This window comes from Sciurus carolinensis, chromosome 13 (assembly GCF_902686445.1).
Source record: "Sciurus carolinensis chromosome 13, mSciCar1.2, whole genome shotgun sequence".
NCBI lineage: Eukaryota > Metazoa > Chordata > Mammalia > Rodentia > Sciuridae > Sciurus > Sciurus carolinensis.
In genome coordinates, this window is record NC_062225.1 from 63,050,067 (window position 1) to 63,174,300 (window position 124,234).

General features: G+C 37.8%; 5 protein-coding genes and 1 non-coding gene across 15 annotated transcripts; 2 read left to right on the forward strand and 4 right to left on the reverse strand.

The window, feature by feature from the left end:
- Window positions 1-909: 909 nt before the first annotated feature.
- On the reverse strand, window positions 910-8,960 carry Morn2 (MORN repeat containing 2). 2 transcript variants are annotated; one of them, XM_047522958.1, is made up of 5 exons: window positions 8,834-8,926; window positions 5,317-5,361; window positions 4,779-4,885; window positions 3,494-3,630; window positions 910-1,865 (listed from the first exon to the last, which is right to left on the reverse strand). In XM_047522958.1, the coding sequence occupies exons 4-5, from the start codon at window positions 3,628-3,630 to the stop codon at window positions 1,763-1,765; spliced, it is 240 nt and encodes a 79-aa protein (XP_047378914.1). In that variant the 5' UTR covers window positions 4,779-4,885; window positions 5,317-5,361; window positions 8,834-8,926; the 3' UTR covers window positions 910-1,762. The 2 variants fall into 2 exon arrangements, with proteins under 2 accessions (XP_047378914.1, XP_047378913.1); XM_047522957.1 differs by lacking the exon at window positions 5,317-5,361 and having other exon boundaries at window positions 8,834-8,960.
- An 83-nt stretch (window positions 8,961-9,043) lies between these two features.
- On the forward strand, window positions 9,044-68,096 carry Dhx57 (DExH-box helicase 57). Of its 2 annotated transcripts, none has more exons than XM_047523436.1 (24): window positions 9,044-9,154; window positions 22,879-23,108; window positions 27,837-27,995; window positions 29,157-29,345; window positions 29,715-30,550; window positions 31,955-32,133; window positions 34,134-34,255; window positions 35,377-35,572; window positions 36,102-36,226; window positions 38,854-38,987; window positions 40,215-40,269; window positions 43,694-43,899; window positions 46,212-46,328; window positions 48,843-48,939; window positions 49,858-50,031; window positions 50,607-50,807; window positions 53,568-53,844; window positions 57,616-57,711; window positions 57,797-57,880; window positions 60,394-60,528; window positions 61,336-61,410; window positions 64,806-64,940; window positions 65,876-66,076; window positions 67,333-68,096. In XM_047523436.1, exons 2-24 carry the CDS (start codon window positions 22,885-22,887, stop codon window positions 67,474-67,476), a joined length of 4,161 nt encoding a protein of 1,386 aa, XP_047379392.1. In that variant the 5' UTR covers window positions 9,044-9,154; window positions 22,879-22,884; the 3' UTR covers window positions 67,477-68,096. The 2 variants fall into 2 exon arrangements, with proteins under 2 accessions (XP_047379392.1, XP_047379393.1); XM_047523437.1 differs by lacking the exon at window positions 9,044-9,154 and adding an exon at window positions 9,225-9,345.
- Window positions 68,097-76,146: 8,050 nt separating this feature from the next.
- On the reverse strand, window positions 76,147-82,328 carry Gemin6 (gem nuclear organelle associated protein 6). 2 transcript variants are annotated; one of them, XM_047521859.1, is made up of 3 exons: window positions 82,195-82,328; window positions 81,315-81,461; window positions 76,147-79,745 (listed from the first exon to the last, which is right to left on the reverse strand). In XM_047521859.1, exons 2-3 carry the CDS (start codon window positions 81,440-81,442, stop codon window positions 79,370-79,372), a joined length of 504 nt encoding a protein of 167 aa, XP_047377815.1. In that variant the 5' UTR covers window positions 81,443-81,461; window positions 82,195-82,328; the 3' UTR covers window positions 76,147-79,369. The 2 variants fall into 2 exon arrangements, with proteins under 2 accessions (XP_047377815.1, XP_047377817.1); XM_047521861.1 differs by lacking the exon at window positions 82,195-82,328 and adding an exon at window positions 81,604-82,186.
- Window positions 82,329-89,473: 7,145 nt separating this feature from the next.
- On the reverse strand, window positions 89,474-89,547 carry Trnav-cac (transfer RNA valine (anticodon CAC)). The gene has a single exon. It is a non-coding gene; the product is annotated as a tRNA-Val (tRNA).
- A 1,594-nt stretch (window positions 89,548-91,141) lies between these two features.
- LOC124963282 (tetratricopeptide repeat protein 39B-like) lies at window positions 91,142-108,899 on the reverse strand. 4 transcript variants are annotated; one of them, XM_047522910.1, is made up of 3 exons: window positions 108,823-108,899; window positions 107,733-107,796; window positions 91,142-93,964 (listed from the first exon to the last, which is right to left on the reverse strand). In XM_047522910.1, exon 3 carries the CDS (start codon window positions 93,786-93,788, stop codon window positions 91,956-91,958), a length of 1,833 nt encoding a protein of 610 aa, XP_047378866.1. In that variant the 5' UTR covers window positions 93,789-93,964; window positions 107,733-107,796; window positions 108,823-108,899; the 3' UTR covers window positions 91,142-91,955. The 4 variants fall into 4 exon arrangements, with proteins under 4 accessions (XP_047378866.1, XP_047378865.1, XP_047378864.1 ...); XM_047522909.1 differs by having other exon boundaries at window positions 108,541-108,891; XM_047522908.1 differs by having other exon boundaries at window positions 108,520-108,891.
- Window positions 108,900-108,991: 92 nt separating this feature from the next.
- Window positions 108,992-114,826, forward strand: Srsf7 (serine and arginine rich splicing factor 7). 4 transcript variants are annotated; one of them, XM_047523179.1, is made up of 8 exons: window positions 108,992-109,147; window positions 110,261-110,441; window positions 111,039-111,215; window positions 112,108-112,182; window positions 112,265-112,375; window positions 113,355-113,408; window positions 113,854-113,889; window positions 114,525-114,826. In XM_047523179.1, the coding sequence occupies exons 1-8, from the start codon at window positions 109,120-109,122 to the stop codon at window positions 114,577-114,579; spliced, it is 717 nt and encodes a 238-aa protein (XP_047379135.1). In that variant the 5' UTR covers window positions 108,992-109,119; the 3' UTR covers window positions 114,580-114,826. The 4 variants fall into 4 exon arrangements, with proteins under 4 accessions (XP_047379135.1, XP_047379136.1, XP_047379137.1 ...); XM_047523180.1 differs by having other exon boundaries at window positions 112,265-112,366; XM_047523181.1 differs by lacking the exon at window positions 113,854-113,889.
- Window positions 114,827-124,234: the final 9,408 nt, after the last annotated feature.

The window sequence follows — 124,234 nt, forward strand, 5'->3', positions numbered from 1 at the left end:
AACTTGTGGTGCCACTCAGATGGAGGTGTTGATTAACCGATTTATCCTGTTAAGCCCCTGACCCACTGCTCATGTCTAACTGCTGCCTAACATTTGTATCTCAGGAATAAATCCCACTTGATCTTGGTATATGACCCTTTTAATGTGATGCTCAAACACAATGGAAAATCTTTATGACATTGATCTTAGCAATGATGCCATGCATATGACACCAAAACACAGGCAACAAAAACAAAATATGAACAAGTGGGACTATATCTAAACTAAAATTTTCTGTATAATGAAGCAAACAATCAACAGATTGAAAAGGCAACCTATGAAATTGAGAAAATATTCACAAACCTGATATCTGATAAGGAGTTAATCTGTAAAATATATTAGGAATTCTGAACAACTCAAGAGGAAAAAAAATTAATAACCCAATTTAAAAATGGGCTAAGAATTTTCTTTTTCTTTTTTTCTTTTTTTTGGTACCAAGATTGAATCCAGGGTGCTTAACCACTGAGCCACATCCCCAGTCCTTTTTTATATTTTATTTAGGGACCTGGTCTTGCTAGGTTGCTGAGACTGACTTTGAACTTGGATACTCCTGCCTCAGAGTCTGTCAGGATAGCTATTATCAAAGACAAAAGACTACGAACCAGGAGCAATGGTGTATGACTGTAATCACAGTCACCTGGGAGGTTAAGGCAGGAGAACTGCAAGTTCAAGGCCACTTTGGGCAAGTAAGTGAGATCCTGCTTCAAAATAAAAAAGACTGGGGATGTAGCTCAGTGGTAGAAGGCCCCTGGGCTCAGTCCCAGTATAATAAAAAAGAAAAAACAACAAAACCGGACAACAAATGTCGGTAAGGATGTGGAAAACCTTTGGAACCTTTGCTCACTGTGGGTGGGAATATAAAATGTTGCAGTCACTATGGGAAACAATATGGGGATTCCTCAAAATATTAAAATAGAACTACCATATGATCCAGTAATCCCACTTCCAGGTATTTGTCCAAAAGAACTGAAGTTAGGATTTGAAGAAACATTGTAATTCCTATGTTCATTGTAACACTATTCATAAAAGGTAAGAAGTAGAGACAACTTAAATGTCTGGAATAGAAAAGAAAACTTGCTTCACAGATACAATGGAATATTATTTAGCCTTGAAAAGATTCCACTTACATAATGGATATCTAAAATAGTCAAATTCATAGAATCAAAGAGTATATAATGGTTACCATGGTTGTAGAGGAGAGGGAAATGGGGAATTATTAATCAATACACATAACATTTAGACAAGCAAGATAAATAAGCTATAGAGATTTGTATTACACTATAGTCAGTAATAATGTACTGTACACAACATTTTTGTTAAGAGGGTAGACTTTTCATGTAAGGCATTATCACAATATAAAAATTCAGTAGGGACCAAGTATTGGCATACTTACAAAGGATAATGCAGGGAAATTTTCTTTTCTCCACATGAAAGTACAAACTAGGGGCAAAAAAGATGACAAAATTCAAGATTGGAAATTGACTTTCCCAAGATCTGGATAGTTCTGCTATACTTATTAAAATGAGAAAACTCTGAAAAGAATCATATAATGTATTCAAAACCACATGATAATGAAAATAAAATTCAAAAACACTAAGTGAGTAATAGTTTTATTGGCAGATTCATAGAGGTAGTGTATGAAGTCATTTCAGATGACAAATTCAGTTCCTCTGCTTATAAGTAAAAGCTTCAGTCACCACATTTAAACTTCAATATGGAAGATCTACATTTTGAACTTGAGTCTCAGGCCTGGAGCAGCTGTGAAATGGAAGTTACCACTCCATTCTAGTCCATAGATATCAGTATATTCCCCTTCACCTTCCACCCTGCAATAGGGAAAAACAAGTTTGTGTATTAATCGAGATGAAGAATGTACAGTCCAGATAGAAGACTGTCTAATATTACATCCTATGTGTGAAGCATATTTTTCCATTTTCAAATTTTGATTTAAAACACAGAATTCTGCTTTCATATTCTATGAAAAAACACCATCCCAAACAAACACTGTCATTATAAAAATTGTGGTGTCCAAGATTTTAGGATAACATAAGCTCACTTCACATAACAACAAAACAATCAAAAAATGAAAAGTTTATATTGGTTATCTAGCTTAATTAGTTCACTTATTTATTTAACAAATATTTCTTGATCATCAGCTAGGTTTCAGGTGCCATGCTCTGTGCTACAACACTTTGGAGTGGCAAAAGTACACTCATATAAACAACAGGTTAGATTTTTCTCCTTTTATTTTTCTTCCTTTTATCAATTGGAAAAGCTAATGTGTTATTGTCACAAAATTGGGAGTCAAAATAGGTGAACACTTGTCAGTCCTCCTCAAAATATATTCATATCAGTCACTTCAAATTCTAGAAATAAGACAGCAGTATTTACAAAAGAACTTGAACTTGAACCTCCAGATAGCATGCATGGTATTCCATGTGAAGATCAAGATTGCAAAGCTGTATTCAAGTTTTATTTCACTTTTATTTTTTCTACAAGCATATTATCAGAAAGGGCAATAATGGACATGTGTCTACAGTTTGAAAATTGACTAATTTTGCTCAGATTTTTAAAATTAGCCTAGTAAGGTTGGGGATGTAGCACAGAGGTAGAATACTTTCCTAGCACACACAAGGCCCTGGGTCCAATACCCAGGGCTGTAGGGGAAAAGAAAATTAGCCTACTGAAAATGTATACACGTCAGGTAAAAATGAAATAAATAATTATGAAATTAATCCCAAGGCTACTTAAAAAAATCTATCAAGATTTTTCAAGTGAAAATTATTGTTGGCCTAAATTTTCTCAATAGTTGCAATACATTTTCCATTTGCAAACTGACTACAAAATAATCCTATGCTAACAGAGAAGTAAAGGGAATAAATGAATAGTCTAATGAATTATAACCAAGAATGATATTCTCTTTTTGAGGCTTATGATGGTTCTAGACTCTCTTAAAATATCCCCATCCCCTAAAATAATTCATAGAAACTACATACATTATAAAAGAACATTTTGTAAGAACCCAGAAACCACTCCAGACTCGGGACCTCGCATAAGAGAGTTTATTAAGCAAACAGGCAGAGTGTCTTCCTGCAGGGTAAGAGAGAAAATGAGAGGAAAAGAGGGAGAGAACGCGTGGGCAAGAGACAGTGGAAAGCCAGGAGGAGAGAGAGAGAGAATGGCAGGGGAGTCATTCTTAAGTAGCGGGATTTCCCAGGCTAATAACAACGGACCAATGGTTGGCAAGAAGGTTCGTGGGCTAACAATCTGGACCAATTACTGGGTAGGAACTTTGCGGGCTAACATCTGGGTTGTAAGCTGGCATTGGGGAGCAGAATAATGTCTGGGGTAAAATAGCAAATCTGATGCTAACACATTTAACAGTAACTAAATATAATATTTAAGCAAGTGAAGATCATTTTGGAATTATAGTAATTTTTAAATTTAAGCTTACCTGTTTTCAATGAAATTTCCAGTATATTTTGCCCCAGTTGGGAATGTGTAAGTTCCCAATCCATGAAACATATTGTCCTTAAATTGCCCTTCATATACTGCTCCTGAAAAATGCTCAAGTTTTCCAAAACCATTCATCTGTTTGTAACAAAGAAAATGACCTCAGAAACTAAACTTCAGTTTCTCCAGAATCTTTAAAAAATATACACATATACATCTACCATTAACTTTGTCATGATTTAGTCAATTGGTGTCACCCTTTATTTCCACAAAAAGAGACAAATTTGCCAGGTGTGATGGTGCATGCCTACACTCCCAGCAACTTGCGAGGCCAAGGCAGGAGGGTCACAAGTTCAATACCAACCTGGGCAATCTAGTGAGACCCTGTCTTAAAATAGAAAATAAAAAGGGCTAGTATGTAGCTTAGTGGTAGTGTACCCCTGGGTTCAATCCCTAGTACTGAAAAAAAAAAAAAAAGACAAATTTATTATTGTTCTCCCTCTGTATCTATCTGTGAAGCCTACTGAATAAAATGTTCTCATACTGGGGCATTTGAAAATATGGGAGTCCATGATGATGTATTAGGCTCCTCAAGATATCTTGAATACATCAGAAACCTTAAAGGGCCACCAGTTTAGTTGGCTCAGGAATAGTATGGCTTTGTTAGCTCAGGCAATAGTAGAGAGCCATGTAGAATGTTAATTTGGATTCAAGTAAACCTGAGCACAAATTCTTGTTTTATCACTTGCCAGCTGGGCAAGAAACCTGAGCCTGATTTCCCTCACTTGTAAAATAAGAATATTAACGGTACCTATTTCTGAGGTTGTTATGAGGATTAAATGAGAAAATTATTAATTGGTTTTGCTTTACTTCATGAATAGGAAATGAGAAAGATAATTATGATCCTGATTAGCCCTCTGCATGAGTTTAATATTAGGCATATGTTAACATGTTAAATATAATTATTTATTATTTTTATTGCATAGTCTATTCATTATATGTGTTTTTTACTAATAGTGAAGTGCTTGGAATCATTCAGTTCATAGGGTTATTTATCTACCATCAGTATTAAAAATAACAATAAACTGGGCACAGTGGTTCACACCTGTAATCCCAGATACCTGGGAGGCTGAGGCAGGAAGATCCTAAATTGGAGGCCAGCCTGGGCAATTTAGTGATATCCTGCCTCAAAACAAAAAATAAAAAGTCTTGGGAATGCAGCTCAGTGCTTTCCTGGCATGTGCAAGGACCTAGGGTCGAGACCAACCAACAAACAACAATAATACCTTGTCATCTTTCCAGTTTCCTGTGTAGACAATCCCATTAGGAGTGGTATGAATACCTATTCCATTTCTTTCATAAATTCCAGAAGATGTTCTTATACATTCACCATCTAAATAGGGAGAAATACGAAGATTTTAAATGGAACTTGTGTTTGACTAAATAATATAGTATTTATGTCCAGGAAAATTCATAACTGCAAGCCATTTGGGTTTTTGCAGCAGGGTTGTTTAGTCTTGTTTGCTTTTTTTGGCTCCCTAGTAGTAAAACCAATGAGAACAGAGATAAGGCAATCCATGAACTTAGAACATCTGGTAGTCATTGAGACCCAGGAACAAAAAGACTGACAGATCCCACAGATTTCCAAGGCATGTGATCTAGACCTAATGTTGAAGTTTGATTTTAAATCTGTTCATCTATTATGATTTCTATGTTATTTTATTTGAGTTAATATCCCAATAGCAGTTTCAAAAAATGTCTCATTTTTTTATTCTTAAACTATTTAGTCTTCTGAATAGAAAAAGTATTGAAATATATGCTTACCATACTTGTCTCCATTAGGAAATATAAAATTTATCTTGTACACTTCTGAAGTTGCTTTAAAAGATTTAAAAAGAGTCATGTGAGTTTAAATAATTTTGTGTTATAAAACCTATAATAAGTGAGGGTTAAGCACTACCTAAATACACTCAATTCACAATATCACAAGCATATCATGATTACTTGGTAGGTATTTTCATTGCCTCGTGTAGGGTCTTGGGGAAATAAATAATTTTGACTAGATGATCTATCATTAGTTATAATAACTTTATTAATATGTAATTCGTACACCACATTAATCCTTTAAAAGTATATAATTCAATATTTTTAGTATATTGAATATATAGAGTGGTGTAACCATTACCACAATATAACTTTAGAATATTTTAATTAGCTCCCCCAAAAAACCCTATGCCCACTAGCACTCACTCACCATTCTCCTCAAAACTCTACTCCCCATTGCTCCTGGGAACCACTAATCTACTTTCTGTTTCAATGGATTTGCCTATTCATTTCTTATAAATGGAATCATTAGATATGAGGTCCTTTGTGACTGGCTTCTTTCACTTAACATGTTTTCAAGGTTCATCAGTTTGTATCAAGTACCAGAACTTTGTACTTTGTTCCTTCTTATTACCAAATACATTGTATGGAAATAACATATTTTGTTTATCCATTCATCACTTGATGAATGTTTTAAGTTGTTTCTAGTTTGAGGCATTAAGAATAATGCTGCTGTAGCTTAGTGGTAGAGCGCTTGCCTTGCATGTATGCGGAACTGGGTTCAATCCTACACACCACATGAGAGTAAATAATTAAAATGAGGGTATTATGTCCATCTACAACTAAAGAGGTTTTTAAAAATAATAATGGTGCTTTAACACTGATGTACAAATTTATGTTCCACAAGAGGCAAGATGGTGATGAATATTTGATTCAGGGAAGTCCAAGTAGACTGAGGGGAATCTGTCTCTCTGAACTGTGGAACACTGAGTGGACTCAATGTAAAATGTAAAAGAAATTAATCTTTTCCAAAACCGAAGAACATGTATAGAGGATAAGTGAGCTCTAACTTCGTGGGACAGTAGAATCTATTAAGATGTTAGTCAAAGTGTGGCCCATGCATCAGAATCACCTTGAATGCTTCTAAGTTCCTAGGCCCCTGCCTCATATCTACTGGATCTCTATGCATAGTCTTAATTTAAAAAGAAACTTAAGTGCCAACTGAGAAAGGCTGGGTTTCATCTCTAAGGAAACAGTTAACACAATAAGTGTAAGACTTTAAAATACTGTAACATCCTCAGAGATAAAGGGAGAGTATAATATCCTTGAAACAGGAACAGGCAGTTAAGAATCAATTATCTATCAAGGAAATTAATAATAAAACTGGTGAAATAATAAAACTGCTGGAGAGCAGAATGGATTTAATTCAAGAGTAAACTGGTAGATTAGGTTGAAATTTTTCTCAGAAAGTAGCACAAAGAAAAATTCTAAGGTAATGGAAAATAGACCCAAAATGTTTAATGCCAACTTAATAAAATTTCTAGAGTGAAAGAAAAAGGGGAGGACACAATATTTGAATAGTCAAAAATTTCTTTGACCTGAAGAAAATGAGTGCTTAGACTATGAATGAACACCAAACAAAACTGCACAGCTAAACAGGTTGAAGTAAAATTCAATAACAGAGAAACAAATGCCAGTTAGGTTTGGTAAACAAAAGCAAACAAAAACCAGATTACCTATAACAAAGTAAAAAGAATAAGAATCAGACTGACATCAGCAACAGTGAACACTAAAACAAAAACGTGATGTCTTTAAGTTTTTGAGGGGGAAATTATTTTGAACTCAATGTTCTATCCTCAGGAAAACTATTAATCCAAAAGGATGGAAACTAAAAAATTTTTTGGACATGGCAGAATTCAGAGTTTAGGAGTTACACTATGTCTTTGAAAGAAATACAAGGAAATATACTGTAACAGGGAGAAAAATGAATCCAGGAGAAAATAGGAAAACAAAAACAAAATAAGGAACAAGGCAATTAGTGAAAATGCATTTTTATTTTATTGAGAAAAATACTTGCTGTTAAGTACTATTATTTTATATCATTAGGAATTTTTTATTATTATTATTATTATTATTATTATTATTATTATTATCCCCAGTCCTTTTTTGTATTTTATTTAGAGACAGGGTCATGCTAAGTTGCTTAGGGCCTCACCAAGTTGATGAGGCTGGCTTTGAACTTGTGATCCTGCACCAGCCTCCCTAGCTGCTGGGATTACAGGTGTGCCACACCCAGCTAAGGAATTTATTATTAAGAATAACTTTTAAAATAGACTATAACTAAAATTCTGATAACAATATGGAAGTTGTGTGAGGGGTAGAGAGCAATCTTGCTGGAATTCTGACCTCGTTTAGGGGTTAAGTATAGACGTCAATTACACTAAATCTTAGAAGAATATAAATTTAAGTATATTTGTTCATTCTTTGCCTGTAATTCTGATTTGGCTGTGGATAAAGGGTGAAGTGTAGAGGTATACAGAGATGTGTCTTCAAAATTTGAAGTTCCAAGGGGACAGGGACACAGAATTGCTTTCTGTATTTAATGATCTAGACTACCAGATGTCCTTGTAAGTGCTCCAGCAGCCATGGGGTACTTTCTCCCTGCAATACACATCTCTTCCTTGATGGTTAACTACCACTTATCCTGGAGAAGTTGGAAAGTAGAGTGTAGTATTTAGGGGTTAATGCTCTGGCATTAGGCTACCTAGGTTTGAATCAGACTCTATCATTTACTTTGTAGTTGGACAAATTACTTAGTTATGTCTCAATTTCCTCATCCTTAAGGTAAGTAAATGAGCTAATTCATGTGAAGCACTTAGACTAGTGTCTAACTGTAGGTATTAGCCACTGTTATTGTGTATCACCAGCTCAGGAATGCCCTGTCTCAAAGTCCTCTCATTTCTCCCTACCCCGCCTCCCCCCCGACTCCTTTAAGCAACCCCCACAGTACTTAGGGCTCTATTAAAACGACGCTTTCGTATCAGAATCCCCCATCACACCCATTTCCTAGGACGGGTTAGTCAAATCTCTTTTGTCACCCTCCTGAGCTCAGTATTTAGTACTAATATGAACTATCTAGTGAATGAATGGCACTTGGGAAGCGATCATTAAATGCCTACTAAGCAGAACACTAAATGAAATCATAAAAGAAACGGAACTATTTTCAATTGCCCTTAGAAAATTCCACATTCGAAACTTCTGAATGTTGGAACGAGACCGAACCTCAGAAATCGACACCATCCGGCACCATGAAGGAAACTGAAGCCCAGAGAGGCTGGCCCTCGCCTAAAGTGTCACCACAACGAATTCAGGTAGAATCAAAGTTTGAATCCCCCCACACCGCAATGTACACAGATTTGTCACACCCGGTGGGGAGTTACAGGGCCGAGTCTGGCTCACAAAAGTTCCATTCACGGGCGTCTTTCCCCGCCAGGGTCTTGGGAAGAAGCGCACTCACTTAATGGAGAGAGTTCGGAGAAACTTTCTGGACTCTGCGATTCCCTGCGGGTCGCCAGCTCTGCTGTATGGAGGGTGCAAAGCGCTACCCACCCAACACAGCTCCCGGAGCGACTCGGTTGCTTGGGAGACCGGGCAACCTCTCACCCGGAAGCGAATATTCGAGGGGCCAATCAGGAAGCGCCGGCGCTGTGCAGGCGCAGCTGAGCCGCCGCGGTGCCGCTCCAGGTGAGGTCCGTGGGGGTGGCCGAGCCCAGTTATTACCCCTGACCCTTGGGCGCCGCCTCCCGACAGCTGCCCGGGAAGCAGCTCTGCTAGCCTGGTAAGATCTCCCTTTCCGCGGATCAGTGGTGTGTGTCTGTGTGCGTCGCCCGGTTGTCAGTGTACGGCCGCCTCCCTGCTCCGAGAGTGGTCATCATCGGAGGAGCATCCTGCCCCGCTGTGCCCCAGCCTGGTCTGCCTGGGACCAGAGTATCAGGACCAACCGGATCCCAGGCCCTGGCACCGGACCAGGTGGGCTGCAGCGGAGATTCTCCACGCTCAGGCTGGAGGCTGGAGAGCAAATTCAGGCTCGGAGCGGGGTTGGATTGAAGGGGCTCCGGCGCTGTTTCCTGTCTCTGTCTCCATTTCGAATCGAGTTTGGCCGTTTGGGAAGAGCGTGTTAGGGGCGAAGAAGGGCACTGTGTTTGGGTATCTAAATGGAGCTGGATGATTGATTCTGGTCAGTCAGAGATTTGCATGAGATAAAAGTGGAGTGCGTTCAGTTTTCTGTGCCCAGCTTGGGGATGCTGTACGTGGGAGTCAAACTTGGGTGTGTGAAACAAAGGATACTCTTAGAACCAAACTTAGGTCCCTGTGTCCACGGTGAAGAAAGATTGAATCTTCCCAGGCTAGAAGGAATAGAATAATGGAATCTAAGCCTGTGGATTATACAACATATTTCCTATTCCCTAAAAACGTGTGGAAAGAGCGATATTGGATACGACTACAGCCAGCCAGTCTTTAGTCAAATTTTTGTGTGCAAAATCTCAGCTCAAGTTGTAAAGGTAACATTTTCTGGGTTGGTGTGAAACAAGTTGTTTTAAATCAGTTAAGTATCTTGCTTTTTTTTTTTTTTTTTCCTTGTGGTACTGGGGATCGAACTCAGGGCCTTGTGCTTGCAAGGCAAGCACTCTACCAGCTGAGCTATCTCCCCAGCCCAGTATCTTGCTTTTTTTCCTAATGTTTCTTAGTACACAGATTTTCCTGGACTGGGTGATTTTTGAGATGAATTCCTGATTTATCTGTTTAATTTGTATATTCTTTCCCTTTTTTCTAAAATTTAGAAATAATAGTAGTTATGAATGCATAACGTTAAGAAATTCAGTTTGTCCACTTGTTTTGATCACCTGTTAAGCTTTTAATTTTTTGTATTCTATATGTACTGCTGTTTTTCAGAACTTGTAGTTTGGCTTCTTATACTGTTCTCGTCTACAAGGAATCTGGAGTCAGGAAATTTGTAATGATTGAGTCTTCAAATTTAGAGTGGAAGGGTGTGTTAATCATGTTTTTATACTCCATATTTATGATATTTGACATCTTGAGGTCCTACCTGTCAAGGGAAAATCTGCCTCTTTCAAGGCTAGCTAACAAACAACATTCCTTTTATATGCAAACCATCCTATCCAGAGTCCATACTATCCTTTATCCAACTTACACATCAAGCCAATATTGTCCCTCCCCGAAATCAATCTAGGACCAGGTACTGGACAACTAGGGATAGTCCTGATGTCTTCCGGAACCTACCTGCAATTATTTGAACTAACTAGTCCTCAACTGTTTGTGCTGCCTGACTTTTCCTGCAGAAGCCCCAAGAAAGGCTGTGGCCTGATAAAAGAAAAATTGGGGGATACCCTAATTTAATTACAATTAAATGGAGGATGCAGGGGGAAGGAAATAATGGAAATTAATCAGTTAACAAAAGACCGTTTATGTTCAAACCTTGACTCAAATCCCATCATGGCCAGCCACTATACACTGTTTGTGTATAAACTTCCCAGGCTGTTAACCCCAATCAGTGCATAAAAAGCAACAATTACTTAGCTTTGGCTCAGTAATTTTTTTTTTTTTTAAGTAGAGATCCCTCAGTCTTGAGAGTCTTGGCTTCACAGGCCCAGCCCTTCCCTTTGCTCCTTTCTGCCACCTGACCAAACTGCTGCCTGGCACAGCATGCCTTCTGGTTCTAGGGGATTTATGAGTCATATTAAAGTTTTGTTTCAGTGTCATTGACCTCTCCATGTTGCCATTTGGTCATCTTTATAAATTAACAACTGGGCACAATTCAAAGAGAAGCCAAACTACCCTTAAACTTTGATTTAAGATATAAGGTGTGAGGGACTGGAGTTGTGGCTTAGTGGTAGAGCATTTGTCTGGCATGGGTTCAATACTCAGAACCACATGTAAATAAATAAAATTAAACAAAAGATCCATTGACAACTAAAAATAATATAGAAAAAAGATACAAGGTGTGTGTGTGTGTGTGTGTGTGTGTGTGTGTGTATGTGAATGAGAAGTTACCCAGCAAGGATCTGTTTTGGAGTCAAATGGATTTATTCAAACCCTGATTCCAGGCTTTGCTTCTATAGTTGGTACTGTTAGACAACTCACATAATTTTCTTGTTTTGATTTCCTCCTCTGTAAAAATAGAAAATTATATTTACCGGACAATGTTTTAGAGTATGAAGTACAATAAGCCTACCTTTCCCTTCAATGCAAACTCATACATCCAGCTACCTTCTACACATCACATCTCCATTAAAGTGTCAAATCAGCCTCTCAAATGTTAACAAAGCCAGTCTGATCTCATTATATCCCTTTTAAATTCATTCCTCCCCATTATTCCTCTTCTAAGTACATGACACTATTTATCCTGTTATCTCAGGTCCCACAATCTTATCATAATCTTGATTCTTTTCTCTCATACCTCTCATGTATATTATCTACCTTTAAAATGCATTCAGAACTATGACCACTTAACTCTACTGCTTCTATCCTAGTTCAAGCCACTGTATTTTTCTCTGTCTTGAACTACTATATCAGTTTCCTAATTGATCTCTTGGTTTTTCTTCACTCACCCCTGACTTTTTTATTTGTCAAAGAGCAGGTAGAATAATTGTTTTAAGCCGTAAGTCAAGCTTTTGCCCCAGCTCTCTAGTAGTGACTTCCTGTCATATTTATAATAAAATCCAAAATCCTTCCCTGGACCTGTGACCTTCCATAATCTCTGGCCTCATCCCCTTTCCTCATTTCATACTTTTTACTTATTCATTCAAACCAGCACATTGAGGACATCCTGAACTCTTGAATCTATCATTGCTTCTATTCAGAATACTCCTTTCACAAGTATTGCATGGCTCATTCTCCCAATTTGTTCAGGTAGCCACTCAACTGTGATTCAGAGAGGCCTTAATAAACAACTACTCTATAACAACAGCCTAAAGAGTTTTGTTTTGTTTTGTTTTCTTGATAGCACCTGCTCTGGTTTGAATATTATTTGTTCACTGGAAAACTCAGATTGAATTTGGTTGCCATTTTCATGGTATTGGGAGATGGGGCCTTTGAGAGATGGTTAGGTCATTAAGAGACATTAATGCTTTTCTTGAGGGAATGGGATGATTCTCATGAGAGTAGGTTGTTATAAAACAAGGCAGCCCTTCATGTTTTCTCTCTTCCTCAAGTACCCACTTGCCCTTTTGCTTTTTCTCCGTGTTATGACACAGCGTGAGGCCCTCACCAGAATAGGAGTAGATGTCTTCATCATGCTCTTATACTTCCCAAACTCCAAAACTGTGAGCCAAAGTAAACCTTTATTCTTTAAAATCCATCAGCCTCAGGTATTGTGCTAGAGGAACAGGAAACAGACTGACAGTTTTATTGTCTGTCTTACACTCTAAAGTAACCTTCATGAAGTAGGAATTTTATCTTTACTGTTATATTCCCAGGGTCTGATACACAAGAAATTCTGGATGAATATTTCATTGTTCATTGTTCATATGTTCATTCATATATTTCTAGTCTATTTTGCATGATATTAACAGCCACTCCACCTTTTTTGTGGTTCCTATTTGCATGATTCATCTTTTTCCATCCTTACACTCTTGATTTATTTGTGTCTTTAAATTTATAGTGTCTCTCCTAGAGATAACATATAATTAGTTGGGTTTTCCCTTCCAAGATGACAAAGGAGGAGGAGGAGGAAGAGAGGAAGAGGGAGGGGGGAGGGGGAGGGGAGGGAGAAACAACAATAAGGACCAAAAGGCCATGGCCACAAAGACAAGTCCATCATTCAAAACATAGTAGAGGCTACAACTGTCAGGGACATTTCCCAAGCAAGTATCTTTGATATGCTTCCCAAGCTGTATATGAAGTTTCATTCCTGTGTGAGTTGTGCCAATCATAGCAAGGTGGTTTAGGAACTGATCTCATGAACCCTGGAAAGGATGAACCCCCTCACCCCACATACCTATTTACACCTGCTGATGCTATCCTGTGACTTCCACCAAAGCCCATGAAAGGAACTGGGTCTAATGGACTAAAGAAAAACCATTTTCTGTGGGGGGGGGGGATAATAAAATGGAAATCATACCTTTAAAAAACTAGATAGTTGGAATTTTTAAATCTAGCCAATCTTTTTTTATTTTTAATTTTTTTCTTTTAGTTTTTTAGTTTTAGATGGATACTATACCTTCATTTTATTTACTTATTTTTACGTGGTGCTGGGAATATAGCCCAGTGCCTCACACATGCTAGGTAAGCTCTGTACCACTGAGCCACAACCCCAGCCCCATAATATGTCTTTTGATTGCATAGTTTAATCCACTCACACTTATTATTAATAATATAGTGGTGGTTACAGCTATCATTCCATTCTGCTTTTTGTCTCATGTCTATTTGTTCCTTTCTTCCTACTTTACTGCTTTCTTTTGCTTTTAGTCATTAAGTGAATATTTTTATAATGTATTTTTAGTGATTATTCTGGGGTCTAACATATAGATCTTAATTTATTGGAATTAGCTTCAGATTTGTAGAAGCTTGATTCCAGCAATATATATAAGGATTAATCCTATATTTATTCCTTTCCCTCCTTGTGTTATTGTTTTTACATATTATACCTATTAATGTTATAAACCCAACATTACACTTTTATACTTATACCTGTAACATTTGTAGTCATTTTCTTAGCCCAGTATAGTAATGCTCCCACCAGTCTACTTTGTGCATATATATTACACATATATTATATTCCTATAGTTACAGCTCCAACGTTTTATCATATTATTTTATATAATTGCTTTTAAATTTTGGTACTGAGGATTGAACCCAGAAGTGCTTCACCAGTCATTTTTATTTGAGACAGGGTCTCACTAAGTTGCTGAGGCTGACTTCAACCTGGTGAACCTCCTGCCTCAACCTCCCCAGTCCATTTGCTGGGATTATAGACTTGTGCCACCCAGTTGGCTTAATTGATTTTTAAATTGAGGAAAAAAGAGAAAAATATGCATTTGTATTGTTTATTTATATTTATATACTTACCTTTACCAGTGTTCTCTGTTTTATCATGTGAATTTGAGTGTCCCATCTGGAAACGTGTCTTAGCTTGAAGAGCTTCCATTAGAGTTTATTGTAAGGCATATCTACAGGCAACAAATCTATCAGTTTATTTATCCAGGAAAGATTTTCTTTCTTCTTTATCTTTGAAAAAGATAGCTTTTCTAGATAAGGGTTTTTTTTGTTTTGTTTTGTTTTGTTTTGTTTTGTTTAGTACTTTTATTTATTTTTTATTATTGTATACAAATGGAATACATGTTGTTTCTCTATTTGTACATAGAGTCAAGGCATACCATTTGTGTAATCATACGTTTACATAGGGCAATGATGTTTGATTATTTTTTTCCCTTCCCCCCACCCCTCCCACCCCTCTTTTCCCTCTATACAGTCCTTCTTTCCTTCATTCTTACCGCTCTCCTTATCCCTAACCCTAAACCTAACCCTAAACCTAATGCTAACCCCTGCCACCCCCCATTACATGTCCTCATCCGCTTATCAGCGAGATCATTCGTCCTTTAGTTTTTTGAGATTGGCTTATCTCACTTAGCATGATATTCTCCAATTTCATCCATTTGCCTGCAAATGCCATAATTTTATCATTCTTCATTGCGGAGTAATATTCCATTGTATATATATATACCACAGTTTCTTTATCCATTCATCAACTGAAGGGCATCTAGGTTGGTTCCACAATCTGGCTATGGTGAATTGAGCAGCAATGAACATTGATGTGGCTGTATCTCTGTAGTATGCTGATTTTAAGTCCTTTGGGTATAGGCCAAGGAGTGGGATAGCTGGGTCAAATGGTGTTTCCATTCCAAGCTTTCTGAGGAATCTCCACACTGCTTTCCAGAGTGGCTGCACTAATTTGCAACCCCACCAGCAATGTATGAGTGTTCCTTTTTCACCACATCCTCGCTAATACCTATTGTTGCTTGTGTTCTTGATAATCGCCATTCTAATTGGGGTGAGATGAAATCTTAGGGTTGTTTTGATTTGCATTTCCCTTATTACTAGGGATGTTGAACATTTTTTCATATATCTGTTGATTACTTGTACATCTTCTTCTATGAAGTGTCTGTTCATTTCCTTAGCCCATTTGTTGATTGGATTATTTGTATTCTTCGTGTAGAGTTTTTTGAGTTCTTTATAGATTCTGGAAATTAGCGCTCTATCTGAAGTATGGTTGGCAAAGATATTCTCCCACTCTGTAGGCTCTCTCTTCACATTGCTGATAGTTTCCTTTGCTGAGAGAAAGCTTTTTAGTTTGAATCTATCCCAGTTGTTGATTCTTGCTTTTATTTCTTGTGCTATGGGAGTCCTATTAAGGAAGTCTGATCCTAGGCCAACAAGTTGAAGATTTGGACCTACTTTTTCTTCTATAAGATGCAGGGTCTCTGGTCTGATTCCGAGATCCTTGATCCATTTTGAGTTGAGTTTTGTGTAGGGTGAGAGATAGGGGTTTAATTTCATTCTATTGCATATGGTTTTCCAGTTTTCCCAGCACCATTTGTTGAAGAGGCTATCTTTTCTCCATTGCATATTTTTGGAACCTTTGTCTAGTATGAGAAAATTGTATTTATTTGGGTTTGTGTCCATGTCCTCTATTCTGTACCATTGATCTACCTGTCTATTTTGGTACCAATACCATACCGTTTTTGTTACTATTGCTTTGTAGTAGAGTTGAAGATCTGGTATTGCAATACCCCCTGCTTCGCTCTTGCTACTGAGGATTGCTTTAGCTATTCTAGGTTTTTTATTCTTCCAGATGAATTTCATAATTGCTTGCTCTATTTCTGCAAGGTACATCATTGGGATTTTAATTGGAATTGCATTGAATCTGTATAGCACTTTAGGTAGTATAGCCATTTTGACAATATTAATTCTGCCTATCCAGGAACATGGGAGATCTTTCCATCTTCTAAGGTTTTCTTGAATTTCTTTCTTTAGTGTTCTGTAGTTCTCATTGTAGAGGTCTTTCACCTCTTTTGTGAGATTGATTCCCAAGTATTTTATTTTTTTCGATGCTATTGTGAATGGGGTAGTTTTCCTAATTTCTCTTTCTGAAGATTCATCACTTATGTATAAAAATGCATTGGATTTATGAGCATTGATCTTGTAACCTGCTACTTTACTGAATTCACTTATGAGTTCTAAAAGTTTTCTGGTGGAATTTCCAGGTTCCTCTAAATATATAATCATGTCATCAGCGAACAGGGATAGTTTGAGTTCTTCTTTTCCTATTCGTATGCCTTTAATTTCTTTGGTTTGTCTAATTACTCTGGCTAGAGTCTCAAGGACGATGTTGAATAGAAGTGGTGAAAGAGGGCATCCCTGCCTTGTTCCAGTTTTTAGGGGGAACGCTTTCAGTTCTTCACCATTTAGAATGATATTGGCCATGGGCTTAGCGTAGATGGCCTTTATAAAGTTAAGGAATGTTCCCACTATCCCTATTTTTTCTAGTGTTTTGAGCATGAAGGGATGCTGTATTTTATTGAATGCTTTTTCTGCATCTATCGAAATATCATGTGATTCTTAACTTTAAGTCTGTTGATATGGTGAATGACATTTATTGATTTCCGAATATTGAACCAACCTTGCATCCCTGGGATAAAACCCACTTGATCGTGGTGCACTATCTTTTTAATATATATTTGTATGCGATTTGCTAAAATTTTGTTGAGAATTTTTGCGTCAATGTTCATTAAGGATATTGGTCTGAAATTTTCTTTCCTCGATGTGTCTCTGTCTGGTTTAGGTATCAGGGTGATATTGGCTTCATAGAACGAGTTTGGGAGGGTTCCCTCCTCTTCTATTTCATGGAGTAGTTTGAGGAATATTGGAATGAGCTCTTCTTTAAAGGTTTTGTAGAACTCGGCTGAAAACCCATCTGGTCCCGGACTTTTCTTTGTTGGTAGGCTTTTGATGACCTCTTCTATTTCATTGCTTGAGATTGGTTTATTTAAGTTGTGTATGTCCTCCTCGTTCAGTTTAGGTAATTCATATGTCTCTAGAAATTTGTTGATGTCTTCGAGGTTTTCTGTTTTGTTGGAGTATAGATTTTCGAAATAGCTTCTAATTATGTTTTGTATTTCACTCGTGTCTGTTGTGATGTTTCCTTGTTCATTCCGAATTTTAGAAATTTGAGTTTTCTCCCTCTTTCTCTTTGTTAGTGTGGCTAAGGGTTTATCAATTTTATTTATTTTTTCAAAGAACCAACTATTTATTTTGTTAATTTTTCCAATTGTTTCTTTTGTTTCAATTTCGTTGATTTCGGCTCTGATTTTAACTATTTCCTGTCTTCTACTACTTTTGGTATTGGTCTGCTCTTCTTTTTCTAGGGCTTTGAGCTGTAGTGTTAAGTCGTTTATTTGTTGATTTCTACTTCTTTTTTTGAATGCGCCCCATGAAATAAATCTTCCTCTAAGTACTGCTTTCATAGTGTCCCAGAGATTTTGATATGATGTGTCTTTGTTCTCGTTTACTTCTAAGAATTTTTTTATTTCCCTCCTGATGTCTTCTGTTATCCATTCATCATATAATAGTGTATTATTTAATCTCCAGGTATTGGAGAAGTTTCTGTTTTTTATTCTGTCATTTATTTCTAATTTCAATCCATTATGATCTGATAGAGTACAAGGTAAGTATCTCTATCTTCTTGTATTTGCTAACAGTAGCTTTGTGGCATAAAATATGGTCTATTTTAGAGAAGGATCCATGTGCTGCTGAGAAGAAAGTGTATTCGTTCTTTGTTGGATGGTATATTCTATATATGTCCGTTAAGTCTAAATTGTTGATTGTGTTGTTGAGATCTATAGTTTCTTTATTCAATTTTTGTTTGGACGATCTATCCTGTGGTGAGAGAGGTGTGTTAAAATCGCCTAGTATTATTGTGTTGTGGTCTATTTGATTTCTGGAATTGAGAAGGATTTGTTTGACGTACGTGGATGAGCCAATGTTCGGGGCATAGATATTTATGATTGTTATGTCTTGCTGATTTATGCTTCCCTTAAGCAGCATGTAATGTCCTTCTTTATCCCTTCTGACTAGTTTTGGTTTGAAGTCCACATTATCTGAGATGAGGATGGATACTCCAGCTTTTTTGCTGTGTCCGTGTGCATGGTATGTTTTTCCCCATCCTTTCACCTTTAGTCTATGGGTGTCTCTTTCTATGAGATGAGTCTCTTGCAGGCAGCATATTGTTGGATTTTTCTTTTTAATCCAATCTGCCAGTCTATGTCTTTTGATTGATGAGTTCAGACCATTAACATTCAGGGTTATTATTGTGATATGATTTGTATTCCCAGACAATTGACTCATATTTGTTTTTGACATGATTTGGTTTCTCCTTTATTTGGCTATTCCTTTAGGCTAGCGCCTCCTGTTGCTGATTTGCATCGTTGTTTTTCATCTCTTCCTCATGGAATATTTTGCTGAGAATGTTCTGTAATGCTGGCTTTCTTTTGTAAATTCCTTTAGCTTTTGTTTATCATGGAAGGATCTTATTTCATCGTCAAATTTGAAGGTAAGTTTTGCTGGGTATAAGATTCTTGGTTGGCATCCGTTTTCTTTCAGGGCTTGGTATATGTTGTTCCAGGCCCTTCTAGCTTTTAGGGTCTGGATTGAAAAATCTGCTGATATTCTTATTGGTTTCCCTCTGAATGTAATTTGATTCTTTTCTCTCGCGGCCTTTAAAATTCTGTCTTTATTTTGTATGTTAGGTATTTTCATAATAATGTGCCTTGGTGTGGGTCTGTTGTAATTTTGTATGTTTGGAGTTCTATAAGCCTCTTGTACTTGGTTTTCCATTTCATTCTTCAGATTTGGGAAATTTTCTGATATTATTTCATTGAATAGATTGTTCATTCCTTTGGTTTGTTTCTCTAAGCCTTCCTCAATCCCAATAATTCTTAAATTTGGCCTTTTCATAATATCCCATAATTCTTGTAGATTCTGTTCATGATTTCTTACCATCTTCTCTGTTTGGCCAACTTTGTTTTCAAGATTAAATAATTTGTCTTCAATGTCTGAGGTTCTGTCTTCCAGGTGTTCTATCCTATTGGTTATGCTTTCTATGGAGTTTTTAACTTGGTATATTGTTTCCTTCATTTCAAGTATTTCAGTTTTTTTTTTTTTTTTTTTCAGTATCTCTAACTCTTTATTGAAATGATCTCTTGCTTCCCGTATTTGGTCTTTTAACTGTTGATTGGTGCGATCATTTACTGCCTGCATTTGCTCTTTCATCTCCTCCTTCAATGCCTGCATTTGCTCTTTCATCTCCTCATTTGCTTCCCTGATCATTTTAATTATGTACATTCTGAACTCCCTTTCTGACATTTCTTCTGCTGTGCTGTCATTGGGTTTTATTGATGTAGTATCTAGGTTTGTTTGGGACATTTTCTTCCCTTGTTTTCTCATATTGGTCAGCTATCAGTGGGACCCTGAGATATTGCAGATTTCCGCTATTTGCTTATAGTGTCCTGGTAGATTTCCAGTGTATCACCTCCCAGCCTTCAGTAGCCTGATGTCTTGGAGGAATTTGATAATGCAGTGCATCCGAAGAAAGCTGCCCCTAGCCCCCTACTCGTTCCAGGGTTTGGAGCTGGCTCTGTGTGGAAAGGCTCTCACTGGGGGCCTGCACCGTGCAGCTGGCCGTGTGGGAGGAGCCCACTGCCGGAGTGTGGAAGGCTACCTGGGGAAGACTCTAGCTGCCCTGCCCTGCTCTGAAAAGGCACCTCTATCTGGGCCTGCCACCCGGCCGAGCTTTACCCAGTGGGCAGACTCACCTGTGGCTCTATTTCAGTCCGAGTCTCTCAATGCCTCCCCTTCTTAACTCCTGGGTTCTGGAGCGACCAGGGATGCAGTCACCCTCTAGGCCACCATCTTGGATCGCCCCATGGAAAGAGCCTGCGGCCGGAGTGGGCAGAGCCACCTGAAGAGGTCTCTGGCTGCCCTGCCCTGATCCCAGAGGCTGCTTGCGGATTGAAGCTCTCCGTTGGTTCGGGGACTTGTGACTGGTTCTATGTAGAAAGCCTCTCACTGGGCGGTCTGGTCGGAGAAGCTAGCCTTGAAAGGCACCTCCCACCGCAGGGGTCCAGGCTGCTTGGGGAAGTCTCTGGCTGCCCTATCCTGGTCCCTGAAGCTGCTTGCATGCCGGAGTACGCTGGGAGTACGCTGGCCTGGCTCCGGGACTTGGAGCTTGTTCTGGTCAGAAAGGCTCTCACTAGGGGGCCCGCTCTGAGAACCTGGAGAAGCTGACTGTGTGGGCGGGGCCCACCACCAGAGTGCGCAGGGCTGCCTGTGGAAGACTCTAGCTGCCCTGCCCGGCTCCGATAAGCCACCTCTATCTGGGCCTGCCACCCGGGCCGAGCTTTACCCAGTGGGCAGACTCACCCGTGGCTCTATTTCCGTCTGAGTCTCTCAATATCTCCCCTTCTTAACTCCTGGGTTCTGGAGCAACTGGGGGTACAGTCACCTTCTAGGCCGCCATCTTGGACCACCCCCTATTTAGTTTAATACTTTTATATCATTACCTTCTGCTTTCCATTGTTTATGCTGAGAAATCAGCTGTCTTATTTTTACAAGAATGCCTCTTGTAAGTGATGAGTTGTTTTTCTCTTAGTCCTTTCCAGATTTTCTCCTTGACCTTGACCTTCAGAAATGTGACCTTTACTACAATGTGTCTGTGAATTTCTTTGTTTATTCTATTTGGAGTCTGTTGAGTTTCTGAATGTATAGGTTATTGTTTTCCAATAAATTTGAGAAGTTTTCTGGCACTGTTTCTTTGACCATTTGTCCTGCTCCTTCCTTTCTCTCTTTTTCTTCTGGTAACTCCAGAAGAGTATTTGGTACACTTGGTGGTATCCCACACTTCTGTGAGGCTGAGTTCATTTTTCTCTATTCTTTGTTCTTCACTGTTAATAACTGTTTATTTTAGTTATACTTTCCTATTCCAGAATTTCTATTTGGTTCTTTTTTGTCTCTTTATTGATAATCTCAATTTTATGTGACATGGTCATTTTACCTTCCTTTACTTCTTTAATCATGCTTTATTTTTTGGAATATATATATATATATATATATATATTTTTTGAGGGGGGTGCTGGGGATCGAACCCAGGGCCTTGTGCTTATAAAAGGCAAGCACTCTACCGACTGAGCTATCTCCCCAGCCCCTTGTGAATATATTTTTAATGACTATTTTAAAGTCTTTTTCTGTTAAATTGGACATTTGGTCTCACTCATAAACAATTTGTGCCCCACACCACTTCCTATATAAATCATGCTTAAGTAACATAACTCTATACATATTTTTCATGGGCCATATATCATCTTAATGCTCCTTCTTGAAACTTTTTTTTTTTTTTTTTAATGGTGGTGCTGGGGATTGAACCCTGGGCCTTGTGCATGCCAGGCAAGCACTCTACCAGCTGAGCTATATTCCCAGCACCTGAAACTAATTATTTTTGATAATATATTCTATCAACTCTGGGTACTGGTTATTCCTTATCTAATATTTAATGTCACCTGCTTGTTTAACTTTTAGTGACTGACTGGATCATTTTAGTGAAGTCTGTTTCTCTCCCACAGTGTTAAGCTCTGATACTATTCCTCGGGGAGGTACAACTTTGGATATGTCCAGAGTCACACTGTTAAGGACAGTAGTTTGGTAGGGCTCACTTTCTCTCTTCCTCTGACACACATAACTGTTAACCTCCTCAATTGCTGGTTGATTACTCAGTTGTTTTCAACAATGCCTGTGGAGTAACTCCCTCTACAAATTAATCCAATCGAATTGTGGCTGAATTTGAAGCAATAGTTTCTGAGGTTCCTCTTTGATATATGTTTTGAGCCCAAGAGGGCCCCTCCCAGTGATTTTATTCCACAGTTTTCCCTTACAAACTGGTTGACCTATAGTCTAAACTGTTTCCATCACATCTTTTAATCTCCCTTTCACCACAGCCTCACTGCTTGAAAGTGCCTTTAGGTTTGTACTTCTTCAGACTTCATTGCAAATGGAGTTTGAAAACAGATTAGGGCTGTGTTCCTGAAGGAGCAAATGTAAACTTTAATGTTCTCTATCAAATCATATAATGAACATATGGAAGCACCTCTCCTCAACTAGAGTTTCTTAAATCCTGTACTAGACTTAACCAAATCATAATCTAGGACTGCAGTCAAGGCTTGTGTGTTTTGAAACTTCTCCCTGTGTTCTGATATCATTCTTGGTTAAGAAATCTGTATCAGAGAAACTCATTAAATATTAGTTCTGAGAGGCCTGTACTTGGAAATTTTTTTGTCAAGCAATTTAGCCACACTTTAAACTTCTAAACTAGTCCATTTAAAATCTGCATTTTCCTTTATTTTTTCAAAATAAGTTGTATGTCATAACTTTGACAAAGAAAGAATTATTACACTTGCCTGGTTTTATGATGCCTATATTATTCGTTTTCTCCTTCAGGTGAAAATGAGTTCTTCAGTAAGAAGAAAAGGCAAGCCAGGCAAAGGAGGTGGAAAAGGATCTTCTAAAGGAGGAAGAGGAAGCAGGAGTCATACTAATAAATCTCATGGAAGTGGTGGCAGTGGCGGCAGCGGTGGTGGCGGTGGTGGTGGCAACAGAAAGGCCTCAAGTAGAATTTGGGATGATGGAGATGACTTTTGTATCTTCAGTGAATCAAGGCGCTCATCCAGGTCATTATACTCTTGAATGTTCAGAAATGGAAGCAGTTTCCATTCCTAATGTATGGGACAACAGATGTCTGATGGGTGGAGAAGGGAAAGCCAAGTAATTCTGGTCAAGTTAATTGTTCTTATTTTAAAACATGGCAGTCCTCCTCTTTGTAACCTTTCTAACCTTGTTGGAGGTTTTTGTTGATGTTAAGCATGTGTAGGTTGAACTCTAAAGTTAACATTACACTTGTGTGACATTGTGAATTGAGTATAATACTGCTCTTAAACTCAATGTTACTAGGAGAGTAAATCCCAGAAAAGATTAAAATCAGGGTCTGGAGTTATGGCTCAGTGGTAGAGCACTTGCCTTGCATGTGTGAGGCACTGGGTTTGATTCTTAGCATCACATATAAGTAAATGAATAAAGATCTATCAACATCTTAAAAATTTATATTTAAAAAAAGAAGATTAAAATCATAAAAATTCTTTTCAATATTCTGTTGGCATCATAGGTTGATGTTAAAATCAAATAACCCAAAATGCAACCTGATTGTACTTTCTTATTGATGAGTTACGTACTTTCCAATCAGATCAGCCAACGCCTGATGATATTTCATGTGGTAACTAGTAACAGTTACCATATTCAGTCTTCTCTCATAATAATTTTTTTTCAGACCCCAAGACCTGGCTCATACTAGGCAAGTGTTTCCACTGAGCTATATTCCCCATCCCTTTTTATTATGAGACAAATCTCACTTAGTTGTCCAGGCTGACCTTGAATTTTGGATTCTCCTGCCTCAGCCTCTTGTGTTGCTGGGATTGTAGGTGTGAGCCACTGCACCTGGCTCACATTCAGCATTTAACCAGTGACTATGGGAATTCTGGTAATTCTAATGAGTATTTAGTGAGAGCAAAGATTTTGCTAGTATATATTATATGGTATAAATATAAAATTCTTATTGTCTCCCAAAGCATACTGTGAATTATTTGGGGAATTTTTAGCGATGGAAAGATTTCTTTAAAACTATGTATATAAACACACATATATACACTTGTGGGAATAACTCTCACCTAAATATTAGTTAGAAGGAATATAAGTGATTACTGGAGTTTATATGGGTTGTACATGCTTTTAACTTACATGATTTCAACTATGTGCATTCAGAAAAAAAGAAAAAGAAACATAGCATTTAAATAATTTGAACTTACTACTAAATGAATATGGGTCCCACACTGAGCTAGATGTGGAGAGAAGAATCTGGTATTCCATGGGTCAGTCTCAAGTGCTTATAGAAGTTCAAGCCCCTTACTGCACTGAGTATGTGATTGTAGGGTATAAATATATGTTCTGGACTGGAGTTGTAGCTCAGTGGTGGAGGGCTTGCCTAGCACATGTGGGCATTGGGTTTAATTCTCAGCACCACATAAAAATAAATAAGTAAAATAAAGATTAAGATGTGTCCATGTACAACTAAAAATATTTTTAAAATAAATAAATACATATATGTTCTTCATATTTGGTCCCTAAAATAACCAAATACTTCATCTGGTATTCTTCCAAAGAATCTACATGTTTTTACATTCTTTTTTTTTTTTTAAAGGTCATTTGGATATGTTGAGGGATAACCTGTGTCTCGAACTTTTAAGACCCAACTTTTGAATTAATTGTAGCTATGATACTTAGAGCCTAAAATGTTCATTCATTCAGCAAATATTTCCTGAGTGCCTACTATGTACCAGGCACTGTTTTAGGGCTGACAGTTATAGCAGTGAGTAAATTATTATATTTATCCTAATTTAAAAACATTTGAAGTAAATCACAAATATATAATATATCATGTAGTAAATGCTATGGAGAAAAATAAAGGAGGGTAATATGTATATAAAAAGCCCAAGTAGATTCACTATTTGATATAGAAGGCCTTTTTGGAAGGGTGCCATTTGAACAAGGACCAGAAGAAAGTTCAAGGGTAAGCCTTGAAGCTGTCTGAGGAAAAATATTCAAGGCAGAGGGAACAGCAAATGCAAAGTCCTTGAGGCAGGAATATGCTGGAACTGCCTAGGAAATGGCAAAGAAACCTTGTGGTTAGAGTGAGTGGGCAAGAAGCAGAGTGGTCGTTCAGTTAGCTCAGAGAGGCTGGACTGTACAGGACCTGTAGGCCATTATAAGAACTTTGACTTTTGCTTTGAATAAGGTGGAAGCCATTGGAAGGCTTGGGGCAAGGGTGTGTGACATTATTAGTCACTCTGACCACAGTTACTGCTGTCAGTATATGCCTTTATGTAAATAAGAAAGTGGTACCCCTTCTTTTGGGCAGTTACAGCTATACACCTGGATATATGGCTTGGAAACAGAGCATGGATGGCCTTGTAGCTGTTGCTATCCCCACATCTGTCCCCCTTCTTCCATCCCTGCCAGGAGATTTTGTGCAGTGTGTACTCTGTGCAACCATCCTCAGTAGCCTCAACTCAGATGGGCAATAACTGTATGGAAATATGCAGTCAAGGGAAGATTTTGTTTAGTTCTATTTGTTAAGATGGTGAACATTATATAGCATATCTGTATGCTGGTAGGAAGGATCCAAAGGAAAGTAAAGAACTGATGATGTAGGAAAGGGAATTAGTGTTGGAATGATTCCCATGAGATTAAAGATTAAAGATTGGGATATAGAGTCCAAACAGAAGGTTGAACTTCAAGATCAAGGATAGTTCATCCTTAGTAACAGGAAGGAAGTTGAATGGTATACAAATATGTGGGTGACGAGATAGAAGCAGGTGAAACTTCTCCCCCATCTCCTTTTTACTAATCATGAGGAAATAATCAGACAAATCCAAATTAGGAGAATTGCTACAGCTGGTCTGAGCTCTTCCAAAAAAGTGTCAGGAAATAGGCAGGGGAACTGTTCTAAATTAAAGGAGTTTGAAAAAAATGATAACTAAGTTTTTTATTATTTATTCAATCAAAAAACCTATAAAGGACATGATAGAAACAATTAGGATGTATAAATACACACTGTATATTAGGTAATATTATTGTATCAGTCTAAAAGACCTTGAAAGCCATAATGGTGTTCTGTTGTTGGTTTTTTGTTTGTTTGTTTGATACCAGGGATTGAACCTAGGGGTGCTGAACCATTGAGCCACATCCTCGGCTTGTTTTACTTTTTATTTTGAGACAGCGTCTTGCTAAGTTGCTGAGGTTGGCTTTGAACTTGCGATCCTCCTACCTCAGCTTCCTGAGCTACTGGGTTTGCACGTGTGTGCTATTGCACCTGGTAATAATAGTGTTCTTTATTTAGGAGTGTATTTTGCATGGACATGGTAGCACATGCCCACAATCCCAGCAGCTCAAGGCTGAGGCAGGAGGATTGCAAGTTTAAAGCCAGCCTCAGCAACTTAGTGAGGACCTAAGCAACTTAGTGAGACCCTGTCTCAAAATAAAATATAAAATGAGCTGGGGGTGTGGCTCAGTGATTGAGCACCTCTGAATTCAATTCCTGGTACCAAAAAAAAAAAAAATGTATTTTGATTCTTAGGAAATACATGCTTAAGTATTTAGTGGTGAATATGTTGTCTGCAGATGCTTCATCAGTGTATCTATATTTATATAGATAGAGGAAGCTGCATATAGGCATGTATGTACAAAGAGTAAGAGAGTACATATTGGTCTGCAGGTGCACATATCTGCATGACAAATAGCAATTGAAGCCAAATTTAAAAAGGTATTCATTAATATATGTTCAAAATTTTTCGAAGTAAAAAACTGGGGAAGTGATGGATTTGGGGTTGTACTTCTTTTTAGAAGTTGTAACTAAGTGGTTAAAAGCAACAGTCAATTCTGTTTTCTCCCTTGCTACCCAGTTTTGCAAGTGTAAGTGTGTAGTTCTTTCCAAAGTCTCATTAATGTGTTGGATTTTAACTAGAGAAATTTTCTTCTATTTCCCCTAGATTTGTGAAAATTTATAATGAAGCATGCTAAATTTTTAAAAACGAATAAAGCTTAATGTTAGAATATATTGTTTTGAATATTAAAAAGAGTCCCTAAAACAATCTTGAATTCTAACAATGAAAGATTGGTGAAATAAATTCAATAATCTACATCTATATATAATCATTTAAAAATATATCGGAAACACAGTGGTAGAGCATTTGCCCAGTATGTGCTCGACCCTGGATCTGATCCCCAGCACCACAAAAATAGATAGAGAGATAGGTTGATTGATTGATTAAATTACATTATAGGAAAATATTTAATTTTAGGGAAATGTCAGTGATATTTTCATAAGTAAAAAAAGTCAATTTAAAGTTATGCTATGTAACTTTAAAAAATACATATTAAAAGAGTGATATAATTTAGGGTGACTTTTGTTTTGTCCTTTATTTACCTTTCTGTAGTGAACATGTATTATTTTTATAATCAAGAAACAATGATAATTTGGGTTTTTAAAAAATAGGGTCTAATATTTACATGTGGGATGGGAGTCAATTGTTTTCAGATTGGATACCTAATGTAAATTGAAATAAATACTCTCTGTGTGTATTGTCTTTCTTTTTAAAGCACTGTAGTTAGGGGTAGTCATCATTAACATTGCTTCCTCCAGGGAATTCTTGAGTTAGTGAAACCAAATTTAATGATTAAGGATCTGATCATTTTGTTTTGTTTTTTTGAGCAGTTCGAATATTTGGGAACGCTGAGGACAGAGTTCTGACCACAATAAAGTGTATAATTTTGATTTGTGTTGTTTGCAGACCTAACAACAGTAGTGCAAGCAAGGGAGAAGCACGCCCTAAATGGAAGCCCAAAGCCAAAGTGCCCCTTCAGACTCTCCATATGACCTCTGAGAATCAAGAGAAAGTAAAAGCTCTTCTGCGAGACCTGCAAGAACAAGATGCAGATGCTGGATCTGAGTAAATTATTTTATTTGAGTAAATTATTATATTAAGGAAGACATATTGGTAATGTGAACACCCTGTACATCTTTGGAATACTGTATCAATACTGTTGTGGCCATATAATTAGTTGAAAGTAAGACAAGAGAAATACAAGAATAATTACTCAGCCATAGTTTTAGAGTGAGTTTGTTTTGCACCATTGTGAATAATAATACAGATCACCTATTTATCATTATTTTTCCCCAGGACAGTGTTAATACGAGTTCTGTGATTGCTTTATCCAGAACCTTTCAAATAAAACCTTATAACAGGGCTGGGGAGATAGCTCAGTCAGTAGAGTGCTTGCCTTGTTAAGCACAAGGCCCTGGGTTAGATCCCCAGCACCACAAAAACAAACAAACAAACAAAAAAAACCCTTATAACAAGAAAGTAGAAATATTATTATTCTAGGAGCAAATATTGAGTTGATCAGATGAGTCTTAAGGTTATGCTCGTCATGCCCATCTACTTAAGTGAAACAGCTTTTATACTCTTAATTATTTCCCCTTCATCTCTCCATTGCATTTTGGTTCTTTTGTCTTATGATTTCAGTGGAGGAGTTAATTCTTTCTTTCTAGTAAATGTACTAGAATTCATGAGTGATCAGTCATGAACAGATAGATTTCCATCTATCTACAAATGTTTTTATCCATTTCAGATTTAGGAAAGGAGATTATGCAGTAAAGCAAAAAATGAAGACAGTATGAATGAGAAGAGAGGATGGCTGTGATTTCTGGTTTCTGTGGTTAAGAACATAGGCTTTGGGTTTACACTGCTATTAGTAAAATCTCTAGTTTTTTTCTTACTGTAAGTAACCTTTGGTAATTATTAACCCTCTCAAGTTTTAGTTGATCATCTGACAAACAGGGATCAGTATCTAGCAGGGCTATTGGGAAAAGTAGAAGAGTTAGTACATAAAAAGCACTTAATATAATATCTGGCATGTAATGAATGCCTGCTATATGTTAATTGCCAAGATATAAATGAATAGTTCAATAAAAGATTAAATCAGCGATTGAAGAGTAGTCAGGATTCTGTGTCCTTGGCTCCTTGAATTAAATTCTTAAACCCTTGCTAAATTTCTCTTTGAAATAAGTAAAATTAATATCTAATACATGAAAATGTTACCTTTGCCAGAAGAGGAGTTTCTGGGGAGGAGGAAGATGATGAGCCTGATTATCGTGACGATGAGCAGTACTGGTCAGCTGGACAAGAACCTTCCCTTGTTCCGGACTCTGATCCTTTGGAATATGCAGGCTCAGGCCCAGTTGAGCCTCATATTCCAGAATTTACAGTCTCACCATTTGCAGTGCAAAAACTTTCCAGGTGATTGCCTTTTTTTATTTGTGGGAGTTGGGAGATAATTCGGGGCCAACTGAAACCCTGTTGTAAACCCAGCTACTTTTCCTTGTGTCCTTTTCTATTGTGTGGTTTCCAGCAGAGCCTGATATGCCTAATATTCTATATTTTAGGATAGGGGATTTGTATTATCAGGGATACCCTTTCAGAACACAGAGGCCCTACATATGTGTAGTCATAACTTCTTATATTTGTTTTTGTTTTTTTGTGGTGCTGGGGATTGAACCCAGGGCCTTCCCCAGCCCATCATATCTTCTTATAAGTATATTTAAATGAATTTCACTTAAGTGATGTAATATTACTTTTTACATGTCACTTTTGTTTTGCCCTTGGCAGGTACGGCTTCAACATTGAACGCTGTCAAGCAGCCCTGAGGGTTTGTGATGGAGATTTGGGGGCATCACTAGAGCACCTACTCACCCAGTGTTTTTCAGAGACATTTGGAGAAAGGATGAAAATCCCTGAAGCAACTGGCCACGTAAGCTTGGATGAATGTATGGAGCAGCGACAGGAAGAGGCACTTGCTCTCAAGTCAATTTGTGGAGAAAAATTTATAGAAAGAATTCAGAACAGAGTCTGGACCATTGGATTGGAACTGGAGTATCTAACAAGTAAATTCTGCAAATCCAAGCAAAAGGATAGTAAAAATGTGCAAGAGACAGTACCTGAAACCTGTAAATTTTACCTAAAAGGAAATTGTAAATTTGGATCAAAATGCAAATTCAAACATGAAGTGCCCCCAAATCAAATTGTTGGAAGAGCAGAAAGAATTGTAGATGATTCTCATCTTAATGCTAATGAAGATGCATCTTTTTTATATGAGCTTGAAATTCGATTTTCTAAAGACCACAAATACCCCTACCAAGCTCCCCTTGTGGCATTTTATTCCACCAATGAGAATCTACCTCTAGCTTGTCGTTTACATATTTCCGAGTTCCTTTATGGCAAAGCCTTGACATTTTCAGAAACTTCAGAACCTGTTGTATATTCTTTGATAACCCTTTTAGAGGAAGAATCAGAAATTGTCAAATTACTAACAAATACTCATCACAAGTACAGTGTCCCACCTGTGAACTTTCTGCCAGTATCCTCTGGGACCAAAATAAATAATCCTGCCTGTCGTAAACCAGTGATTCCAAATCATTCTTTTGTTTCAAGTCAGATTCCAGAAGGTATGTAAGAATGTGTTCTTGGTGGAGGGGGGAGTGTTTAGAATGATGGATTAGAAATCAAAACTTTTGAGAATAGTTTGGGGTCTTTCCCAGTGATCATGGGCAAGTCATTCAGTCCTGTGGGCAAAAAGCACAAGAATCCCCTGAAGTATAATTGTGCCTAACTTTTATTATGGGGCCCAGTTGTGTCACTGTGGTTGGTCTCCCTGAACTGAAAGTTTGAAGTAATGTCTAAGTTTGTTGTAACTACACAGAATCTGAGGATTGGAAGGATTTTAAGATACTGAGGACACTAAATGAAATGAGAAAATCTGTTTAATTTATTTGATTTCACATATCCACTTCTTATATTACATACGCTATCCTTTCCCTGCTGCTTGTAGGATAGTAGGCTGCCAAAATTTACTAGAATAGAGCTATCTGGAATAATCCCTAAATCTTTAAATTAAGAAATATTTATTCAGGCTTCTGGCTTTGTCCAGAACCAGGTTTGCTAAACCCCCTTTTCATATTTCATCAAAGAATTCAATGTAAGTTCATCTTGAGAGAAAAAAAGTTTTCATTATTTCATGAGTTTCCTGGGTAAACATCAATACATAGAGAACAAGGATGCTAAGAAGTAGATGCTGGATATTTACAAGGGTTTTCTTTGTGCCCACCGACTCACTACTCCCTAATATCAGCTTCTAGTACATAGGATTCAAATGTGTTCCTGGAAAATGAAAAATTATGTGTTGTGGATTTTTTTCTTAACAACTTTATTGAGCTATCATTTATATACCATAAAATTTACCCTTTTAAAGTCTATAATTCCTCAATTGTTGTTTTTAATTTGGTTTAACAATACCACTTAAACTTGAGTAAAGTTTATTTGAAGAAGCATTTTATTTTATTTTATTTATTTTTTAGTTTTTTGGTACCAGGGATTGAACCCAGGGGCTTTTATGTAGAGGCAGGGTCTCATTGAGTTGTGTAGGACCTCACTAAGTTGCTGAGTCTGGCTTTGAATTCACAATCCTCCCTCCTCAGCCTCCTGAACTGCTGATTACAGGCATGCACCACTGCCCCAGCTAAAGATGTATTTTAGTTCTTTAGCGGCACAAATAGTATTGAAGTAAATGAACCTACTTTATTCAAGTTTCAGCTACAGTTTTTCTTTATTTAAAAATTTTTTTTTCTTTTCCTTTGTTCTTTTTTTGTGGGGGACAGTGTTGGGATTTGGCTAATGGGGATGGAACCCAGGAGCACTCTACTATTGAGCTACATTGGAAATTCAAATTTCAACTTTTTCTCCATTTTATGATTTTGTTGTTATATCATTAGACAGTGACATCCCCCTTTGCTAAAAAAAAAAAAAAAAAAAAAAAGAGCAAATTGAAAATGTTTACTTCTGTTCCCTTCAAGTTGGAAAAGAATCAGAACCTGAGGAGGAAGCAGAAGAGGATGAAGCTCCAGCACCAGTTATAGTGGAGAATGAAAGCTATGTGAACCTTAAGAAAAAGATTTCCAAAAGATATGACTGGCAGGCAAAATCAGTACACGCTGAAAATAGTAAAATCTGCAAGCAGTTCCGGATGAAACAGGTACTATGTGCTGAGAGATGGTCTATTGTTGCCTCCCTGATGTCTGGATGAAGGGATTAGGAGTTAGGAGGCTTTGACTACCCTCCCTGGTATCTATTGGTTCTTTCTTTCTTCCTGAGTGGTTTGCTACTGCAAACTTGGGTGCACATGCTGAGTGGTTTTGGAAAACCTCACAACTGATAAATAGCAAACGTACCTGTATACCAAATTCTTAGAATCATGTGCCTTTGGTACTATGATAGACAGTCTGATATGTGAAAGGAATATTCATAACTGTCATTTACATTAGAAAATCAATATATAAAAGAAGAAGGATAAGGAGGAATTCAGACCCCATTTCAAAGGTTCACAGGATAAATGCCAAAGGTCACATAGAGAGTAAGTAGCTCTCACATAGAACAGGTTCAACCCTGTTCTCTGTTTTCCAAAATCCATGTTGGTTTTTACCCATTTATATGCAGATTGTCTATTTGATTAGTGTGATAAATTTATATGATAAAACTATATTCAGGAAAATGGCATGTTAGTATAAATTCTTTTTTTGAAATGGGGTCTTGCTGTGTTGCCCAGGCTGTTTTTGAATTCCTGGACTCAAGTGATGGTCCTGCCTTAGCATCCCAAGTAACTGGGACTACAGGTGTGTGCCCCTGCACCCTACTTAGTATGAATTCTTATTGTTAAAAAGTAGGGCCACAGGGCTGGGGCTGTAGCTCAGTGGCAGAGCACTTGCTAGCACGTGTGAAGCACTGCATTTGATCCTTAACACCACATAAAAATGAGCAAAATAAAGGCATTCTGTCCATCTACAACTACAAAAAATAATAATAATACAGCCACAGTTTTTCTTTATTTAAAAAATTTTTTTTTTCTGTTTCTTTTCCTTTGTTCTTTTTTTGTGGTGTACAGTGTTGGGATTTGGCTAATGGGGATGGAACCCAGGAGCACTCATTGAGCTACATTACCAGCCCTATTTTTTTATTTTGAGACAGTGACTTGCTAAGTTGCCCAGGCTGGCCTCAAACTTGTTATCTTCCTGCCTCATCTTCCCAGATTGTTGGAATTACAGGCTTGTGCCACTGTATCCAGCTAATTTTTAAATTTTTAATTGTTCATTTTTATGGGCTTCTATGTGAAATTTCAGTACATGTATATAATACGTAATGATCAGTTGAGGGCAATTGATTTATCTTTCTCCTCATATCATTTCTTTATGTTGGGAACATTCCAAATCCTCTCTAATTTGAAATATATGATTAATTGTTGTCAACCATAATTACTTTACTATGCTATTATAGAGCATTAGGAGTTATTCCTTCTATTCAGCTATACCTTTGTACCCATTAACCATTCTCTCTCCTCTCCTTTTCCCCCATAATTTAAAAATACAATGCAGTGTTTATAGTGCTGTCCACTAGATAGGAAACTGATTAACATAATTGTGGTGAAGGTCCAAAAATAATCCTTTGGCAAGTGCTCTTACTGATTTTTTTGGAAAAAAAATCTGATATTTTGTAGAGCTATGCTCTCCACTATGGTAATTTTTAATCACCTTTGGCTATTTAATTCCTCACAAGCATTATCCACATTTCAAGGGTTCTGTACTCACATGTGGCCACAAATTGCTTATATTGGACAGCAAAGGTATAGAACATTTCCATGAACACATATGGTCCTATGGAACAGTGCTGGTATATAGATTCTTGTCAGGAAGAGCTGGATAGATGCTAAGCGAGAGGGGTTTATTATAAGATTTTCAGCTTATTCAAATATAGGAAAACTATATAAATTCTGTAAATTATTCTGGTTGATTTTTTGAGTAGCCAGACTTCTGACTAAAATCATCTGCATCCAATTCTAATAAATCTCTGTAATCGCTGTCTCAGAACAAATTGCTAAAAAAAGAGTAGAAAGGGTGGGTCCTACTGGGATTCTGGATTCAGAACCTTGTGAAAGAGGATTCAAAAAAACTTAACTAATGTCTTATCATTGATTTTTATTAGGCTTCCAGACAGTTCCAGTCAATTCTACAAGAAAGGCAATCACTCCCTGCTTGGGAAGAAAGAGAAACCATTCTTAAATTGCTGAGCAAGCACCAAGTGGTTGTCATAAGTGGTATGACTGGGTAAGAAAGTAATGTATTTATGATACAGCTTTCACTGACAAATATGATGTGTACAGTGGTAGCTATATCTAGTTCTACTTTTAAAAAACCTACCTTGGGGGCTGGGGTTGTGACTCAGTAGTAGAGCGCTTGCCTAGCATGTGTGAGGCACTGGGTTCAATTCTTAGCACCACATATAAATAAATAAATAAATGCCCATTGACAACTAAAAACTATTAAAAACAAACAAACAAAAAACCCAAAAAATCCTATGTTGGTGTTATTGGCACTTTTTCTGTTAGATATTAAATAATATTCCACAGGGGCTGGTATTGCAACTTCTGAAGCCTATAGAGCCAAATTACAAAAAAAATAAAACTCAGAAATTCATCTAGGAGCTTATAGATATTGTATACCTCTGCCTTGAAACAATTTAAAGGCAAAGGGTCCAGCTGAAGCCTTTTAACAAGCCCTATTTTTAAATTTAAAAGATAGTTCTAGACATTTAACTTGAAAACTCTTCATCTTCTGCATTAATTCTGATTTCTTTAAAGCTTTTTTTTTTTTTTTTTTTCATTTAAGAACAACTTAAAGCACATTATCTTTCCTGTTCACACTCTCTATATGTTATACAAATCTTTTTAGGAGGTTTAAGTTGCTGGCTTAATTTTAATTCTTAATTCAAAAGTACCCAATTTAATAATTATATTTGTGCCCAACTCACAAATGTACTAGTAATCTTGTATCTTCTAGTTTCTTATCTTTTTAACCTCAGTCCTCTTATAGCCAAATCAGTACACATCACAGGGGGAAATATGAAATATTTGAATAATCACAAGCTAATATTCCTTTTATTAGGATTCATATGTAAAGTACACATTTCTAGAGAAATTTATAGGCTGAAATATGTCTGTTCAATAGCCCCAGTTCTATAAATGATATTAAATTTTTGTGTGATTGCCTTTTTAATGTCAGGTGCAATTTCTTAGAATTTATTAACTCTAGGTAATAAGTCAGTGGGTGGTCTTAGAAGAGAAATGAAGCTGATTAATTAGTTTTATCACTTTCCTCATTGCCTTTGATTGCTTTGTTAACTAGCCCTTGAAAACTTCATTTTAGGACTCATTTGTTTTGACATACAGATGTGGAAAAACCACACAGATTCCACAATTTATTCTGGATGATTCTCTGGGCGGGCCACCTGAGAAAGTGGCTAACATCATCTGTACCCAACCCCGACGAATCTCTGCGATCTCTGTTGCTGAACGAGTTGCTAAAGAAAGAGCAGAAAGAGTGGGTCTGACCGTGGGATATCAGATTCGGTTAGAAAGTGTCAAGGTGTGTATGCTTTGCTTATTTCCTGCTAACAGAAATGTAGTTTACTTTTGAAAAGTCTTTGGAGTTTGGAGATTTGTGGGCAGTTGGGATATATGCTGTCCAGTTATTTTAAATTAATAACAACTTCACTAGGGCTGAAATCCTTTAGAAATATTTTGATACAAGAGCTCTTATGTGGTTGCACCAAATTTCCTTTATTAAGATTTCTTATTTTTTAGTAGCAGAGTGATCTGATAAATTCTCTGAAAGCTGAGACAAACATAGAATTGATTTCATCACTCACTTTTTTATGTTTTTTCATAATTTTGAATACTTTTTAAGAGAATCTTAAATTTAAAAGTTTGATGCAAAGCAAAAAAGGTTTTATTGTTGTTCTGTCCCCAGCAAGAAATTGTATATTTATTATTTTTCACATTAAATGGAACCACTGGTGTTTTAATATTCTTTATTCTTTTCTATTCAAAATGACTTGCCAATAAATATTTTTTCAAGAGTTTTATTCATGCTTGATATTGCCTTTTTGTATAAGTCTTCAGCCACCAGACTGTTATACTGCACCACAGGAGTGCTGCTGAGAAGACTAGAAGGAGATACAGCTCTCCAAGGAGTTACCCATATCATTGTTGATGAAGTTCATGAGAGGACAGAAGAAAGGTAAAATGAAGATTTTATTTCATCAAACATACACACACTTAAAAATGAAGACATGATAAAAAAAAAATTTGTTCTCTCTCCAGTTGAGTTTCATAGACTTTGTAATGGTAATTTGCCATAGGGAAGGCTATGTTAGAGAGAAGGAACGACTTTCCTGAGCTGCAGGGTCTGTAGCACTAACACTGCTAGCTAGAAGAGCACGTATTCTTCTCTAGGAGAGTCTTACTATTAGACATACTCACGCTGTTGAGTTAGAAGAGATACTTCTCACCCTCTTGGGCATCATACTAAACTGGACACTCTGCCTAGTAGGAAAAACAGATGTGATGCATGTTGGATCACATGGACTGGTCAATCTGTGCTTCCTTGTCTTTTGGTTATTCAATAAGCATTTCAGATGTATATCTATATATCTATATCTATCTATCTATATACATATATATATAGAGAGAGAGAGAGAGAGAGAGATGTCTTCATTGTCAAGTGATACAGTAGTTACTGGGAACACAGTGGTAAAAAGTATATGAGGTACCCTCTGATCTTTTATAGTTCAATGAAATGAACAAGCAAACAAGTAATTACAAATTGGAGTAAGTACTGTGAAGAAAAAGACAGGAGGTGTGTTTGGAGGGAGAAACTCGTAAAATGGTCAGAGACCATATTGACAAAGAAATATTTAAGTTGAAAACTGAACAGTGAAAGGGAGTCCCATGTGACAAGTGGAGCAAGGATAGCATGAGGGAGAATTCTGCAGTGGGAAAGGGCTTGGTGAGTCCAGAAACTAAAGGAAGAATGTAGCTGGTATGTAGTGAATGAGAGGCAAAGAAGCAGGAGCAAGAGGAAGCAAAAGCTGGCTCTTCCAGGTTCTTATAAACTGTGGATATTAAGGCATTTAGGCTTTATTTTAATGACTTAAAAGTCATTAAATAATTGAAACCTAAAGTCAAATACTGAGAAAGGGCCACATAGAGAGATGGCATTGATCATAGTTTGTCACGTGGATCCTGCCCTAGGGTGTGAAAAAAAACAGTGGGAAAAATAAAGAAGGTTCCTTGAAAATTATGAGGTTTTCTCATAAAGTATTATGTTATTATATGTAGCTTGAGAAGAGGAAAGAATCTAAGTAAAGTTGGTGGACTGATAGAAAAACAGAAAATGGCTAATCACAAAACTTAAAAAAAAAAAAACTTGAAGAGAGGACCCAACTGATAAAATGTTTTAACTGAATAAGGAAGATATTAACCAGAAGACTATTAGAAGAAATAAAGTACACTGATAAACTAGTAAATAAGAAATATAAAGAAATCAGAAACTAAAGAAAAGCAGATTTCTAGATAAAAAGAACGAACAAAATAAAAAGAAATAATTAAAGACAGTAATAAGTCTTTTTTTTTTTTTTTTTTTTTTTTTTTTGCAGTACTGGGGATCGAACTCAGGGCCCTGTGCTTGCAAGGCAAGCACTCTACCAGCTGAGCTATCTCCCCAGCCCAGTAATGAGTCTTAAATGATTATATCTGTATGCATCAACATATGTGTTTACTTCGTTAGAGATAATTTTATTTTTAGACCTTTTTTTACACAAATGATATATACATTTCGTAAGTTAATAAATATTCATTGAATACTCAGTATGTCCCAGGCATTGTTCTAGATACTGGAGTAGTGAACAGATAAGCCAAAATTCTTTTCCTTGAAGAGTTTACATTCTGATAGTTGGGGAAGCAAGGTAAATAAGTAAAATACAAAGTACATTAAGTTCTAAGAGGAAAAGTTAAAGCAGGGAGGATCACTTGAAATTGTAAAGAGGGTAACTAAGGAAAACTTGCTAAAAAGATATCTTTTGAGTAAAGATTTGAAGGAAGTGAGGGAGTTATCCAAGTGAAAGGCTGGGAGAAGCCCATCTAGGCAGATTAATGCCAGGAACGAAGGTTGTGAAATGCGAGCCTCACTCAGTGCTGGAGCTGAGTGCGTTTCGGGCAAAAGCAATAGGGCATTGAATGGCGGGGCATGAGAGCTTGTCATGTAGGGCCTTGATATTAAGGACTCTGATGAGCTCACAGGATTTTGAGCAGAACAATAGCATAATCAGATTGACATTCGAATGGTTATTGGTTGACCATTATTGAAAAGAGATTGTAGGAGTCTAGACTGAAGCAGGGAGGCCAGTAAGGGTGTTGCTATTCTGCAGTAAATATCTGCACAGCTTGGTTGTTTCCACTAGCAGTATGTCTTAGAAGTGTTTTCTTGTCATTATCTAGAGCTCTACCTTATTCTTTTTATCTGCCTCATGTTATTTCATAGATTGGATGATATTGTCAGCCATTTCTTGGTCAGTGGACATTTTGATAGTATTTGTTGTTTTACTGTTACAGAGAATGCTATAATGAAAATCTTTGTATATGCTTTTTGTATACCTATAGATATTAAGAAGTAGAATTATCAATTTTGATGATAAATTCTATTGTTATTTGTAAGTCTTTACATCCAGGAACATGACACATCTTTCTGAGTATTATGATATTTTTCTTCACACGGTCTTACATATTCCTTGCCCCAAATATATCAAGTTATTAATTTCGTATATTAAATTTGTTTGATCCTCAGGTGTTTCTTTTATTTTTCTCTAGTGACTTCTTACTGCTAGTTTTGAAGGACATTGTGTTGCAGAGGCCTACTCTTCAAGTTATTCTAATGAGTGCAACTTTAAATGCTGAACTCTTTTCAGAATATTTCAATTCCTGCCCAGTTATTACTATACCAGGTGATTAAAATGCATCTTACATGTATCATTCTAATAAGCAAATATTATCACTTGAGACATATATTAATAGGTATTTATACCTCTTTCTAGAGGAGAAGTGATTAATTTACAACAATCATAACTATATAATGTGATTGATAGGGAGGTAATAACTCCATTTGCCTGAAGATTTTAATTTTATATGTGACTTTTTAAAAAGTCTTGATTATTTAGAATTTCTAGCATTCTATTTTGATTACTTATTTGTTTTGTTTTTATTTTTGTGATGCTAGGGATTGAACCCTGGGCCTTCCACATGCTATGCAAGCACTCTTATTACCCAGGTTCATCCCTGGTCCCCTCATTGTGTTTAAAATAAAAATGTGTGTTTCTAGTGGTAATTAGTCAAAGGGAATGTATGTTTGTATATAGCATATTTGTTCATTTCTGAATTGTGCTAAATTTCTGGATATTGTCTAATCTGGAGGAAAATGAAGTTGGATAGTCTGTTTTCTTTGGGTGTTTTCATAGTCTCATTGTGCAATTGACTTATCACTCCGAACTTTGATTTATATCCTTTACAATTGATTACTAAAGGGACAGTTTGGAAGCACTGACTGATGAGTAATAGTACCATTAGTTCTGGTTATCAGAATGTTAACAATAGATTTGTAAAAGAAACTGTATGCTTGATCTAGAATATAAGTGTCAAATGTTTAAAGGTCATACATTGGGGAAGAAGAGAGGGTGGGAAAGGTGTAACAGGTTAAAAAGAGGTAATTGTCATTTCTCCACCTATCCATTTCTGTTTTCTTATTAACTGGAATCTGCTCTTTCCACTGTGTCATCAAAAACTTTTTAATATATACTTTTAAGACCACAGAACAGGGCTGGGGATATGGCTCAGTTGGTAGAGTGCCTGCCTCACATGCACAAGGCCCTGGGTTCAATCCCCAGCACCACAAAAAAAAAAAAAAAAAAAAAAAAAAAAAAAAAGACCACAGAACAAATAGAACTTTAATGAGCCAAACTTTGTTTTAAGAGAATTTTATGTGTATGTGTGTATAAATATACGTATTTCACAGTCTCTTTGTGTAGTTGACTTATCACACTGGGCTTTGGTTTATTCTTCTACAATTGATTACATACAAATATCATTCAATTGATATATATATATATAAACAAACATTTCATTACAGTTTAATGGGAATTCTGAGACTTTTCTATTTTGTTTTCTTGTTTTTCTAGGTCGTACATTTCCTGTTGATCAGTTTTTTCTGGAAGATGCAGTTGCTGTGACAAGGTAAGGAAGATGTTAATCCAGGTTCAACAAACATCCTTGAAGGCAGCATTATTATTTAACTTCAGAGTGCCAAGATACTGCCGGGTATAGTAGCACATGCGTGTAATCCCAGCCACTCGGGAGGCTGAGACAGGAGGATTGCAAGTTCAAAGCCAGCCTCAGCAAAAGCCAGGTGCTAAGGAACTCAGTGAGACCCTGTCTCTAAATAAAATACAAAATAGGGCTGAGGATGTGGCTCAGTGGTTGAGCATCCCTGGGTTCAATCCCTGGTATGCCCCCCCCCCAAAAAAAAAAATGCCAGGATACTAGTATGTGTATTAGTCTTTCTTCCAATTTTTTATTTGAACATTCTGTTTTCTCCTTTATGTCAGCAAATTGCCAGTACTTAAACCCCTTTACTTACTGTCACTCTGGCAAGTAGTCTAATCTCTTAGTACCTCAGTTTCATCATATGTAAAAGGGGTGTATTACTATTAGCTCCTTTACTGGGTTGTTATGAGGATTAATTGATAAATTAATAATTGCAGAATGCTTAGAACTGTGCCTGAGATATACAAGCTAAGTACATACTTTATAAATGTTAATTATTATTATCATCATCATTCTACTCTCAAAGAGTTTGCAGTGTAGTTGGAGTGTTAAGCCATCTGTATGCGTAATCACAGTACTAGGTAGAAAATGGCACTGTCCATTTACACAAACAGATTCCTCACCTGCTCTTGAGAATTCCCCAAGATTTTATTCCTGCCCTATTTCTTCTCAATATTAAGCTCCCTGTTGGCTTCGACTCATGGGATTGTAATGGTCACTTCTGTGACAAAAACTCCCAGATCACCATCTTCATTCCTGAACTGTATATGCTAGGATGAAAATGCTCCTGACTATAATCCCAGCGGCTCAGGTGGCTGAGGCAGGAGGCTCCCAAATTCAAAACCAGCCTCAGTAACTTAGCAAGACCCTAAGCAACAAACCGACACCCAGTCTCTAACTAAAACACACAAATAGGGCTGGGGATATAACTCAGTGGTCAAGTGCCCCTGAGTTCAATCCCCGGTACCCCCTCCCCCCAAAAAATTCAAAAACTGAGACTGTAAACATATTTTTGTTTTTAAGCTACATTAGCAGCAAAACTTATTTTTCAAAAATGCCCCCTATTAAAGTTCAAGTGTATTCTTAAGTAAAAAAAAAAAAAGAAAAGAAAAGAAAACAACCCTGAGATCTGGCATCTTACACACAAGTCCAAAAAAGAATACTTAGGGAACTTATTAAAGCTTTTATTTTCTAGGTCCCATCCTACTCCTGTTGAATTTGAGTTTCTGAGGAATTCAAGTTTGCCGGTGTTTATTTTCTTACTTCCTAACTCATTGAATCTTTTTAGTATAGAATTAGTCATGCTCCTGCTCTTCTGAAAACTTGCATTGACTCCCTTTTACCCAGACTGTGGACATTCAAGGCCCATATCAGCTGACTTCAACCTATATTTAACCTCCCTTTCTACTGTATTCTCCTACCCACACACCATCAGACTACTCACTGTTTCTAAAATATGTTATGCTGTTACTATCTTTATATTTTTATTTCTGTCTTCCTCTTCCTTATCCAGTTATTAACACTCAACTTGAATGCTACCTCCATGAAATTTCCTTCTACTATTAATTCTTTGTTAGAAGTCATGGGTCAGGGCTGGAGTTGTAGCTCAGTGGTAGAGCACTTGCCTACCATGTGAGGCACTGGGTTCAATCCTCAACACCACATAAAACTGGATGAATAAAATGGAGGTGGTGTGTCCATCTACAACTAATACATATATAAATCTATTTTTTTAAGAAGTCATGAGTACTTTTCTTATAGACCTAGCAATATTTTTTCCACCTGTTTGTGATGTAGTGAGTTGCTTTGATCTATTGAGTTTCTGAGTTTCTAGAAGAGTATTCATTTTTACATACCATACTAACAGTATTGCCACAGTCACTCACATAAGGTTGATATTTGGTATGTGTTAAAGGAACAAATGAGAAGAAACGAGAACAAACAAGAAGAAAATGTGGCATTTAATGGAGGGAAGGGGTTGGAGGAAATAAAAATTTATATAATCATAGGTTTTTAAGCCTTTTTTTAAATTTCAAGTACATTTATTTTCTCATCAAGTACATTGTCTGTAAATGAAATCTTGTAGGAAATCATGAAGAATTGAGAGCTAAAACAGGTATGATCCGACTAGAAGAAGGCAAAAGGAAGGATCAGAGCCCTGGTTGTTTTCTTTTCTTTTCTTTTCTTTTTTTTTATTTGTACCAGGGATTGAACCCAGGGGTACTTAACCATGGAGCCACTTCCCCAGCCCTTTTTTGTATTTTATTCAGAAACAGGGTCTCACTGAGTTGCTTAGGGCCTCACTAAATTACTGAGGCTGGCTTGGAACTCAGGATCCTCCTTCCTCAGCCTTATGAGCTGCTGGGATTACAGGCATGCAACACAACGCTTGGCCCCCCATTTGTTTTCTTCCTCCCATTCCTTACCTTTCCCAGGGGCTCTGAGAAACCTTTGGGGCTCCAGGAAAAATAGTTTCAAACCAGTTATCTAGGCTGACTCCCCCAAATGATGAGAAAATAAAACCCTTTGAAATTAATTTACTAAAAGTTTCATGGCAAGTTGGTTTAGTGGCAAACCTTGGACTTCAATCTAGAGCTTTCGGTTGCAAATCTAGTCATTTTCCACTTTGCTATGAAGTCTAATAGTATCATGGACAAATACTAATGAGAAAATTTTGAAATATTTTGAGGATGGTTTTGTAGAGATGTGCAGCCAACAACTAGTGGTTTGGGTTTAAATTTGGTTGCACCAGTGGGAATGATAGTTGAAACTATTGGGAATTGATAAGATGGTCAAAGAAGAAAATAAAATGAGGGGAGGTGTTACTGAAAATACAACTCAAATGTGTTTTCTGACTGTCCTTGATATTTTTCCTGGATAGGATTTTTTTCCCTAAATTTTTATTTGTTCCGCATAGAACCAAAGGCATTTCAGTGTGTTTCCAACCAGAAATAGGGCACAGCCAGCAGAATCTTAGTTTGGTTGGAAGGATAGCATGAGTTAGGCACAAACAGAGCAGCATTCTGCTGAAAGAGCACATAAAATAAGGGAATACTTTGATCCCTCACCAACAGACCTACATCATAGACATGTGCTTTTTTTACAGGGGGGTGTAATGGGGATTTGAACTCAGAGGCACTCGACCACTGAACCACATCCCCAACCCTATTTTGTATTTTATTTGTAGGGTCTCACTCATTATCTTAGCACCTCGCCATTGCTGAAACTGGCTTTGAACTTGCAATCCTACATCAGCCTCCCAAACCACTGTGATTACAGGTATGGGCCACCACACCCAGCTCATAGACATGTTCTTTTTGTCTTCCTTCTTCAGATATGTGTTACAGGATGGGAGCCCATATATGCGCTCCATGAAACAGATTGCAAAGGAAAAACTTAAAGCAAGGCGCAACAGAACTGCATTTGAAGAAGTGGAGGAAGACCTGAGGCTGTCCCTTCACCTCCAGGATCAGGATTCTGTCAAAGATGCAATACCAGATCAACAGTTAGATTTTAAGCAGCTCATGACCCGCTATAAAGGTAATGTACTTCCTGAGTGAATATTATCATCATGCCAAAATTTTGTAGTATTTTCCTCACCATGATGCAGAAGAAGAAAAATATGACTTTTTTATGTCAATTGCCTTTATCAAAACAACCTCAAACCTAGAAAAATAGCAGTTTCAGCCAAGCACAATGGCACATGCCTATAATGTAATCTCAGCAGCTTGGGAGGCTGAGGCAAGAGGCAGGTTTGAAACCAACCTCAGCAACTTAGCAAGGCTGTAAGCAACCTTAGCGAGACCCTGTCTCAACATAAAAGTAAAAAGGGCTGGGGATGTGGCTCAGTGGTTAATCACCTTTGAGTTCAATCCCTGCTACAAAACAAAAACAAAAACAAAAATAGTTCCAATGTGTATGTAGATTATATTACTATATTTGCCAAAACAGACAATCCAGAAAACTTTCTAAGACTATGCAGTGAACTCTTACACCCTTTACTCTCATTCACCAATTAATGTTTTGCTTTATTTGCTTTGTCATTGGCTCTATGTACATGTATGTATTTTTTTCCTAACTTTCTTGAGTTTCAAATATTATGTCCTTTTACTCCTAAGACTTTAATATGTACTTCCTAAGAACAAGGACATTCTCTTACATAACTACAATATAGTGATCAAAATGAAGACATTTATCAAGTAATTTTATTTAATCCAAGGTCTATTATTCAAATTTTGAGAGTTATCTCAATAGTGTCCATTATTACTAATTTCTTGCTAAGACTGGCCTGGAACTTGTGATCCTCCTGCCTCAGCCTTTAGAGTTGCTGGAAGTACAGGCATGCTGGGATAATAGGTGTATACCACCACGCCTGGCCTACCTAAATTCTGATTTATTTTGTTAGATGCGCCTTCTTCCTTCCATGTAAGATTCCACCCAGCTACTCTTTGTTCCTGTGTGGTTTTCTATAACTATAAGCTGGGCTGGCCACATAGAGGCCTGAAGGTTACTACCTTTGTTTTTTGGTTTGTGTTCTGAGATGGGGTCTTGCTACGTGGCCAAGGCTAGCCTCATACTCCTGGGCTTAAGCTATCCTGTCTTACCCTCCCAAGCATCTGGGACTACAGGTACATTGCCACTGTGCCTGCCTTGCTTAGTTTTTCTGAGAAAATTTTTGTTTCCCTGTTTAAAAAACAAAACAAAACAAAAACCTTGACCTAATTGATCTCCTTGCTCTTTGACTTTTTAGAAAATTAAATAATGTTTCCTAGCTTAATTTCTGGAACTTTATATAGTTTTTTTTTTTAATGATAATCTTTTTAAGGATATTTGATTAGTTAAAACTATCAAGCAATACTTTTAAAAATTAACTATTTTCACTTTACTGCTTTTTTTCAGTTCACTGGTCCTTTCTCCTTTTTGAAAAATCTGACTATTTGGAATCTTGGCAAAGAAAAGTGATTTCCTGCTCTGCCCTCTTCATCCAACCACACCCTTGTTTGTGTAGCCTGTTTTATCCTTTCTCTCATTTTGCCTAACCTGGGGTTCACTCTACTAGAACATTGTTTAGAAACTGTGCTTTTGCCCCTCTTCAAACTTCCCATTATCATATAGGAAGTTTCTCTTCCTTGATACTAAATATAGTTATTTTGTTTCAGTTAAACTGTAGGTAGGGTGAAGGACCATTAGGGGGACCCAAGAAGAAAGGGCCATAGTGTTTGAAGAATTAATCACCCCAATAGTATGCTTCTTGTTTTTAAAAGAGCTGAGGCTCACTATACAATCCAAAGAACTATGTCTTCTACCAGATGGATTAGAAGGAGATTATAGACCCATAACCTAAGGGTTTGTGGATAGGCTTCAAGAATTTTGGAGAAGCTCTTAAAATCAGATGTAAGTTTTCAGGAAAGATCTGTAACTTTTATCATTTACTCAAGGGAACCCAAAGATTAAGAGCCACTGTTAAAAAGATGCTAGTATAACCTGTGGTCTCTACCAGTTACTTTCCATGGGTATGCTGTTAACTTGACTTTGAAGTAATCAGATTCATGATTTGATTGAATCATGAGTTTATAAAATGTGTAGTGGCAAAAGAGTAAAGAAGGTGGAGTATAAAGTGGCCCATCTAGGTCTCTGCAACAGGGGCAAGAGCCTGCTTCTTGAGTCATTGTTCAAGAATGACTCCAAAACATACTCTGGAAAGTTATATTTTCAGAGAAACTAAAAGAAAAAAAGTTGATTTCAGTACATTAAATGAGAACATCTGTGTTAAGTCAACTGAACATTTACCTAGTTCACAAGCATATTGTCTTCAATAATGTATAATTATTCTTCTACTTTTTCCCTTTCAGGGGTTAGCAAATCAGTCATCAAAACGATGTCCATTATGGATTTCGAAAAGGTTAATCTTGAATTAATAGAGGCCTTATTAGAATGGATTGTAGACGGAAAGCACTCCTATCCTCCAGGTAACTGCTTCTTCTTGATGCACAAATTAAACACTGTTTGAATACATTGCAGACTGCCCAGGGAGACCACAGGGCAGTGGGGTTAAGAGCTCGGCCTTTGGAGTCTAATAAATTTTCCAGTTCTGCTGTTCGAGAATCTTTTAACCTTGGATAAAGCCTTTATCATTTCTGTACTTCAGTTTCCTATTTGTATAATGAAGATAGTAATAAACCCTCTTACATAAAGCTATTTCAAGAGTTAAAAGAAACCAGCCACATTGGGGGCCAAGGATATAGATCAGGGTAGAATACCTTCTTAGCATACGGCCCTGGTTTCCCCTGCAGTGCACACATGGGTGCACACACACATTCACACACATAGTTAGAAAAATAAATAAAAGAAACCATAGGTAAGCACTTAGCACAGGGCCTGGCATAGAGTTTATGCCCAGTAGATACTACCTGTAAACACTTATTATTGTAATCAATACTGTTAATACTGCTGCCCCTATAACGCAGAAAAATCACTACTTTTCCCCTCCTCACTGTCTTCCTATCCTAGGGATCTTCTTCACTTCACTTGCAATCCCTTATCCCCAGAGCAAACAACCCCAGATCTTCTTATAACTGAATCCTTGGCATCACTCAGGTTTCTGCTTACATGTCTCCTCTGCAGAGGATGTCTCATCTTCCCACATCCTGTCATAATATCTGAAAATGATTTTCATTTCATTGTAGCATTTAACACTGTCTATAATTAGAGTTTTGCTTACTGACCATCTTCTTCAACAGAATGTAGACTCCTTAAGAACAGAGATTTCTTTTTCACCACTATTTTTCTTAGACCCTAAAACAGTACTTGGAACATTTAGGCACAGAAGAAATATTTGTTGCTTGAATAAAGGAAGGGCGGTCCATGTGGGGTGATTATTGAATGAAATATGTATGTGCTCATTACTCAGTACTTAAGAGAAATGAGAATGACTGCCCTCTTTTGCTTAAACTTAATCATTATGTGGTATTTTCTAAAGAGACGTATAAGGCATATAAAATTATTAAAGTGCATTGTTTTTCTTCTCTTGATAAATACCCAGTTGTGTATAATAGACTCTCACAACTCTCAATAGACTGAATATCTTATTTCATCACAAAGGAAAAGACTTGCTAAAACAAAAAACCATAGCAGTCATAAAGAAATGTTAGAAAATTAACAAATATCAAAGCAAAGTAGATATAGTGATTAGAGTCAGTAATATATTTGTGAATATTAAACATATCCCTGATAAAGATGGCAAAGCCATGAGGGCAGAGCAGATCATAAGGTGCATAAGAATATGGACATATTTTTCCCCATCTATATAGATTATTTTATTATTCTTAAATTTTGTGGCATTTTAGCCTAAAGAACACAGGGCATATAATGGACAGAGTGTGAATCTAGGACCAGAAACCTTAGGTCTGTGTCCAGGCTTCATGCTTATTAGCCTGTGATCTGGCCAAGTTACCAAATCAGTTATAGGGCGACTAAGGAGAATCAAATGAGATAATGTATGTGAACATTCTTTGTATCCCATAAAAATATTTAAAAGCAACACTACAAGATCTCTTTTGACTCTCTTCAAAATTTTGTTAGTAATTTAGATTCCTTATTTATTTAGTGGGAAGAGTAATTGACTAAATAATAGGTCATGAGTTCTTTGTGGGTATATCCACGCAGAACTAACACAGGCATCCAGTAAATATTTGTAGGATTAAGGGAGGGGCTAGTGAAAAACCTATCAACCTCTTGTTTGTATAAAGCACAAAAGAAGATAAGTATTGCTGAGTGACTTCTTGGCACAAAAATATGCTCTGATCCATTATTGCTTATTTTCTTTAATGTAAAAATTTAAAGCCCATGAACTGTTAATATGATATGGTTAGTTATCGTGCTGCCTCTTTAAAATGTATCCAAATTTATATTAACAGATTATATATTATATTAACAGATTATATATTTTATAATTGGCCAGCCTATTATAGTTTTTCTCATTCCCAGTAAAATGTTTATGGATTTTATTTTATTTATTTATTAAGATTCTTCTTAATAGAAGAATCTTCCAGTCTTACAAGGTTAGAAGGATAACTTTTCCTGTAGAAACAATGTCAGTAGCCAAGACACTGAAGTATGTCTGAAGAACTTAGCTAGCAATTTTTTTTTTTGGTGCTGGGGATTGAACCCAGGGCCATGTGCATGCAAGGCAAGCACTCTGCCAACTGAGCTATATCCCCAGCCCCAGCAATTCTTATGTAATGTAAAGCATTATGCTTTTCACACCTTAGTTCTTATTATTATAGAAGATAATTATACTCTATTTTGTCTGTATTAAGTTGGAGAATGTATAAAAAAATATTTATTTAAATTGTTGGGGACTTTACAAAGAAAATTGTGAAAAATTCTCAGATTGTGATTTTTTTTTTTTGTTTAAAACAGCTTTATAATTTATATTAGTTTTCCCTTTTCAGTTTTCTTATTGGTTATTTTTCTACACCCAGGTGCTATACTTGTATTTTTACCAGGACTAGCAGAAATCAAAATGCTTTATGAGCAGCTACAGTCTAATTCTCTTTTCAACAATCGACGTAGTAATCGGTAAGCTAATTACTTTCTAGATCCTTAATAATTTATTGCAGTTATCTGCAAAGGTGAACAACCAGAAGGGTCACTTTAGAATTCTCACCCTCTGTAGACTCTGGTGTCACTCTTCAAGCTTACATTTGTTTATGCCAGCTGGAAATGCATAAACGTGTTTGCTCCAGGAAATCAGTTATTCCATTCCATCAAAGAAAGATATTTCTCCTCACTTAGCATTGTGACTCAGCAAACTTGCATGTAATTTCAGTTGCCAAATTCCTGGGAGGAAGGGAAGATGAGGGGAAAGCCAGTATTAGTAACAACAAAGAAATGCTACTATTTTGAAAGAAAATTTTCAATGGGTCCGGTTCTAGTAGCAAGGCACACTGGGCATGTCTCCACATCTAAGGAGAAAACTAGCAAATGAATGCTCCCTAGAAATAAAAGAATGACATGTCTTAGCTTCCATCACAGTCTTTGCGTTTCTCCCTTTTTAAAAAGTAGAGGGCTGGGGATATAGCTCAGTTGGTGGAGTGCTTGCCTTGCAAGCACAAGGCCCTGGGTTCAATCCCCAGCACCACAAAAAAAAAAAAAAAAAAAAAAAAAAAAAAGTAGAGGGAAGATTATTCTCTACTGGTCAGTTTGCTCTAGGTTTGATATTTATAGAACATTAATTATTTCTTCTCCTTAACTATTGACTATTGAATTACACTCCAGCACTTTCCTCAAGTTGGTACAAGGTTTTTAGTTCCTAGAACTGAGTAAGTATTTTGTAAGGGTCAGAAAGGACTTTCCCATGTAGAAGAGCTAGGGACAGAGGCAAAGAAGTTACTGATATGTGAAGTCATATTGTTGGTTTTAAAGGAAATTCACCCACTATAATTCAGTTTCAGTACTTTGTGCCAGAATATTTAATGTGCTTTTATTTCCTTTCAGATGTGTTATTCACCCACTTCACTCATCTTTATCCAGTGAAGAGCAACAAGCTGTATTTGTAAAACCTCCAGTGGGTGTAACTAAGATTATCATTTCCACCAACATTGCCGAGACTTCCATAACCATTGATGATGTTGTCTATGTCATCGATTCTGGGAAAATGAAAGAGAAGAGGTGATGTAACAGGGGCTAAAGATGCTTCATTTAGGGTGACACAGCTGTTAATGACTAATGCTTAGATACGTGGGTTACTGTTTTAAAAATACCTTATGAAGGGCTGGGGTTGTAGCTCGGAGTTGAGTGCTCCCTAGCATGTGTGAGGCACTGGGTTCAATTCTCAGCACCACATATAAATAAATGAATAAAATAAAGGTCCATCAACAATTTAAAATATATTTTTTTTAAAATACCTTATCAAAACTTTATGTGGATGTGTGAATGATTCTATATCCAGAACCATAAATCTTAAAAGTCATGCCAGAGCAGAAAGTTCCAAGGTTTTACCTTGAAAGCAGTTAATTAGTTTTTCTCTCATAGTCTTCATGGGATTTTACTGTGTTTAGATGAAAAAGAGTTGACTAAAGAAAATAGTGGCACTTGATACCATTGAAATCAGCACTAGCTGTGCCTACCAGGGACTCAACTATTCTAGAACACACAGGACACTGTCCTTCTATAGATCTAAAGTACAATTCATCTGCTCTGTCCATGTAAAATAACTCAAATTTTTATTTCCCTTTTCTTTATAGATATGATGCCAGCAAAGGGATGGAAAGTCTAGAGGACACTTTTGTATCTCAAGCAAATGCTCTGCAAAGAAAGGGTCGAGCAGGCCGTGTTGCATCTGGGGTCTGCTTCCATTTATTCACTAGCCATCACTACAACCACCAGCTTTTAAAGCAGCAGCTACCAGAAATACAAAGAGTGCCATTGGAACAGCTGTGTCTAAGGTTATATGTTGCTTTTTGTTTTCTGCTTCTAAAAAGTTTCCCATCCTATTTAAGTTCCATGGTTTTCTTTTCCTCGTAGAAGATATTTTCCTAAGAATGTACATGGGTGACCTCATTCATTTGCAAAGAAAGAGTTCTTCAGTGTGGTCTTTGACATTTCTTTCAACTTTCTGCATTTAGAGATCCCTTACATTGCAGAGCCTGGCCCTAAAATAGAGCTCAAGAATACATTTTTTAAAAAATAACAGAATGAATCAAGAAGTATTACCCTAGGTAAATGTATGATTACACAAATGGTATGCCTCTACTTCATGTACAAACAGAAACAAGATCTCATTTGTTTACAATAAAAATGAATTTAAAAAAAGAATACATTTTTAATAACCTAAAAAGGAATTTCTCCTAGGGCAACAGCAATATTAAATTATTCCAGGGAAAAATCTACAGCCTCATTATCAGAGAAAAGTGAATGAAACTTGAAAACACCAGTATTTACCTAATGAACAAATATCATAAAATAGGATGTAATGAGTGAATGATCAAATTCAATGTGATTGAGTCCAGGAAGCCTTTGATTCAACATTTCTAAAAACTTGCTTGACAATATGTAAGAACTGTAAAATTATCCATGCTCTTTGAGCCAGTAGTTCCCTTGAGGGTGTATGCCCATAAAAATATTACTGAAAGGGGGAAAAACTACTCATACAAAACTGTTACAGCTCTTCTTTTCTGTAGCAGGTGCACTTTGAAAACCTTATGTTTGCCAGGCACTGGGCTCAGCACTAGGGGTACTGCAGGATAAAAAAAACATTGCATCCATAGTTAGGTCTTAAGAAATTAGGGGAGTAAGGGACTGGGAGTATAGTCCTGTGGTAGAACACTTGTGTAGCATGCTCAAGGCCATGATCAATCCCAGGTACTATAAGAAAAAAAGGTTAAGAAACTGGGGAAGAGCTGATGCCCTGAACTAAGGTAGTGGCAGTGCAGATGGAGAGGAGTGAAGGGATTCTAGAGAACTTCAAAAGTTGATTGACCCCTGAAGGGAGGGTAAGAGAAGGGGGAAATGTATATAGTGTAAGTAAGTGCATTTGTGTCAGTGCATGTCTTAAACCTTAGTTGGGAAAAAGCTAAGTACCAAGTATATACACATTAATAAAAATGTGAAACAGTATGTTTTTAAGTTGACAACATGAAAGGAATTATAAGTGAAATAAGTAAAATTTTATGTGTGTTGTTTTTCTCTTCTGAAAAGTTGTTGAAGTTCATAATATACAATCCATGTTTTTCAAAATCTATAACAAGGTGAGACTCAATGTAGATTAATTTTATAAATAATTGCTGTGTGATTTTATTCATGAGAAAAGAATAAATAGATCATTTGAGGTTTTTTCTTAAATACCTTTAATTGGGTAGCTACACTAATCACTTACAGTTTTTATTGTGCTAAGAATACTTAGAACATGAGATCTACTCTCTTAACAATTTTTTGTGTGTGGTGGGGGTGCTGGGGATAGAACCCAGGGGAACTCTACCACTGAGGTACATCCCTGACCCCTTTTATTTTTTTAACTTTGAGATAGGATTGTGCTAAGTTGCCAAGACTGGCCTTGAACTTAGGATCCTCCTGCCTTAGCGCCTCCCAAATCTCCGGGATTATTTATAGGCACATGCCACTAGGCCTGGCCCTCTTAACAAATTTTTAAGCATATAACACAGAATCATTAACCATAGGTACAATGTTGTATGGCACATCTCTAGCTTATGCACTGTACATAAGTGAAACCGTATGGCTGTGGAACAGCAACTCCCCATTTCCTCCATGCTCTCAGTCCCTAGCAGCCATCATTTTACTTGGCTTATATGTGTTTGACCATTGTAGATACCTCATATAAGGGAAATCATGCATCATTTTTCCTGTGATGGACTTTTTTTTTTTTTTTTTTTGCGGTGCTGGGGATTGAACCCAGGGCTCTGTGCTTGTAAGGCAAGCACTTTACCAACTGAGCTATCTCCCCAGCCCTGTGATGGGCTTTTATTACTTTACATTATTCTCACTCAGTGTTCACCCATGTTATACATTGCTGAATTTCCTTCTTTTTTAAGACTGAGTAGTATTCCATGGTATATGTACCATATTTGCTTTATCCACTCATCTGTCAATAGACATTCCAGTTGTTTTCACCTCTTGGCTATTGATAATGTTGCAGTGAACAGAGGAGTATAGGTATCTCTTAGAGATACTGATTTCAGTTTTTTTGGATGAATACCCAGAAATAGGACTTCTGAGTCATTTGGGAGTTTCTATTTTAATTTTTCGAGGAACCTCTGTCCTGTTTTCCATAGCAGCTATGCCATTTTACATTCCCACCTACAGTGTGCAGGGCTTCCAATTTTTTCACATTATTACCAACATTTTTATCATTTGAATTCTGTTTCATAATTTGAACCTTCTATCATAGAAGGAAGCATTTTGAAAGTTTATAAAAAGAATTTTACTCTGAATATAAATAAGTTTCAAAATCTGCAAGTGTTTCTCTAGTTTATTGCTAGGAAATCTAGAAGATACACAAGATTTTTAAATTTTTATTTAAACTAGCATTATATGGTTGTCAAATAAAACATAAAACTGGGAAATTATAAATTTTTCTTGAGAAAGAAATTATTCCTCTGCATCATTCCATCTGATAAAAAATGGACAAATTATTATTTTGTTTTCTTTTTTGCCTATTATATGAGTGTATTTTTTTTTCTTTTTTTCAGAATTAAAATTTTAGAGATGTTTAACGCTCATAATCTTCAATCTGTGTTCTCTCGGCTCATTGAACCTCCACATGTTGATTCTCTCCGTGCCTCAAAAATACGATTACGAGATTTGGGAGCATTAACTCCAGATGAAAAATTGACCCCGCTAGGATATCATTTGGCCTCTCTGCCTGTGGATGTGAGAATCGGCAAACTGATGCTCTTTGGGTCTATCTTCCGCTGTTTGGATCCTGCTCTCACCATTGCTGCCAGCTTGGCCTTTAAGTCTCCTTTTGTAAGTAAACAACATTCCTGTAGAGTTTATGCCTTGGGTCTCTTAAGGGGACCCTGAAGGCTTCAGGGGTGTGTGATCCCCTAAAAATATTGCATACTGAATATGAATTTTCCAGGGCACAATGTCTTCTGATCCTCAAAGGAATCTATGCCCCAAATAAAGACTAAGAACTACAAATATAACTTATTAAAAATAATCTGTGCTTTTTATTCTATATGCTATACTTGTTCATTATAGAAAAATCAAAAAATACAAACCAGCAAAAGATGCCTTGCATTATTTTAAAAGGCAATAAATATGTTGAAGCACTTTTAAAAATAGCTTTATTGAAATACAATTCACACATATAGTTTTCCTTTTAAAGTATACAGTTCAATAATTTTTAGGTGCTGGGGGAGTGATTCAGTAGTAGAGCACTTGCCTAGCATATGTGTGGCCCTGAGTTCAATCCCTTGCAGCATAAATAAATAAATAAGTTTTTAATAATGTGCTAAAATTCCTCCACAGTTTTATTTATTTATTTATTTATTTTTTTGGGTGCTGGGGATCGAACCCAGGGCCTTGTGCTTATAAGGCAAGCACTCTACGACTGAGCTATCTCCCTAGCCCCTGTTGTTTTGTTTTTAAAACTGTGGAGGGGGCCTGGGGAGATAGCTCAGACGGTAGAGTGCTTGCCTTGTAAGCACAGGCCCTGGGTTCAATCCCCAGCACCCAAAAAAAAAAAAACAAAAAACAAAAACAAAACAACAACCAAAAAGAAACCCTTAGCTGTTACTCACCTATTGCTCTTTGCTAATATTTTGCTATAGATTTTTTTCATCTGTATTCATAAAAGATTTCTCATGATGTCTTTGACTTTGGTATCTTAAGATACCTTTGCTTTTGCTATGTTGATTGCATAGGATAAGTTAAGAAGTGTTTCTTCCTATTCTATATTTTTGGAAGAGTTTGTGAATAATTGGTATTAATTCCTCTTAAGTGGTTAGTAGAATTCAGTGGTGAAGTGACCCTGGCTTGGGGATTTATGTGAGTAGTATTTTTATTATTTTTACTAATTGAGTGTCTTTGCTTGCAGGTTTATTTATATTGTTTATTTCTTTTTGAGTCAGTTTTGTTAATGTTTATCCAGTAATTTGTCTCTCTCAGCTAAGGTATTTAATTTATTGGTATATAATTGTTCAGAGTATTCCTTTGTATTCCTGTGGGATTATTAGTAATATCCCCTCTTTAAGATTCTAGTAATTTTTGATGTCTCTCTTGGTTAATCTATCCGAAGTTTTGGTAATTTTGTTGTTCTTTTCAGAGAACCACTTAGGGTTTCATTGATTTTTCTCAGTTTTTTTTTTTTGTTTGTTTGTTTTCTATTTTATTAATATCTTCTTTTCTTGTTCTGCTTGCTTTAGGTTTAGTTTGCTCTTCTTTTTCCAGTGTCTTAAAGTGGAAGATTAGATTATAGTTTTCAGATCTTGCATCGTTTTTTAAATGTTTTTATTAGTACATTATAGTAATACTTAATAATAGAGTTCATTTTGACATATTCTTAAGTACATTTTAACATAGTTTGCTTCATTTCAGTCCCCAGTACTTCTCCTTTCTTAAAGTATTCTTTTTTTTTTAACCTGTATGTTATTTATTTATTTATTTATTTTTATGTGGTGCTGAGGATCGAACCCAACGCCTCACACGTGCTAGGCAAGTGCTCTTCCACTGAGCCACAATCCCAGCCCCTCTCATCTTTTTTAATACAAGCATTTACTGTTATGAATTTTACTGTGGAGACTGAAGATTTTTGCTTTTCTTTTTCTTTTTTCATAGGTTTAGGCATGTGTTTAATTTCTACATATTTGTGAGTCTCTCAATTTTTTTTCTCTTATGATTTCTAATTCAGTCCATTACGGTCATGGAAATATCACTTATATTATTTCAGTCCTTCAAAATTTTTTGAGGGACTGGGGTTGTGGCTGAGTGGTAGAGCGCTTGCCTCGCATGTGAGGCACTGGGTTCAATTCTCAGCATCACATATAAATAAATAAAATAAAGGCCCATTGACAAATACAAAAATATTAAAAAAAAAAAACCAACTTACTGAGCTTTGTTTTATGGGCAAGCATGTGGTCTTTCCTGGGGAGTGTTCCACATACACATCAGAAGAATGGATCTTCTGCTGTTGTTGGGTGGAATATCAACCTGCCTTTATTTGTACCATGGCTTATCTTATACCGATAGGGGAATAGATGATGTAAATAATTGCTTTTTCAATTTTTAGTGTTATACTTCATGGAAATGTAAACTTGGAAATCTGCAAAAGAATCTTAGTGCAGCTCCTTCATTTAACAACAAATGATAAAATCAAGCACTAGAAGAGATGACACACCTTGCTTGGGCATACACAGTCAGCATGAACTTTGTGAACAGGACTTCCCATTGGCTGTTTTTCATCATCTCAATAAAATCACTCACTGTTTTCTTTTATTGGAATTTGGAAAGACTCGTTAGAAATTCTGATGTCATCCTTAGCCAAAATCGAGCACCCGTCCTTTGCTGGGCTCTGTAAATGTAATAGTAATCTCCAAAATGTAATCATTTTCCCACTGAATTTCCTAAGAAAGAAGGAATTTTACTTTCAAATAGAAAATAAAATTTTAGCCAGGCACGATGGCACACACCTGCAATAGCAGCCACTTGAGAGACCAGAGCAGGAAGATAGCAAATTCAAGGCCAGCCACAGCCACTTACCGAGACACTGTATCAAAACAAAAAATAAAAAGGGCTGGGAATATAGCTCAGTGGTAAAGCACCCCTTGGTTCAATCCCCAGTTCCAAAAAAACAAACGAGAGAGAGAGAGAGAAAGAGAATTGTATTGTGGCTGTTGTGTTTGTTACCTATCAAGTTATTCAAATATACAAAAATTTGAGAGAAGCACTGGAGGTGGTTTCAAATGATATTCAATGGTGTTGCAGCGAGGGCCTTGGTTTAGCTTGCCATGAGGAACTGCTACAGCTTATGCTGGTATCTTCAGAGCCTGAGAAAGAAAGAATTAAGATGTAGGAGGGCGGAAAGCAGTGAAAATGTACTTCTCTGCTTATTTTACAAATTTATAGGAAAAAAGGAAGATCTGTGAACATTATAGAAAATAGGAGGAAAATATTACTTATGGGGAGAGAAGCAGGAGAGACTCAACTCTAAAAGATGAAAAAGAATCTGTAAAATAAGAACTTTATCAGCATGTGCAAGGCCCTGGGTTCAAGCCCCGGCACTGCAAGAAACAGGGAAAAGAGGAAAAAAATAATCTGTAAGAGAAAGATGCCACAGTGATAACAGAAATCCTTATTTTAGATGTAGTTTTAAGATTGAATTGCTCTGGCTGGGGTTGCAGCTCAGTGGCCAGAGCACTTGCCTAGCATGTGTAAGGCACTGGGTTCGATTCTCAGCACCACATATAAGTAAGTAAATAAAATAAAGGTCCATTGACAACTAAAAAAAATTAAAAAAAAAAAAAAAAGATTGAATTACTCTTTGAAAACTCTTGCCACTTGGAACTAAAAGACCCAAAAGAGCTTTTTTTGGGTGGGTGGACAGTTAGGTGGGTGGACAGACTCACAGGAAAGAAAAGACCATTAACTTGCCAGTTACTACAATACTTGCCTTTAACCAGCTGACCGACAGGGTATGAGAAAGAGCTGCCCCAGGCAGCTGGCTTCAGCATTAGGAAAATGCCATTTGAAACCTCAGATAAAATGTGTCCTTCAAATCCAGTTTTCCTCACTTAGGTGTCTCCCTGGGATAAAAAAGAGGAAGCCAACCAGAAAAAGCTGGAATTTGCATTTGCAAACAGTGATTATCTGGCCCTTCTGAGAGCATATAAGGTAAGTATATAACCAAATAGCTTTGGTTACCAGAGTTGGCACTAAAAACAGAGTGAGTACAGTTTGATTTTTCTCCACAATTTAGGGATGGCAGCTGAGTGCAAAAGAAGGTGTGCGTGCAAGTTATAATTATTGCAGACAAAACTTCTTGTCAGGAAGAGTTCTGCAGGTGAGTTGTTTCTGTGACAGTTTGTTTTCATTCATTTTCCAAAAACTATAGTAGCTTGCCAGATGGCATTGCAACTTTATCTCCCTTGTCCTGTCTTGACATCGAAAATGTTATTTCTGGAGTATGCTTAGCTTTCCCAGCTGTGTAAAATGGACTGAACTATGACATCAGTCTTCTGTGCTCAAACTTTCAACTAAACTGTTTCTCCTTGGAGGTGACCTCTTCTTAATATGGAAGATAGAATAGAATATTGGCACAGTGGAAATTACTGCTTACTAGAAGTCAGTTTTCTTAGAAATTATACCAGGTGCTCTTAGCCTGGATCCATAAACTCCAGAAACTACATGGGGTAGTATCTGCTTGTACTTCTGTGCATTATTCTGGGGGAAAGATCATAGTTTCCATCAGCTGCTCAAAAGGGGTCTATGACCATCCACAACCCCTATTCTCTCCCCAAAACCAAAGAACTAATACTGACAGATTTTCTTTGTTAGTTTTTCTTATGCTCATCAGAACCTACTGTGTCAATAATGAGTATACAACAGAGAGGTTTATTGTCTTCTGTGTAATAACAGACAGGACTTTTGCCCACTGTTGTGGCACTGTTTTAGGCCTCCTCTCAAAGTGGTCTGAGAAGCCAAAATAATAATGGTGCATGTCTCTTTAAAGCATTTGTTTTACTGAAAAGATTTTGGGGCTAGAGGAGGGGAAGAACTTTCATATTAAATACTGATATGTCATGTAATAGAATATAAAACCAGTGTTCCTAGTACTTGCCATTACATGACATCCATTTATGTAATTCTTTGTCTGGCAAGTTCCATTAGACCAAAAACCTTATCTTTTGTTCAGAGTGTATCCCCAGTACCTTAGCACATAGTTGGCACTTAGTAAAGATTCATTGGAAAAAATGCATGAATGAGTGAATTTGGTTACTGAAGATGAAGTAAAAGACCTCAAGGCTATTGTAGTATTTGCCTTCATTCTCTTCTGCCTTTAGGTATACTGTGGAGAGACATTTTGAGAAGACAAGGACTGTAGCTTTATTCTGAGTACTTCAAAACCAATAATTTTCAGTCCTCAATGCCTGTTAGATTCACCTGAGGAGACTGAAAAATAAATAAAATGTTCAGTTTTCAGCTAGGCCATGAAATCTGGATCTCTTGGACAACTAAACCTAGTCTACTATTGTCATTGTTGTTGTTCAGTTAACCATGTGACTCAATATGTGCCAGGGTTGAGAATCACTGATCTAAAATGGTATGTGGAGTGTGTACATGTATGTGCTTGTGTGTGTGTTGTCGTTGTAAATACTAAGCTTTTTAAGTAAAAATGATGGGATTTCTTTTAAATTACATTTCTTACTAAATGTATTCTTTTTCTTCAGGCTGTATATAGATTTTGCTGTGTCTATGAAGTTAAGAGTTCCCTCTTCTCATTAAACTCCAGCTTGGATTATAAAATTGTGTGTGTGTGTGTGTGTGTGTGTGTGTACGTGCGTGTACATGTGTGTAGAACTCAGGGCACACTACCACTGAGCTACATTCCCAGCCTTTTTATTTTTTATTTTGAGAGAAGGTTTCACGAAGTTGCTCAGACTGATCTCAAACCTGTGATTCTCCTGACCTCAGCCTCCTGAATAGCTGGGAGAAGGATTTTGGAAACGACCATGTGCCACCATGTGTGACTGTATGATTTTTATAAGATCTCAATGAAAACCTTGTGATAAAATAGAAACTGGTATATTTAGTTCATAGTTATATTTTGCCATGTTATCCATGTGTAATTGAGACATTGCAGGAATATATTTAAGAAAATTGTCATCAGGGTTGGGTTGTTTAGTTTTCACTTCCTCAGATTATCATTATCTCCTTCTCTAGTGTCAGATATGTAACTTCCAAAAAAATTTTTTTTTAGTACTGAGGATTGAACCCAGGACTCATGCTTGCTAAGTAAGCTACAAAAAGGAGTATCCAAATCTAAAACATTTAATAATGTCCCATTCCTAAGAATTGATGTGAGCCAGCCAGACCACAAGGTAGGAAAAAGAAAGTTTTGCAGAATTCCATTAAGAGAAATATTAGCCAGTCTAGGCACAGCTAAGGAACTGAGAGGACATGAACAGAAAAGCAACAGAAAAAGCTAGATAGCAGACAGTGCCGCAAGCAAAATAAACTATATTTTTTGTTGTTCTAAAAATTTTCAGAAAAATAAGACTGACTCCATTTCCATTGAAAATGTTTAAAAATGTAGAGTTAAATAAATGATCCATGGGTTTTCTGATATTTTTGAATTTCCGGTTGCTCTCACCTGTGTCTGCCAGTTTGTATAAATGAAAACTGTCTTTTTGGAAATGACCAGACAAGATCATCCTTGTACCTGTTTGATGAGTCCAGTTGAGCCTCATTGCAGCCCGCTGAAGTTACACATTTGTGTGATCTCTCGTCGTAAGACTGGACACCCACCTTTGCTATGCTGATGCCCCTTCTTAAAGGTGTTTCCACTTTTTTCAGGAAATGGCCAGCCTCAAACGACAATTCACTGAACTATTATCGGATATAGGTTTTGTAAAGGAAGGACTCAGAGCAAGGGAAATTGAGAAAAGGGCCCAAGGAGGAGATGGTGTCCTAGATGCCACAGGAGAAGAGGTAAAAAATGTATAGTTACTTCTTATTTCTACTTAATTAGCACATGAATTAAATATGAATTCTGGAATACTTGTGTACATTCTTCTTCACTTAAGTCCTGTCAACAGGAGTTAGTGGCATTCTTGATTTTCTTCTTTCCACCAGTGTATCAGCTAACACTCAGGAGGGTTTTTCTGTTCATTGTTGCTGTTTTTTGTTTTTCAAATTTCACAGTAGTTTTTAATTCATGAAAGTACAGTAGACTTCCAGTAATGTTTCTCAAATCAGGACAGTCTTTGTCCAACCAAGGACAGTTCTATAATTGTTGTTTTTTTTTTTTTTTTTTTTTTTTGCGGTGCTGGGGATCGAACCCAGGGCCTTATGCTTGCGAGGCGAGCACTCTACCAACTGAGCTATCTCCCCAGCCCGGAAGAGTACTTCTTCAAGATAAATTTGGTGTTCTTCTGTTTTGGAGATTCTACACATCTCATGAACCAGAATCTTTTTCTCCACTGATACTTAGCAAAACTGGACTTTTTTTTTTTTTAAATAACCTCACATCACAATCAGGAACACTGGTTTTTATAATTGCTTTGCAGTAATCTAGAGAGTCATTATGGGCTCCTCGAAGTGGCTGCTGTGTGACTGTGAGTCAGGAGATTTATTTTTTACTTAGACAAAATTTTTCTAGCAAAGAAATAGAAATTAGATGCTTTTTTTAAAATTTAAGATAGCAATCACATGAAATATAATCATAAATTCCAGACAGAATTAGCCACATTACTTGATAAAATTGCTTGTAGGATTAATGCTGTATTTCTCTCCTAGGCAAACTCAAATGCTGAGAACCCCAAGCTGATATCAGCAATGCTGTGTGCTGCTCTTTATCCAAATGTAGTGCAGGTAACAAAACATTTTTCCTGGAACCTTCCATTTCTTGTTTGATTTGTAATAAGGGGATAAACTTAAATAAAGTATGCTCATCAATCATCCTAAAGAGATACAAACAACTCATGTATATTTGGTATACATTTTCAATTCTCCCAATCTGTATAGATTTATCATTCAAGGATACATTTATTGTGTAAGTTGAGGTACCTTTTTTGTGTGGTGCTAGGATTGGAACCTAGGGTCTCCTGCATGCTAGGCAAACACTACCACTGAACTGCAGCCCCAACCAGTCCTTTTTTTTTTTTTAATTTTGAATCAGGATCTCACTAAATTGTCCAGGATGGCCTCAAACTTGGAATCCTCTTGCCTTAACCTCCCAAGTAGGAATTACAGGGTACACCACTGTGCCCAGATAATGAAGTGCCTTTTTAATCCTTCTGACATATCATTACATTCTAGAAATTAGAGTGAACATAAATATCACTTCTCTAGCCAACCTGTATGTAATTAACCTTCCCGGTTAGGTAGAAACTTGATTCTACTACATTTTCCTTTATGCTTTCTACTCTGGACTAAAATTAGAGAACAAATCATACAAATCTGTGCTTTGCCAGAGGCCACCCATGGCCAACCTCTGAAAACCCTCCTTGGGTGTGCTTTTGGACTTTTACCTGAGTTTTGATTATCTAGCTCTAATAAGGGACCATTTCAAACTTAGAAAGAATGGATTTGAATGTGGTAGGGTACCGAATCAAGGCCCTAACTTTTTGTTAATGCTCAGTTGAAATCTGCTGATTAATTTATGGCTTATTTTCTGCTTAGCACTTGCTTATTTTTTGAACTGTGAAATTTGCTGTAAAAAATCATTTGTAGCGGGGCTGGGGATATAGCTCAGTTGGTAGACTGCTTGCTTTGCATGCACAAGGCCCTGGGTTCAATCCCCAGCGCCGCCAAAAAAAAAAAAAAAAAAAAAAAAAAAACATTTGTATATGCACAAGGCCCTAGCTTAGATCCCAGGACTGCTTTAAAAAAAAAAAAATCATTTGGATATAGGTCTGCTGCTTTTGATATTATACTATGGTTATGTAAGGTGTTATCCTTGGGGGAAACTGGGTGGTCACAAAGAACTCTCTGTACTTATGGTAACTTTCTATGAACCTATAGTTATTATGAAATGTAAATGTAAATAGTTTTTTTTTTTTAATAAAATGAGAAAAACTCGTTTGTAGACTTAAAAGTGTAGAAACAAAAACCCTGGCCAGGCGTGGTGGTGCACACCTGTAATCCCAGCAACTGAGGAGGTTGAGGCAGGAGGATCACAAGTTCAAAACCAGCCTCAGCAACTTAGTGAAGCCTAAGCATCTTAGCAAGACCCTGTCTCAAAATAAAAAAATAAAAAGGTAGGCAAAGGACATGAAGGAATATACAATGCATACACAAAAACAAAATTCAACCAGGCGTGGTGGCACACACCTGTAATCCCAGCGGCTCCAGAGGCCAAGGCAGGAGGATCAAGAGTTCAAAGCCAGCCTCAGCAACAGCAAGGCACTAAGCAACTCACTGAGACCCCGTCGCTAAATAAAATACAAAATAGGGCTGAGGATGTGACTCGGTGGTTGAGAGCCCCTGAGTTCAATCTCTGGTACCCAAAACAACAAACAAACAAAAACAAAAACAAAAAATCCAATGTTAGCACAGAGAACTGTGAGTTAAAAGTGGCACATGGTGGTGCACACCTGTAATCCCAGTTACTCAAGAATCTGAAGCACAAGGGTCACAAATTCCAGGCTAGCTTGGACAAGTGGGGATATAACTCAGTGCAGAAGGTCCTGGGTTCTAACCGCAGTACTGCAAAAAAAATAAAAATGCAAATTAAAACAACAAAGAAGCCAGGTGTGATTGTGCATGCCTATAACTCCACCTGTTTGAGAGTGAGGCAGGAGAATGGCAAGTTCAAGGCCAGTCTTGGCAACTTATTGAGACCCTGTCTCAAAATAAAAGATAGAAAGGACTGGGGATATAGTTCAATGGTAAAGGTTCCAGGTTCAATCCTTGTGCCACAAAAATAAATGAGTAAAAGTTTTTAGAACTAAAACAACAAAAAGATACCTTTTTTCATTTTTCAAATTGGCAAAATTGGTAAAAAACTTAGCACCATGCTGTCATGAGACCCTCAACATAACCACTGTCGCTCTGAGTGGAAATAAAATTTTACATACCCTTCTTCTATAGAAGTTTCATTTCTGGAACTTACTATTAGAAAATAGTTGCAGATATGCACAAAGATACAGCAAACAATCTAAATTTCCAATTAAAGGAAATTTATTGGTGATGCTATAATTTCTTATAATAAGGTATTATATAATCCTTGAGAATTACATCTTAGGAAAATATTTAACAACATGGAAAAATAGTCTCATGTATTAAGTAGGAAAAGGTCTTATTTTAGTTTCAATACATGTGTATCTTTTTATTTATATTATGTTGTGCCTGTGGTTTTCTATATATAAACATAAATGTAGTAGAACTAAAATAGTTATCAGTAATGCTAGTTTTTTTTAAACATGTAGTTAGATTTTTTTCTTACATATTTTTACAATAAACATTATTTTGCTGGGGCTGGGGTTGTGGCTCAGTGGTAGAACACTTGCTTAGCATGTGCAAGGCACTGGTTCGATCCTCAGCACCACATATAAATAAACAATAAAATAAAGGTATTGTGCCCATCTACAACTAAAGAATATTTTTAAAAAACATTATTTTGCAAAAATGTAAATTTTATGTGTGTATATAAAATCAGATTTTCAGTATTTTTCAAATGAAATAATAATCTATAGAATTTTTTTTGTTCTGAAAGAAATTTATTTAGAAACGTTATAATGGAATCAAGATTGATACTCAATTTCCTGCTCCTGTGTTACCAGCTGGATCTCTGCACCTGATAGTCAATACAGGCCCAAGATGCCAGGCACAGTGGCATGGTCCTGTAGTCTCAGCTACTATGTAGGCCAGCCTGGGCAACACAGTGACCTTGTCTCAAAGAAAAAAAAAAAGAAACCTCTTTTAGGCCTCAGGATATAGCTCAGTGGTAAAGCGCTTATCTAGCATGTATGAGGGCCTGGGACCCATCCTCAGCACCAAAAATAAAAAGCTGCAGACGTTGTGCAACTACTTTCTCCCCTTGTGGCTGCTCTATGGTATAGATCCCCAAAGGTACTGCACCTACCATGAAGTGGTAGATAAAAAAATAAAATTAAAAAGTGTGCTATGCTGTTTTCAAAAGGAAACAAAGTAAGAAATGAAAGAACAGCAAATCTATTCAAACAAGACTGGTTTGTGCTGAGGGACATGTCCTACAATGAAAGTATATATTTTATAATCTATTTTGACAAATATTTGTTGTTCAGGTGAAGAGCCCAGAAGGAAAATTTCAGAAGACCAGTACTGGTGCTGTCAGAATGCAACCAAAATCAGCTGAGTTGAAGTTTGTTACAAAGAATGATGGATATGTACACATTCACCCTTCCTCCGTGAATTACCAGGTCAGAATGGTGGTGTATACTTATGTTCATCTATGGCAGGTCCTGGGTTAGAAACAGTCCCTTAAATCAGGCACACCTTGTTTAATCATTTGTTGTGTCCCCTACCATACCACTGACTTAAAGAAGGTTGAATAATTACAAACAGACTAGCAATGGGACTGTTTCTAGAAAAACTATTTCTATTTCAAGAAAATTCTACTGGCTATAAAAAAACAAAACAAAACAAAAACCCTCAAGTCTGATTTTAAATATAAAATTGTGGACTGAGGATATAGCTGCTGGTAGAGTGCTTGCCTTTCAAGCACAAGGCCCTGGGTTAGATCCCCAGCACTGCAATAAATATATATATAAAATTGTTTCTATACATTGGTGATTTAAAAAGTCATGAGCACCAGTCATGATGATACAAACCTGTAATCCTAGCTACTTTGGATGCTGAAGCAGGAGGATTGTACTTTTGAAGCCAGCCTCAGCAATTTAGCAGGACCCTGTCTCAAAATAAAAAATATAAAGAGTGGCCTGGGATGTAGCTCAGGGTAGAGTACCCCTAGGTTCAATCCCTAGTACCCTAAAAAAATTAATTTAAAAAATTCCTTTTGAACACAGAAAGTTTTGAGTTTCAGTTTTCTGTTTTTGTTTCTTGTAGTGCTGGGGCTCTAACCAAGAGTTTCACACATGCTAGGCAAGTGCTCTACTACTGAGCTCCATCCCCAGCGCTGAACACAAAGTTTGAGATGTTTATTAGAGGCCCAGATGAAGATGGCAAGTAGCTAGTTGCACATATAATCCTGGAATTCAGAGAAATGGTGCAGGCTGGACATTAATTTGGGTATATATAATTAATGAACAAGCAGTATTTAAATCCATGGGACTGGAGGGATTCTCTTTATATTACCGGTGACATCACTGTTGTCATCTGAGATTTTATGTTATAGGTCAGACACTTCGACAGCCCCTATCTGCTGTACCATGAGAAGATCAAAACAAGTCGGATATTCATCCGCGACTGCAGCATGGTGTCTGTGTACCCACTGGTCTTATTTGGAGGAGGCCAAGTGAATGTGCAGCTTCAAAGAGGAGAGTTCGTTGTCTCCTTGGATGATGGTTGGATCCGTTTTGTAGCTGCTTCTCATCAGGTAAAGGATGATTGGTCTGTTGTTCTTGAGGCTCAGGCCATAAGAGACTTTGATATTTGGAGTACAGAACATTCCTTTAGGGACCAAGGACAACAGAGCTAATTAAGAGTAAATGATGAGTCTGCAATGGGACATGAAGACAGTAAGGCGAAAGTGAAGCACGGTTGGTAGAGCATGTACTTACCATGAGGATGGCTTGGTTTGATACCCAACTCCACACACACACACACACACACACACACACACACACACAAAAGGAAGGAAATGGGTGAAATTAAAATATTTTATATTAATATATTTTGTTTAACGTAATACATCCAAAATGTTTTAATTTCAACATGTAATTAACTTAAAGGTCTATCAAAATATTGTACATTTTCTTTCCATACAAAGTCTTTGAAATCTGTTGTGTATTTTATACTCTCAAGTGTATCTCAGTTTGGACCAGCCATATTTCATGTGACCACATTTCATATAGTCACCTATGGAACAGTGCAGGTCAAGGGGGCCAGGCAAGGTTAGTTTGATTCAGCAGCTCAATCATGATGAAAGTCTGACTGTACTTGTAGTATAGGCCTTTTTATAATATCCTAGCTGCAATAGCTTCTTGCTTCACATCTGTTCAGCATACCATCTAGAAAGGGAAACAGAAACCTTCTTGCCTAGCAGCTCCATCACAGCTTCCTTCCTAAACCAATTGCTGTCACCAAAGGGATGTACTGGCTTTGAAGGCCTGGAGTACCTGAGCCACGCACTCTGGCAAGGCTCACAGTGTGAAGCTCAGGGTCCAAATGGCATAGTTGATGCAGTGGGAAGGGGAAAAAGAGATGTTGAGAAGACATCTAAGTACCCCTACAACATTAGCATAAGCAAAATGCTATAAAAGCATAGTGTGTCCCAAAGCTTGCTTAATATCTGCTATTTTTAATTTTTCATTTTTATTCCCCATTTTTCTGCTTCTCTTGAGACAAAGGGTAAAAGTCAACCATGGTTTCATAATGGAGAATACTTTATAAGCACTGTATTTCCAGAATTAACTTTTTCTTAAAATGAAATATGATAGAGGAGATTTTTTATGATGGACCCCATTTTGTACATAACAAAATGAGAATGTGTTTAGATTGTTTTCCTCCTCATGGAGTTAAAATTAATATCGTCAATCTCAGTGATGGTACTCATAATGGAGCTATTTCCCTCTGATAACCTGTCTTACCCTGTTGCTCCAAGCGCTACTTACACTGCAGCTTTCATTGTAGGTGGCTGAATTAGTCAAGGAACTTCGTTGTGAACTTGACCAGCTCCTCCAGGATAAAATTAAAAACCCAAGCATAGACTTGTGTACCTGTCCCAGAGGCTCCCGGATCATCAGCACAATTGTGAAACTTGTCACCACACAATAAAGACTAGTCTTAAGAGCACTTGCTCCTCACCTGCCTCTTGCTCACCTGGAAAGTCACAGCCGTACTTCTACCTCGGACTGAAGGCTTGAGCTGGGGCTGGCCCTGGGCTAGGGCAAGCTACGGTCACATGCCGAAGGGACATTTCTACACTTTGTACTTCTAACAAAGTGGGGACACTCCCAGCACAATTTGGAGTGTCAATGGTGAGAGAGTCGGAAACCCAGCTTGCCAGTCTTTTTCTCTGTGACTCTTTGAGAGTGAGTGAAATTCACCTGATAACACAAAAGTGAATGTTTAATATAATTCTCTTATAATCTATGTATTCTTTTTCTTCTACTTTTTAATCATGTATGTCTATATATTCTTTTCTCCTATTTTTTATTGGGCATGAGGAGAGATAATCTGTTTTTTTCCTGTCATAATAAAGGCTCAATTGAGGGAAGACAGAACAGAGAAGGAAAAACAAACAAAAAAATCATGTGAGCAAGAAAAATAAAAACTTCATTTTAGGCTCTTGGCTACTGAGTAAACTTGATTTGCAAGGGGGCTTTAGTTTTAATCATTAAAGGTCACCTTAAAAAGACAAATTTAACTTGGGAAGCTTGAGGCAACCCAGTGAGACCGTGTCTCAAAAAATAAAATTTTTAAAAAGGGGTGGGGGATGGTGGTTGGGGTTGTGGCTCAGTGGTAGAGCACTTGCCTAGCATGCGGAAGGCACTGGGTTCCATCTGCAGTACCTCAAAAAAAAAAAAAAAAAAAAATTTAATGAGTTCTGTCTGGGGACTAAAATACAAGCTGATGTTCCCCATGATGCTCCTATTAAAAGCAAGACAATCCTAGTGTCTTCACTCTAACTCTCCTTTTAGGAATCCTGACTGTCTTATGAACTCATCCAGATCCAATGACCATATTTCACATTCCCCAAATGAGAATTATTAAGATATTTCAGGACAGAGTTGGCATAGTTGATGGAAATGTTGCCACACTAGTGTCACATTTATAGCTATAAAAATGCCTTCCCTGAGATTGCTTATTTTCAACACCAGTTGGGTTAATGGGGCACTGGCATTTTGAAAAAACATAAGTACATTTGCATTTTTCTTGGACATTTATCCATGTGGCCAGGAAAGATCCCAAAAGCTGAGTGGAAAATATTGTTTAAACCTCAGGACAGAGCCACTGCAGATTTCCTACTATAGAGAGAATTCAAATTAATCAACAAAAGCACCTCAGTGGAGGGTATTTACTTTTCAAGGTATTATTTAAGTTTTCTAGAAATCGCCTAGGCTTCTCAAAATAATCATTATCAAGTATGTTTAGACTTAAGTGCATTTGAAAACCTTAGACTAAGCAGTACTTTTTAAAGGCATCAATTCATGTCATTACTTTGCATAAAAAGCATACATGTGCATAGCACCCATAGTATCCAAGTCCTGACTTGCTATTGAAACAAGGTTCATATTACAGAAAGGATTAGGCTGGGATCCTTAGAAGAAATGAAGAAACATGCATTAACTCTCTGAAGAAGTTTTTTTTTTTCTTTTTCCACATTTTTTATTGGCACATTATAATTGTGCATAATGATGGGATTTGTTCTTACATATTTGTACATATATTATAAAAATATAATTTGGTAAATATTACTTTCTAGCACTTCCCTCCTCCCTACCAACCTCCTACCCGAAGGTCCCTTTCCTCTATTGATCTCCCTGTGATTTTCATGAGGAAATTTTCGAGTTCCACCCATTTTTGTGCAAATGGCATAATTTCATTCTTCTTTATGGCTGAATAAAACTCCATTGTGTATATAGACCACATTTTCTTTATCCATTCATCCATTGATGGACACCTAGAATGGTTCCATAGTTTGGCTGTTGTGAATTTTGCTGCCGTAACTATGGGCATGCATAAATCACTGTAGTATGATGATTTTAATTCTTTAGGATAAATACCAAAGAGTGGTACAGCTAAGTCATATGGTAGTTCCATGTCTAGTGTTTTGAGGAAACTCCATACTGATTTCCACAGTGGTTGTACTAATTTACAATTCTACCAACAGTATAAAAGTGTTCATTTTTCTCCACATCTTCTTCAGCATTTATTATTGTATTCTTGATGACTATCACTCTGGCTGGTGTGAGATGATATCTCAGGTATAGTTTTTATTTGCATTTCTCTACTTGCTAATGATGTTAAACATTTTTCATATAATTGTTGACCATTTGTATTCCTTTTGAGAAGTGTCTGTTTAATTCATTTCCCCATTTATTAATGGGGTTATTTGGTCTTTTGGTGTTTTTTGTATTCTTTATGTAGTCTAGATATAATCCTCTGTCAGAAGAGTAGCTAGCAAAGATATTCTCCCATTCTGTAGGTTCTCTCTTCACATTCCTAATTGTTTCCTTTGCTGTGCAGAAGCTCTTTAATTTGATGCCATCCCATTTATTGGCAGCCAAGCATGGTGGTGCATACCTGTAATCCCAGCAGTTTGGGAGGCTAAGGCATGATTGCAAGTTCAAGGCCAGCCTCTGCAATTTAGTAAGACCCTGTCTTAATGCAGCTTTTATAACAAGTTTCAGCAGAGCCTGCAGCTGGAAGGTAGTTAAGACAATACTTTCCATTCAGAGTGCTAGGAATTGCTGCCCTCAGGGAAGCCAGTTCCTGTACACCACTTCCAGCCATATAAATGCTTACATACTATCACTTTATAGATGTGCCAGAATGTGAAAAGGATTGAGAGACCACCTATAATCCCAATGACTCGGGAAGCTGAGTGGGAGGATGGAAGTTCAAGGCCTCAGCAACTGAGCAAGAACTTGTCTCAAAAACAAACAAGTAGGGCAGGTGGCGCATGTCTAATCCCAGCAGCTCAGGAGGCTGAGGCAGGAGGATGGAGAGTTCAAAGTCACCGTAGCAATTTAGCAAGGCCTTAAGCAACTCAGCGAGACCCTGTCTCTAAATAAAATACAAAAAAGGGCTGGGGATGTGACGCAATGGTTAAGTGCCCCTGATTTCAAGCCCCGGTACCAAGAAAAAAAAAAAAAAATTAAAAAAATTTTTATTTTTAAAAAGGGACTGGAGCCTGCCTGTAATTCCAGTGACTACAGAGGCTGAGGCAGGAGGTTCACAAGTTCAAAGCCAGCCTCAGCAACCTAGGAAGACCCTGTCTCAAAATATAAAAAGAGTTGGGGATGTAGCTCAGTGGTTAAGCACCCCTGGATTCAATCCCCAGTACCAAAACATAAAAAAGGAAGGAGAGGTGTAGCTCAGTGGCTAATTAATTTATTTTGGGTCCCTTTGGGTTCAATACCCAGTACTGTAAAATTAATAAATTAAAGCACAAAATAAGATTAAAGATCAGAATGTATTCATTGTATTTCAAGGTGAAACTAAATTTCTAAGCCACACAAGATGGTCAACATTTAATATAATACTATGGAGGGCTTAACAAATGGTTTCTTTAAATATCTGTTTTACTGGAATCTAGCTCTAGAACAATATTAATAAAATACTTGCTATGAAATTAGTTTGCTCAGCTGTTCTGTACTGAGAAGTTCTTGGGAAGTAAGACAGTTGATCATCCTGAGAGGTGTCATAGGCTGACAAAACTTCTTCCTCCTTGAGTTTCTTATCTGTTTATTATAACTTAGACTCCCTGGCAAGTAATGAACTTTGATCTTTATCCTCTCCTATATCTGAGCAGTCTAATTTAAATAATAAGTCTAAGCACAGCATGCAGATCTGTAGACATACAATAAATGTCAGCTCCTTTCTAGACAATGGTTTGAATGTGTTCCTTAGAGATTATTATAAAACAAGATATTTCCCCACCCCAATATTGGGGATTGAACCTAGGGGTGCCCTACCACTGAGCTGTATCCCCAGCCCTTCTTATTTTTATTTTGAGAACAAAGTTTTGCTAAATTGCACAAGCTGGCCTTACACTTGCCATCCTCCTACCTCTGCCTCCTGGGTCTCTGGGATTACAGGTGCATACCTTGGTGCCCAGCTAAAATAAGATCTTGTGAAAGTACTGTATAAAATTAAAACAAAGCAAATGTAAGGAATTAGGACTAAGGGTGTGATTTTCAAATGCAACCCAGGCTGGCTCTGTGGGGACTGATCCTGTTTTGTGTTCTCTCAATTGCTAGGCCTAGAGAGGGTGAGCTTGAGATTCATACTCAGGGTGTCTTGTGGGTGTCACCCAGCAACATAAATAACTGATTGCCACATAAATGATTCCTGGAAGCAGCAGATATGCTCAAACTACTATTATGCTTGAACACCCCAGGCAGAGCCTGGCCGTTTCCTCCTAAATCATGTGGGAATTAAGCTTAATTCTTAGGGCTTATTATCCCCCACACTCAGAGGGAAACTGCTTAAAATACTTAGCGAATGAATAACACAAGGTTAGCTGTTGTTTTCAGAAGTTTGGTTTTTATTTTCAGTGCTGGGCATGAAACCCAGGGCCTTGCATACCAGGCAGGCATTCTGCCACTGAGCTACATTCCCAGCCCCAGAAGTTAGATCTTGATCATAAATCTGTGTCAGTCAATATTTGAGCGCTCAAGTACAGAGTGTCCCAGATGGAAACAGTATAAGGACAATTAATACAATCTGTTATCCCAGCAACATTCTGACTCTTCAAGGGTGACAGGCTTCTTTCCATGTCTTTTGATCTCTTAAATATAAAACTATGCAATGACTGGATAAACAGTTAACCATGATGAGTCAGTAGCATGAAGAAACCTTTTGCCTTTTCTTCTATGTCAAAGAGATTGGTCCTAGGTAGGATTTATTGCCAATCACTATCTTTTTTTTTTTTTTTTTGGTAACAGGGATTGAACCCAGGGACATTTAACTGAACCACATCTCCAGCCCCCAATCACTCATCTTTAAGGTACTTTAAAATCTTAGATTAATAACTTGTTTTATCAAACAACAGAAAAAGTTCTTTGGGACAATCACTCATATTCTACATATGAACCATCAGGACAGCAACCCAAACATGAACTTGTTCGTGTGGACACTGTGGTCTCTTTCACCATCTTTGCCCCATGTTGGTCAGTTCAGATCTACTGAGTCAGTTGTAAGCCAGCTAATTAAGTAAGCCAGGGCACAGTGCCCCAATAAGACATTTATGAAAAGGGACAGCTCTGAATCATTCAACTGGTTTTCATCTCTCAACATTGCAGGAAAAAAAAAATGGTAACAATAACGATTGTGGAGTTTCTAAGTGAAAAGTAATTGCCAAGGGGTGGTGACCTTAGAAATTCAGCCTGGACCCATAACTAACAGTGAGGATCCGTGTTTAAAGTGATGACCTGAAATACTATAAACAATACTGATAAATATCGTACCATATGTATTAGAATAAATTTTTTCAACAATAGCACTTCAAACATGAGGTTTACTATTTCCTGGGCAGAAAATGCTATTACTACCTCCATACTAGGTTTTACTGAAAATGACCTGAAGTTCATTTTTCTTCTATGTTGAATGAATTTATACTATAGAGATTAAAAATGCAGGTTTTCGGGCTGGGGATATAGCTCAGTTGGTAGAGTGCTTGCCTTGCAAGCATAAGGCCCTGGGTTCAATCCCCAGCACCACCAAAAAAAAAAAAAAAAAAATGCAGGTTTTCTTCTACAATAATCAAAAACAGGAAAGCAATCCAAGACTCATGTGCATCCCAAAATTCCACTTTGGACATTTTTCCTCCTTTCATCCTTGGGTTTCAGATGTATTATATAACAATGTCAATTAGCCTTTCAAATAATATTTTATTTGCCCATAGAGATTGATTAACTCTAACAAATACAGAACTTTATTATTTACAAAGACTACAAAGAAATTCCCTTACTGGAAAAAATGAACTTGGTAGACCTTTTGTTGTTTTGTTTTTATGGTATTTGGGATTAAACACAAGACCTTGTGCAATGCTAAGCTTACACTCTACCAATGAGTGCACCCCAGCCAAAATGTAGTTTTTGTATGTTTTAAATTTAAATTCTCAATTAGAAGTAATTTTGCCCCCTCAGAGAATACCTGGCAACATCCAAAGACATGCTGGTTGTCATAAGTGAAAGGGGATGCTGCCAGCATCCAGTAGAGGTCAGGGATGCTGCAAACATGCTACGAGGCACAGGACACTGCCAACAAAACATTATCCAGTTCAAAACGTCAATAGTCCCAGGTAAAGAAAAACTCTTAAACAAAATAAGTAACCATTTCTAAAGTCTAACTAATAGCTATTAGATATAAATTATGCCCATAGAACATATCTGAAGATGGAAATATATTTTGGACTACTGAAAGTAAAAACCTGCCAAATAACTCTAATAGTACCTACACAGTGTGCTTATAAGAGCTTATGAGTATATTATGTTATCAAGAATACAGAGTGCTGGGGTGGGGATATAGCTCTGTTAGTGGAGTGCTTGCCTTACAAGCACAAGGCCCTGGGTTCAATCCCCAGTACAACAACAACAACAAAAAAAAAGTACTTAAGACTTTGAGGAAATTCTATGTAAAATGGAAGTCATGCCAGATAGATAGGAATAGCTTTACTTCAAAAACATATTCTGCTGTTAAATTTTTTTATCATTTATCTTAAAAATGTAAAGATAGGATTTGAATGTGATTGCTAATACTTGACCCTGCAAAAGTTATCACAAAAGCTCTCAAGTCCTCACACTTAGGCCCATGTTAAAATGTTTAAAATACACACACACACACACACACACACACACACACCCTTATTTTGTGCTAAGTGAACAAAGCCTAACTACTAACTCTGGGCAATCTGCTAAATGTTTTTAGAAAATCCCAAAAGGATATATAACTCTATAGGAGTACGATTGCACAATATTTGAATCTAATGTGAAGCCTAATTTGGAACTTTTAATTTCTAGGCTCAGTTTTCACATCTCCTATAGTTTAACATAGAAAACTCAGTTGTTTTAGGACTTGACTATTTGTAAAATTACAAGAGAGAATGGCAAAGATGTGTTATGCTCTCTAGAGAACAGATATCTTTACAAATCAGGGGCCATGCTAAATTATGGGCACCAAGGATCTATCCCACATAAGGAAACTAAACACTGATTATAGACCCAGCACAAAACAGTAATTAGAGATGCCTCAATTCAGGCTGCCCTTCTGCTCTGAAATTCATCTGTGCACTTTCCCAAACTCCAACTGTCCCCACTACTTCTGTCCTATAAATCTCTATACCATTCCTTTCTACATAATTTAGCATGGCCAAGACTGGATTAATTGAAGCATGCAATCTGATTCACTAACAAGGCTGACTGTCCAGTTTACAACTGATGTGTGCTATATGGCTAATTTGAAATCCATGGTGGGGTTACAGAAATACCTCCCTCATTTATGCTTATAATTTCAATTGCACCAATATTTTTTAAGCAGGTACTATGTGCCAGTCACCATACTAGGAATTCAGAATACAAAGATAAAAAGACATGAGAGAAATAAAGTTTATTTGAATAAACTCAAACTGGAACATACTTTAGCCTCTGGAAGGGCCTCTGAAGAATCTAAATGTCTGTTGTTGAAATTAAAAGGAGCTAAGGGATTCAATTAAGTCTCTTACTTCTGCCTTTTTAAACATTAATTAATTAATTAATTAATTTGTGGTGCTGGGGATTAAACCCAGGACCTTAGTGCATGTAAGCCAAGCACTCTATCAACTGAGCTATATCCTTGGCCCTTAGGTCTGCTTTTTAAGACTCTCACGGTTGGGGTACATACAGTACAGTAGGAGACAACTTGCCTAGCATGCACAAGGCCCTGAGTTCAACCCTTCATCCTGGAAAATGTGGCAATACAAGAATCTACACTCTGACACAGTATTTTCATTTCTATGAACTTGTTAAATCATCTTTGTGTTTAAAAGAGGAATATTTTAATAAGTTATGATTCATTGACACAATAGAATATTGCCTTAAACATCAAAATTATAAATACTACAGAAACAAAGAACGAAACTATATACATTGATTACAATTATGTAAACTTTTTAAAAGGTCATAAAGTAATATTCAAAAGTGAAAAATGTGGGTACTGGAATAAATTTTTTTGTTTTTTTGTGGTATGGGGGGGATTGAATCCAGGGGTACTCTACTACTACATCCCTTTTGTTATTTTTATTTTGAGATAGGGTCTCACTAAGTTGCTGAGGCTGGCAATCCTCTTGCCTCAGTTTCCCAAGTAACTTGAAGTACAAGTGTACACCACCACCCCTAGCTGGTATGAAATTTTTTATGATAGAAAAATACATAATCTTATAATATTATATTAAAAAAAAAAAAGTTTTAGCCAGGCATGGTGACATGTCTATCATCACAGCTATTTGGGAGGCTGAGGCAAGAATATTGGAAACAGGAGACCAGGCTGGGCAATTTGGTGAGACTGTCTCAAAATAAAAAAGGGCTGGGTGTGGTGGTGCATGCCTGAATCCTAGTGGCTCAGGAAGCTGAGGCAGGAGGATACCAAGTTTGAGACCAGCCTCAGCAACTTAGCATGGCCCTAAGCAACTTAGGGAGATGCTATCTCAAAATAAAAAATAAAAAAGGGCTGGTGATGTGGCTCAGTAGTTAAGTACCCCTTGGTTCAATCCCCAATGCCAAAAAAATAAAAAGGGCTGGGGACATAGCTCAGTGATAGAGCACTTGACTAGAGAGCCTGGGTTCAAGTCCCTGTACTGGAGGGAAAAAAAACAAAACCAAAAATAATTAATTATATTTGAAAGTAGAAGCAATTAAAATCCCTCACTGTTCTAATTTCTCCCAAAATTTAAGAATGAACTAGCTAATAACCCCTAGCCTTGACTGTAGCATTCTATAATCTACTTTGAAACATAACATTTTCATCTATTCTCATCAAATTGAAACAACTGATAAGGAATGCTTCTAAATTCTTAATAACTTTAAAAATTTGATTTGTGGAAAAACCTATATCAACCATAACATCTGTTGGAGAAAATGGAGAGATTAAGGAAATCAGATGAACTGGATAGGAAGAAATCTTTACTTCTAAAGAAAAGTCAAAATAGCCTTTTGTTCTCAAAGTGTGCTAAGACTGCCCTGGTACAGCCCAGATCTGGCAGCAAGCAGAGCCAGCTATGGGGAGGATTCTCCCTCCCGAGAATCTGGAACCACAGGTGCTGACAGCCTAGGTGACTGGCTAGGGAAACTCCCTGAACAGGCAGTTTCCATAGCAAAGCCAGGTCATTTGCCCTTTCCAGCACTTCGGTTTTATGTACAAATTGTTTAAACAATCAAAGGACTCAGTTGCCAAGGAGTCTGTGTCCCTAGCTCGTTTGTTTGACAGCAAATATATCTTCCCACACTAATGCACCAGAACCATTCCTGAGCTAGGAGCAAGCCTGATTGATACTGTGGATAATTTCCTATGAGGCTTCTTCCTTTTCAATGGCTTCCTCATCTTGTCAGAATGAGATAGGGTCTCACTAAGTTTCCATGCTGAATTCAATTTGTTCTTATTCTCCTTTGCTTTCTAAAGACATCCTGGGGTTTCAACATGAAGAAAAACTGTGCACTAAATTTTGTTTTCAGGATCATGAACTTAAAAAGTTTTCGGGAAGGGAACTTCTGTTCCCCTAAAGTTTCTGAAGTGCTGTAGTCGGGAACATTGTCGTTCTCTACAAGTTTCTCAGAAATGTGAATTCCTGACCCCCTGATCTAGTTGGTCCAGTTATCTGTGTCAACAAATCCTCCAGCTGACAATGACGCTTGCTAAAGTACAAGAAGCACTGGGCTACCACATCTCATTAGATAACCATGCAATTAGCTGTTATCAGATTATATTCAAAGATGCCAAACGTAAGTATTTAAAAGTATTTCTTCCAAAAGGTACCAATTCTCCCTTTGTATAAATGATAAAAGGACTGACAACATGAGAGAACTGAGAGTGAGCTGTTTGCCCAGTTGGATCTCTTACAGACCAGGGAGAAGTGGAAGTTCAGCCTGTGTCACCATCAGGGGTCTGTCCTGGTTAAAACTGCCTTGGAAAGTCCACCCTAACCCCTGGCAAACCAGACTAGTTCAAGGATCTCCTAGGACAAAAATTTTCTGTAAAGAAACATTTTTCTGTAAATATAAGGCAGTTTCTGTCTCCACTATTCAACTCTATCATTATGGCATAAAAGTAGCCATAGATAGCACATAAACCATTAAGTACTGCTGTGTTCCAATAAAAGTTTATTTAACAAGTAGCAGTAGCAGGCTGTTTGGCTGCGGCCCACTTTGCCAATCCCTGTCAGGGGTTTCAGTTCTAATCTGATGTGGAACCGTAGCCATTCTAGACTTGCCCCTTTCTAGTCTATGGAGTCATGGCCCCTGACTGGCTTCCAAGGAATAGGAATGTATGTAAAGGACACCTCCTGCATTCTCTTCCCTTAGCAAAGCCTGACCCAGAGAACAGGGACTGCAGACAAAACACATCACAGTTCTGAAGACTGGGCTGAACTCGCAGTAAAGGAACTGGACTGAATTCAGGGCAGACTACCTTGTCACACTCAACTTTCTCCTCAGAGATAGCAGCCAATACTTTCTTTAAAGGCTTTGAAAGTGTTAACTTACATGTTAAGATTTTACTAAATAGCCAAAACTTTAGTTTCAGTCAAAAAAAAGATGTACTCTGTATTAACTTTTTATCACTATAATGAGATATTTGTAACATGCTGCTTATGAAGAAAAGTTTAGCTCCATTTTTGAGGTTCAAGGGCATGACACTAGCTATTTTGGTGAGAGATGGTATACTCTCTTGCCTGCTCTTTCCCCTTCTCAGATGCATCATGGCAGTGGAAGAGCTTACATCACCAAACAGGAAGTTAGAGACACAAGGGTCCCACAATCCCTTCTGAGGGCATAACCCCAATGATCTGAGGACCTTCCATAAGCCCTATCTCTTATGGCTCCATCACCTCCCAATACCACTATCCTGAGCAAGTTCCCAACCCATGAACCTAGGGAGAAACAAACGAGATTCAAAACATAACACTGATTCAAAAAACTATCATTACACCAAAATAAGAGACAAACACTTTAAAAACACACTGATTAGCTGGGCATAGTGGAGTGCACCAGTAATTCCAGCTACTTAAGAGGCTGAAGCAAGAGAATGGCAAGTTCAAGGTCAGACTTGACAACTCAGGGAGATCCTAACCCAAAATCAAAAAGGGCTAGAGTTGTAGCTGAGTGGTGAGTGTTCCTGGGTTCAATTCCCAGTACCAAAACAAAGAAAACATTGATTTAGTTAGTAAAAAGGACTTGCAACTGTGATTTCATCTTAAGGCTTTATATTGAATCTACCATATTATACTTTTCCAAATACATTTCTTGCCTTAAAAGGAGGGTGGGGACATATTGAGCTAGGGCTATATAAAACCCAGTTTGATCACCAGTACTGCATAAAATGGAGGAGGGAGTATATCCCCATCCAAAAAAAAAAAAGTTACAATTCTGACTTCTTTCTACTAATTTCATTTCAGATGATGCTATCCTTATACCAGTTAGTTCATTTATTTCCCAATGAGGGGCTGGGGAGATAGCTCAGTTGGTAGAGTGCTTGCCTTGCATGCACAAGGCCCTTGGTTCGATCCCCAGCACTGCAAAAAAAAAAAAAAAAAAAAAAAAAAAAAATCTCATATTTCCCAACGAAATTAGCACTCATAATTCACTTTTGATTTTGCCAAAATAACAAAAAATTAAATTATACACACACGGATACAACACTCATATGCCTTTGAAGTTTCACAATATGATGGACTTAAATTCAAAACATTCCATGACACAACAACAAAAAAATGAAGTCGATTTCAATTAGTGTGTCCATAGTTCTTGACCTCTCACGGGGAAGCTACAAGATGTCCTTGAATAAGATCCTGAACCCGGGACAGAATAATCTCATTAGAGCTGCTGCAATTTTCTGGACCATATGGTGGATCTATGGTCAAGACCCCAGCCACACAGAGAGTCCTTCGTGAATCTCCCTGTTCAGTGATGGGGATGTGGTTCTTCTCAAGCCACTTCTTTAGGCTATTCTTTCTCTTTTCCAGATCTTCAGGGCTATAAGCTTTGCAGTCTCCAGACATGAACAAATGCATCAGTTTCTCTCTCACTCTATGGTCCCCTTCATTCACAATTTCCACAGTTTGTACAGAATGTCCCATAATTCCAGTCACAGATAAGTTGCCATCTTCAAGGAAGTTCACGAGAACAATACTTTGAAAGAAAAGTTTAGAGAAGATTTGCAAAAGAAAAATCGAAAGGCCCATGAAACTACAGAAGAAGCAATGCAATGAGAGGTGGTATCAACCCAAATAAGTCACTAGAATGAAGGGAACAATCTTTCCTATTTAATTTTAATTGTCTTACCAACAAATGATTTCACTTGTTTGACAAGCATTCACTGAGGATCCTAAACATCTAAACATTGTTCCTGACATAAGGTTAATCATTGTGGAATATGATTAACGTATTTTCTTGTTTAACTATTTTTTAGATGTAGATAGACTTTATTCATTTATTTATATGAGGTGCTGAGAATCAAAACCAGTGCCTCACACATGCTACGAAAGCGCTCTACCACTGAGCCACAACCCCAGCCCCTACAATTAATGTATTTTCTGAAGCGTTAGTTGGGTTGGGGGGGTGTAGCTCAGTGGCAAAGTGCATGTTCAGTATGCATGAGGCCCTGGGTTTTATCTCCAATACCAAATTTATTTATTTATTTATTTTTTTCCGTGCTGGGGATTGAACCCAGGGCTTTGTGCTTGCAAGGCAAGCACTCTACCGACTGAGCTATCTCCCCAGCCCCCAAATTTATTTTAAAAAGTTATGCCTGGGCTGGCGAGATAGCTCAGTTGGCAGAATGCTTGCCTCATAAGCAGAAGGCCCTGGGTTCAATCCCCAGCACCACAAAAAAAAAAAAAAAAAGTTATGCCAGGCTCAGTAGTGCACACCTGTAAACCCAATGAGTTGGAAGGCTGAGGCAGAAGGATTACAAGTTCAAGTCAGCCTTGGCAACTTAGTGAGACTGTCTCCCCAAAAAAAAAAAAAAAAAAAAAAAAAAAAGGTGGAGGATGTAATTCAGGTCTAAGAGGAAGGAAGGAAGGAAAGAGGAAAGGAGGGAAGAAGGGAGGGAGGAAGGAAAAGAAAAGAAATAAAATATTGTGATGAGAATTTCACTTCTGTGGTACTACCCCAAAAAAGCCTATATTCTGTCTATTTATGAGAAAATATCACAAATACCTAAGTTGACAGACATTCTGTCTCACCAATACTTTTCAAAATTGTCAAGGTCATGATAAACAAGGAAAGACTAAAAACTCACAGATCAGAGGAAACTAAGGAAATATCCTTATCTTCTAAGATGTATGCCTCTTAGATGATGAAGTATTAAAAGATGTCTGGAAATGGCTTTAAAAACTTGGAAGGGATGAAAAGTTAGTGTTCATTATATCACCCTTTTTACCATTGTGTATGTTCAAAATTTTCCATTAGAAATGTAACCAAAAAAGAAATTTCTACGTCCCATTCCTAAGAACATGCACTGCTTTGCATAGTTAGAACAGCAGTTGGATTCAAAGGCAATCTGATTCTTAAGTAAAAAGAATTATCCTTTGGTGTAGCTCAGGGGTAGAGTGCTTGCCTAGCATGTACAAGACCTTGGGTTCAATAACTAAAGAAAAAGGATCAACCTTTCACTGATCTGCTTTCAGTAGTTTGGATATACCATCAAGGGAGTTCAAAGGGGTGTCACGATTTCAGGGAAGCAGGATGCATACTCACTTGGCAGAGACTGGATCTGTAGTTAAAAGCCATCCTTTATACTCTTTCTTTTCACTGGCTAGCACTCTGACCTCTTTGTAAACGTAGTCTTCCCATTCCAAGGGGTTCTTCTTCATCCATTCACTCATGGTTGCCAGTTGGCTAAATCTAAAACCATCACCAGTTTGGGTTAATATATATTTCCAACACAGGGCGATGTCTTACCTCTATTCTCTATACTAAAAGCAGAGAATATGTGTGATTTGCCTCAAATTCTTAAGTTACTTAATACAATTAAGAGTTAACATACTGAGCCAGGCCTGGAGGCACATGCCGGTTGTAGTTCCTGCTACTAGGGAGGCTGAGGATAACTTGAGCCCCAAGACCACCTCCCCATCTCAAAAACAAAATAAAAAACCAAAAGCAAAACAAAGATAAGCATTAATAATAGGGATTGTGGATGTGGAAAAAACTGCTTGAGAATTTTTTTTTTCTTTTACTGTACAGGAATGGAAAACAGCTTGTATTTATAATTGTGTCTGGAAGCCGTGGGGCCGCGGGGGCTGCCGTCTGGGGCAGCAGCTGGCCCCCGCCCTCCATCCATCCCAGATCGCTTCACCCCCGCTCTGAACGGTCCACAGAGGAAGCTGAAACCCTTCGGCGCGGCTCTCCTCCATCAGAGGGGTTTGCCCCACAACCCTTTTCGCCAAAACTCTGACGTCCTCCCATTCTCTCCCCAGCAGTGTCTCCGCGGGACCTCGCCACCGAGGGCCCCGATGTGTGCCAATTTCCTCCTAAAATCTGGAGGATCCGCAAACAGCGGGGCGGCAGCGGCTGACCCTCCCGGGCGCGGGTCCCAGGTCCCGTCCCGCGGCCGCAGGACGTTTGGAGCTGTACTCACACCACGTGGTGCTTAACGCTTAACCCTCGCAAACCAGGAAAGAGCAGCCGGAACGCCTCCCGGCCCCCGCACGCGCGCCGCGACGACGGAGCGCCGAGCCGAGCCCGCCGGAGCCCGGCAGCTCTCGCGCCGGCGTCACTTCCTGCCCCAGAAGCCTCGGCTCTGTAGTCCTCGGCGGCCTACGAGCCGAGGTGGCCCTGCGCTGGTGCGCGGCGGGGCTCGCTAGCGCCCCCCTCTCCCGGGCCACGAGGGGCGTTTCAAATAGTTGTTCTAAACCATGCTTTTTTACTCAAACATATGATTTAATAAAACGTCTATCAAATGAAAAACATCTATCAAGTTAAAAAAAAAAAAAAGTGCCAGGTGTGGTGGATCCCAGCGACTCGGGAGGCTGAGGCAGGAGGTTCACAGGTTGGAGATCAGCCCGGGCAATGTAGTCAGGCACTAAGCAATTTAGTGAGCTCCTGTCTCAAAATAAGAAAATAAAAAGAACTGGGGATATGGCTCAGTGGTTAAGTGCCCCTGGGTCCAATCCCCGGTACCAAAAAAAAAAAAAAAAAAATGTAATTCGATAAACTCATCTAAAACTTACAGTAAGCCTGTAAAATGGGTAGGGAGGAGACTGAAAGTTGGGGACACTGAGGTTCAGAGCCAGCTGGGGCTTAATACTGATACGAGGTCTAGGAGGACTTCTCCAATTGACATTATTAGAGGAGGCTTTGTGAAGCAACTGGCAGAAAAGAGGATCACCTGGTTCAAGTGAGGGGACTGAGATCAACCTGAGACACAGAACAGACATCATCCGCCCTCTTTTTTAAGAGGAAAGAGTTAGTTCCAGGTCCTCAGTAAGAGTAGGCGTAGAAATGTGCAGTTGTGCTATTGAATCAAACACACAAATACTCTAGATAAATCCTGTAAGTCTAGAACTGTGAAGTGAACATGCAGTGGAGAAGTGCAATAGGGTCATGTTTTGTTTTTGTGGTACTGGGACTGGAACCCAGGTGTGCTCTAACACTGAACCACATCCCCAGTCCTTCTTATTTTGGGACAGGGGCCTTGCTAAATTGCTCCAGGCTGGCTTTGAATTTGTGATCCTCCTGCCTCAGCCTTCCAGGTTGCTGGGATTACAGACATGTGCAGCTTCACTTGACTAGGTATTTCTTGTTTGGCTTTTATTAAGACAATAAGAATGCATGCTTCTTGGACTGGGGATAAAGCTCAATGGTAGAGTGCTTGCCTAGCAAGTAGGAGGCCCTGTTTTCCATCCCCAGCACAGGGGCAGGGCAACCTGCTTCTTGTGGATATAGCCTTGGTACCTCTTACTGGAGGTGCAGAATGCAGAAAGAAATGCTCTGAATTGGGTTGAATTACACCTAGCAGGTCGCTCACTATAAACCCCTGTAGTGGAAACCTGCAAACTCCTTGCTTCTGCTACAGATTTATAGTCACATAATTGGCTACTGGCTTACACCAAACCCTTTTTAGACTATGATGCTGAAAATGGTACATGGAATTAAAGGCTGAGTTCTTAGAAATGTTAAAACATTTACAAGAATACTTACAAGAACTGAATTAGGGGCCAGGGAGATAGCTCAGTTGGCAGAGTGCATCCCTGTCAAGCACAAGGCCCTGTGTTCAATCCCCAGCACCGGGGGGAAAAAAAAAAAAAAAACTGAATTAGAATATCAAACTAAGGTATAGAAAGCTTCAAAACTTAAGCAGCTCTTCTATTGCTACTTGGAATTCCATATAATCCTTGAAGTAGGGCTGGGGAGATAGCTCAGTTGGTAGAGTGCTTGCCTCGCAAGCAAAAGACCCTGGGTTCGATCCCCAGCACCCAAAAAAAAAAAAAAAAAAAAATCCTTGAAGTACATTGTTTCCTATTGTTATCAAATAATTCTTCCTCAAACCTTAATTCACTGAATGATTTTTACTCCTTCTAAGGTGATGAGATTGGGGCAATTTCCCTTGCTTCCCTTTAACCTGTATGTGTGTGTTTTACTGGGGGTTGAACCCAGGAGTTCTCTACTACTGGACTATATACCCAACCCAAATCTGAGCCACGACTGGGCTCAAATTTGTAATCCTCCTGTCTCAGCCTCCTGAGTTGCTGGAATTACATGTTGTACCACCAAGTCCAGCATCTTTTACCTCTTAATGAAACTAAAAATTCATTCTCTGGAACTGCAAGTATAAATCACTGACTTCAAACAAACAAGTGATCTGCCCACTTAGGACTCTCCTGTAACCAGTCCTCTCTGAGTTCAAATGACATTACCTCTTTTCCCAGACCAACCTCTACCCTTAGCCCCCCGTGCCTCCCTCACTCCTGCAGGTGTCCCACCTCTCATATTCTGTTTCTCTCCCTCCCATTGCACTCTTCCTCCATCTTTCCAAAGGTCTACCCCTTCTCAAAACTATGTACACTTTATTTATTTACTTTTTTCGGGTGCTGAGATTGGACTCTGGGCTGCTATACCACTGAGCTATATCCCCAACCCTTTTTATTTTATATTTTGAAATAGGGTCTCCCTGAATTGCTGAGATTGGCCTTGAACTTGAGATCCTCCTGCCTCTGCTTACTGGATAGATGGGATTACAGATGTGCACCACAGTGCCCCAGCCTATGCACTTTTAACCCTTACCTCTACTGAGTTAAAAATTGCTTATTTTAGATTTTCCAGCACATTGTTTCATTTTAGCAAGAAATATTTCTTTTATTTTTTATTTTTTGGTACCAGGGATTGAACCACTCAACCCCTGAGTCACATCCCCACTTTTTTATATTTTATTTAGAGGCAGGGTCTCACTGAGCTCTTTATGGTCGCTAAGCTGCTGAGGTTGGCTTTGAATTTATGATCCTCCCGTCTCAGTCTCCCAAGCCACTGGGATTACAGGTGTTTGCCACTACACCTGGCAAAATATTCATTTTCAAAGAAACTTTTCTTCAATTCCCTGAAGAAAATCAAAAGTTAAAAAGATTGTCAATTCAATCATCTTAAACTATTTACTGGTCTTTTTCATGGTGCCAAGCCTTCCCTATCGCAAACTGTCACAAATTTCAATTCACGATGTTGAGTGTTAAAAAGTAGGTAGAAAATGGTGTAGAGTGAGACCATAATTTACTAAGTATATTTCATGTGAGATATGGTTAAAAAAAAAAATCTGGTCATTTTGTCCAACATTTTTCAGTATTCCAAATTTTTCATTCATTCAACAAGTAGTATCCACCAGAAGTGTCTGTTCTTTGTTCCATGTTTCTTCATCAAGCAAATGTTTATGTAGTTTTATGTGCTATGCTTTCTGTTAAGAACTAGGATTAAAAATTAATAAAACTGACTGGGAGTATAGCTCAGTGGTAGAACACTTGGCTAGCATGAAAGAGGCTTGGGTTTGACCCCCCCCCCAAAAAAAAGAAGGAAAATAGAAAGTTTAGCAATCTTAGTTTCAGTTTGGTTGAATTTGTAATATCCTAGTAAATTGTTCTCCTGAAGAAAGAAAAAAGCAGAGCATAGTGGTTCATGTGTATAATCCCAGTGACTCAGGAGGTTAAGGCAGAAAGATCACAAGTTTAAGACCAGCCACAGTCACTTAGCAAGGCTCTTAGCAACTTAGCAAGACCCTGTCTCAAAATAAAACATAAAAAGGACTGGGGCTGGGCGTGATGTTGCACTCCTGTAATCCCAGCTGTTCACGAGGCTGATGCAGGAGGATCATGCGTTCAAAGCCAGCCTCAGCAAAATCAAGGTACTAAGCAACTCAGTGAGACCCTGTCTCTAAATAAAATACAAAATAGGACTGGGGATGTGACTCAGTGGTTAAGCCCCTGGGTTCAAATCCCCAGCACTGCAAAAACAAAACAAGTCTTGATTTGTACTGTTGCTATTTCCATGGTGTAAATACTTCTACTATATCTAATTTTAAGCTTCTAATAATTAAACAACTGGATAACAATATCCTAGCCAGTAGTGGTGCCATATACCTGTAATCCCAGTAACCCAGGAGGATCATAGTTCAAAGCCAGCCTCAGCAACTTAGTGAGACCCTGTCTCTAAAGAAAATATAAAAAAGGGTTGGGGGTGCTAAGCAACTCAGTGAGACCCTGTCTCTAACTAAAATACAAAATATACAAAATAGGGCTGGTGCTGTGGCTCAGTGGCCAGGCACCTCTGAGTTCAATCCCCAGCACCAAAAAAAAAAAAAAAAAAAAAAAAAAGAAAAAGAAAAAACATACATATCCTAAATATTTAACAATGGGCTTTTGGGGTCAATTTAAACTGGCTCCTGCACATCACTGCTGCTTCTTGGATTTCAGTTTCCTCATCTATAAATTAAAACTGTGATTAGAAGACCAAAGATTCTGCCAGATCTAAAATTTCATAACTAAAACATGCACTGTTAATTTAGTAAGTTCTGGAAGTCGGCTAAGAGCAGGGCACATGCTTGTTTTGTTCACTACCCTACATTCAACCTCTGGCACATGGCCTGGCATATAATAGGTGCTCAATTTGAATTGAATTTTTATTTCTTTAAGTACTTCTCAGCTTGTTAGAACTTGTGCCAGGTACTATTCTAAGAACTTTCAAATATTAATTTTCTTGTTGGAGGTCTTGGGGATAAAACACAGGACCTCGCACATACTAGACAAGTCCTTCACGACTGAGCTATGCTCACAACCTGAAAGATTAATAGGATTAACACTTAAGTGGATTTTTTTTCTTTTTCTGAGACAGAGTCTTGCTATGTTTCCAAGGCTGGTCATGAACTCCTGGGCCCTAGTGATTCTCCAGCTTTAGCCTCCTGTACTTGTGTACATGGTACTATGCCCAGCTCAACTCTTTTATGAGTGAATAAATAAACTGCAGAGAGTGATAAAATTCTGAGTTATGAAATGACACGATTAAATTGACATGTTATAAAGGATACAGAAGGTTAGGGATGTGGCTCAGTGGTAGAGCATCTGCCTGGAGTACAAGAGGCCTTGGGTTTGATCCCCAGCACTGAAAAAAAAAAAAAAAAGGAAAGATGCAGAGGAACCAGGGGTGTAGCTCAGTGGTAGAACACCTATGTAGCATGCCCAAGGCCCTAGGTTCAAGCCTCAGCACCAAAAAAAAAAAAAAAAAAGGGAAAACAGAGACATATAAACCATATAGATTATGAAACTTTATTTAAATATACTCCATCTACTCAAAAGTAATGGTATTAAGAAAAGATTCCAGAACTACCACCTCTCTAATGGGAGATACATATTTTATTTTATTTTATTTTATTTTTTTGGTACTGGGGATTGAACCTAGCGGTGTTTTACCACTGAGCCACAACCCCAGCCATTTTTTATTTTGAGATAGCCTCACTAAATTGTGAGGTTCACCTCAAACTTGTGTTCCTCCTGTCTCAGGTTCAACCTCCCAAATTGCTGGGATTGCAGCCTGTCCGCCTTTGCCGAAACCTACAGGAGATGATTTGAAGAGGGGTGTCTCCAAATTGGTCACTTTCATCTGCCCTGCCCAGAAAGAGGATTTTACAGCCTCAGAGAAGGAGCGGTTTCCCTAACATAAAAGTGAAGATAGGCTTGTTTTCTAAGGATGAACAGACTTTATGAACTTTGAAGAACTAAAGTTTGAAAACTACTTTTATGTCGCTTCTCAAATATGCCCAGACAATAGCATCTTTATAGCTGGGGGTGTGGCTCAGTGGTAGCACACTTGCCTAGCATGTCCAAGGCCCTAAACTCAATCCTCAGGACCACAAAACAGACAATTAAAATAAAACTTTATGGCTAAAATTCTGTGCTTATTTATCCAATGAAGTGAGCAATTGAAGTGGCAAAAATATTCATGTTTTACATAGACTTCATTTTTATTTGAAAAAAAATGTCTGGTTGGCAATTTTTACTTTGCCTTGGAAGAAAACAGGATGTTCACCACTGAATTACTGTTCCTAAAGACAACTGCAGTGGTCCAGACAGGAAGTGAAGTCCTAGTCTAGGTTGAAAAAAGTGAAAATGAAAAAAAAAATTCAAAAGATATTTCAACATAATTTACTGATTGATTGGATTGGGGCAAGGGTATGCTGAGAACTATGAGGACTCCAGGTCTATAACAGAAATTCTCTCTGTTCTTTATTCATAAGCCCTTCCCTTCCCATTCATTTTTTTTTTTTTTTTCTTTCAGGCTCTTGGGTTTCTTCCAGTAGTAATTATTTTCATTAAATTGGATAGGAAAATGTCTTCATTGGTTAAAAAGTGCTTCAACAGCATCTTATCTGTGTTTATGGTACAAAAGGAAACCCTGAGATAATTCCTCCAAGCTCTTATAAACTGACCCAAAAAGTTAAATTAAATGGATGTGATTAGATCTGCAATTAATTTTCACAAAGAGACCATAGAGACCATCTGTAATCTGAATGACCAAAGCATGTGGGAACAACTGAAATTCTAAGCCAGGAAGCAGAGTTGAAATGAATTGTACTTTAGTAAATGGAAACAAGTGTATTGTACCTTTCTCGGATATTCAGTAACCCATGGTTGGTAGCAGAAGGCAGAAAAGTCTGAAAGCTGGAGATTGAAAGGTATTTCTTAGAGACTCAGAATTTGGGAGATATTTTCCAGGACTGGATGCATATTGTGTCGGAATGAATGACTCAACAGGTGTCACACTGGCATGGAGTATATATTCCCAAATCTATCTGCCTCCCTACACCCTGATTCCATGCTCAGCATGCTGCCTGTGACTGTTGATTTTCCAGGTACACTGTTTATCAGGACAAATCATGTTCAAGATGAAACATGTGAACTTCCTAGTCAATAGAAATAGATGAGAAGTCACTAATTGGAGGTCAATAAGTTATATCAGAACATGCAGCTAGGTCTAATATGACCTACACTATGTTAAAAAAAGAATTAAGCCTTTAGATAGACTTGTCATCTCTTCATCGAAGCTAGTTTCTATGACTTTCCCTGTAGTTTGCAACTCTGGAATAGCCCCTACTATTATACAAATAAATTAGTATATTATACTTCAATCTCTTGTGAGATTGTTTAGAATTAATCTCTGTATCTAAGCAACCTTTGGCTGGTAAGAGCTAGAACCTGGGCTCAGGGGGTGCTTCTACCCTCAATGAAACACTTTTCTAACTGATCTTCCTAATAAGGTTTTCAGGAAAGGGATCATGCTTTATTTTGTCTTCAGTGCCTACATACCTATTTGTTTAATCAATTAGCTATTTTTTAGAAGAAGCTGGGATAGTTTACAACATTAAACTGTAATTTATTTATCTTTTGAGATGCTGGGGATTGAACCCAGGGCCTTGTGCATGTGAGGCACACACTCTACCAATTGAGCTATATTCCCAGCCCATTAAACTGTAATTTAGACAATTACTAAATGAAGAACAGAAAAAACAAATTAACGGGTCATATTTTACATGGGCAAGGCAGGAAGAAAAGGGACCTTTGTTTTTTCCAAGAAACTTCCTTGCTCTGATGAATAATGTAATATTATTGTTGAAGGGTTATGGAAAATAATATTCCTGCAACATAGCCCCCAAAGAAAACTGGAGAGAGGTGTGACTCAGGAGGAGGAAGGGGAACTAACTAAGGACCAGTGGACCCTGGAGGAAAGGGGCGAATACTGAATGCTGGACCCTAAATCATGACCTTCCCCCATGACTAATTAGTCCAAATGGAAGCACAGCAAATACCAAGGGGCAAGATTTGAATACTCATCCCTCGGCATCTGGACTCTTATCAGACCCAGACACACTGAATTTCAACCTTTTTACAACTACCATCCTAAATTAAAATTTTAACTTGTTCAACTAGCCCCTCACGGTCAAAACTGCACCTACACAGCTCCCAATAATTACAACATTGTACCCTATGAAACCATAATCCCCTCTGTAACTGATGGCCATTTTTCCATCGGGAAAGTGGACCCCAAGTGGAGTCTGAGTCCTCGAAAGAATAAGGCTTCTCTGAATCTGCTGAGATCTGCTTCTGGTCCTTTTGCGCTTACAATTGTGAACATGCCCTGCCCTTTTTATAGATTATCTCCTGCTCTCTCCCCACCTTATCTCTCCTTCTTGCCTATGTGATTAGACCCAGGAAATGCCTGTGAGATGGGGGGGTGGGGATTTCATAGGGGCCAAATGGAGTGATTTAGGCAGGTTGGGACCCAGGGGGTATTAATTAGCGATTCCCTGCCTGCAGTTTTTTGGGAGTAGTAGTATAGGCATGTAATTAACCTTGGTGATCAAAAGGGCTCTGGAGACATGGACATTCTAATCTCTGAGGGGCGGTCTCCAACTTCCCAGACTCAGATGGCCTCCATTCCCCGATTCAACCTGATTACCTGTAATTTTGGTTTCAGTAGTAGCAGTAATAATAAAAAATGCTTATTGGCTCTACCTTGACATAGTAGAACCATGAGATAGGTATTTTTTTAAGTATATTTTTCAGTTGTAGATGGACACAATACCTTTATTTTATTTATTTTTGTATGGTGCTGAGGATTGATCCCAGAGCGCTCTACCACTGAGCCATAATTGCAGCCCCAGCATCCAACCTCTTAATCACTATACTATACTAATTAAATAATAGGGAATAATTAAGCTCAGTTGTTCACTTAAAAGTTTATTTTTAACTTACAAGGAAAATGTTTTTAAAAGCATTTAATGCTAAATATGAACTATTGGCTCCTCATTGTGCTCCAACTGGCTGTTTGGACACCCAAAGTGTTAAGATAATGTACTGCGCTAATGTGTTTCAGCAAGCAACACTTTCCCAGCAACCTGTTTTAAAGGGTGACTACAAGAAGGAGGGATATATTTAGCCAGACTTACTGGTCTAAACATTAAGAACTGATTTTTATCTCTAAGGCAGGTAAAACAACTTGCCTCATCCCTATAGTTGCTGTTTACTCTGATTAGCCTCGCCGCATGAATAGATGCAGGTGGTTTCATTATGTTGAAGAGCAGATCTTAGTAAGAATTACACTTTAGGGAGCACAATGAAAGGGAGAGTTACTCAGTTGCAAAACTCTTCCTCCAAAGGCACGATCTTTTCTTTCTACCCAGTGACCTATCCTTTTGGCCCCTTCCATTTATCTCCCAAGGGTTTGTATGTGTATGTGTGCAGGAGGGGTGTGCGTCTTTCTTTTCTATCCTGTGGGAAATTATAAACCCATATTTGAGCTTCCTAATGAAACAGTAAAAAATGCTCCCATTCACACAATGGAAAAATTCTCTGATACAGATGACCAATAAAAATGATTGTATATGAGGGAAAACCATCAGAGTTTATGCTATTCAGTGTATCATTGTTTTGAAATATCAGTAGGACATTCAAGGTCATTTTCTTTAACAATTAAATAAAAAACATTTACAGGGCACTGGTATCCTGAGTGTGACTACTTTTCCTATTTTATTTGCAAGTTGTATACATTATCTAAGATGATGTTAAAAATTACCTTGGAGGTTTTAAAAACATGAACATTAAGACAATACTTTTATAATGTAAATCATTTGCCTTTTCTTTTTCAAGAATGTACATCACTCCATTTGCAAGTCTAATCATCACATTTATAGGTAAGGGGAAAGAAAGAGCAAAAAGAAATGGCCAATTCCTTTCTTTTTTGTTACTGATCATATTCTTAGCAGCTGCCTCTTGGATTTTTTTTCCACAAGTGATTTTTCTGCCTGCGAACTATTTTGCTGATTGTAGATATTCCACTTATGCTAAACAAAAGCACACTGTGTTTAAATCACTTTTCTTTAGCTATTTGTTCAAGGGCTATATGTGCCCTAAACTGTAATCGGGCTTCCATGGAATAGTCTTTATAGTTCTTTATGTTGTCTAGGTATTTTGTTGCATTGGCATAATCACCTTTTAGATAGTGCAGAATTCCCAGTTCATAGTAAGTATATGGCACCAAATAGTGGTCATATCTTAAAAATTTCTCCTTTTGAATAACACGATTAAAGTAGTGCTCAGCCTTCAAATATTTGCCTAGGTGTTTCAGGCATAGCCCTTTCAGCAAATTTAACAAACTTATGTCATCTGTGCCATATTCCTCATTTGGATTTTCCTGCAAAAGGTCTTTTCCTTTGTTAATTATTGATAGCCAGCTTGCAATAAGCTCTACTTTTTTGCTCATGACTCGGAAACCACTCCAGGCATAAATGAATTCCAGAAGGGGCTGGGCTGTAAACCAGCCCGTAGTAGTGCCATAGCGCTGACCTTTCTCAGCAACAAACTTTTCTATTGGCACGGGGGTGCCTAAAATTTTGATTCTCAGGTTTTCCACATTTAAGAAAAGAGAGGTCATGTTATCACTTACTGATTTCACAAAATCAGGAGGAAGTAAAGCCAATATGATAGCTTTACTGTACACATATATTGCCTTGGACCATCTGCTATGTTGATACAGTAGATGGGCGTATTGATAAGCCTGCTTCCACTCCTGCAGAAAAATGTGGCACCACATGAGTTCCCAGTAACAGAGGTGATGAACCTGCTTCCACTCATTCTGAGTAAAAATGCACTCATGTAATTTCAACTGTGCCTTTTCAAAATTTCCTCTCAGCATACTAAAACGTGCATGAAAAAATTTAAGTACAACGCAGTTTGGAAATTTCTGGAGGTATATGAGGAAGAGGTTCTCTGTAGCCAAACTGGAAATTTTTTCAACACCGAAAGCTACATGGATGTAACTGTAATAAAAGAGTAGAGTGAAAACACTTAAGATATTATTTATATGGGTTTCAGATGCACTCTCATGAAGCAAAGCCAAACCTACCTCCCTGTCACCAGAAAGTCCAACAACATTGAGAAGTCTAAGTGTCTTTGGTGGCACAAGTGATAACATTAAATTGAACGATCCAAGTCCAAATTTTATTCCACCAACTAGGTGTCTGTGGGCTTTGCTTTGGTTGTGAGGCATTAGTGTTAATACCTGTTGACAATCTTTGTATATTTGGTAACTTGACCCAACGCTGAGTCCACTTTTAAGAAAACTGAGCATACTGTCATCCTGTATGAATGCTATGGAAGATTTCAAGATCAAACACTCAGCATAACAGACTTCTGCATGCAATTCTTCTTCTTTGACAGCTTTTATTCCCTGTCTACTCACTATTCGAGATAAAGTCATTATCCTAGTTTTTCTTCGGAAATTATTACAGGTTTTCAAGGCTTCCTTTGCAGCTGTCATCCCAATCTGTATGTCCTGTGGATCAAAAGTCAGGATAGCTTTGACAACCATAAGCATACTATATAATAGGGCATGGTATGTGCTGTTTTTAGACCACGGGTGAATGAGATTTATTGCATCTGTGAATCTGTTATTTAGAAATAAGTACAATCCAGTTGTGCATTCTTCCAAGGAAGATAGTAGATTCATTGTTGTTGCCACAGGGATAATTTCATAGGCATCTTCAAACTTGTCCTCCTGAACATTTTCTCTTTTACTTAGAGGAAGTGATCTACTTAACCTGATCTCCTGATCTTTTTCTCCTTCACTTAAAGTACGCGTAGTGTGTGTACTGTTTAACTTGTCCTCCTGATCATTTTCTCTTTTTCTTAGAATAAGAGGCATATTTGCTTCTCCGCTTAGAGATGAGAAATATCCAAGGTGGAGTGATGTGGATGCAATGAGGGTAGCTGCTGCTGTCTTAACCAGGGTCTTTTAGTTCACCTGAAGCTCCACGTGAGGTATTGCTGTTAAAATGGAGGTAAACACACGACTAGCCGTGAGGTGCAGCACAAGGATATCTATGTCAGACAAGGGGGAAAAAAGATAATTTTATTTACCCATAAGATGCCTTTTTGAAAAGTTCAAATCATTTGAAAGTTACTAAGGAAAACGCGCGCTTTAAAAACATTGCAAAGTAAATCCTTCATAAACAGAAGAGTTCTTTTGTAACCATTCCTTCAATTTATCAATTTTGCAAGATCATGCTGTTGTGTATTTTACTGCAGAACTGTACTCTGAGATCTGTAAACCTCTGAACAGGAAGACCTTGAATCTGGCTGGAAAGGAGACTGTATTTACTCAGTTTCTCTAGTTAAGACTAAAGAAGGGGTGAATTGTCCAGACCAAAGAATAAGACTATGGTAATGAAAAATCCCTCCCATGCTATTCTTAGCACCATCTCCGCACTTGCACGTTCTGTGAAAGCTAGCTAGGTCTTGGAGAAAACAATATGGCCGGTTGCACAGGACTGTGGATATAGAGAAAGCCAAATAAACTAGAAAGACTTCCCAGCATTGTTCCTGTTAGAAAAAATAGAAATTCGATTATGACAATTGTCATCACAGCATTACTATGGTATCTTGGTAGGAAATCATTTCTTCTACCAGGAGTCATTTAACAATTGCAAGGTCAGGTTGGGGAGTAGGCATAAATGAAGACCAATTACAAATAGCAAACTAACTTATTCATAACAACATGAAAGTTTCAATTAATTTACTTTAAAAAGTAAAAACTGCAAACATGACACTTAAAAGTAATCATTACAATACTTTAGAATTGGGCACAGTGGCATTGTAATCCCAGTAGCTGGGGAGGCTGAGGCAGGAGGATCTCAAGTTCAAAGCCAGCCTCAACAACCTAGAGAGACCCTAAAGCAACTTAGTGAGACCCTGTCTCAAAATAAAAAATAAAAAGGGCTGGGTTCAATATCTAGTATCAAAAATTTTAAATTAAATAATACATATACATATTCATATAAATAAAGTACATATAAATAAAGTACATACTTTAGACTATACCTAAATTTTGTTTGTTTTGTGGTACTGGAGATTGAACTCAGGGGCACTCTACAACTGAGCTACAACCCCATTCCTTTTTTAATTTTCCATTTTGAAACAGGGTTTCATTAGGCAGTCCTTGAACTTGTGATCCTCCTGACCCAGCCTCCTGAGTAGCTGGGATTATAGGTGTGCACCACTGCACCTGGCTAAATTCTTTATTTCAATAAGTAAAAAGACAACGGGGAGAGGTAAAGCAAGGAGGATAATCAAAGGAAAGGAAAAAGAGAAGAACACAGAAGAAAGAGATGCAGATTTTTATGCAGAAGGAAAAAGGAAAATAGGTTACATCTGAGGAAAAAATGATGGTGAGTCTCTGAGATGGGATAGTCTCAGAGGTGTAATTTTAGGTAAATACTTGTTTTTATATCTTAGAGTTCAGTAATGTTTCAGGGGATTAGCAACTGTAATCACCATCCTTTGGAAAGCAGAGTTAATCACACAATTAGCTGAAAGACTTGATTCTGAGTGGGAAAACCACGCTGTCCATAAGAAGGGAAATTAATCTTTGGGTGGCAACAATAGTGGCTAGGGGTGCAGCTCAGTGGTAGAACCTGCCATGTGTAAGGCCCTGGGTTTGATTCTCAGCACTAGGGACAGGGAGTAGTGGCTAGATTTAGGCTATTCAGAGCAACCTAGGCAATGGCCAAATTCAACCTGAGGACAGTGTCCTTTCTTCTGGCCTAAACCAAATTATATGCCATAGACTATTCTCCATTCAAGATAACTAAAAATTTTACTTTGAACCTTATCTAAATCTGTTAACATAACCACCTGATGGCATTCTTAATACATTTCTATTAGTGTTTCTCACACTGTTATAATTATTCATACTTTTGCTTTTATCTTTAATCTGAGAGCTTTAAGGAATGGTTTTTATTTTATTTAACTTTCTATCCCAGTTCTAGCACACTCCTATGAACAAAGTAGGCATTCATAAATTGCAAAATGAAATAAGGTATCTGTAAAATATTTCTAGGAATTCCTTCTTTCCTCCCTTTTCTTCTTCTCCATCACCACCTTCTTCTTTTGTGCTGGGGGATTGAATTTAGGGCCTCATAGCTGTTACCACTAAGCTACATTCCCGGCCCTTCTAGGACTTTCTTTCTTTTTCTTTCTTTTTTTTTTTTTTTGTACTGATGATTGAATCCAGGGGCACTTAACCACTGAGTCACATCCCCAGCCCTTATGTTTTATTTTGAGACAGGGTCTCACTAAGCTGCTTAGGGCCTCACTAAGTTGCTGAGGCTGGCTTTGAACTCACAATACTCCTGCTTCAGCCTCCTGAGTTGTTAGGATTACAGGTGGTTGACACCACTTCAGACCCCTCTAGAAATTTCTTGAAAGCAAGTTGCGAACTCAACTTTCTGTCCCATAATTGCTAAATTACCTAATTCCAAAGAACATATAAAAGCTATAAATGTACTAAATTCCCTGCAATAAGATTTACTTTTTTTTTGTCTAACATTTTTATGATTAGATTCACTTTTCCCCACTTCAAGGATTAATATTTGTATAGTCAGTAATATAAATTTAAGAGATATTAGAACAGAGTGAACTTATTCTCTATTCCTAATGTTCCCATAAGGAACATTCCCAGAGGAATACTCCAGGCTGATGGGCTGACTTCTGGCTGAGTTGACAGAAGAAACTTCGAAGTATGGCTTTATGCCTTCTGAATCCTTTTTTTTTTTTTTTTTTTTTTTTTGAGTCAGCCTATTCAAAGTCTGACATCAAAAACAGGAGAGTTTGTGTTCCGATCCCCAGCTGTGCCAGACCAGGTAGATAAATCCAGTTAATTAAGAGGTCAAGCATTATTGAGTGCACTGGGCAGCACACTTGAAACTATAGTCACTATAAACTTAATCAAAAAGGTTATATTTTGTTTTCCTTGCACCTGACTCTTTCATCTATATCGAATGGGTTTTGAACTCAGAGGAGGAAAAATGATATTATCTATTGATCTTTAAAACTACCATCTCCTCCTCCTGCTCTTGTATTCCCTATCTGGATGGTTGGTATCATTGTTCACCCTAGACTCCCTTTCCTTCTCTCCTCCCACATCTTCCCATTGGTGACCAAACTCTTGCCGAGTGAGATGTCTCTTTCTTGACCTCTTTTCTTGACCTCAGCCTGGGCACGATTTCCTAGCTGCTTATTACCAGAACCTTATTACTAGGGTTAAAATATGGAGAAAGGCAAGGACTGTGAAGTTAGATTACTTAGGTTTGAATCCTAATTCTGCCACTTGTCACTTACTGTGCCTTCTGTTTCCTCATCTGCTAATAGGGATTAATAGCACCTCTACCAGAGAGTGGTTGGAAGAATTAGGAGAATTAATAGATGTAAAACAGAACAGCGTCTGGCATATAGTAGATACCCCAAAAATATTATTCTGTACTCCCCTCCTCCCACACAACTCAAAACCTGGCATACAGTAGGTGCTTAGTGAATTGTTTTAAATGGGGTTTGGTTTGTGGACTGTTCATGTAGGAGCCCCCAAGCTTTTGGTAATAGAGGCACAGTCAGACTTCTTTTTTTGGGGGGAGGGGGGTACCAGTGATTGAACTCAAGGGCACTTAATCACTGAGCCACATCCCCAGACCTATTTTGTATTTTATTTAGAAACTCAGTCTCACTGACTTGCTTAGCACCTTGCTTTTGCTGAGGCTGGTTTTGAACTTAATCCTCCTGCGTCAGCCTTCTGAGCTGCTGGGACTACAGGAATATGCCACTGCCTGGTTGAGTCACACTCCTTTTGCTCTTCTTTTGTGAAAATGTTCTCTGTCTGAAATGTTTTCTCTGTATCTATATGCTGTCCAAGTTTTCTTAATTTGGAAAGATCAACCCAAAGAGGAGAACAGATTAGAGGAGGCTAATATGAAGCCAGGAAGAGCAGGCATTTAGGAGGTTCGAGTAAGGTGAGGAGGGAGAGACTGAAGATACAGAAAGGAACAATTCAATGAAAAGGATGCAGAGAACGCCCACAAGGGCACACCTGGAATCCCAGCTACTTGGGAGACTGAGACAGGAGGATCACAAATTCCAGCCCCATCTGAGTAACATATTAAGACCCTGTCTCAAAATTAAAAATTTAAAAGGCCAGGAATGTAGCTTAGTGATAAAGCACATCTGGGTTCAATCTTCAGTACCAAAAAGAAAAAAAAAAAAAAAAGTGGTAGGGGCTGGGGTGTAGCTCAGTGGTAGAACGCTTACCTAGCATGTGTGAGGCCCCGAGGTTGACCCCCAACATCCTAACAGATAAATAAATAAATAGTGACCAAAGGCGATATACAAAGCACAGGTAAAGAGGATTTTTGTTTTCCTTTTTTGGTGGTGCTGGGGATCAAACATAGGGCCCCATGAATGGTAGGCAAGTGCTCTAACACTGAGCTATATTTTCAGCCCCCAAATGTGTATATTTCTGTATCTGTCTTCTGATTGTGTCTCTTGTATCTGTCTTCACCACCAAGTATAATGACTGGCACTTAGTCATTAAGCTAAATTAGCACTAATCAAATGGTTATCACAGTTTTCAGTTTGTAGATACTAACCAAGATGAAATAGTCACTTTAGCCAGTTTGTAGAGCTCTTTGACTTATGATGAGGTTATGTAATGAAGTTATTTCCCCATAAACCCATAAGTCAAAAATATCATTAAGTTCAAAATGCATTTATTATCTGGCCAAACCCATCATAAAGTAAAAACAAAAAAATAAGTTGAATCGTAGTAAATCAAGACTGTCTGTTTATCTTTTTATCTAAAACATTCAGCAAATACTGGGCACCTAAGATACAACAACCGTGCTAAGAATTAGGCATACAATGGTTACAAAGTTAGATTTGGTTCATCCCTCACAATATTCATAGTCTAGTATTCGTGCTTTATTCTATTTTACATAATTTTCACAATCAACATGTTACAAGCAGGGAAAAAAGAAAACACCTGTCAGAAGCTTTGTTTGTGTTATCTCATTTAATTCTCACAACTCTATGAGGTATATATTATTGTCATTTCTCTTTTCTGTGAGGGAAAATCGAGTCTAATAGAAGCAAAGTGGTTTGCCCAAAGTCAGTGTATGCACAACCAGGATTCAAGTCTAGGTCAGAGCTCACAGTCATAGTCACCATGCTATACATTATAGCATTTCAACTTCTATTTTACAAGTCACTTGACAAAAATTTATTGACCATCTACTTTGTACATGGCAGTTCTATGTGCTTGGGCAAACATGAAATATTTTCAAATATGCCTAAAGATTTACAATAGCAGGGAGGAAGGCTCTCACTAGGAAAAAAAAATCTTTTAAAAAGATTTTTAGGAACAGCTGAGCTTTGGGATAAGATCACAAGCCAAGAAAATCCTAGGAAACCTTTCTACAAGATTTAGCCATTGGGAGACAATTGTGGTAGAGGGGGCAAAACTCCACTAACAAAAATATAGGCAAAAGCATTTTAAGACAATTTAAGAGATGATAGATTGGTCGGGCACAATAAAGATATTGTGTCCATGTACAATTAAAAAATATTTCAAACAAAAGGAAGAATAATTGTTATTAAATCTGAGGTAAGTCAAATCAATTTGGTGTAAATAATGTATATGTTTTTATGTTTATATCTTATTAGGATTCTTTGGGGGCAAAGTCCACACATTTGTTATCTTTATGATAAGCTTACACTTATTAGGAGCATAGTACAAGCTTTTGAAGAAGAAAAAAATTAAAGGGAGTATACATATCTTTACTATGGTTCTAGATTAGGTGTGTAAAGAAAATGTAAAGTGATTTCTACTCTCCCCCAGAATTCCAAGAAAATACACCTTAATATTCCAAACTTTCCTTTCATGGAAGGCTTCTATGGAAAACAAAACCTGGACCTCCTTAGCACCTCACTTAAGACATTTAACTGCAGTGAAACTGTCTCCCTGGAATATGAGGGGATGGAAAATTAAGTGGCCTTCCAATATTGTGCCAGAATAAGTGGAACCAGCATAATTCAGGAAAGTTTGTTTCTTTACACTTGAGAAAACCAACTTGAGAATTTTAACCTTATAATTAAAATTATCTGTATGAGAAACACTGTATGAGTAACCTTGAGCGCTAATCTGTATGAGAAACTCAGCTGCATGTAGGCAGACAGGGGGAGAGAGCGCCAATAGGGATAATTGTGCATAAATATGCAATAAACAACTTCCCTTGATGTGTAACCAGACAGAATAATCCTAGGATAAAGTGGGATGTTGAGTTTTTGTTGTTGTTTTGCAAATGAAAATCATTCATTTGCAAATGTTAATTGAGCAATAACTATTTGAAGACACTGAAATAGGAGGTTTTTTTTTGTTTGTTTGTTTTTGATACCAAGCATTGAACTCAGGGGCACTAGCCCACTGAGCCACATTCCCGGTCCTATTTTGTATTTTATTTAGAGACAAGGTCTCACTGAGTTGCTTAGCGCTTTGCTTTTGCTTTGTTTTGTTTTTTGAGACAGAGTCTTGCTAAGTTGATTACAGCCTGGCTAAATTGCTGACACTGGCTTGGAATTTGCAATCCTCCTGCCTCAGCCTCCCGAGTTGCTGGGATTACAGACCTGTGCCACTGCCCCAGCTGAAATAGATTTTTAGTAAAATTAATTAATTTAACAAATCCTATTGAGAACCTATTAGAGATCATTCACTATGCACTGTATTAGGTAAAGACTCATGCAATGAACAAATAAGTCAGAAGGTAAGAAGGGGTATGAAGAAAAGTATAAAAGGTATGGGGGGAGGGGTTGGGGTTGTGGCTCAGTGGTAGAGCGATTGCCTGGCATACGTGAGGCCATGGGTTTGATCCTCAGCACTGCATATAAATAAATAAATAAAATAAATAAATAGATATATAAAATAAAGGTCCATTGACAAAAAAAAAAAAAAAAAAAAAAAAAGGCTAAGTGAGGCGAGCCAATACCAAAAAACCAAAAGCCGAATGTTTTCTCTGATAAGTGGATGATGATACATAACGGAGAAGGGGAGAGAATGGAGGAAGGGTGGATTGTGTAGAGGGAAATGAAGGGTGGCGAAGTGCGGGGGAAGGGCATGTTACCACATTTAAAAATCATTACAGAAGTACTATATATGTTTATAAAAACACAAAACCTTCAAATAATAGAGAAGACTATACAATTAAAAACTAAAAGGGGGGGTGGGGGGAAGGGAAAAAAATAACAGAATGAATCAACCAACGTTACCCTATGTAAATTTATGATTACACAAATGGTATGCCTTTACTCTATGTACAAACAGAGAAACAACATGTATCCCATTTGTTTACAATAAAAAAAAAAAAAAAAACTAAAAGGGTTGGGGATATAGCTCAGTTGGTAGAGTGCTTGCTTTGCACACACAAGGCCCTGGGTTCAATCCCCAGCCCTGCAAAAAAACAAAAACAAAAAACAAAAAACTCCTTCCTATCTTCTACCCAATCCCACTTCCCAGGGGCAAACATAGTTAACAGTTTGGGAGCATATATATTACTAATGTTTGATTATATTTCTATTAACTATCCCACTTAGTTTCTCCATTACTATTTCCAACTAAAGTATTTGTAATTAATTTTCAAAATAAGATGACATTTAATTTTGTCTTATTATAAGAGTGCAGATCATGGGGCTGGGGCTGGGGCTGAGTGGTGAAGCACTTGCCTCACACGTGCAAAAGGCACTGGGTTCCATCCTCAGCACCACATAAAAATAAATAAATAAAGATATTGTGTCCACCTACAACTAAAAAAAAATAAAAAAAAAAAGAGTGCAGATCATAAGAAACCAGAAAATGATCAAAATGCAGGTAAACTTCACTCCCAATATTCCCCAACAATAGATAGTCCTTTATTATCTCCATTTTCTCCTGAGAAATCTAAAGCGTAAAATGGTAAGTATAGTACCATGTTTCAGTTTACACAGCTACTAACTAGTGATTTTTCAATTCAAATTGGAACTTTTCTACCTCCAGGCACTCCCATCACTTTAAAAAAATTGTAGAAAACTGTGAAACACACAAGAGTGAGAAAATTACTTTTATTAACACAATTTATTTATTACACATTTTAGTTGTAGATGGACACAATACCTTTATTTTACTTATTTATTTTTTATGTGATGCTTAGGATTGAAACCAGTGCCTCACATGTGCTAAGCAAGTGCTCTACCACTAAGCTACAACCCCAGCCCAAATTTATTTTTATAAAACCAGCAAGTATACATATATTTGGTTTTGGAGTCTGCTATTGTTACTTAACTGTATATCATGAATATTTTTCTGATGTTAAAAATTCTTCTACATAGCTGGGCACAGTGGTGCACGCCTGCTCCTGGTGATCCCAGTGACTTGGGAGGCTGAAGCAGGTGGTTTGCAAGTTCAAAGCCATCCTCAGCAACTTAGAGACCCCCTAAGCAACTCAGCAAGACACAGTCTCTATAAGTAAAATATATATACATAAAAGAGGGGATGCTGGGGATGTGGCTCAGTGGTTAGGTGCCTCTGGGTTGAATCCCCAGTATCAGAAAGAAAAAAAAAATTCTTCTATGTGATTTTTAAATGACCATATTTAACCAATCCCTTTTTGTTTGATTTTCAGGCTATTTCCAATTTTTGACATTATAAGTAAGATTGTAAAACATTTTTGCATGTAAATCTTTATGCTTAACTTTGATTATTTCCTATAATAAATTCCAGGAAATGAGAATGCTGAGCCAAAGTACATTTAAAAACATATTTCCATGCTGACCTACAAGTGCATGATATCATTTCTCTGAACGCCTGAGAAAATACTGTGTTGTTTTTTATATTTGGACTTATTAGTGAGGATAGACATTTTTTCTTTTTTCAGTAATGGTGACTGAACTCAGGGATGCTTTACCACTGAGCTACACCTCCAGCCCTTTTTATTTTTATTTTGAAACTCGGGCTTGTGAAGTTGCTGAGGCTGGCCTGGAACTTACTTCAGTCTCCTGAATCTAGGATTGTAGGTGTGCACCACTGTGCCTGCATGAATTTTTTTAACAGGATAAATTCATACTTGTTCACTACTAGAGACTCTGGATACTTGGATTTGGGGAACTAGAAAGATTGGAAATAAATTGGTAGGGAAGGAACCAAACATTTTATCTATCAAGAAAGCATGTAAGATTTAAAAAATTACTGTTAGCATTCTTTCAATTGAAAAAGGTAGGGGAGAGCTGGGTACATATGAAACTCAGTGGTAGAAGACCTGCCTAGCCTTCACAAGGCCCTGGGTTCAATCATTAGCACTGTAAAAACAAAATAGTTGGGGGAACATTTTAAAACACACACACACACACACACACATGATACATTGTATTTGCAAAATAAAGCCTAGCTCTTCCCAAAAAAAGAGAGTTTGGCAATAATTCTTATTTTTCTGAGACTGGAGAAATCTTTGTCAAAGTTCGGACTGATGGTCCTTGTAGCAGGATTTGGAAACCATTGTACTCTTGGTCTTAGTTCCATTTGAGAAACAAGATGGTTAGACTAGTGAGCTCATACAATTTCTCCTAACCCTGAATTTCAAGCCATTTTTTTCATAAGTAGTTTAAATTTAATTATCGATAAAGGAATTGTAATATATTGTCAACAGCTTTGGAATTGTTTTTGTTTTTATGAGACAGGTCTTACTATGTTCCCAGGCTGGATCGGAACCCATGATCCTCCTGCCTCAGCTTTTCAAGTAGCTGGGGCTACAAGCGTGTATACCTAGCTGGAATAGATTTTTTTTTTTTTTTTGCGGTGCTGAGGATTGAACCCAGGGCCTCATGCTTGCAAGGCAAGTACTCTACCAACTGAGCTGTATCCCCAGCCCTGGAATAGATTTTTATTTGCCTTTTTTTCCCTCTTTATGGTATGCCTAATTTTTCTAGATTAACTTGAAAGACCACAATTTTCCAGTCTCATCTCTTTTTCTTTGTCTTGCCAGTGATCAAACCCAGGGCTTCAGGTACACTAGGCAAGTGTTCTGCCACTGAGCTACATCCCTGGCCCTTCCTATCATGTCTCCATTGCTCATGAACATTTATCACCCCATTCCACAGGCAATTATCTCTGGATGGAACCCTTAAGTTTTCAGACTTTGAATTTGGGATTCCTGGGAATCTACCTTACCTGATGATTTCTTAACTGAATTGTTGCTTTTTAAATGTGTCAATATTTTTCTCAGTGGATTGGGTCACATAAGAAAAGTGACAATTCTGTTGTTATTGAAGCCAATGAGTGAAGGCAAAGATGTCTCATAGGGAGTTAGCTGACCATTCAAGGATGGTCACCATGTTCTAGAGTCTTGTCTCTAGCTTTGCAGAAACAAAATTTCCATTTTGTCAATGCATGTACACCATATCAAATTTTTAGCAACTGACACAAGCTAATCAAACTATTACTTTCAACAGAAAATATTCATTAAATATTCAGGATCTGCTAGATACTGCAATGTTATTTACTAGGTTTACCTTATCTGATCCTAACTACTTTCTGAAGTAGGTACTCCTACTGAACACCATTTTGTAGGCGGGAAAGGTAAAGATATTTTAAATAATTTGTTCTAGGGTCAAGGGTAGGCTGCTATATAACCTGAGTGGCCAAAAGTTAAACCCAACTGTCATATTCTGTGAATTTACGCTTTTTTTTTTTTTTTTTTGTACCAGGGATTAAACCCTGGGGCACTTAACCACTGAGTCACATCCCTAGATCTTTTTATTTTGAGACAGGGTTTCACTAAATTGCTAAGGTTGGCTTTGAACTTGTGATTCCTGCCTTTGTATTCCAAACTGCTGGAATTACAGGCGTGTGCTGCCACACCCAGCTGAGTTTATGCTCTTAATCATTACATTGTACTCTTACCTTAGAGAAGGATTTATTAACTAAAATGTTCTTATTAATTTATAGAAGACAATCTTCTCCACAGACTAGAAGATCAGCATCAAAACATCAAGCAAACTGGGCACATGGTGACACACACCTGTAAACATAGCGACTTGGGAAGTTGAGGCAGGAGGATTCCAAGTTTGAGGCCAGCCTCAGCAATTTATCGAAGCCCTAAGCAATTCAGTGAGACCCTGTCCCAAAATAAAAAATTAAATGATCTGGGAATGTGGCTCAGTGGTAAAATGTCCCTGGGTTAAATCCCTCGTACCCAAAAAAAAAAAAAAAAAAAAAGCGCTGGGGATGTAGCTCCCTCCTGGGTCCAACACCCTTGTACCCCCAAATAAAATCAAAGGAAAGACAATGGTCTTAAATAGTGCCGAAGTACAGCCCAGAGCTGGTTAATAAGATAGGTTCCTTAGGTGAGTCCCATATCTAAGGAAACACCATTTTTGGAGTAGACTTTGAAATCTGCATTGTTAATAACACCCCAAGCAATTCTATGTATGTTAAATTCTTATGCAAAATGGTCTTGAAGGATTTCACTTGAAAGAATTATCCCTATTTTAGCGAGGGGCAGTGGTGCACACCTGTAATCCCAGTTACTTTAGAGGCTGAGACAAGATGACTGCAAATTCCAGGCCAATCTCAGCAATTTAGTCAGACACTGTCTAAAAATAAAGAGTGAAAAGAGCCGGGGATAGCTGGGCATGGTGGTGCACACCTGTAATCCTACAACTTGGGAGGCTAAGGCAGGAGGATCACAAGTTTGAGGTTAGCCTTAGAAACTTGGAGAGACCCTCAGCAACATAGTGAAGCTCTGTCTCAAAACATAAAAGTACAAGGGATGTAGTTCAGTGGTAAAGTGTCCCTGGGTTCAATCCTCAGTACCAAACCAAACCAAAACAAAACAAAACAAAACAAAAAAAACCCACTACTTCCCTAATTAAAACATTCCTAGCTACAAGATTCCCTCCTTCCAAGACAGTGCTGAATAAACCAAGCTTGTTTGTGTAGCTCCAGTGAAGACACCAAGTCCCTCTCACCAATTTTCTTTTGTTTAGAAAGAGACAATATCATTTATTAGCTTAAGTCTTTAAAGATTTCATGGTTTTACACTTTTTAATACAATCAGGCATTCCTCAGAAACAATTCCCTGGATTGTTTTACATTCCTAAACCACTTACTTAAGTAAGTTCCCCCACACCCCAGTGGGGCACTCCTGCTTCACATTTCTCCTTTTTTCAGTTTCACTCTTCCAAGTTAGCCAAAGGACTTTATTGCTCTCCCCACCTCTCATACTTTAGTACTGATTCTAAGTTCAGTACTTGGCTAATGGGAAGTTAATTTTTTATGCAGCATGAAAGAATTATAAACATGCTTCTATAAATGTTTTCTTCCCAGAATTTCCTAATAGCATTCTGGAGGGATTAGTGATCATAACATTTTTAAAGAAAAGAAAGCTATAGTTGATTACGGCTGTATGGACTGACCTACAGTGCATACATATACAGTACATACATAAATACATATTAAAAGACTGTTCTTACAATAGATACTTGTGCAAGAGACTTAAATTTTCTTCCCTCTTGTTTTAATGTTTTCCTATCCAAGTTAAAATGGTGATAATAGCTTAAAAGTGAAACTAAAATGGTGAAGGAAGTACCATTAAAAAGTAAACTTTTCTTTAATGCTAGTCTGGAAATACTGAATGTAGGAACTGCAGACTTAAAAAATTGATGTAAACAGATTGTAAATTACTCTCCTTTCCTAAACTGATCATATTGCTAAGATTTAACAACTGGAATATGTTAAGAATTGCTCAATATTTCATATCAGAAAATATTAGGCTATTTGTTGAGTTGAATTAAATCTCACATTCAAAATAAATCTGGGAACGTGATCTTGATTGACATGGAACTCTAGAGGTAGAAAATGACATGACAAAAATAATTTCAAAGAGAATCAGCAGTAATAAAAGTACTCTGCACAATAAAATATTCCTGATTTGTACCTACATTTAGTGAAAAGAATTGGTTATGTGTTCTTACAGAAATAATATTTAGTATAATAGTGTATGGAAACAGTATACAATATGATTATTTCGTCATGGCTTAGCAAAACCTGATCAAGAATTGTTTCTGCTTTAATAGGGATAAATCACAGGTAATAAGCCTATCAAATATCCATTTGAAGAGAGGCATATCAGAAGAATTAGGAGTTTATTCTTTTTTGTGTGTGTGGTGCTGAGCATCCAACCCAGGGCAGGCTAAGCAAGTGCTGTACCACTGAGCTACATCCTTGGCTTCCTTTCCCCTTTCCTTTAATGTATTTGAAAGCAGTTTTTTTTAGAAGTTGAAAAACTGCTTCTGTTTACACTATTATTATTTGCTTAGAAATTCTCTTTGGTATAACAGACTTTGTCTTCAGAACCAAAAAATATTCACTGAGGCCTATTAGGAGCTATGTGGTATAATAGGTACTATCTTTCAGTAAATTATCTATGCTAGTCCAATGGTAGTTTCCATAAATTCATTAAATTCTTAATAGAAGAAATAGAAGAAAGTGAAATTAGTGAGGCTTTACAGAATTTATTTTTCCTTCATTAAGTATAAAAAAATCTTGATAATAATTACTTAATGCTTTTCAGAACCCTGTTAAGCAGATAAAAACAAAAATCAGTAAGATTTGGGGAGAACAAACATTACACACTTTATAGAGTTTCTATTTTCTTGCAACAGATTTTCTTGAGACAGACAGATTAATTCTTTTCATAATTTGATAAATTTGAAAAACTATATATGTATAAATTTATAGCATTACCTGGAGAGAATCCATAATTTATTCACCAAGTAGGCCTCCTTTCCTTGTACTCTGCATCAAACACCTATACACACCAAGTGAAGTTACAACAGATGAAAAAGATAAAACTACAAGTACCTAAGTATTTCCTCTTTTATGTGTAACATTTCCAACTCTCATGTATTCCAAGTGTCTATGATATAACATCTATGATGGGGGGGGTTGACAAAAGTAACTTAATTCTGTATTTATGGAGTTGGTGTATGGCAAATTCATTGCATAAAATCAAAACTGGATTTTAAGCAATTCTAATGTAAAGAAAAGGTGCTCATTTATTTGATATATGATGAGTGGTTGAGTATCAAGCATGACTGCTGTCTCCACTGAGGTGAGAAACTCAATGATGACCTAAACGTCCCAAGTCTCAGGATCTGAGTATTAGTGGATGAGATGTTACTACAATACAAAGCAGAAAGCACTAGAAAGGAAGAACAAATAAATTACTTTGTACTTCAGATGCAAATAATTTCGGAATGGCTACTAGCCAAAATGATTTAAGGATTTAGGATCTTGTCACAATTTCAACAAAACCAGGAAAAACTCCCACAATTCTATTCCTTTGTCCCCCAGACTCCAAAAACTCAGAACCACCACGTTGAAGATTAAATCTGTGACTTGTTCTACAAAGGGTGGAGAGTCGGTGTAGGACAGGGGAGGTATCACCCGGAGTCTCCGGGGGCATCACCCCTTTTGAGGCCTATGGTGCAAAGGCCATTACGAAGAATGGCGGGGTTCGTGGAGTTCTCACCCTGGCCACACTCCCGGTTACCTCTGATGAGCCCCAAAGATCTCTGAGTAGCAGACTAGGTCAGGCCCCCCAAAAGAAAGGCGGCGATAACTGCAACATCAGCGGTTAAATTGTACAGCCTTTCATAGGCGGGTCTAATGCACCTGTGCTAAGATTACTAGCGCTGAGGGTTCCTAGACCGGAAAATGAAAAGGTAGGGGGTAAGGGGTAGGGGGAAGGGAAGGAGGAGCCGGGGGGTTCAGATAAAGGGGGAGGGGAAGGGAGGGGACGCGGCGGCAAGCCGCGGGAAGACCACAGGTTTACAGGCGAGATCGTGGTGTTCCCATGGAAACGTATCCCTCCGCCCGTGACCAGCGCCTTGGCCTCTTCAGTTCCCTCCGCACCGCCTCTCGGCTGTTTCCGCCCAGCTCCTTTGTGCCGCGCAGAACGTTGAGATGACGCATGCGCAAAACTCCCAGCCGCCGCATATATAAGCGCAAACCCGGACTCCTCTTCGTAGTGCCGCCGGGACCGTTGGTTAGTCAGTGTGTGTGGCAGCTTCCGTATAACTCGAGCCCCGGGCGCTGCGAGCTAAAGAGCAGAGCACGCGGGCCGGTCAACATGTCGCGCTACGGGCGGTATGGAGGAGGTAAGTGCCTAGAGCCTAGTAAAGGAGGGTGCTGTGCATGTAGTGAGTACTGCGAGGCCGTAGGGTTGGCGCGGCGGTTGGGAGACGGTTATTCCGCGTGCGTAATGGCGGCTTCGGTGCACGCCATACGAAGCCGGAGGCAGCGGGGGCGGGGTGTTGAAGGGAAACGGGAGATAAGAGGGTGGGTGTCTGAACCCGGTCTCCGGTTCTTGAGCATTTTCGTCTCCCACGCGGGCCCGAAGCCGGGTCCGGGTTCACGGTTTTCCCGTTGCCCTTCTTGGACCTGCCCGTCCGCCCCCTCCCCCCCTCGGCGGCGGCTGCCATTTTGCGCACATTGACGACCGTGGTGTGGCGCATTTCCTTAGCGCTTTCCCGCCACTGGAGCGACTGATCTGGTCCCTGTGGTAAAGTCAGGTTTGGATTTGAGGCTGAACGAAACTGGAAGCTACGAGCTGCGCACCCTTGTCAAACAGTTGTTGAGTTGAGGAATGGTAACTGTGACCAGCAGTTGGCTTTTTTTTTTTTTTTTTTCTTTTTTTGGTTTTTGGAGAGCGGTTTATGACTCAAGGGTGGGAAGTGGGAGTCGGGCAAGCCAGCGCCTAGGTCGGCTGTTGCGGAGGACCAGAGCAGGCGCAGCCCTCTTCTCGTAGTCTGGCCGAGGCCCGCCCGACGCCGCTGCCTCGGGCCCGCGCGCTACTATCGCGCCCGCGACTGCCGGGACTCGGGGGCGGGGCCGGGCGGGGGCCCGCCCCAATCGGAGTATCTAGCTTGGCATCTTTGCTATTTTGGAGGATTTTTCTCCTTATTAGAATGCCGAAAACTTGTAAGTCTAGCTTCTTGGGTGTTTATTGGCTTACGTGGTTTTAAGACTAAATTTGATCCTAGATAAAGCATTATACGTGCTTTGTACAAATCGGGCGCCGAGATGCCTTGTCTGAGCTACCTGGGGAGGCTGAGGCGGGAAGATCGCTAGAGCCGGGGAGCTGGAGATCAGATGAGGCATCATAGCCAGAGTAAAAGAGTGTCTTAAGGATGTTCTCTTTAGGCATAGAGTTCGTTCAAATTTGAGCCAAACTTTGCTAACGTGCATTATTCTTTTGCATTTTTAAACAGAAACCAAGGTATACGTTGGTAACCTGGGAACTGGTGCTGGCAAAGGAGAGTTAGAAAGGGCTTTCAGTTATTATGGTCCATTAAGAACTGTATGGATTGCAAGAAATCCCCCAGGATTTGCCTTTGTGGAATTTGAAGATCCTAGAGATGCAGAAGATGCTGTGAGAGGACTGGATGGGAAGTAAGTGAGATGTTGATTATGGAATACTTACTAAAATATTTCTGTGGGTTAGAGATTTAGGGTGCTAAACTGTGTTCTGCAGTCTGGAGACCTACCTTAAATACCTGTTCTTAATGATATTTATTCAAACATGAGGATTGACCCATTTTGCCCCATCATCCCAAGTGTTGAACACCTATAAAAACAAATTAAGCTACAAATACACCATTGATGGTAACTTTGAAATAATATTTGAATGTTTGAAGAATTCAGAACTTCAGACTTAATGGGTTAAAGAGGGTAGTAGCAAAGGTGGAATTGGAAGGACTTAGTAAAGAGCCAAAGCTTGTGAGGAGTAGTGGTTGAAAAAGAGGTATAAGCTAGGTGCTAATTTGTAATCCCAGCTACTTGGAAGGATGGGGCAGGAGGATCCTCAGTTCCAAATCAGCCTTGGCAATTTTAGTGAAACCTGATTCAGAAAATTGAAAGTTTGGGGGGGATGTAACTGGATGGTAGAATGCTTGCTTAGGGTATGTTGGCTCTTGGGTTCAATCCCCAGTATTGGAGGAGGAGTCACACATTTTTAACTTTAGAATTTTGTTATTTTTAATTTAATAGGGTGATATGTGGTTCCCGAGTGAGGGTTGAACTATCAACAGGCATGCCCCGGAGATCTCGTTTTGATAGACCACCTGCCCGACGTCCCTTTGATCCCAATGATAGATGCTATGAGTGTGGCGAAAAGGGACATTATGCTTATGATTGTCATCGCTATAGCCGGCGAAGAAGAAGCAGGTATTTAATTGATAAAGGAATGGTTGGTATTCTAGTTAATTAATCAGTGTAATTCTTTTATTAGCAAGGCAGAAACTAGTGTTTTTCTATAAACTTGAATGTTAATTGTACAGGTGTATTTTACAATTTTTGTTTAATTAAAAATGTTAATATATTAATAATCAACCTGGTCAAAACCTTTCAGGTTTCTTCGTTTGAGTCAGTCGCCTTGATTCAGAATGTCACGAGCCTTATGATATCATGCTGAGGCGCCTTGCAAATCCGACAATTAAGATCCTCCTAGACCTTGAGGTGATCAGCATAAGAGGCCAGATCCCCTCGAGTCATCTACACCTAGCTTCACCTTATTCTTTAAAGGGCAGAAAATTTGAGACGGTGATCGCCGTAACAGTAAATTTGGCTTACAATTGGGGCCCCCCTCCGCTTTAGAAAGAGGAACACCAGATTGACCACATTCCCAACTAGAAAAATCTTCTTGCGTCAATCAAGCCTCACCTGGCTCTTTTGGCTGTCAGTTTGATCGTCGTTAGATTGAAGAAAACATCTAGATGCAGCGATCGGCTATAGATACTTCTAGATCGTCTAGATCTACTAGACCTACTAGACCATGGGCCAAAGAGGGTCGACCTGCAAACTTGCAAGGTTTATTTTAAATACACATTACAGTGTTTTATATTATGTAATTCTAAGTTGTAATTCAGCTTTTAACAAATCTTTTTTTAGGTAGTTAAAAAAAAAAAAAAAAAAAAAAACTCAACAACTAGGCCCAGAGTTTATTTCCAAATGAGACACTAAATTTAAATAGTTTTGAGATTTGATTTCAGCAGAGGCACAAAAACGCTAAAAACGAGTTATCGTCTAATATTTTGTATTTTTCTAACTTGAAAAATAGGTCACGATCTAGATCACATTCTCGATCCAGAGGAAGGCGGTACTCTCGCTCACGTAGCCGGAGCAGGGGACGGAGGTGAGAGATCTTCAGTAATTCAAGTCTTCACGAGTGAAAAAGACCTTTTTTGAGATGGACTTTAATTATGTTTAATTTTTAGGTCAAGATCAGCAAGTCCTCGGCGATCAAGATCTGTATCTCTTCGTAGATCAAGATCAGCTTCCCTCAGAAGATCTAGGTCTGGTTCTATAAAAGGATCGAGGTATTTCCAGTATGTAACACTTTTTTCCTCCTTATTTGTAGTTGGATTGTCACATCTTGACAACAGCACAGTGGAGTGTCTTAAGGACAAAAATTCAAATGAATCGCTTCAGAATATTTGAGATTTAAAAGTTTTTAGATTTCTAACATGGATATTAGTTTTGCAGATAAAGATAAGCACAAGTAAGGATTTACTTGTTAAGGGAGGCCATGTGGACTGGGTGTAATGAAGCACGCCTGTAATTCCAGGAACTGAGTCTGAGGCTGGAGGATGGCAAATTGAAGCCAGCCTGGGAGCTTAGCAAGACCTTGTCTGCAAAATTAAAAAGGACTGGGGATGTAGTTCAATGGTGGATTGCCCTGTGGATTCAATCTCCAGTACCCCCACCTCCCCCCCCCCCCCAAAAAAAAAAAAACACTGTGATGGTAGAAGAGGGTTTAAAGGAACAAATCATTCCAATGAATACTCTGGCTAGGAATGTTGCTGTAAGCTTTTTCTGACTGTTCTAACATTTAAGAGAAATGAAAAATCAAATTGGGAACTGTATCTTTTTATTTCTTTAAGTAGTAGGCCTTAAAAGATGGAACAGAACTCAAGAAAATTAGATGTTTATACTATAGGTGATGAATGCCACTTCTGAACTTGGAGTTCCTTGCTGTTGAATAAAGCAAACCCTTTAAAAGCAGAAATTATGAATCCTGTGGTCTGTTTGAGAAAATTGGACTAATCTCTAGGTCACTTTATTGTAGGATCTCAAGGTATTTAAGATGCATGTGTCAGCCTGTTGTGGTTGATGTGACAAATTAATGTCAATGAATTATGATAACTTGATATGATTCAAACCCGTTTGCCTAACTTTAGTCTGACACATGGCAGGAGTTAGCATTTTGCTCTGTTTTAGGTTCTCTATTCCCTAACCTATCTAATATGGTGCTCAGAAAAGGAATTCTCATGGACTAATGTATTTTCATTTTTCTTTTTATTAAAGATCCCGATCGAGGTCAAGATCAAGATCTAGGTCTCTTTCACGACCAAGAAGCAGGTAGGGTAAAAATGTGATCAAATGCTCTTCCAATTATATGGCACCAATATCCAAAGAGTTCAAAGTATTTTTCATTGTTAAAAATTTTAAGTGTCACCTCTTAAGTGGAAATAAGAAACCTTTTTTAGCCAAATGAGAACTTCATTTATATATGGCCTATTGGAGGAGAGAATGTGAAGTGATAGAAATTAAATTTGTGATTTGTGGAGTTTGAGAGGCCCTCATTACAACTGTTAGGGGCATGGAGAAGCATCCTGAAACAAGTGTTCTTAGTGAAGAATGATGAATTGTGACAATACAGCAGTTCACTTTTTATGAACAAAGTTTTAAACATAGTCTGACATTTTTTAGCTTAGGACACTGGGGGTTTGTTTTGTGGTATTATGGTTAAAAGAAAGAGATTGGTTAGTACTTTTTCTTAATAGAGTTTCTCGTGTTTTGACAGCCGATCAAAGTCCAGATCTCCATCTCCAAAAAGAAGGTAAGCTAAATAATCTTTTATTGCCAAATCTTACCGAGTCAAGTGTGGCCTCTGCAGAATTAGTTTGTTTACTGCCTACTTAGCAATCTTTGAGCTCTTTGGAGAATTGGTGCTATATAGATTAGGTATTATGTTTCTGAAATGATTGCGTTTCCTTTAACAGTGTTTTACTTTTGTTGAAAATACTTAACCAAAAAATGTTTGCATGATTAAGATTTGTATAGTCCTATGAACCTTTACTTGTAGAAATTTCATGCTAAGCAACTTGGTTTTTTTCCCCCCATATTTTACTGATGGTCAATAGGTAAAAATGAAATCCATGTGAGGAAAACCATAAATCTTGCAAATAGTTGAAATCTGGCAACTAGATTATTTTGTTTCCTGGTCCTTAAGGAGCCAGAGAACTTCAAATGGTTTATCCTATTTAATTTAATCTTGGAATTTTGACAAGATTATAAAAAAGCTTAATACTAAATGGGGTCTGAATATATAAATTAAATGTAATTTTTGGATCTTTGCTATAAGAATATTGTACCTTAGAATTTATTGAAGTATTATTTCCCTGACATGTACATGAGAAGAGTACATTTCAGTAGACACTAATTGGTTCCCAAACCTAATGTTTTTCTTTTTAGTCGTTCCCCATCAGGAAGTCCACGCAGAAGTGCAAGTCCTGAAAGAATGGACTGAAGTTCTCAAGTTCACCCTTTAGGGAAAAGTTATTTTGTTTACATTATTATAAGGGATTTGTGATGTCTGTAAAATGTAACCTAGGAAGGATATTTCAACCATCTAAATCAAAATGGATCTGGATTAACACTCTGTAAATTCACAGCAGTAAGATAATATAAGTTTTTTTGTTGAATGTAATTAACATCTTTATGGTCTGAAAATGGGTTTTTATTTGGCACATTTAAATAAAATGTTTCTAACTAGATTTTTGATTCGTGTTCACTATTAACATTTCTCAATTTGGTAACCATCAGGAGTCAGACTTGATAACTGTATTAAACATTCATACAGATTTACATTCAAAAGTTTAATGGTGTTTAGTTTTGAACATCATTAACTGTTCTATACATAACACTTGGCCCCAGGATATTAAGGGACTTTGAAAAATTCTATTTTACCCTTGTATCTGGGTAAGATGATCTTGAGTCCCCTGTAATACCATGAGTTTATTATGACAGATCCCTAAGTTAACTAATCTATTTGAAGTTAGTGTTATGAGACATCAAACTAAAGATTTTAATCTGTCAGTCTAGAGGGACCACTGATTGGCCTATAAATGAGCATGACCAGAACTGAGCAAAGCTTTTTGAGTAAATGTGATATAAGATGTAAGGAGAAACTGATTTCTGGAGGCTAAGTTTTAGCTTATTGATGTTTCCAGGCAATTAGGTGGGATGGTTTCTTTGTTTTCAAACATCGGTTAACGGATTTTATACCAAAAAAGAAAATGCATGTATGAGAAATTGTCTGAATTTGGAACAAAATGTAAACCAGCTTTGCAAAATTTTCCAGCCTAGATACTCCCTTGTATCCCTTCAAATGAATCGCCTTATTTTGTTCAAAGACCTATTATATCTAAACTAGCTTTTACAATTCCAACAACTCACGTTATTTTGCCAAGCTGGTGCAAAGTAATTAAAGATGTCAATCAGCAATGTTAATGAGACTAAAGCAGTTTTGTAAATCCCACATATTTAGTAGCAACATTTCATGTAGCTTAATTTTTTTGGTAGTATATGGTAGACCTTAGAATGTTATAGCCAGTAGGTTCTTATTCAGACTTTAACTATATTAAGTATAATAGGACAGTATGGTTATTTTTGAGAGTTTTCTGGACAAGCTTTTACCAGGTATTTTCTAACCTTGGTATAAAAAGAAAAAATGTGCTGGTGGCACAGGAATTAGCCGTTGTCTGTTTTCTTAGGCTTTTCTACAAAGTCATTGGATAATGCAATTTGGGAATACTGGTCTGCCTCAAATTTATTTGGTGGTCTGAGTGATCACTAGTATATAAAGGAAGTTATTTGGGTTTTGTTTTTGGAACTTTGACAACTGAGAATTACATGGTTGGTATTAAGCTATGTGTAATTGGCAGGCTTATTTCTTGCACTGGTTAGCTTTAATTGTTCTGTATTATATAAAGATAAGTTTACTCAACAATAAATCTGCAGAGATTGAACAAATAATCCTGATACTCAGTTTTTGGAAGTGTGAGCTCTGAGCTAAAAGTAGAAATCATTAATCCTGTAGCCTTTTTGAATGGGAAAGTAGTGGCATCCTAGAAGTTAGTGTGAAAGGGTATGAGTATGAAGGGAGGGATAGGATCACAAATGGTTTTGGGAAACAAGCCCTTCTACCCTTAAGAGAAAGGGAATACTGACTACCTAGACCAACAACTTTTACTCAAGGACAACTTGGTACCCTTCTGTTGAGTAGTATACAATTTCATAATGATAAAGTTCCATGACAGTTTCGTGGAGTTAATATCCAGAATTGTTTCAAATGAAGGAAAAAAGCTCCAGTAGGCAGTTTGAAAGCCTGTTAATTATGATGTCTTAGAACAGTCAAATATTCATTAAAACGTTTTCCACACAGAGTTATTTAAAAAGTTTAAGCTATCAAAATTGTCATGTAGTCCCTGTAACAAAATTGTGCTGTTAAATAACAATCTCACAAAAGAAATTGGGCTCAGGTTGGCAATTTAAGTCCATTTTTTTCATTGGGTAGGAAGTAGGAAAAGATTGAATCCTATCTGTTCAATTTTTTTTTTCCTTCAATCTGTAAAACACCTTTAAGAATCACATGGAAAAATCAGAAAATACAAATAGGTATCCTATGGTACTACCCATTTGAGTGCCATTGTTAACAGCCCTTTTCTTTTACAGACTTGAAAAGATATTCTGGAGCATGTGGAAAGCCCTCAACCTCTGCTTTTTGATTTTCCAATTGCCCAGACTGTTTTTCATTTCCTGTTATTTTTGACTTAAGGGATGCAGTAAGAAAGGTTTCGTGTTCCTGACTTAGCTGCCTTAACCAGTTTCCAGATATGTAGCCTGCTGCACAGTCATATCCCTATGTAACAAATACATTTTCTATTTGATATAAAATGCAGCATAAAGTATATATAACATTGATTTTTCTCATTTGATATCTTGGAGATCTTTTCATGTAAGTAAAAATCACACTTGGTCAATTTCTTTTTCTATGTTGCATGTACTGTTTAGTTGACTGGATATTGTGTGATTTATGCAGTAAACTTTTTTTTTTTTTTTTTTTTTTTGTGGTGCTGGGGATCCAACCCAGGGCCTTGTGCATGTAAGGCAAGCACTCTACTGACTGAGCTATCCTCAGCCCACTGCAGTAAACTTTTAAAATACCTCTTTACTGTGTCCTTGGGATACAGAAGTGAATCAAGTATATACTCATGGAGCTTAAGTTTAAATTACTCAGTGGGTACTAAGATTTAAAAAACAAGAGCACTTGGTTGCTGTCTTGTGAAGGATGGTCTAAGGCCTGATGGTGACACTTGAGCAAGTGAGGGAGTATAGCAACCTTGACTTTTGGGGGAAGTGTTTGCTAGTCAGGGGACACAGGTGCAAAGGCCCTAAAGTAGTTTGGAGAACAAAGGTGCCAAAAGAAAAAGGGAGTAGATGACACAGTATGGGTCATACAGGACCTTTTAGATGTTGGAAAGGACCTTAGTTTTTTTCCTTGGAGGTTTTTTAAAGACACATTCCTATTTGTTTTTAAGATTTTGGTAGCAGTTTTAGGTTCATTAACGAAATTGGGAGAAAGGAAATTTCCCACATCATCTTCCAACCCCCATCCCTCACACCTATAGATTCACCTCAGTGTCGGCCTTTGGAGTGGTACATTAGAATTGGTGAACCTACATTGACGTAACGTTGTCACCTAAAGTCAATAGTTTTGCATTAGGGTTTTTGGGGATTGTACTTCATGGGTTTAGACAAATACATAATGACATGTGTCTACCATTAAGACATCACAGTTTCACTGCTGGAGGATTCCTGGCTTTTGTTTTTATGTTTTTCTTCCAATACTGGTGATTAAACCAAGGGGCGCAACCACTGAGCTATGTCCCCAGCCCTCCATCCCTTTATTTTTTATTTGAGACCTGTCTCTTGAAGTTGCCCAGGCAAGTCACTAAACTTGCCATCCTGCCTGAGCTTCCCAAGTTACTGGGATTATATGTGTGTGCTACTGTACCTGGCTTGTTTTGCCCTTTTTATTCCCTCCCCCGTCAGCTCCTGGCAACCATTCTTTTTTAACATCTATTTTGCTTTTCCTAGATTGTTACACAGTAGTTGGAATCACAGTATGTAACCTTTTCGTAATGACTGATTTAACCTACTATTAGTCTTATTTTCTCTTAAATTTTTAAGGTTTGATAAGCTCACTTATTTAGAGTTGAATAATTAGTTGTTCCACAATTCCACTTACCTAATAAAGTCTTTGCTTCCAAGTTTGGATAATTACAAATAAAGCTGTTGTGTGAGGTTTTTATGTGGCCATAGTTTTAACTCCTGTGTAAATGCTAAGGAGCAAAATTGGGTTAATATGTTTCATAAGAACCTGCCAAGTTGTCTTCCAAAGAAACTGATTTTGTATTCCCAATATCAATGAGTTTGGGTTGCTCCATGTCCTCGAGAGCATTATTAGGTGTTTGGCAGTGTTATGAATTTTGCCCATTCTAATATATTTATGGCAACTTGTTTTATGTTGCATTTTTCTGGTTAGCAAGTGATACAGAGCATCTTTTCGTAGGCTTAACTACCGTCTTCTTGATGAAGGATCTGTTAAGGGTCTTTGGCCCTTATTTTAATAGGGTTGTCTTCCTGGAGCGGGTCTGAGAAAAGGATTAACAGGAACTTATTAACTATGGTGAATATGTGGGTTGTTTCTAACTATTGTTATCACAGTGCACTGAATAACTGTATTATACCATTGCACAGGGTGAACATGCTTACCTAGGATAATTCCTAGAATTGGCATTGCTGGTTCCAATTATATTTTGGGTGGGTATTGTTTGTCTTGGTAACGGGGTATAGGAATGCCTATTTCCTGTACTATTTTTGCCTCTATGGTGGGCTGTCAAGCTTGTTGGTTTTGGTTTGGAATGGTGGTATACACATGTAATCCTAATGACTTAGGCTGAGACCAGAGAGATTGCAGCTTCAAGGATAGCCTTAACAGCTTGGCAAGACCCCATCATACACAAAAAAGAACTGGGAATGTAGCTCAGTACCCCTGTGTTGTTCAAACCTCAGTTCTGCAACAAAACACTTGGTTTTTGAAAAAATCTAGTGTTAAAGGAATGGTATCTCAACATAGATTGGAATTTTTTTTTTTTTTTTAAAGTTGTGGCACAACACATGTTTCCCCACTTTCTGGAAAATTTCCATGTATTTACAAGTCTGGCTTAGTTTGCTTGCTCTCACCATACTTGAACTTAACCTACAGTGGGACTCCTTTATTTGTAATATAATTGTTTACTTGTGTATGTATACCCATCACAAGACATTGTGACAGCAGAAACCAGAATGCCTAGAACTTATACCCTTAAGCATTTGAGAAATGAAAGATTTTAATGGATGGATGAATTCAAATTTTATTAAGCCAAGTATATAAAACTGGACCAAGCCACATTTTCCTTTCAGGTCCCTATGTGATGGACTCCTGTTTAAATTGGCCTACAGAAGATTTAGCTCATTATTCTGTTTACAGTGTCCAACTCTGCTACTTTGTCAGTTTTTCTCTCCTCATCTCATTTGGATTAACTCTTGAATTCTGTTACTCAGCGTTCTGCTCAGAATGGAAAATTCCTCTGTAGAAAGTTTTATCCAGAAAGGGTACAGCCTCACCAGCACCAAGAGTTGGTGAACCCAGGTGCCCAGCCTGGTGTGAAGTCAAATTATTGGACAAGCAGTGGCCATTTTATGACTAGCAACTACCTAAGGCTATATCCTTTATGCCTCAAGATTCCTTGGGTTATGCTTTTTAATAACAGTTTTGAAGGTGTCTTGATTTTTAGTGACTTGGGAGACTGAGGCAGCAGGATTGCAAATTCAAGGCCAGCCTTAGCAACTTAGTGAAACCTTGTCTAAAAAAAAAAAAAAAAGGATTGGCTGGGAATGTAGCTCAGTAATAAAAATAATAAAAAGGTTGTAGAAAATAAGATTTCAGGGCAGATTTTAAAAAGTCTATCCATAAAAATATATATACAGCAGACAAGGCTAGTTGGGCAGTTTATCTGAGCTTATCAGGGGGACCATCACCAGAGCTCCTGGTAACCTACTAGAAGAATGTACTGCTTCCTTTAGTGCAGTGGGTATGCTGTGCTTAAATGTTTATAATCTTTGTTTAGACCAGTGTGACTATCATAAGATAGGCATTTAGCCTTCCATTTCTTGCTAAGGTCTAATACCCTTCTGAAAAATCTTGGAATCTTGCGTGATGAGAGTGGTTTTGTGTTTTTTTGGTACCCAGGGATTGGACCCAGGGGCGCTTAACCACTGAGCCACATCCCCAGTCCCTTTTATTTTTTATTTTGAGAGAATTTCTCTGATTTACTCAGGGCCTTGCTAAGTTACCATGGCTGGCTGTGAACTTGTGATCCTCCTTTCTCAACCGCCCAAGCCGCAGGGATTATAGGTGTGCACTGCTACAAGGGTGCTTTTTGTATTCTGTGAGATGACAGATGCTGGTGACCCCTAGATAGCTTTGGGATGGGTTTGGTCACTGGAAAGCCCAACACTTGGAGTGGTGGAATTTTCAGCTCCACTTTCCAGCCTCCAGGGAGGGGAGAAAGGGCAAAAGGTTACATTTACCATCAGTGGCCAATAGTTTAATCAATCATGCCCATGTAGTGAAACCTCTATAGAAAAGAAAAGTGGCTGAGGTTGTGGCTCAATGGTAGAGCACTTGCCTCCTATGCATGGGGCACTGGGTTCAATCTTAAGCACCATATAAATAAGATACATTGTGTCCATATAAATGAAATACACTGTTCATCTACAACTGAAAAAGAGATGGGGGGACTGGAGGTGGAGCTCACTGGTAGAGCACTTACCTCTAATATATGGAATGCCTTGGGTTCAGTTCCCAGTATTGCCAAAACAACAACAAAAACCCTAAAGGACAGGGTTAGAGCTTGTGGTTAGGTGTGGTGCCTGAAGTGGTAATCCTAGAGAGAACATGAAAGCTCTGCTTCTTACACTTGCCTTGCATCTCTTGCATCTAACTTCATCTGTGTCCTTTGTGATATCTTTTGTAATAAATGGTGTTTTCCTGAATTTTTCTGAGTCATTCTAGCAATTTAATGGAACTAAGGAGGGGGTTCTGGGAACCCCAATTTATAACCTGTCTGCTAGTTTAAGTGGATGTCTGAAGTAGAGGGAGCATTTATGGAACTGAGCCCTCAGTTTGTGGGATTTGACACTCTCTAGGCATATACTGTCAGAATCAAATTAAGGGGATTACTGGGTGCCTGCTACAGAATTTATTGATGGGTGTGCAAGGAAACATTTGGCATCAGAAGTGTTAAGTAGTGTTTGAGTTGAGAGAAAAAAAAATTTCCCCCTCTTATAATCAGTGATAAGCAAATTACGCCTGTAGGCTGTTTACATATAGCTAAGGAGATGGGTTTTCCTTTATCTTTTTTTTTTTTTTTTTTTTTGTGATGCTGGGGATTGACTGAGCTGCATACCCAGCTTGGGTTTTACATTTTTAAGTAACCAATCAAAAGTACATTTCATGACATGAAAATTATATGAAATTCATATTATAGAAAAGTTTATTGGAACATAGATGTGATTATTTACCTGTTGTCTAAGACTGCTTTAGTGGGCAGAATTGAGTAATTGTGACAAACTCTTAAGTCCAACAAAGCCTAAAGAATTTACTGTCATTTTTATTTTACAGAAAATATTTGTCAATTTCTGGTTTAGATGTTAGCCTTCAGCTTTACAGTATTGAAAATAATTATTACTGGAAATGTTGGGTGCCAAGATTATTGGTAGGCTTTCGAGGGCCTTACCAAGACATACTTCTAGTCTGGGAATTCTTGTTTTTTCCATCACTTATTTCTTGAGGAAGTGATTTATAACATTCTATCTTAACACATTTATGTACATAATATTGACAAAAGCAGGGAAAGCTTTCACTCTAGGGAGGGGTGCTCATTCCTAGTGACAATTCTAATGAAATCGAAATTACTGTGAAGTCTGGGTATTAATAGTCTTAAAACCCCCTCATGATTCTAATGTGTATCCAGGATTGGAAACCACTGCTGTAGGCTGCTAGTTCACTCTTGTGAACTGTCTGTTATTGGACAAGATTAGCCTGCTTTATCACTACTATAATAAGGAAGTTAGCACATGTGATTCAAGGGAACGTTTGGTGTGCCCTCCTTTAGGATTCCCTGGTCTTCATGCTGGGTGGAATGGGCAGAAACTGTATTTTTATTTATATTAGTACCAGTAGAGGTCACTGTTCTCAAAGAAATACTAATCTAAAAAAATAAATTCTATTCAGGAAATGTAAAGCAGTATTTAACAGAACTATTGAGTTAGGCCCAATAGTAAAGTAACTCCAGGCGTAGCCTCTGGGTACAATTATTGCTTCAAAAGATCTGAAGGTTCTATTATTAGGTACCTACATAAATTTATAACTTTTCTTGCTCATATGTTATCCTTTTATCATTATGAAGCATAATTTTAAAGCTATTCTAATGCTATCAGTACAGGAATGGATAAATGATAATCCATACAATAGAATACTGTGTGATCATTTAAAAAGATGAGGTCAAATAATACATACAATATCCTGCTTTTGTAAAATCAAAACTTATGTACAGTGAGGTATCCCTAATTAATAACAGTGAGCTCTGGGAAGTAAAATATGTATGGGAATGGAGAACATTTAACTTTACTTGATTGGTATAGTTTGAATTGCCAAAGAAATCACTGTCTTCTAAAAAAAAAAAAAAAAAAAAACAAATTTACAGGAAAGTTGCAAGAATAGCACCAGATAATCCCATACATTATTCACTCAAAAGATCCCATTCAAATTTTGCAACTTGTCTTAGTCAGTAATGCACTTCCTAGCAAAAGGGTCCAATTTGGGCTGGGAATGTAACTCAGTGATGGAGCACTGAACCTAGCATGTACAAGGCCTTGGGTTTCATCCCCATTGACCTGATTTGTACATCATATAAACAGGCCCTTTGGAGAAAGTGCATACATTTCTCAACTGATCAGTCTTATACTTGTTCCAAGGCGTCTAACATGCTGATTATTTCCTCACATTACCAATTCAAGTATTCTGTTGCCACTAGATGTCATTTCCACACATCTGTTAGAAGATTCATAAATGGATCAAAGCCCTGCAAAATTCCTTAGACATGTATGCGACTGTTTAATTTCCATAATTTCATGCCCACAAATGTTTTCAGTTCAGGAGGGTGACACCTTTGCTCATGGTGTGTTGATGGTGGGCTCAGCTGTTTTGAAATGTAATTGTCCTATAGTTTTTTATGTCCTATTTTTTGTAAACTACCAGTATTTATTTAGCATATGCCACTAAGTTATTCCACCAGCCCCACTGTCCAGTATTTATTGACACTAAAACTCATGTTTCAAGGTTGGATTGTCATTGGTCACTGAATGGTCACAGCAGCTCAACATCTATGGTATGACATTTTAGTCTTTATAGTGATATTTGTGAAATTTCAATATTTTTCTTTGCTTTTTTTCCCCCAATTGTCATTTAGGTTTCAGTGAATAGCCTTGTCTGAATGTCTTTACACATTTATGCTAGTATTTTTATAAAACATTTCTAATGTGGAATTGTTAGATCATGAACTTTCAAGTTTGTCAATGCTGATGAATTCTGACAAATTTCCTTCCAAAAAAGTTGTATGTATGTTTCTACCAATCATGATGGAGAGGAAAATCTTCATATTGTATATTATATATCTTCTATATTGTATATTATAAATCTTAGATTTTTTTTTTTCCTGTGTGATAGGAAAAATTGGGGAGTTCCTTCCCTTTCTTCCATCAATAGAACATGCACTGGGTTTCTTATTTTTTTTTTTCAGTTGGGGATTGCATGCAGGGCCTTGCACGTGCTAGGCAAGTACTCAACCACCTGAGCCACATCCCTAGCCATTGCACTGGGTTTCTTTCTTTCTTTCTTTTTTTAAAAATTTTTTTGTAGTTGTAGATGGACAGCATGCCTTTATTTTATGTTTATTTTTATGTGGTGCTGAGGATTGAACCCAGTGCTTCATACATGCTAGGCAAGCGCTCTG

Excerpts from the sequence above, each read along its gene's own strand:
- Morn2 (XM_047522957.1), bottom strand. The coding sequence starts at position 3,630 with ATGAATGGTTTTGGAAAACTTGAGCATTTTTCAGGAGCAGTATATGAA. Across the intron at positions 1,866-3,493 it reads GGAAATTTCATTGAAAACAG|GGTGGAAGGTGAAGGGGAAT; the intron begins GTAAGCTTAAAT and ends TCCCTATTGCAG.
- Dhx57 (XM_047523436.1), top strand. The coding sequence starts at position 22,885 with ATGAGTTCTTCAGTAAGAAGAAAAGGCAAGCCAGGCAAAGGAGGTGGA. Across the intron at positions 23,109-27,836 it reads GAATCAAGGCGCTCATCCAG|ACCTAACAACAGTAGTGCAA; the intron begins GTCATTATACTC and ends TGTTGTTTGCAG. Across the intron at positions 57,712-57,796 it reads CCCTTCTGAGAGCATATAAG|GGATGGCAGCTGAGTGCAAA; the intron begins GTAAGTATATAA and ends TCCACAATTTAG.
- Gemin6 (XM_047521859.1), bottom strand. The coding sequence starts at position 81,442 with ATGAGTGAATGGATGAAGAAGAACCCCTTGGAATGGGAAGACTACGTT. Across the intron at positions 79,746-81,314 it reads ACAGATCCAGTCTCTGCCAA|TATTGTTCTCGTGAACTTCC; the intron begins GTGAGTATGCAT and ends TTTCTTTCAAAG.
- LOC124963282 (XM_047522910.1), bottom strand. The coding sequence starts at position 93,788 with ATGCCTCTTATTCTAAGAAAAAGAGAAAATGATCAGGAGGACAAGTTA.
- Srsf7 (XM_047523179.1), top strand. The coding sequence starts at position 109,120 with ATGTCGCGCTACGGGCGGTATGGAGGAG. Across the intron at positions 109,148-110,260 it reads CTACGGGCGGTATGGAGGAG|AAACCAAGGTATACGTTGGT; the intron begins GTAAGTGCCTAG and ends ATTTTTAAACAG. Across the intron at positions 112,183-112,264 it reads AGCCGGAGCAGGGGACGGAG|GTCAAGATCAGCAAGTCCTC; the intron begins GTGAGAGATCTT and ends TTTAATTTTTAG.